Raw genomic sequence first — 143,101 nt, 5'->3', positions numbered from 1 at the left:
AGAGAGATTTCTGTTGTGGTTTGAATTACCTTGATTGGCTTTGAATCGATACAACCTTGGAAACTATGGTGTGTTTTGATCAAAAGACTGTCTCTTAAATCTAATAATAAAATAATAGAATTATTATAATTCTGTGACCTCTACCGTGGGTTGGACAGGAAGAAAGAAGAGTGACCCGCAGAGCCAGCTCATGGATTTGTGCCCCAAAGGGCAGGTGGCAAGAAAAGATATGATGCTGTCCTTCGCATCCCTGTCAACTCTCTCTCCCACTGTGAATTAATGTAACTGGAGCCATCTTCAGACCACCTCTGCTCTCACCTGGTCCTCACCTTGAGACAAGTCTAGATGTCACACACCCCCAAAAAATAAGCCCAACTACAAAAGCATTAAGTAATTATAAATTTACTAGAGGTCCCTGGGGACAGAAAGAAGAAAGTCACATCGTATCATGTCCCACCCAATATAACTTTCTCAAGTCCCTCTTAATCACTTCCATTTTCGGGGCTTCCCTGGTGGTGCAGTGGTTGAGAGTCCGCCTGCCGATTCAGCGGACACGGGTTCATGCCCCGGTCCCGGAAGATCCCACATGCCGTGGAGTGGCTAGGCCCGCGAGCCATGGCCACTGAGCGGAGCAGCTAGGCCCGCGAGCCATGGCCGCTGAGCCTGTGCGTCCGGAGCCTGTGCTCCGCAACGGGAGAGGCAACAACAGTGAGAGGCCCGCGAACGGCAAAAAAAAAAAAAAAAAAAAAAAAAAACCAGAATAATTAATCACTTCCATTTTCTCTTTCTGGCCAGTCCCTTTTTAGGGCTACTTAGTACCTACTCTCACCCTTCCCTCTCACCACCCAGGCTACCTCCCCACTCCTGGACCATTTCTTCTGGATCCTACAACATCAGCTTTTCTCAGCACTGGCTGCACCTCATGATCCCCTGGGGAGCTTATAAAGCAAACCACTGCCAGATTCCCACCCCCAGAGATGCTGATTCAACTTTTCCTGGAGTAGGATCTGGGCCTATTATTGTTTTGAAGATACCAGGTGCCTCTAATATGCTGCCTGCACCTCTGCTCCCCACTTTTCCTGTGTGGGTATCTTAATTTTTCTGATATACATCCTTATCCTTTACCCAACCCTCTGAAGGAGGCCACGGGGATGTTTTCTTCTGTTCACATTAATAACCTGGCATCTAGTTGACAATTCAGTCTCATGTAAGCGTAAGCCATGAGGATTCATCCCAGAGCCCAAAAATTGCTTTAAAATTCTTTACCTTGGACTTCCCTGGTGGCGCAGTGGTTAAGAATCCGCCTACCAATGCAGGGAACATGGGTTCAATCCCTGGTCCGGGAAGATCCCACATGCTGCAGAGCAAAGCCCGTGTGCCACAACTACTGAGTCTGCGCTTTAGAGCCCGTGAGCCACAACTACTGAAGCCCGTGCACCTAGAGGTCCTGCTCTGCAGCAAGAGAAGCCACGGCAATGAGAAGCCCATGCACCACAACAAAGAGTAGCCCCCACTTGCCGCAACTAGAGAAAGCCTGCACACAGCAACAAAGAACAAACGCAGCCAAAAATAACAAAATAAATAAATTTAAAAAAAAATTTTTTTACCTTTGGTAAAGGTAACAAGGAGTCCACCATAAGACACAATCGTAATTGCATGCTAAGCTTTCATTATAAGGACGTTCACAGTTTATAACAGTAAAAATATACTATCTACAGTAGATTGGACTAAATAAATTATAGCATATTTCTATGGTGGAATAGTATGCATTACTAAAATAACAATAATTTGTGAAGGAAACTAGCATAATGTAAAAATTTGGCCTAATTTTTTTATTTTTAAAAAACCTTCAACTGGCAGAGATTTGAATTATACAATGAATATCAATATGTCCTTTACCTAGATTCACCTATTGTTAATATTTGCCACTTTCTCTTTCTCCCCCATTATATTTATATCTGCGTGTGTTGCTGTTTGGGAGTTTTGGTGAGGGGGGACTTTCTTTGTCTTTTTTTTGTTTTGCAGAATCCTTTGAAAGTCAACTGCAGACACTGTCACTCCACTCCTAAGCACTGCAGCACACAATGCCTCTTCTAAGAACTAGCATTCTATCCTACATGAACAATATTACCATTATGTCACCCAAGACATCAAGATTGATATAATAATATGATCTACTTTAGAGCCCATATTCAACTTTTTCCAGTTGCCCCCAAAATGGCCTTTATAGCTGTTTTTCTTAAACCCAGCCTCCAGTCAAGGATCAGGTGTTGCACCTAGCAGTCACATCTCTTTAGTCTCCTTTTAATCTACAGTCCCCAGCCCTTTTTTTTTTTTTCTTTCATGACACTGACTATTTTTTTAAGAGCTCAGGCTTGTTTTGCCAAAAATCCCACAATCTGGATATTCGATGGTCTCTTCGTGATTAGGTTTACGTTAAACCTTTTTGACAAATATACCACCCAGGCAATGTTGTGTTCTTCCCCCTGTATCACATCAAGAAGCCCATCATGTCGAGTTGTTCCATTACTGGGGATGACACATTTGATCCCTTGCCTGAGATGATTGCTGCCAGACGTCTTCAGTGTAAAGGTACTTTTATCCCTTCGCAAGTAATAAGTAAGCTGTGGGGCGAATATCCTTCCCCTAACAACCTTTCTCCCAATGCATCCATTGTGATCTTGCCTGAATCAAGTATTACAAGGATGGTTGCAAAGTGGTTCAGAACATAATATTAAATGAAAAAATTTAGGGCACACATCTCACCCCATACGATCTCAACCAGGGGTATGCTGGAGCTGACTCTTACTGGCCTGCATAGGCCAACTGTTACGTCTTCAAAAATTTTGAAAGTCACTTGTTAAACCATTGGTTGCTTGAAATCAGTCATGGTGGAGTATTTATAAGATAGATATTGGCTAATGCTGTAAACCAGGAATTTTTTTGAGAGCTTTCTTATCAGCACACCCCTGAAATATATGGAATGCATATACATGCTTTAAAAAAAAAACTGAGAAAATATACCAAAGTGAGATTTAAGTGAGATTACAAATGATTTTTACTTTTTGACTTTGTCCTTTTCTATATTTTCCAAGATTTCCATAATAAGCATGTATTATTGCTTTTGTAATCAGGGGGGAAAAAAACCTCTAAAGTTGTTTGTTTGTTTTAAAGTGCACCAGTCCCTATATCTATGATAAGGGTTAGGGTTCATTTCCTCTTTAGTGACTCCTTGGGCACAGAAGTTCAGAGGACCTCAAAGTTACCCAGAAGAAATGCTTGAACCTACTGCCGAGCTCTGATTTCACAGCCCCAAACTCTAAGCAGACAATCAAAATACAATCAGGAAATCAGTCTAATGGAGAGAGAGGTGCAGGTTGCAGCTTGGGGATCCCCCTGGAGTGACACAGCCAGTCCTGTGGGTCTGGGAGTGGGGCGAAGGTGTTCTAAAGCAGCCTGCAGATTTTTAGAAACAAGGAGCCACGGGTCCACTTCGTTAAAGACTAAATCAGGAACTTCTGGCTAAGATCCAGCCTCATCTAGTGGTCTCTAGTTAAGAAACACTGACACCAAAGTGTGCAAATTTGGACAGAAGGGGGGTTTTGGGGTAGAGGCCCCCATGGCTCAGTCTTTGGTTACTGCCATCGATTGCTCTTCCTACAGGGGCAGGAACTGTGGACTTAGTGATTTGGGTGTCCTAGATACATGTTCGCAAGGCTTTTATAACAGGCAGAGCTGTCCTTGTGTATATTGATTGCTAATGTCTCATAGGCATGGTAGAGTCCACACATCCGAGGGAGGGGCCAGCCATGTCTGCTTCTTATTTATGTCCATTTAAACTCTAAGCACTTTGGCCTACATTATCACATCCTGATCCTCACTACACTTCAAAGTCAGTAGGTCACGCTGCATTATGCATTTTCAAAGGAGAAATGATTTAATGCTTAGAGAAAGAAAATTAGTTGTCCCAGGGCCCACAGTCTGAGAGTTATGCTAAGAGTGGCCCTAGGCTCTGAGGCTGGGAGGTAAATGGGCCTCAGAGTTTCTTTACATTCAGTTGGTCAGGGGAGGAAAGTACAAGGGGATATAGAGGAAAAGGCCTGCCCAAGATGCGTGCCTTTGCTGGAGCATCCTGGAGAACTGGGGTGACTGGATAAAGTCAGAGCCATAACTGGAAAGCAGATCACCTACCTGGATCTAGATCCAGCTCTACTACTGGCCAGTGTGATCCTGGGCAAATCCCCTCCCCCTTCTCCCATCCCAGACCTCCTATTCTTTAATACAGGAAGAACTAAGTGGACAACTTCTAAGGTACAGGCTGCCTCTAGGATATAGATTCTTTCTGTTCATCTTCATTGTATTTGGATTCTTATGGCTTATGCTTTTGGAAAGCAAATCAATTTGATTTCTTATTGTAAATACTTCATCTTCCTTCATATAAATACTGGTGAATATGAAGTTATATGTCCCCAGAGGGACTTTATTTTCCATGCCAAACCACAGTGCCTGTTACATGACCCAAAAAAGTGGCAGCTTTAATCTCCTGATGAGAGCTATTAGAGATATATGCAGAGGGCAGAGGAGGCACTAAGCCAGACAATATCAGGATATCATCCCAAACTTCAGGCTTTGAATCATCTTCCGAGTGGGTTTCCAAGGCTATAAGTGAGCCCAAGGACCCAACACCCCATAAGAATAATGTTTATTAAGCATTCATTATGTGCCAGTTTCTATACATTTGCTTATTTAATCCTTGTAACATCTCTATAAAGTTATTGTTGTTCCCATTTCAAATATGAGGGAAATGAGGCACAGATAGGGTAGGTAACTTGTGCCAGGTCACACAGCAAGTAAGTGGCAGAGCTGGGATCCAAACCCAAGCATTCTGCTCCAGGCTGGTTTATCACAACACATGTTGGCACAATTTATAATCAATAAAATCAGGAAATTTCACTATGGGATGAGAATATTGCCACTGTGCTTACATAATATTTTAAAATGTCAACTGTGGTTTTCTTCCTTTGAATCTTGTATTTCTTTGGACCCCATGGCCATTTCCCTATTCCAGCAGACATAGCATGTGGGATCTTTTGCCTCAGAGAAGGGATAATGAAGCAGAATGATAGAGGAAAATAAGAAAATGAGTCTTTTCCTGGCTTCTGAGTTGAGGCCCTAGAGGTAATGGGAAGGATTTTAGCAGAGGCAATCAGTTTGGGAGAATGTTCAATGTCAAAGCAAGGCTTGGAGCCCAGGGCTGGATGAGGCCCATGATTACGGGTAAGAGACTGGATGGGAAGTGAAGAGCATTGAAATGCACGTGTGTCCATGGGCAGTGGGGCCTGTTCTGCCCCACCCCTAGTACAATGGGAGTGACAGAGCCAAGTGGGTTCAGAAAATCTGAGAGCAGTGGAGAGACAGCAACAACTCAAAGTAGAAATGTCTGGGTGGGGTGTGCAGGCAGGCAGGTCTCAGTGAGATCACCAAGTTCCCGTGGCCCAGCAGAGCAGGCAGGCATGCACCTGTGTGTGCCAGGATGGCCCTGAAGGACAAGGAGAGTTATCCAACCTGAAGGGTCTCTCATACGGGGACAAGAATGACATAGGAATGTGTCACTGCCCTAACCCCAGCCCCTTGACACCACAACCCAAGGGGGAAGTGAGAGGAACCACAGGTTGACTGAGAGTGTTTCCCCCATGAAGGGGAATCAGGACTTAGAGCAGAGATTCGTCTCAAAAAGATGAAGTTACTCTTTTTTTTTTGCACATTGGATTTTGTGGATTGAAATTTGCACGTCATTTTATACCACAGGATTTTGAAAGCATGAAATATGGATCCTGTTTCCAAGTTACTATCAGCCCAGGCAGGAGACAACTGTGTCATAACAGCCAGAACCCAGGGTGTGTGAGGTCCTAAGGCCTGATCTCAGGACCAGTTGCTCAACTTTCCAAAACAATCTAAGCTGCAGGGTCCTTCATCTGTAAACTTGGCACATGGCACTAACTCACTAGGTATCAGGTATATTAATAAAAGGCATGTGAAGAAATTTTGATCATTATTATTGTTACCAAGACACATAAAATGATTACAGAACTCAAGACGGGATATCGTTTTGTGGTGCACAGTGAGTGCAAATGAGGTCCAAGAAGGACTGGAATATGTTATCAGGTATGAAGTGGGAATTTAAAATGCCCTCTTCACCCCCTTCCAAATTATTGTGACTGCACAGAGCCTTTCCCTGTGTAGAAAATGTTGCCACACACTGTTTAAGTCACAACCATATATCCTGGTCAGCACTCTTCACAGGCTGGCCCTAGCTTGTTCCTGCTTTTCCTCACAAACCAGCTCCTTACTGCCTGTGGGCCTGAGCTTGGGCTGGGTTCCCTCAGTCAACCACACACTTCCCACATTTACCCGGGTCCAGGGGCCCAAACCCCCAGGCCCAGCCCAGTGCCAGGAACAGAGAGGATATAAACTGAACCTTTATCTTGAGCTAAATGGGGCTCTTGCTTCTAGACCCACTCCCACCTCCATTTCTTCTGTGAGACCCTCCTCACTTCTCTGCTTTGCCTTCCATTGGGAAGATTTGCTGCCTCATTTGTGACCTTACCTGGACTCTTGTCATTGGAGCCTTTGTCACAGCTCTGCCTACCTCCCTGACCAGGCAGCATCCCTGTGTCCTCACACGGCATGGCACAGACCCTCCCATTTAGAAGGTGCTTGAGAAAGAAAACAATGAAGGGCTGAGTGTAAAACACATGTGGGTTTTTAAACCATAATTCAAGGACGTGTTCATGGCAAATATTCCAACAGTGACAAAGGGGATAAATGTAAAAAGCAAAATTCCCCCGACTCTTCTCTCTCAGGCCCAAGAGGTGGTCACTGTTGTCATTTTCTTGTGTATCCTTCTGGAAATGATCTTGTATTTTTGTGTAAGCCCCTTGTACCCAATGAATGGAGACAGATAACGAAGACAAATTAACATGGGGAGAGGGGGAGTGCAGGCCAGGGATCTGAATGGATTCTTTGCCCATTATAGCTGACACTATAAATGCTCTATCTCGGATCCCCTTTATTTGGTCTGTGAGTCCTCTCCAGGTTCTATGTGCTTTGCTTTTAAAGGCTTGCATCTGTGTTCTTCAGAGGGCTGCTCTGGGCTGCTGGAGACATTTCCCCTCCAAACTACTCACTGTTACAAAGCAGGAAGTGCCCAGGAGTTGATATCCACCACTCCCCCCTGTGCCACCCCACACCTCCCCCACTTGTTTCTCCTGGGAAAATTTTCTTAATAAATCACTTGCCCACAAATCCTCACCTCAGGGTCTGCTTCTGGGAAACCAGACTAAAATACTCAACACTATAGACTGAGTGTCTGTGTCCCCCCAAATATAGGATGTATATATTGAAATCATAACCCCTAAGGGGATGGGTATTAGGAGGTGGGACCCTTGGGAGGTGCTTAGGTCATGAGGGTGGAAGCCTCGTGAATGTGATTAGTGCCCTTATAAAAGGAACTCCAGATAACTCCCTTGCCCCTTCTGCCATGTGAGGACACTACAAAAAGATAGCCGTCTATGAACCAGGAAGCAGGTCCTCACCAGACACAGAATCTGCCAATGCCTTGATCTTGGACTTCCCAGCCTCCAGAACTGTGAGAAACAAACGTTTGTTGTTTAAGCCACCCAACCTACGGTAGTTTGTTCTGGCAGCCCAAACAGACTGAGACACTAGAAAGCTTTTATTCTAGTAGTGGAGATAGACAATAAACAAGAGAAAGAATTAAAAAAATATGTAGTATGTTAGTAATAAATGCAAAGTCGAAAATAAAGCAAGGAAAGGGGGAATGTAGTATTTAGAGGAGATTTGGATTTTAGACAGAGTGATCTGAGTAGGTGGTATTTGAATGCAAATCTCAAAAGAGAGAGGGTGAGCAATGGAGACAGAGCTCTGAGCAACAACACATGCAAAGGCCCTGTGGCAGGTGTGTGCCTGGTATATTCCAGGAACATCATGGAGGCCAGAGCAGCTGGAATGGAGTAAGGAAGAGAGTAATGGAGATGAATACAGAGAAGGAAAGTAGAGCCAGTGAAGGGGGGAGATGATAAATGGTTTTGAGTTGAGAAGTGTCATGATCTGACGTGGGTTTTAATACTGGCTTCCATATGAAGACTAAAGGGGGACAAAATAGAAGAGAGACCTGTTAGGATGCTGTTGCAGTAACTCAAAGGGGACATGATAATGGTGGGGACCATGGTGGTAATGATGGAAGTGGTGAGAAGTGGTTGGATTCTGGATACATTTTGAAGACAGAGTCAAAAATATTTCCTGATATATTAAAGATGAGGTGTGGAAGAAAGAGGTGTCAAAGTTGACTCCAAGATTTCATGCCTCAGATACTGGAAGGATGAATTTACCTCTAACGGAGATGGGGAAGATTCTAGAAGATGCAGATTTGTGAGAAAGGATCAGGAGGTCATTTTTGGACACCATATACTGAGATGCCAATTAGATACCCAAGTGGAGATGTCAAGTAGGCAGCGGAATAAATAAGTCTAGAGTTAAGGAAAGGCCCCTGTTCTACCTAAGAGCTGTGGCTTACCTGTAAAATCTATGCCCAAATTTGAGGATGCAAAGCATCCATTCTGCAGGAAAAAGAACCCCCCCTTGAGAGAATGGGCTCTGACAAGAAGCACAAGGCCAGCCAAAGCATCCCACCACCCAGCATCAGCCAGGGAGGATGGGGGATGCCACACAACACAGCTTAATTTGCAAAAACCTCTCACAAGTGGGCAAGATGGAGATTTATTGAGTGTTAAGCATCAACCACCAGGAAAGAGACTTTCTGCTGTGTTTTCTCTTGAGGCCTTTTGGCAAGGTTGCTGAGGCCACCCACACTCCCTAGATCACATTGTCACCCAGATGCTGCTGCTGAATGCAGTTCTCAGACAAGTCAGCCTGGCCTTTTTGCTCAAAGAGATTCTATGTCTATCAACAAATATTTATTGGGGACCTAATACGGGCCAAATACTGATTTAGGCACTAGGCATAAAGCAGTGGACAAAACAGACAAACATTCCTGCCCTCATGGAGCTTACATTCTATTGTGTGCAGCAGGGGAAGAAGAAGAGACAGACAATTAACAAAATAAGTAAATGAAATATGTGGCATGTCAAGTGTCAATAATTGCAATGGAGAAAAATAGAGTTAAGGAAGAGGAAATACCAGTATGGAAATGTGCTGCAGTTTTTTGCACGGAAGTCAGGGAAGCCTGACTGAAAAGGTAACAGATGAGAAAGGTCTTAGAGGGGATGAAGGAGGGAGGGTGTGTGTTCAGTGAAAGGGTAATCCAAGAAGAAGAGCCAGCAAGTGCAAAGGCCCTGAGGTGGAAGCAGGGTTGAAAAGAAACACACTCTTGTTCTCAGAGCCTTGTCCCAGACAGGCCTACTCTTAAACCAGACTGAAGACAAGAAGTCGTTTTCAGCTTCTGAGCAGCTCCCCTCCTCAGACTGATCAATTATTCCTTTTCCTGAATCAGCTGGGTATGTATCCAGGGGAGAAATGTCCTTCCTGGCCTGCTCCCACCTCAATCCCATCCTTGTAGGGACTCCTCTCCTGATGTCTGCTCTACAGAGGTGAGTGGTGGCAAATGCTCTCCTGGGACTCCTGACTTTGAATTCACCCCAAGGTCACTGTGTTGGGCAGTGGATGCTCGCAGAACATAGGCCCTGTTCCAGGTGCCAGCAAGTACCCACAACGGGAGGATTGCAGTTCCCACAGCCATCTGGCTGCTCTGTCCCACGTACTCCCTGTTTAAAACGAGGCCTCGAAGCCTTAGCAGAAGCCAGCAAGGCAGACTCTGGGGAGGAGCCGGGTGTGTGGAGGCGAGGCTTGCCTCCAACCTCCCCTCCCCATTCTCCTTCCCCTCACTTCATCCTCCACCGTCCCACTGGCAGGGCACCCCCTTCAGAAAGCCTCCTCCTAGCTGAAGGAAATTCTCTCTTCTTTGGATTGACACAGCAATTGCTCTCTCTCCAAAGCAGAAGCCACAGCCTACTGTATTCCAGTTGGTTGAGGCAGTTTCCCCACTAAACTGAGGCTCCTTGAGGCAGGAATTGGACTTGAGGCTCCTTGAGGCAGGACAGGCCCTTGCAGGGGCTCTAATTCAATAAAGCCTTCTGGATTGACTTGTGACAGGCTGCTTAAACACCTTCCTCCCAAGCCCCCAGGCTCCATTCCTCAAGACCCAATATCCAACCTCTCCCTGATGTGGTAAGGCCTATAGGGCATCCTGGGGTATAGTGGCCCCAATCTCCTTGGGAAACCTCCAGAAGATCTGCAGCTCAGAGACCCAGGGTACTATAGGTCAGAGGGTGAGGCCACAGCTTTAAACACAGAATAGGCTATAATAGTAAAAAGATTAAGCATGAGTGTTTTTTCTCAAAACACAAGACTATGCCCATCTTTGGCATCAGAGCCGATCTGAGCTTTTCGCTGGTGTTGATTGGGCTCAGCTCAGGAGGCACAGAATGCTTTACAACTGTTTATAGGAAAAAGGGGAAAGCTCAGAGGGGCCAAAGAAAGGCCTACTGTTGGGAGACCAGATGGCCTGAGGTGCCCAACTGGCGGAAGGTCAGCATCTGTGGTCAGCCCTAGGCCAGGGCAATAAGGTCACAGAGAGGAGCTTTTTCCTCAGGTAAACAATACCAGGCTTTTGAAGCTGAAGAGGTACTTTTGTAACTAATACTATTCAAATGTTAACCCTGTAATAAGGAGGTGGATGGAATGGGGTACCCAGGGTGCAGCAGAGAAGGGTCATTTGGCTTGAACTTCAAATTTCACAAAGTGTTTCAAACTCAGACTTTTGAAATTCTCCCCAATAAGGCATTTTGTACAGTCACAGATATCAGCTGCCAGGATGGACAGAAGAGGATGATCATTACTTGGTTTCAATGTCCCAGGACAGAGCCATCAAGCACTGTGAAATAATATGGTTTTATAAATCCCATTATTCACTTGCAAGTAGCTCAATTCTACTATATTGCATTTTTATAAAAACATCAATTTATGTCAATATTTTAAATACACCACAACTTCAAGAAGCAAAGCCACCCTAGTAGCAATGATCATGCCTAATGCTCAGATCTTGGTCTATAATATTCTTCTCCACTAAAAGAATCAAGGTTCCTTAAAGAAAAGTCTCATTCCAGGCCTGGGGAAGGGTTGGTACAAGATGAGCCTGGAACATCTTGTTATGCTGGAAAGTAAGTGCTCAAAAAATGATGGGCACGTGTCAAAAGGATATGGGACCCAGCTTGAAGGACCAGCCACTGACTAAATCTAGAACAATTTGAGCATCAAAGTAATTAAGTACAGTGTGTTACAATTAAGTACAGTCATGAATTATAAACCATTGGGAAAAAATGGGAATTCATGTCCATGCTGATAATAAATAGGTACATAAATAAGTAGGGGACAGGAAGGACTCTTGGTTAAAATACAATATGAGAGTCAACTATTAAATGTGGTGGGAGTACAGGAACTGGAAAATCATCATTTTGCTGCCATGATGGTAAAGACAGGCAAGAAGCATTAGTGGATGCTAAATCCAGGGGGAGATTTTGATGAGGAACAGGATATTTACATGGTCTTAAAGTGTTCCCCATAGTTGCAAGGGAGAAAATAATTATACTGCAATGAAAAAGTTAGAGAACACCTAGACTGAGGGATCAAAATTAGCATCATCAATGAGAGACAGAGGGGTATCATGTACCTCCAGATGTGATACGCTGAGGAAGGACGTATTATCACCCATGCAGTATTCCAGCCAAGAATACAAATACCAATTTAATCATCAAGAAACATTAGGCAAACACAAAGTGAGGCACATTCAATTAAAAGAAGGGGAGGGCAAGCTGTATTCCTTCAAAAATGCCAATGTCGCGCACGACAAAGGAAGCTGTGGAACGTTCCAGATTAAAGAAAGCTAAAGAGACATGACATTTAAGCCTTGACCCTAGGCAGGATCCTATATGGGAGGGGGGAAAATGTTATTAAGAACATTATTGGGTTAACTGAAAAAACTGGAATACAAATACTAGATTTTATAAAAGTATTGTATCAATGTTAAATTAATGAAGTTTATAACTGTACTATGGTTATGTACAAGAATATCCCTATTCTCAGGAAATACACACTGAACTATGTAGGGGTAAAGAGCCAAAAGGTAGTGGGTTGGCCAAAAAGTTCGAGTTTTCCCATATGATGGAATGGAAAGCCCGAACGAATTTTTTGGCCAACCCAATATATAACTTACCCTTGAATGGCTCAGAAAAGAAAATAGATAGATAGATAGATAGATAGATAGATGATAAAGGAGAGAAAAGGGGAGAAGCAAATGGGTAAGATGGTAACAGGAGGTGAATCTGGGTAAAGGGTTATAGGTATGTTTGTACCAGTTTTATTTTTGTATGCTGTCTGTAAGTTTGGAATTATTTCCAAATAAAAAGTTTTTAAAATTTGCCACAGTTTCTATAACTATGTTCTGGAATTTGTTTATTTTTAATATAGCAGAAGTCTCCAAAAACACAGAAGAGGCCCAGATCTCTCTCGATCTTTCAATCCCAAGAAGCTCTCACCTTACACCTTGTCCTCTCTCTCCATAGAAGGGGAGGGGCAGAGACTCCTTGGGGAGACTGGGCCATCTCAAGCACCAGCAGAAAGACAGAGGCTCAGTTGGCCCCATCCGGATTTTGATAAATTGGAGACACCCAGGATTTTGCTAAAGTTCTTAACCTAGAATTCTTACGTATCACTAGGCACCTCTGCATCGCCGGGTCCCTGCCGCCTCCCTCTGTACATTTTCCCAGGCAAGATCGTCCTCTCCACAGCTCCGTTTACAGGGAGGTGACTCTCAGGTTTGTGTATCTAGCCCCAGCCTCTTCCCTGAACTACAGACTCTCATATCCAACTACCTCCTTGAAAACTACATCTCAGAGGTAGCCCAAAGTCACTGTTCCCAGATGCAAACTCTCATCTTCTCAGCTGAAGCTCGTCCTTCTCCAGGGCTCCCTCTCATAGATAAAGCACCACACAGGTGCCGAAGCCAGGCCCTGCCTCCTAAACATCTGCCCAAGCCATCCACTTCTCTCCATCTCCACGTCAACACTGCAACAACCTCCCAGCTGTCCACATTCACCTTCACGTCCATCCTCCAGCAACAGCCAGAGGGCTCTTTCCAAAATGAAAATCATCAAGTCCCCTCCCTCTCTAAAAGCTTCCCTCTGATTATTCTTGGGATAAAATCCAAAGACTTGAATAAGATCTACAAAATCTCACTCGAATGGTTGATTCCAAGAGCTTCATCTCACATTCCCTCCACGGCAGTTCTGTACACCCACTGACAGACCATGTCCAAGTGCCTGGCATGCTCCTTGTTCCCCAGCATCTTTCCAGGGGCTATTCTCTACATCTGGAAGATTCTCCTCCTCCCCCTGCCTCCCCCGTGACCCAGCTAACCTCCATTCATCCTTCGACTCCAAGCTGCCTTCTCCTCTTGTGTGCTCAGTGTTCTCTGCACTAATTAACTGACATAGAGTACGCTGGTCACTATAGCTGTATCTGGGTTGACTGGTTTGGAAAAAGAGAATTTTGTGGGAAAGGATGTGGATTTAGAAGTGGGGAAAACTGGACAAAAAATATGGGGTGGTCAGGGAGAAATAGTCTCCCAGAAGCAGATACAAGACAGGCCTTCCAGAAGGGCTTGGTCAATCCTGTCCTCCCCAAAGCTTCCCAACAAAACTGTCAACGGCAAAGTCCATTAACAATTCTCAGTGAATAAACAAAGAATCTGTATAATAAAATAAAGTCTAACCTTTTTGTGTGTGTGTGTGCTTAGTCTCGTCACAGGGTACAGCGTGCAGAGGCCTGGGCCCTGGCACTTCAGACCAGAGTTCCTAGTGTGAAATGGCCGCACCCAACACTTCAGCTCCATGGGCGGTGTGCAGAAACTCTGTGCACAACACCTCAATTCAAGATGGCAGCATTTGGCCATGTGCTGGAACTCCAACCTCCTTCCCGCCGACAAAAGTCCTATAAAGCAGCCCTGCCAAAAGCTTTTCAGGGATAGCATGAACTCTAGAGTGTGACCGCGCACCTCTCTATTCTTTGATCAAAGAATAAAGCTTTCCTTTACTTCTGAACCTAACTCAGTCTCATTCTATTGCCCCGAGCGACACCAGAAGAAGGACCCTGTTGGAAACCGACCCAGGAGAGATGGTAACAAAACTTGTCTTAAAAGGAAGAAATGAGCAGTCAACCCAAAGGGACTTCAGAATCAGAACAACAAGGAAACTGTGGGTCCTACTGACCTGAGTGAAACCGCACCCCTTGTGGGCTTTCTCTAGCCTGTGATGCTCTCTGGGGCCATGTGTGGCTGCAGGGCAGGGAGGAGCCAGGCCAGGGGCAGCATGGAGAGCAGGACCTGGAAGTTTGACACTGAGTGTGAGAGCGAGTAGGGGTGCAGGACCCAGAGGACAGAGCCCTGGTGGAATTTCAAAAGGTCCTTCAAAGTTCTCAGAGCTTTAACCCACCATTTCTCAGAGTGCGACAAGTGTAATTTCCCACTGTAGCCACAGCAGTCTCTCCCATCCCACTTGCTCTTCTTAATGTGACCTTGACACCCAAGCCTGTCATAAAAGACATGTAGCTGCTGCATGGGTTTCTTGGAACACTCGCCTGGGAGCCCTAAGCCACCAGGTAAGAAGTCCGACTACCGAGAGGCCGCTAAGCCCAAGGCACGTGGATGAGACACGCAGAGGTGTTCCAGCTCCCAGCCCTGGCTGAGGTCCCAACCACAGCCAGCATCAACTGCCTGGCACATGAGTGAAGACAGCCTCCAGCCAGAGTTACCCCCAGCCTTCAAGGCCTTTCAGACAAGGTCCCAAACAGCATGGAGAAGAGACAAGCCATCCCCCCTGTGTTCTATTCGAGTTTCTGACCCACAGAATCTGGGAGCATAATAAAATGGTTGTTTTATGCCACTAAGTTTTGACATGGTTTATTACTCATCAATAGTAACTGAATACACACGATGTTAATAGACATTATGCAAAATAGAGTGGGGGGGTCCCTATAATTAAATGTTTTGGAAAGTGCTCTGTTACACAAATTCCAAGTGAAACAGGGTTTTATTTTTCTCCAGGACTCCTCCCTCACAGCCTTTAATACACAATGTGCACTGTGAATCTCCGAGAGGGAGATATGGTATTTGGTGTTCCCAAAACATACTTTTTTAAATGAGCTGTCATCCTGCAAAAGGCTGAGGGTCCAGCCCTAATGGGATGGAGAATCCATGTGAGGCCCAGAAAGGTCCAGAGACCTGTCCAGTCATAGGCAGAGTCAGAACTGGGAAGCCAGGTCACCCGGCACCTGGCTTGGGGCTGGTTCCACGGTGCCAGACTGCTCCCACGGGGCCAGCTCGGTGTCGGGCACGTGGGCTGTGCAGACTCAAGTGGAAGTGTGCGGTCCATCTGTTTCCCCATCCCTTCAGCCTCTCCTGTGGGCTGCACCTCTCGCCCCTGCCTCCTTCTCACCCCTTGCCTGCTCCCCCCACCTCTTCCTCCTGTGAGGACGCCTGTCTTCCTTCACAGGCAGCTGGGAGATGGGAAAGGAGAGGCAGGGGTGGGGAGCAGCACAGTCCTCACCCCACCACACCCGAGGCACGCACCACACAGCCCACACACTGCCACCTCCACAGCCAACCTCAGCCCCTCACAGCTGGGCCTGCCTCCGTGAAAGCTTCTTCTCTGCCCTGAACACTGCCTGTTGTCCCATCCATGCAGCCTGGGGCTTCTCCTCCTGCTTCCAGCCCCTGCTGGAAGAGGAACACAGCCCTGCCTTGTCCCTCCTCTTGATATTTCCAGTAAAAGCACCTCGAGCACAATCTCGCTGCCACAGCCCTAATTATGTGTGAAATAATTTTTTTTTTTTAGCTCGAAACCAAAGCAAACAAGCGCACACAGAGAAGCCCATTCTCTGCGGCCCAGGAGGAGCAGCCTCGCTCCTGTTGGGTTACCTCAGGCCTGCACAGAGACCCCGCTGTGTTTCGCAATCTGCCCGCCTGGCCAAGGTGCCTCCCAGGCCTGACCAGGGAGGCAGTCCACCCGCTCAGGGGAAAGAGTTTGTTTCACACTGAAACTGGGTTTCAGTTTGTTCTGCACTCTCCACGCAGGCTTCCAGGAGCCTCACACAGGCCTGGTATACTGTGAGGCCACAGGAAAGGCCTCTTTAAAAAAAAGTGGGTTCTCGGGAGCAACATGGGGCAGAGCGCTTTCCCCAGAAGACAAGTAACTGTTTTCCTGATCCTGTCAAATAATTATGCACCTTGGTGAAATTTTTATCATTTTATTTTATTTTACTATTTTGTTTTATTTTAGGGTTTCAGGTAGCCACAAGAAGATCATACGCATCCTTGTCCCCACATGGCCACTTTCTCTTGCTTCCATTTCTTCCTCTTCTCCCCAGATCCTCACTCCCAACCTTCTCCATTGACAACTGCATTCAAATTTGTTTAATATGCATTTTTTATATGTATGTGCCTTTGAAAGGATAATACTATGGTTAAGTGTTTGTGATTTTAATTTATGTAAGCGGTACTGTTAGAGATTCACTCTATTTCTAACTTTTACATCATGGTCCTATATTTGGAAAGTGTATAGTGTTGCTGTTTAGCCCTTCTACATATGACCACTACTGCATAACAGCCCACCACACGCCCCCACCACCTAGGTCCATTTGCCTGTTGATGGATACCTGGGCTGTCTCCAACTCCTAGCTACCACAAATAATGTAATGATGAACAGCCATGAACATGTCCCTTTATGGATCTTTGCAAGAAATTCTGGGACTTACATGTCCAGGATTTGGATTGCTGACTTGCAAGATACACACTCACTTGGTTTCACTAAGTATTGCTGGATTGGTTTCCTGAATGCCTGTAACCAGTTTACACTTTCACCAATAAGGTATCAGGGTTCCTGTTTCCTCACCATCTGACCAGCACTTGATATTATTCAGCTTTCTAATGATTGCCAATATTTGCATTTAAAATGCTATTGCTTTTTAAAATTATTTTTCTTATGGCTACTGAGGTAAAGTATCTCTTCAAAAAGTTCAGGTTTCACTTTCTGTAAATTGCCCCTTAATATCTTTTCTTAACCATTTTTCTAAGTTACACACACACACACACACACACACACACACATCTCTGCTGGAATTGTGATTGGAATTGCACTGGATATAGATTGATTAAAGGACAACTTACATCATTACTGTGTTAAGTTATACCATCTATAATCATGATCTACCACTGTGAAACAGAAATATAATGTGAGCCACATACGTAATTTTAACAATTTAGTAGCAATATTTTTTAAGAAGTAAAAAGAAATAGGTGAAATTAATTTAACCCAATATGTCCAAAATATGATCATTTCAACATGTGATCAATATAAAGAAACTAATGAAATCCTTTACATTCTTTTGTTATACTAAGTCTTTGAAATAAGTCTTTGAAATTCAGCGTTTACACTTATGCCACATTTCAATTGGAACTAGCCACATTTTAAGTGCTCACATGTAGCTAGTGGCTATGGATTGGATAGCATAAGTCTATCTCTTCATTTATTCATGTATTCATTTAAGACCTTAATTTTAAAATTGTATTTATAAATATCTCAAGCATTTTTTTTGTCATTAAAATTTTTCTTACTATTGCAAATGTTATCCCATTTTCTGGTTGGTTTTTCCTGGAGTACAGAAATGTTGCTGATTTTTTTCAAGTTGATCTTGAATCTGGTAGATCTGTTCAACTGTCTTAGTAGTGCCAGAGGTTTGTTGATTCTGCTGGGTTTTTATGTAATTGATCATCTTATTTATAAATGATGACTGTTTTAATTCTTCCCTCCTAATTGTTCTCCCTATTATTTTCTTTTCTTGTCTTACTGCACTCACAGCACCCCAATTGCTATGTCAAATAGCAAGCATCCTTGTCTACTTCCTATTATAAAAAGGAATGTCTCTAAAATTTCTCTTTAAGTATGATGTTTTTGGTAGATATCATTTATGAAGGGAGCTTCTGTCCATTCTTAATTTTCTAAGAATTTTAAAAGTCATAATTAGGTGTGCACTTTATCAAAAACCATGTATATATCTATTGCACAAAACAGATAAGATTGTCTCTTTGTCTTTGGTGTGTTTTTTCTCCTCTACTCATTAACATGGTGAATTGCATTGACTTTTTTCCCTGATGCTGAGCCATTCTTGCTTTCCTGGGATAAACTCTACTTCATTGTGATTTTTAAAAAATACATATTTAGATTAGTTCAATTAATGTCTCACTTAGGATTTTCACAGTTATGTTTATAAATTAAACAGGCTTATAATTTTCTTTTCTTGTGATGTCTTTTATCAGTTTTGAAATCAAGATTATACTAACCTCATGAAATCATTTTATTCATTTCATTCCTATTTTCTGGAAAACTTGTATAAGATAGGGATTATTTGTCCCTTACATGGCTCATATAATTAACTGATCTTAGGGCTTTTTGATGTAGGGAAGTGTTTGGTTACTATTCTAATTTTTTTTTATTGGTTTATGCGGGTTTTCTGTTGCTTTTTGTGAAATTTCGGTCGAGCTGACTTCCACTTATGTCTCATGGCATAGAACTGGGCCCCAAGGCCACTTCACTTGGAATGGAAATTATGAGAGTAACAATTTAATGTTTCAACCTCTATAAAGAAAAGCAACAAGGAAGAGGGAGTTAGGAATAACACTTTATCTGTCACAGTCTCTGGAAGACAACATATTGCTTAATCTTGTTTTGTTTTCATTTTGTCATCCAATCTGATCAGTGAGTTTAACTCACATTTATTTTTTTTTTTTTTTTTTTTTTTTTTTTTTTTTTTTTTTTTTTTGTGGTACGCGGGCCTCTCACCGCTGTGGCCTCTCCCGTTGCGGAGCACAGGCTCCGGACGCGCAGGCCCAGCAGCCATGGCTCACGGGCCCAGCCGCTCCGCGGCACACGGGATCCTCCCAGACCGGGGCACGAACCCGCATCCCCTGCATCGGCAGGCGGACTCTCAACCACTGCGCCACCAGGGAGGCCCACTCACATTTATTTTAATTGCTGGTATATTGGGACTTATTTCAGCCATCTCACTTTGTGTTTTACTGTATTTACCATCTTATTTTGTATTTATTCTATGTGTTTTCTCTCTTTGTCTTACTTTCCATTGCATGAATCAGATTTTCTTATGCTAGATTGAAAGTTGTATATTCTATTTTTATTCTTCTAGTTATTTCCCCTAACTTTTTAAGTATGATACTTATGTTTACTTTTCATTGTCAATTTCTTTTCCCTTGGCACTCACTCACCTCTTTCCAGTCTCTACATCTCCTCAACATCATCCCCACCCTGCCACACTGGTATCACCCAGAATTGGTTCTTAATTGTCACAAACAATTTTTATCCCTTTATTTAAAATTTTATTTTTAGAGAATGACAAATCTTAGTAAGTTATTTACAAGTCCTTCTTTCCCATGCCTCATTGCTTCCTGATGAGAAATCTGACGTCAGTATAATTCTTATATTTGTACATGATCTGCTTTTTCTTCTGCTTTTTCTGAAAGTAAACTTTCAGAATTTTCTCCTGTATTTGGTGTTCTGAGACTTCTCTGTAATGCCTCTAACTTGAGTATTTGTTTGTCTTGAGGCAATGTGCCCCATTTAATACTCTATGAACTTTTAAAATTCGATTTATTTCTTTCAATTCTATGAAATTCTTAGTCACTATTTCCTCTTTTCCATACACTTTTTTCTATCTTTCTGGAAATCTTATTTAACGATCACTACTAAGTACCAAGTACTTTTCTAGGTGATGAGGTTACAGTGCTGAACAAAGCAAAGCCCTCATGGAACTTGCATTATGGTGGGGGGAAATAGGCAACAAACAAATTCCTATGTAATATGTCAAAGATGAAAATGCCATGGAAAAAACTTAAGCAAGATAAAAGGGGTAGGAGGTCCCAGGTGGGGCTGGGGGTAATGGGAAGGTGTCTCTGTGCAAATGCCTAAAAGAACTAAGGGAGCATTAGTTAGAACTAAGCCATGCAGACATCTAGAAGAGCACTAGGCAAAGGCCTTGGGACAAGAGCATGCTTGGCTTGTTTGAGGAGCAGAAGGCAACCAGGGAAGATGGAATGAGTAAGGAAGGGACAGGGCAGCAGGGAGAGGTATCTGGGAGCCAGATCAGGTACATCCTTGTGGTCATAGTAAGGACTTGGGCCTTTATACTGAGAGAAGGATAGCCATCAGAAGGTTTTGACCAGGGCTTCCCTGGTGGCGCAGTGGTTGAGAGTCCACCTGCCAATGCAGGAGACGCGGGCTCATGCCCTGGTCCGGGAGGATCCCACATGCCGCGGAGCGGCTGGGCCCATGAGCCATGGCCACTGAGCCTGCGTGTCCGGAACCTGTGCTCCGCAGCGGGAGAGGCCAAAACAGTGAGAGGCCCGCGTACCGCAAAAAAAAAAAAAAAAAAAAAAAAAAAGGTTTTGACCAGAAGAATGACATGACCTGGATTTCTTTTTAAAAGACTTATCCTGAAGGGGAAAAAAAAAAAAAAAAAAGACTTACCCTGGCTGCCTGTGAATAACATGGGGAGCAAGGGGGACAGAAAAATTAAGAAACTATTACAATAATCCAAGTGAGAAATGATGGTGTCTTGGACTGGAGTGGGGAGTGTGGAGGTGGTAGAAGAAGGTCAGATGCTGGATATATTTTAACAGTAGAGCTAATGGAATTTTCTGACATATTCTATATGAAGTGTGAAAGGAAGACATGAATCAGCAAAATTCAAAGGCGTGAAATGTCTGCAACAGTTCCAGGCATTACATCCAATCCAACAATGTCCAGTAGAGGAAGAGATTATCTCTTGCATTTCTCTCTTAAGGACTAGGAAATCTTCCCAGAAACCACCCAGCAGAATTCTCTTCATGTTTCACTGGCCAGAATTATGTCACATAACTATGCTTAAACCAATCACTGGCAAGGGGACTAACATTATCTTAGACCAGTGGTTCTTCAAATGTGATCCTTTTCTAAAAATTGTTTTATTTTATTTTTATTCTTATTTTTGGCTGCATTGGGTCTTCATTGCGGTACGCGGGCCTCTCATTGCAGTGTCTTCTCTTGTTGCAGAGCACGTGGTCTAGGTGTGCGGGCTTCAGTAGCTGTGGCATGTGGGTTCAGTAGTTGTGGCATGCAGGCTTCAGTAGTTGTGGCACGCGGGCTCAGTAGTTGTGGCTCAAGGGCTCTAGAGCACAGGCTCAGTAGTGTGGCACACGGGCTTAGTTGCTCTGTGGCACGTGGGACCCCTTTAAATGGGTCTGTAAGATTAAAACAATTTTCATAATAATAATAATTAAAATTATTAAAACAAAATAACTAAAACAATTTTCAGAATAATATAAGACTTCATGCATCTTGTTCATGTTCATTCTTTCCTGAGTATATAGTAGATTTTCCCAGAGGCTACATGATATATAACAATATATAATGTCAGACAGTTCATGAAATGTATACTTGTGTATTGCTCTGTTTTCTAGAATTTTCTAAGAAAAGTAAGCTTAGGGCATAAATATCAATACAGGCATTTTCAGAGATTAACTCAGTTTGTTCTCAGTACTTCTACTGTACTTTTATTGGCTATTTTTAGTTATACCTGCTGTATTCTGTGACCTCATTATCATCCAACAAACCATTATTTTGAAATCCCAAAGTTTCTTCTGCACCTACACAGAAATATCAGAAGTACAACTTGTTGCTCGTTTTGAAATACTATTTGCTAAATGTTCAAAAACTTTTCTTAATTTTTAAATTGGATCTCAAACTCTTACTTTAGAATTTAATAATATTTTATTCTGAAATTTATAAATTTATTTATAATATATATTTTCTTACATTTAAGAGTCAATCATTAGCTTTAAAAGGGGTGCTTAGAAGACTCACTTTCTCAACCCATCACTAAATCTAAAGATCCTGAAGAAGATGAAAGTGATATGTCAGAGAGTTGGCTGACTACTGATAGGAGGAATCTACTCCAAAGAAATTGGGAGGAACCGTGAACAAGAAGCGAAAATAGGATGAAAGCAATCTCTCCCTCAGCTTTATAGAAATTAATTATTTACCTCACTGTGCCTTATGCAACAGAACATTTCTGAATGGCATTATGGTGCCCAGAGCTAGTTCTAGCGGGAGGCTAGTGAGGTTCCCAGGGTGCAGGATGTCAGGAGGCACTCGCTCTCAGGCTCCTGCAAGTGCAGGGAGGCAGCGTGGGCACCTCCTTATACCCTGTGCCCTCGGCTCTCGCTTGTCTCACCCCTGTTCCAGTCCTGATGGGGCCATTTGAGTTGTGGCATCATTTTAAAACCAGAGTTTAAAGAAAAAGGAATTAAATATTTTAAACATAGACGTTATGAGCTCTTAAAATGCCAGAAATGGTTTGTTATAGCTCTTGCAACTAGAAGTGAAAAAGCCACAGAAGCATCTGACAGAATAAGTCATCAAACTGCATTAATCGAAAGACTACGAAAAGTCTTGTCCAGTGGACACTGCTGAATGCCTACTGAATGAAAACTCAGTAAAAAAAAAAAAAAAAAAATCACAGCACTGCCATTTCCCAGTGATACGACAACTTGTTGAATTAACAATTTACTTGTCAACATGAAGACTGAATTGATCTCTCGTTGGCAGAGTTGTACATTTGTCTTATAAATGGACAAATGCACAGGGGTGGCTGTGTCAGCTGCTTTGTTTGTATTTGTTCAAGATCAGCACTAGCTAATCATCAAAGATCTTTTATGTGAATGCTCGGCAACAGACGAGTGGTGCTGAAATATTCATTGTTGAAGAACTTTTTTTGAATCTTATGGTTTATCTTAAGGGTTATCAACCATGTTGACATTTGCACTGCTGAAGCAAAAGCAGTGGTGGGTTAAACTGCTGAGGTCTTAGCACCCAAGCAGTGGCAAACAGTAGTATCACTGTATACTTTGGTATCATGCTCTCCCAGTTAAAAAAAAAAGCCAGTTTCATTTTAGGATGTCCTTGATGAAGCAGTAAGAATTATTAATTTTATTAAATCTCAACACCTAAACACGTCTTTTTTAACATGATATTTTAATATCCTGTGATGAAATGAAAATTATGCATAAAGCATAAAAGCAAACAGCATGTCTGATGTATGAAAATGGTTGTCTAGAGAAAAAGCATTTGTACAATTGAGTTGTAAACTAAACTAGCCACTTTTTTCAGAAAACATTATTTTTACGTGGAACAACAATTGCCAAACTATAGTTATTCAAACTTGTGTATTTGGCAGACATTTTCTCAAAAATTAACAAAGTGAGCCTGTCATTTCAAGGAAAACAACTGACAGTGTTCGTGGCCAATGACGAAATTCAAGCTTTCAAGCGAAAATTCAAATTTTGGAAAACTTGTGTCTGACATCATGACATTGGCAGCTTCCCAATAAAAGCCTTTTGGTGGTGATGTTAACAAATATGATTTTATTTTTTACGCTGTATAACAAAATGTGTCAACATTTGGAGTATGTGCATACTCAGTAAGCCAGTATTTTCCAAATATCACAGATGGGTAGACGATCCACCCAAAGCACAAGGTACACCAATAGATTTTCCTGCGACAGGGTATGAAAAGTTCTTTGACCTCCTTTCAGATAGCAAATTACAACTAACTTTTTCAAAACTACCTCTCGTTGAGTTTTGGTGTAGTATCAAAGAAAAATATCCAATTATATGAAAGAGTTATTCAAATATTCCTTTTTTCTTTCTTTCCTTTCTCCTGCAGCCTTATTGAGGTATGATTGACAAATAAAATTGTATACATTTAGGTTGTACAACATGATATTTTGATACTGGTGTTACATGGTGAAATGATTATCTCAACCAAGCTAATTAGCACATCCATTAACTCACACAGCTATCTTTTGTGTGTGTGGTGAGATTTACTCTCTTAGCAAGTTTCAACTATACAATACATGAATACTCCTCTCTTTTACAACTAGATAGTCCCATGAAATATTTTTGTGTTAGAAAATATACTAATTTGTCATAAAAAATATGTTAACATGTAATGGGTCTACTGTTGTTGTTTTTTTTTAATAACAGAGTGGAGATTTCTTTGATGTTTGTTTTTATAAATTTATTTATTTATTTTTGGCTCAATTGGGTCTTCGTTGCTGCGTGCAGGCTTTCTCCAGTTGCGGCAAGCAGGGGCTACTCTTCGTTGCGGTGTGCAGGCTTCTCATTGCGGTGGCTTCTCTTGTTGCGGAGCACGGCCTCTAGGCACGTGGGCTTCAGTAGTTGTGGCACGTGGGCTCAGTAGTTGTGGTTCACCGGCTCTAGAGCACAGGCTTAATAGTTGTGGCACACAGGCTTAGTTGCTCCGCAGCATGTGGGATCTTCCCAGACCAGGGCTCGAACCCATGTCCCCTGCATTGGCAGGCAGATTCTTAACCACTGCACCACCAGGGAAGTCATCTACTGTTATTTTTTAAATGAATTAATAAATAATTTTTAAATTCTCAGCTATAATTTCTAATCTGGTAAAATCAATTGATATATCACATAAACAAAAGCTTGTTAGGGGTCCTCAATTTTTAACAGTCCTGAGAACTACTGGTTTAAACCCAATCAGGATTCACCCTCTGGGATCCAAGGGTTGTCCACCCTTCCCAGAGGCACATGGCTGCCTTGATGTGAAAGGGGCCTGAAAACCCTTGAGGTTCCCTGAGGAAGGAGGAGTGAATGTGGGTAAGTGACCACTTGGTCTGCTACAGTGGCTGCAGAGTGAATGATGACCTGGATCAGGGACTCCTGAGACACCTCTGGCCAGCAGGGCTGCGTTAAGGCCAGTACACACTGTGGCAGACGGTTGGAGTGAGAGACAGGGGACCTTTCTCCTGTAGAACAAGAAGGCTTTGTGAGGCACGAGGCATCTGCTCTGCAGTGCTGCATGACCTCTTCTGTGAATGGGCAACCCCCTGGCTGTGGAGGCCCTTCTCTATGGAGTGCAACTATGTATTTTGACTTTCCATACAACACCCCCTCATCCCATCTTTTCACTATATTTGCAAAGTGAAAAGCCAGAGCCAACAATTTAGTTCTCCTGCCTAAACATACAATCCTATCACTTACCCATTCAAAATTCTGAAAAATCCAGTGTGTACAGAATAAAGCCCAAATTTTTACCATGCACTTAAAAGATTTCCACATTGTGGCCCCAGACCATCTTTCCAGACTTTCAGAATAAGTTTAACCTAGTGGTTAAGAGCATGCACTTAGGAGCCAGGCTGTCAGGGTTCAAGACCCAGGCCTACCAACCACTTACCAACTGAGTGCCCTGAGAATGCTATGCCGGTGAATGTTTAACAACTGGCTCTCGGGGTGGGCTTGACACCCTGATTTGTGGCATTTGCCAGTTTCCATTAATACTTCCACTATGGCCAGTTTCAAACTACCAATATGACATCACTAAATTTAGAGTTGGGAAGAGATGCTTATAATCTGCTCTCAAGAGCCAGTGCAAGCCAGCTCCAGCACCCCTCCGGACCTTGGGTAAGTTACCTTCTCACTCTGAGACAGCCTCCCCATCTGTACAATGGAGATAATGAGTGCCCGGCTATGGCATTGTTGTAAGCATCAGATTGGATGGGGTAATGGTTCTCAGTCATTAGCATGCATCAGAACCATCTAGAGGGCTTGTTAAAACACAGATTGCTGGGCCCCGCTCCCAGAGTTTTTGATTCCACGAGTCTGAGTGGGGCTCAAGAATTTTCATTTCTAACAAATTCCCAGGTGATAACATTTTGAGAACTACTAGTTTGGTGCCTATAAAAGACTGAACCCAGTCCTAGCACAGAGATGCCCAAGCACAGAATTAGCTCTCCTTTGCCTGATGCATCCCCACGCATCCCCCATCATAGCCACACCAGGCCTCCCATCTTTCCCTGAACCCACAGTACACTTTCCAATCTCTGTACGTTTGCTTCCTCCTTTTCCCTGCACCTAAATGCCATTCTCTCTGCACCACTAACCTTTCCCATTGAAATCTTAATTCAGCTTAAATACCACCTCCCTGCTAAAGCCTTCCCTGAATCTTCTACTTAGAAATAATTGTTCCTAACCTGTCCTCTCTCAAATTTGCAGTTGCTCTTATTCTTCTCATCAAAGTTTGCCTCAAACTGGAATGACTGCCTCAATACCATCTCTCTTACTCAAGTGTAAGTACCTGGTGTGCAAAATACTGTCACATCCATCCCTGTCACCCTAGCCCAGCACCTTATATATAGAAGGAAACTCCAATCGCCTCTCAGTGGACAAGCCTCTTGCTAGCAAAGGAAGGTGTCCTGTTCAGGGATATATGACCCATCCCCAAATTACAAGCTTCCTCATGTTCAGCAGAGTTGTGCTAAGGGAGCTCCCAGGCACCCTCTGGGGTTAAATGAATGATACATACATAGAAAATGTAGCAAACAAATAAAAATATTCTTAAGTAGAGGGAAAACAAGAAGTTCTGTAAGAAAAGAAAATATATGACAGTATTCTACATGGCTGAGCTGTGAAGCACATTTCCACTCTCATAGTAATGCTCTTACTGACTTGTCCAAAATTATGATTTAACTCTACCAGGAGGATGACGGGGACAGAAAGTGTGCACATTTTGGGAGATGGTGGTGAAAGAGAGCTAAATCTTCATTTCCAACACAATGAGAAGTCAATAGATAATGCCTAGAACCTAAAAACCAAGAAGTATTACTATGTTCATACTACTTAAGGATATAGATATGAATTCCAAATGAAAAAGATAAAAGAATTGAAGTGGTTGCCTCCAGGGAGCAAAAAACAAAGAGAGGCGGGGTCTGATTTGAGAGGTAGAGTAATAAGCCTTAAAGTCTAATTGACTCTTTAAGCTGTATTCACACACAGACACACACATACATCTGTGAAAAAACAAAAACTAAATGTTTTTTAAAGTGACAAAGAGGAACCTATGACACAGCTATAATAAGCAAAATGGTGTGGCACTGTCATAAAGATAGATATATAGACTAATGGAATAGAATAGAGACCCCAGAAATAAGCCCTTGAATATATGGTCAAATGATTTTCAACAAGGGTGCCATGCAGTGGAGGCCATTCAATGAAAACAGGACAGTCGCTTCAACAAATGGTACTAGGAAAGCTGGACATCCACAAGCAAAAGAATGAATTTTGGACAGTTTGTAACTGGCTTTGAACAGAAGGATAACGGCACCTAGGACCCAGCTTGGGGAATGTCTACATTTAATGGCTTGTGAGAAAAGAATGAGTCTACAAAGAAGACTGAGGAGGAGTGAGCAGAGAGGTAGAAGGAAGTCAGGAGAGAGCAGGGAGGGGGGACCTGAAGAAGGGAGTGGTCAGCTGTGCCTCCTGCTGTTGACAGGTCAGGAGGTCAGTCAAACAGAGAGTAAAAAATCCAACAGATTTGGTTACATGGGAGTTAAAAGGTAACATCAGCCAAAGCTGTTTCAGTAGACTGATGGAGGTGAAAGCCAGTGGTTGAAAATACAAAAGAGAGAAGGGATCACCAATGGGAGGTCCTGAGAAGATAGTGGGGTTGGGGGATGCATGGGTTCTCCGAGGTGAGCTGGAGCACTGGCCTCAGAGAGGGGGAAGGAGGTTCCACTATGGCAACAGGAAGGTTGGGGGAAGGATGAGTGAGGACACTGCTGGGTTTGGAAGTTGCAGAATCTTAATCTACAGCTTCAATTTTCTCTATAAAATACAGGATGGGTGCAGGAGTGTAGGGGGCTGGCAAAAGAGTTACTGAAATGATAGGTTGAGTAAGAGAGAAGGAGAGGGTGAAGACTAGAAGAAAGGCGAGATCCCACTGAGGATGTAGCAGGATGGGGGCCAAAGGTGGCCGGAAGGAGAAGCCATCATGGTAGGAAAGCAGGATGCTTGGATTGGGGGTTTGTGGGGATGACAAGCCCAAGATGAGAATCAGGGCTGAGTCGTGAGGTGGGACAGGAGAAGCCTAAAGAATGAGCCTAAAGCCCCTAGACCAACCAGCTCTCCTGAGTCACTGCCCTGCTCTGCCACTAATCACCAATCTGCGGTATCATGGCAGCATGCAAAGGACGGAAAACACAGAGCCAAACAAAGCCTGTGCCCTTTGCAGCCTGTTCCCCAGCCTGAGGTACTATGTTTTGCACCCAAAAGGTGATCTTAGGGTGGACACTGGAAGAGCAACAGTTACAGCTGAAATAGGAATTTAAAGGAAGTGGGGTGAGAGACTTCCCTGGTGGTCCAGTGGTAAAGAATCTGCCTTCCAATGCAGGGGACGCGGGTTCGATCCCTGGTCAGGGAACTAAGATCCCACATGCCGTGGGGCAACTAGGCCAGCGCGCCACAACTACAGAGCCCACATGCCCTGGAGCCCGCGCACCACAACTAGAGAGAAGCCCTCGAGTCACAATGAAAGATAGTGCATGCCGCAACGAAGATCCCACATGTCGCAACTAAGACCCAGTACAGCCAAAAATTAATTAATTAATTAATTAATTACTTTTTAAAAAAAGAAAGTGGGGTGATACCCCTATAATTTTAATCAAAAACAAAATAGACGGTGCCATGTTTCATCCAAGGAGGCATGTCGACTAAGGTTGGCTCCAGACCCCCCACCTCTGCCTCACCTCGTCTCAGTGTTGTCCTTTTAGATAGAGCAGCTGCTCTCACGCTTAGCAGTGTGTTGGAATCACCTGGGGAACTTTACAGATACTGTAACCCCCAATCCCACCTCCAGAGATCCTGGCTGAATTGCTCTGGGATACAGCCCGGGCTCCAGGAGCTTTCAAAGTTCTCCAGGTGAGGGGCTTCCCTGGTGGCGCAGTGGTTGAGAGTCCGCCTGCCGATGCAGGGGACACGGGCTCGTGCCCCAGTCCGGGAAGATCCCACATGCCGCGGAGCGGCTGGGCCCATGAGCCATGGCCGCAGAGCCTGCGCGTCCGGAGCCTGTGCTCCTCAACGGGAGAGGCCACAACAGTGAGAGGCCCGCGTACCGCAAAAAAAAAAAAAAAAAAGTTCTTCAGGTGATACTCGTGTGCAGCCAGGGCTGAGAACCACTGCTTCTGACCAATTTCAGAGCTAAAGCAGCTGTGCCCCAGTGCCCAGGCTACCTCCACTTCCAGGACAACAGCCAGTTGCTGGAGTTTCTGGACCATTCTATGGAACAGCAAACAGGCTCCCCTCTCCTTACAGAACTGCAGGGCTCTAACCCAGACCGGAAAGAAAACCATGTAAAGCTGAGCTTGGTTAATGCCTCCAGGGCCTGGATGCCCTGTCTATTGAGCTGGGTTTGCACATTTTGAGCAATCAGGCTGGACAACGTGCCCAGAAGCACTGATCAGGTGGAGGAGGGGTGGGGGGAGAAAGGCCAAATGGCTTCAGGTCTGGTGTGAAATTGGGCAAGAGGGACGGTCAACCCTACTAGGAGAAGCGACCCAGACGGCAAACAAACAGGGCAGGGTGGACCAAGACCAATTTACGCGGACAGCTCAGCAGTCACAAATCCACCAGACCCAACAGAGCTGCCTTCTCTCAGCACCTCCAGAGACCAAAACTTTCCACTAGGGACCGAGCACTTGGAGACAGCCTGACGTAGCTGTCCCAAGACAAAGCCAGCAAGTTCACAAGTGTAGGGAACGTGACATGCAGTCTTAACCTCAAGAAGGAATTCACACTCAGACTCTAACCAGCACGGGGGTACAGCTAGGTCTCATGGGGGTCTTTGCAGGACAAAGAGAGGCTCCCTGTATCCCCAAACTGCAGCATCCACAGTGGCACCCAGGACCACCAGATTCACCCACTCTTCCCACAAGGCTCTGTCGGACCCATCTGCACACACGGGGCTGCACTGGCCTGTTTGCTTGTTCAAACAAACCTTGTTCACTGAGGCACCTCAGAGCCCAGCAGAAGAGCCAGTCATTATGTGTCTAAGGAACACACGAATGAAAAGGAGATGATGTATCCATTGTTCTTAAGCAAAGAATCAATAGCTCTTAGTCGGGGAAGTTTTCTTCTGGGGGCTTACTCTAGACCTGCTAAATCAGGCCCTGTGAAGGTGGAGCCCTGGCATTGGGTGATTATCATTTCTATTCCTGATTAGGAACCAATGCCCTATGACCCAAGGGTCTCACACTTTAGCCAGTACACGAATCACCAAAGGTGCTCCGTAAAAATGCAGATTTGAACCACAAACCATTTGGGAAAAGAAATCTAAAAAGTAATATCATCAAGTAGCTTCAAAAACACATGATCCGTCCATGGATGAATGGGTAAACAACCTACAAGCTGATTTTCAACAAAAGGGCCAAAGTAATTCAACGGGGATAAACTAGTCTTTTCAACAAATGGTGCTGAAAAATCTGAATATCTGTAAGAAAAACAGTTAATCTTAGCTCTTACCTCACATCACACAAAAAATAACTCAAGATGTATCACAGACCTAAACATAAAAGTTAAAACTATAAAACTTCTGGAAGAAAACAGGAGAATATCTTTCTGACCTTGGTAGGCAAAGATTTCTTAGGTGGGACACAAAAAACACTAACTATACAGGGAAAAAACTGGAAATCTGAACTTTATCAAAATTAAAGACTTCTACTCTTTGAAATTCACTGTCAAGGAAATGAAAAGGAAAGCCATAGACTGGGAGAAAATATTTGCAATATTTGCAATATTTATATTCAACAAAGGACTTGTAAAGTTCAGTAAGAACTCTTAAAGTTCACTAAGAAATTAAACAACACCTCCTACACACACAATGGGCAAAAGATTTGCACACGCATTTCAGAAAGATATATAAATGACCAATAAGCACACCAAAAAATGCTTACTTAGGGAGATGCAAATTGAAACCACAGTGAAGTACCTCTATACATGGTACATATCATGGAGGAATATTAAAATCAAGCTGAGCAAAAGAAATCAGACACAAAAAATTGCATGCTACATGCATTAATTTCCTAGAGCTGCTGTGAAAAATTACCACAACCTTGGTAGCTTAAAACAAAAGAAATTTATTCTCTCAGAGTTCTGGATGCCAGAAGACTGAAATCGAGATGTCGGTATGCCTGCACTCCCTTTGGAGGCTCTGGGAGAGATTCCATTCCTTGTCTCTTCCAGCTTCTGGTGGCTGCCAGTGTTCCTTGGCTTATGGCCACATCACTCTAATCTTTGCCTCTGTCTTCACACTGATTTCCCCCTGTGTGTGTGTGTGGTATTCAATCTCCCTCTACTTCTCTCTTATAAAAACATTTGTGATGGCACTTAGGACCCACCCAGATAATCCAGAAGTATTTCCTCATCTCAAAATCATTAACTTAATCCCATCTGCAGAGACACTTTTTCCAAATAAGGTAACATTTACAGGTTCCAAGGATTAGGACACATCTTTGGGACTACCATTCAACCTACCACATCACATGTTTCCATTTATATGAAATTCTGGAACGAATCTCTAGAAACAAATAGAAGTGGTCATCTGGAGCCAAGTGGGGTAGTTGATTGACTGCAAAGGGGCAAAAGAGAACTTTCTGGTGTGAAATAAATGCTCTATATCATGATGGAAATGATGGTTACATGACTGTGTAAATTTACCAAAACTCATCAAACTTTATTACAATGGGTACATTTTGTTATACATAAATTATGCTTCATTAGCATTAATTTTTTTTGATGTGGACCATTTTTAAAGTCTTCATTGAATTTGTTACAATACTGCTTCTCTTTTGTGTTTTGGTTTTTTGGCCACGAGGCATGTGGGATCTTAGCTCCCTGACCAGGGATCGAACCTGCACTCCCTGCACTGGAAGGCAAAGTCTTAACCACTAGACAGCCAGGAAAGTCCCAACAGTAATTTTAAAAGAAATTTAAAAAGTGAAGATTTGGGGGGCCAACCTTGGAAAGTCAGATTTGGCAAGTCTGGGGTGAATTCTAAACAAACAGCCCAAGTACCTGGAAGGCAGGTGGCCCTGGAACGTCCCTGGAGAAGCAGCACTCTGGAAGATGGCGAAAGGACCCACCATGTCCTGCAGCCTTCCCCTTGGCTTCTCAGATACCTGAGAGCCAGGTGCTAGGCTGGGAGTCCCCTGCGGTGGGGTCCTGTCCACAGAGAGATCAGGCTGTTGGGAGAGACAGCCGTAACTAACTCGAGCACAAGGCACCTATGACAAGAACTGACAGATATAGAATCATAGAAGAAAGTATATTTTGATCCTAGATTATGGTAGAACTCTCTAGATGGGGTAGCATTTGAGCTGGGCCCTGACAATGGGGCAGGGTTTTCACATGCAGAAATATCAATGCCAGTTTCCTCTTGCTCAGAACCCTTTAGTGTGTCCTGGGTCCTCTTGGTCCCTTCCCCATTCGAGTCAAGCTTACTCAGGGTGGCCTCTCCAGGCATTCTATTCTGCCTCCTGTCTTTTGCCCATGCTATGCCATGTGCCAGTCATGCCAATGCCTTCTCTAGATTCGTCACCAACAAAGCCCCAACAACAAGACATGACCTTCAATAAGGCCCCTGTTGTAGACAAGCTGCCTGGTTGTCCCTTCTCTTGACTCCTCCACCCCAGGTTCCAATCCACAGCTCCAGCCAGGCGTTCATGTTCCCAGGGTTCTACTTCTTTGACTTGAATCCTTGGTCCCTTCCTGCATCTGCTATAGCTCTGGTTCCTCATGAAGCCCTTACCTGCCTCCGGGTGAGCCCTATCTTACATAGTGCAGGGGGGGCTATGGATGGTTAGGCCTTCTCCTATGACCTGGCTCCTGATCCCCACCTCCACTCCCCATTCCTGGCTCTTCCTAGGCCACAGTATTTCAACTCCTAGATTCTCACGGATGGACCCAGGCCAAGGCCCCATGGCTTCCCTGGACCAAAAATGAAGCAATTTGAGGCTTCTCAGGCCTTAGTGCCAGCACAAACCCTTGGATTTTGTTCTGTGTGCCTTGCCTAAGGAGACAGCTTGGAATCCCTTAGCCTATATCCTCCCCTTGTCCCAATAAGCCAGGAAGCTTCTCCCTCCTTTGCTGAGTGAGGAAGGGCAGGCTTCCTGGAGCCAGGGCCAAGCCGCGACTAGGAAAGCGGAGCCCTGTGGCTCCAGGTATGCCTCCCTGCATCCTTGCTGTCACCGCACAAGATGCTCCATTCCTTTCTTACAATCGTTCCTTGTTTGTATCATTTTTAGGTGTCATCAGAGCTCCTCACTGACCAGCTGAGCAGGTAAGCCTGCAAGAGGTCCCCAAATGGGAATAACCGGCAAGACCACAACCAACTCCAGTGATGACTCCACCTTTTGGAGAGCCCAGTGGCCTCCAAGATCTGGTCCCAGAAGACAAGGAAGAAAGCCATGGGGAAGAAAAGGGGCCTTCTGCAGAGCTAACAATCCTAGAGTGAAGAGGAGCCCTCACCCTGGCAAGCACACTGAACCCACCACCTTGTGTCAAAGACTTGAACACATCTTAAGTGGGGCCTCCAGGTCCCAAATGCCCAGGTAAGGAACACAAGGAGGAGGCTGCCCTCCTTTCTTTCCAGAAGAGTGGGTCTAGACCACAGGCAAATGGGCACTAAATGGGGTTCCACCAAATGTCCAAGACCCTTGTCAGAGTATGAAGGCTGTTCTGGCAACAAGGATCCAATAATGGGGTCATCCAGGCTGCACCCCCAGCCCCCCATGCATCATATCACCCTTACCTACTCTGGGAGATATTCTGACCTCTAAAGAAGGGATCCCAGGGACCGAAATAGCCAGGTAGAACCCAAACCTTATTCGACCACTGAGATACTGACTAGAGACAGTAATCATGCCCTTCACAATATTCCAGCTTTTCATCTACCTGGCACATAGAATTACACTTCCTCTCCCACAGTAGCTGGATAGGGTCACCTGACTAGTTCTAGCCAGTAAGTTGTAACCAGAAGTGACGTGTGCCAGGTCTGGGCTGGAGCATTTAACTACTGATACACAACATTCCAGGGCTCTCTTCCCCCTTCTACCATGGAAACCTGCAATGTTCAGATGGTGGCTGCTCCATCAGGCTGACCTGGAGGATAATGACCTGGTGCAAAGCTCCCAACTATCCACAGTGGACGTGGGCAAGAACTAAATCTTTGTTATTTCAACTCACTGAGATTTGGGGACTGTTGTTACTGAAGCATAACCCAGCCTATCCTGACTGAAACATGGGCCAAACGCCAACCAGCACAGCACAAGGTCAATATCACTATTCCCAGTGACCCATGCTGCTTTGCTTCCCCATCATCCACTTTTAATTTGGGGTCCAAGTCAACGCCTCAGTCCTAACACAATGAAAGAGTAAGGATGCCACAGAATCCTGCCCAGCTTGAAGACTCCAAATCTATAACCTTCTCTGAGTCAAAGATGCCAACTCTTCCGGATTTGGTAGATTCTGGTTCAGTGTTAGAGTCAGGGTTAGGCAGCTACAGGTGGCAAACTTTAGGCTGCAAGCAAATGCCAGAAATTGAACCATGACATATGAACTGACGTCTGACGTCAGACTCCGGAGCTCGAACACTTCTTGCCAGGTTTGACTAAAGAAAAACTAACTTTACATCTTCTGTGGTTTCATCTTGGAAAAGGAGAACTCCCATCTGTGGGTCCTGACTTGACGGCTCTGCTGGGTCATCATCTTCAGCTTCACGTCCTAATGCATCCTAGCAGTACTCCTCTTCTCCCATCAATTGTCTAACTTGCTATCTCATGCGATTTGTAGCTTCTAGTCATTTTTTGCTCCCCACCCTTGCCAGCTCAAGCCTCAGCCCATGGCCTTGGCCTGTCATCACCCTTCTCTCCTGTCATTTAGACTTCTCCTAACCCCACCATGCCCAGGAAATTCTCCTGGCTGATAGAGGCTGGCTGATCAGTACAGAGGCCTCACCCTACACACCCTTAGAGATTTTATACCTTACACATCTTTACTGTCTTATATAGCTCTAATTTGACCCTTTCAACCAAGTGGGCAGGGAGGGGGAAAGGATAAATGAATGTTTATGAGCCTCTGCAATGAGCTAGTTGCTCTCCTTCACTCACTTCTCATTCAAGCAGGATGGTGAGAGGTTAAAGGCACAATCTCTGGGACCTAATTGTCTGGCATTGAATCTCTGCTCTGCCTTTCACTAGCTATGATTTACAGCAAGGGGCTTGACCTCTCCGGGCCTCAGTTTCTTTTTTGTAAAACAGGAATAAGTTGTGAGGGCCATTAAGAAACAGTAAGATTACTATGGTTACTAAATGAGTTACTAGACATAAAATGTTTAGAACAGTGCCTAACACAGAGTGCTCAATGCATGTGAGTTATTATGATTCACTTCTAGATTCTCTAAATGTGCCAGACACAGCAGATACAAAGGAGAGCAAACTAGACCTACTCATTCATTCAACAAATATCGATTGGGAGGCTGCAATGCCCCACACTGAGATGGGAGCTGACGATATGTGTCCCTACGCTCCTGAAGCTCAGAGTCTGGTGAGAGAGGGCGGTGGACACTACACAAGTAAACAGCTCAAAATACACACCAGCAAGGCGTGGTCTAGCCCGGGAAGGGAAGGAATGAGATGCCGTAATAGAAACTGGGGGAGGCAGAGAAGTTAGGTGGTCAGGCAAGGCCTCTCTGATATTTAAAGTACAATCTGAGGGACTTCCCTGGTGGCGCAGTGGTTAAGAACCCGCTTACCAATGCAGGGGACATGGGTTTGAGCCCTGGTCTGGGAAGATTCCACATGCCGCAGAGCAACTAAGCCCGTGTGCCACAACTACTGAGCCCACGCGCCACAACTACTGAAGCCCGCGTGCCTAGAGCCTGTGCTTGGCAACAAGAGAAGCCACCGCAATGAGAAGCCCGCACACGGCAACGACGGGGAGCCCCTGCTCACCGCAACTAGAGAAAGCTCGTGTGCAGCAACGAAGACCCAACGCAGCCAAAAATAAATCAATCTATAAAAAAAATAATAAAGTACAATCTGAAGATGAAATGGAGCCAAAACACAGAGGGGAAGAGTAAGGTGGCTCGTGGGGAGATGAGGTGAGAGAGGCAGGGCCAGGTTGCTCAAGCTCTGTTGGCCGTGGTGTCTTGAATGCAACTAGAAGCCACTGGATGGTTGTAAGCAGAGAAGCAGCAGGATCCCATCTGCATCTTTCTATGGGAATATTGAAATTCCTCTTTTACTGAGGTCCAAGGTCACATCGTTGGTAAACGGTACAGCTGGACCTAGAACAGTTCTCATAAGGCCAAGCTCAGGGAACTTGCCAGTTCGCCCTGCACTGCTCATTCATCCCTGTCCCATACAACGGAACCAAGTGTACAAGGTAAGAGCTTATTACCTCTAAAAGCCCTTCACCTGCTCGTGGGGTCATGGTGCCTGCCTTGGGGGCCTGATGACAGTTTTCACACCAGTGGCTTCTGCAAACGAGCTGCTTCCCTGCACTTCTTGCCACCACTTTTTCCGTCCCCCACAGTCACCAGAGTTGACACCCAAGCCAACAACCACAGGTAAAGGTGTTTCTCCCTGGGACACAGAGTTAAACACACAACCACAGAGATGCGCCTTGGGCCCAGAATGGAAGGGGCCAAGGTGCCAGGGATGACAAATCCCCCAAGAATCCAGCTCCAAGCTCCCCCAAGAGAAACCCCTTCCCAAAATAGGCAGAGGGGTCAGGAACACTCGTGCAAACAGCTGATCCACAAAATCCCACTGTGCCCACGGCTTTCCCCACCTCAGCCCCTTCTATTTTTATCAGGAGGGTGAGAGGGGGTTGCCAGGTGGGGCTACACAGCTGTTTATGTCTGAAATTTGAAAAGATGCACAGTGTACTTGGGAGAAGGCGTTTGCAGTTAAAGGAATTTCGGAGGAGAATTTCAAACCCAGCAGCGTGAATAGGGGCCTTGTGCTCTGGCTTTTGACTCTGGAAAAGCCACGTTTCCAACTAAGGCATGCAGAGGGGCCCGCGATGGGGAGAACATTTACGGGTGTGAGATTTGGACAGGCAGTGGGACCCAGCTCACCTGGGCACAGGCAACAACTGATTTGCAGACTGAGGGTACTTGGGGAGGAAGCTCTCTGCCCCTCCAGTGTAATTTCTATTATTTATCCCCCAGATATTCATAGACTTTCCTTGCCCTCTTAGTCTTCCCTGATTCACCCCACTCAATGCTAACCATTCTCTCCTCTGCATTTGTCATTTATCACCTCTCAATCAGGGAGTTTTATTGAGTATTAATTTCCTTATATATACATATTTGCTTGTTATGGCTTTAAGTCACTCTCATTTGTCAATTTTCTGTTTTTGAATTCAATTGTAAGTGTCCCTTTGGTAGCTGTATGGCTACTATTCTTTTGACACACACACACATACACACACACACACACACAACTTAGGACCTGGTCGACGATTTTACTCTGTAGGCACAATAGTGGGGCTCAATGGTCCTATTCCTTCAACTGTGGAAGATGGGAGGCAAGAAAGAACAACAATTAAACGACACCACCCCCTAAGCTGAATGAATTTTACCATCTTTCTTTTCTTCATTTCTCAAAGGTTAAACTGGCTCTGACACAACTCTGTGGAGAACTTCTAGTCTGAACTATACATGCCCTTATTAAGCCAGGTATCCTCAGGAAGGCTGGGGTGACTTTTGCAGGGCTGGACTTCTGAGTTGATCTGGGACCTAAGGTGGACTTGATGCCATGGTTCCATGGTGAGATCTGGCCAGTGTATATAAGAAGGTCATAGCTGTTGATCTCATTTATTTGGGCCTAGGAGTAAGTGCCACGAAGCATCAGATTCATATTGTATTTGTGCTTATAGCTGCAAAAATGCAATAGTCATTCAAAAAATGAATTTAAAAATTCATTAGCTACACGGTCCTAATAGCCACAAGATGCAGCTGTCATGCAGTCAAACCCTAGTTTTGTCTACGGCCGATGGAAGCTCACCTCTTGATACTTGTCCACATTTCTTTTTCTCTAGAACCCCCTTACATGCATCGCTTTTCCTTGGTGTGTCAGGGTCTCTGGCATTCCTTTCCTGTTTCTGCGCATCCTTGCATTTCTCTCCAACAGCCTCTCTTCCTCCCCCTTTTCTGCCCTTCTACTCTCTCCCTTAATTAGTTACAGTATGAAATTAAAGTATATTTTAGCATTTGTTGATTGGAATTTAATGTTCCCTGATCTTATACTAAAAGCAGACGTGTGGAATCTCAGGCCCAGCATTTCCCCAAGCCCCAGCCCCACATTCCTCTCCGCCTGCTGGCCACCTCCTTCTGGATGTCCCTCCACCTCGGAAAACCTAACTTGGCTACAAAGGGGACTCCCTGTCTTTTCTCCCCAAGACAGCTGCCCTTCCGGACTGCCCAGCTCTTGACAGGGACTCCCCATTCCCAGTCATTCAGCTTCAGAAGGTTGAGGCCATTCCTTTTTTTCTTTCTTTTTTTTTTTTTTTAAGTTCCCCGTGGAGTCTTAACCACTGGACCACCAGGGAAGTCCCGAGGCCATTCTTCATTCTCACTTCTCTCTCTCTCTCTCAAGATCCAGTGTCTCTGATTCTTCCTTTCAGATGTCCTTTCCTGTCCATTCTCACTGCCATCACCATAGTATTTATCCAACCACCCATAGATGAATTTTGCTTATCCATCAGTGTTTTGACATGTACTATAACTTTTCAAATTAACCATAATTTGATATTCCATAAAAATCTAGATATTTGGCTTCTCAAGGAAAACAACAATAACTACTACTACTACTACTACTACTACTACTACTACTACATGACCCAGCAACATTGAGCCTGAACTCCTGAATGGCGACATTTAGTTGGAGCTGGCTAGTGGCTGTCCCTTTGGGTGGGCCACACCCTCTCCAGTTTGCCTCTGGTTTGAGTGAAAGAAGCCAGACAAAAAAAGAGTACTCATGTGAAGATCACATTTCTATCAAGTAAAAAATAGACAAAACTGGTCTGTCAGTGAGGTTAGAACAGTGATCTTCCTGGGGCGGGGGCTGAGGGGGGAAGGGGGCAGGAGATGGTATACTCACTAGAACACGCACAAGGGAACCTTCTAAAGAGCTGAAAATTGTTCTACACCCTGATTTGGTTGTGATTACAATGGTGTTTGTCGATGTAAAAAAATTACATAGAATAAAGTGCATACTTAAGATGCACTTTATTCTACGTAAATTATATATCAAAAGAAAGAAAGGGAGGGGGGAAAATGGTACAATGCCTAGCCTAGTACCAAGCACATAAGTGCTCAATAAATGACTGATATTGACATTTTCTTTAAGTATGAGAGCTCTGAAGACAGGTGGCCTCGATTAGATTCCTGGTTCTACCATTTAGCAACTACATGAACTTGAGCAGCTTACTAAACTTCCTTGTCCTCAGTTTCTTCATCAGTGAAATGGAGGCAACAAGACCTCACAGGATCATTGTGAGGTTTAACAAAGCACTTAGCACAGGGCCTAGCACATGGTAAGTACCCAGTAAATACTACTGTGAAATAAAGAAAATTCTGACGCCTGCTACAACATGGATGAACCTTAAAGACATTAGGCTAAATGAACAAGCTGTCAATAGAGGACTAATGCTGTGTGATTACAGTTATACGAGGTACCTAGAGTAGTTAAACTCAGAGACAGAAAGTAGAGTGGTGGTTGCCAGGCGCTGGAGGGAGAGAGGGCATGGGGAGTTTACTATTTAATGGGTACAGAGTTTCAGTTTGTGAAGATGAAAGAGTTCTGGAGATGGATGGTGGATGGTGGGGGTGGATGCACAACAATGTGCATGTACTTAATACCACTGAACTAAACACTTAAAACGGTTAAAATGATGAATTTTATGTTACTTATATTTTACCACAATAATAAACATTAAATATTATAAATAACAAATCAACAAACCAATAAATATTACCACGATGATGAGGCTGTGCTAGCCCATGAAGAAGCTGAAATCCCAATTTTAAACTTGGGATTTTTGAGACCAGTCAGAGAACCCTCCAGCATTTTTAATGCCTATTTTTATGGCTCTTTCAAGATTAAAATGCTAACAAGTAAATGTCCTAAGAATAAAAGATAATCTACTTAATTAAGACTTTTTCTCATATTCTGAGTTTTCTTATATATTCTGGGTTTTCTCCTCTTGAAGGACTACACATTAAAAAACCAGATAGATCAGGAGAAACAACCAAAATGTCAAGATGACTATTCTCCAGCACCGTATATCAAATGAGTACCAAGTTTTGTGGGGAAAAGTCATGCCTGTGTCTTAGCAGATCATTTTCAAACTATGGAGTTGCTGTCTGTCCCTCTTATATTTCATTTCTAGCAAGCATTTGTTTGTAGGGTACCATATTTGTTCATTTTATACATATTTTGTATCTGTACTATAATGTGTAAAAATCCAGGAAAAATTTTCCAGAATAACACAATGTTTACCAGTGAAAGAAAATGAAAACCTCAAGCCCAGTGTGACAAGGGCTGGGCGGTCAGTCCCCAAAGACTCTGATGGCTGGAATAAAGGGAAGAGCAAAGAAGAGCCAGCTCAGCTCAGGCCCGGGTGTGGGAGGTGCCCCATAGGATGCAGGGTGGGAAAAGGAAAGATGGGGAGGCTTTCAGGAGCTTTGGGACCTGGAGTTACCTAGGGAAGCATCCTTCTACACCTCTTCTTACCCCAGACCTGCTTGAAAAGTGTTTTTGTAATTGGTGACAATGATGATGAAGATGATGATGACGACTATGATGGTAGAAACCAACACGGTAACACCCCACTTGGCATCACTCCCTGCATATTCTCGGTGATAAAACACAACTGAGGGACTTTCCTGGCAGTCCAGTGGTTAAGACTCCGCGCTTCCACTGCAGGGGGCACGGGTTCGATCCCTGATCAGGAAACTTAAGATCCCGCATGCCGCGCAGCACGGCCAAAAAATTAAAACAAAACAAAACTAACAAACAAAAAACACAAGTGAGTCAGGAGTAAAATGCTTGCCCTGATTTTCTCTTTTATAAATGGGGTTTCTTGAAAATAGAATCTGCGATGAATTCGGGAGAGAAAAATCAAACTGAATCTTCAAGAAATGAAAGTTTCCTTAAACGTGCCCTTCAACTTCTATGTCTTAAATGACACAGTACTTTCCTGTTACTGTACATCGTTATTCCACACAGTCCAGTGTGGAATTGTAAGTGTTTCATTAACGTACCCCATGCTCTTTATTATTAGAACATTTCCCTCTGAGTTTGTCATTCGCACGGTGTTAGAGAAATAAAACGGCACTTTTCAAATGTTCCACTAGTTCTCAGAAGACTGCACTCCCCGGCCCAGTTCTGCAATAAGAAGGCTTTTCTCTATCATGTTTCTATGGCCCTTTGCTTCCAGAAAGGATCACAGTGTTTTCTACACACATTACATATAGTATTAATCATTGACACACTCCTATGAGGTGAGTATTTTTAGCTTCTTTTACAAACCCAGAAACCAGCATACAGAAGAGAATGCACTTATTCAGGGACATCAAACCACAAAGAAGCACAGCAGGGAAGAAAACTAACCACCTTGCACCTTGAGCCAGATCATTTGCTAGGTGCTAACATCCTAGCTCATCCTAATTCTCACAACAATTCCATAAGGTAGCTCCATTTTTCAGATGAGAACACCAAGACCCAGAGAGGTTACAAAACTTGCCCAAGATCTCTGTGCCAGACATGGGATTCACATCCAATGCTCTTGAACATACAAGGAACCTTCCCCTCCTCAACCCTGTTTTGTTGCTTGAGATACACAGGAAGCCCTTTCGTGGTGGCCAGCATGAAAACAGTTTGATGGTTTCAACTGTCCACAAGTTTCAATATCAACCAAAAGCATAAGCTCAAAGACTCACCAATCTTTGGTGGCACCAATAGGAGCAGAATGACCAAACGGTGAGAGGGAAATGCTGTCTTGGCTCTGCCCTGGTCAGTCCACAGCTGAGCTTGGGCATCCAATGCTGGGAATTACACATTTGAGGGGCATCCACAAACAGGAGTTTCCAGAGAGTGAGGAAATCAGAAGGAAACTCCTTTGGGAAATAGTTGAAGGACCTGAGGGCATTCTGCTGTGAGGAGAGACATAGAGGGATGATATGAAAACCCCCTTGGGCTAAATGAAGCCTGTCCTGCAGAAATTGAGACAGATGTGTTGTCCCAGAGAGCAGGTTAGACCCCTTACTCATACAGGGGTACTGGAAAGATGCTTCAGAGGAATTCTGAAAACACCTTCAACTTGGACTTAGTGAGGCATTTACATGGTATCACCATGTAAGGAACAATAACATGATGATACAGTTAGATGGACTGGGAGACTGGCCATCCTCTAACAGTCAGTTTAATGGAGGGTAGAAGCCAGATGCCTCCAAGATGCCTCTCGGCAATCGCCATGCCCTGGTATTCACACCCTTGTATGTCCCTTCCCACACTAATACAGGGCTGGCCCTATGTGACCAATAGACTACAGTGGACATGACCATGTGTGACTTCCAAAGCTAGGACATAAAAGCATTGTGGCTTCCCCTTCGGCTCTTGTATCACTCACTGTGGTGGAAGCCAGGTGCCATGCCATGAGGCAGCTCCACCAGCAGGCCCTGTATGGAGAAGATCTGAAGCCACCAGCCAATAGCAAACACCGACTTGCCAGCCATGTGAGTAAGCCACCTTTGACCTGGATCCTCAAGCCTCGGTCTAGGCTTCAGATGATGGGCCTGCAGCTGACATCTGACTGCAACCCCATGAGACAGCCCAAGCCGGAACTGCCTGGGCGAGCTTCTCCCAAATTCCTGACCCACAAAAACCATGAGAGATAGTAAATGAGTCTTAAGCCAGTAAGTTTTGGGGTGATGTGACACACAGCCATAATTACTGGGATATGGAGCCATGGCGTCCTAGGAGGGCTGTCTCCAGTGCTCTGCCCTAGAACTCAGTCCCAGGCTGAGTGAAGACCCAGAAAAAGTTGTCCTCAACATTCTCTAAGAGCCCTTCCTAGCTCGGAGATTCTCTTGTTCTGTAATGAGTAAACCTGCTGAACAATGCCAGCACAGTGCTTCTCAAACATCAGCAGGTATAGAAAATACCTGGGGGGTCTTATTAAAATGCAGATTCTGAGTCTGGGGTGGGCATGAGAGTCTGCATTTCCAACAAGCCCCCAGCTGACTGTGCTAGTCTATAGACTACTCTGAGCAGTGAGAGGTTAGAGCTTGCCCATGACAGCAGACCAGGTCAGGCAGCCTGGAAAAGGCAGTGGGCAGCTACAAAGTATTTGAGCAGAGGAGAGATGACCAGGATCAGAAATACTACACAAGGAGTTCCCTTGTGTAGACTCCTGCATTGAATAGGGGAACGTCCATATGCCACCAAGGGCTTTCAGACACTCATGTCCTTTGATTCTCTCAACACAGTCTTTAAAGTATCCAAATGCTTTCCCATCATGCAGCCTGTAAAGGTAGGCAGTGTGGAGTCATGCCAACCTGCACTCATTCACTACCTGGGTGGCCTCTTAATCTCAGCTTCTTAGTGTTTAAAATGGTAATAAGAGCCACCTGCCAGGCCGTGGTATCAAGCAGTGTCTGGCACACAATAGGTGCCTATTATATGCTTCTTAGTTTCGTTACAAACTAGATGATCAATAAACATTCATTCCCTTCATTACAAAGATTAATTAGCTAATTAATATTTGTCCTTGAATTGAATTGTCCTTCACTAAACCCACGTGTCCTGGGATATATGTCAGATATGGCCCCATTTCACAATGAGGGTGCGGTTTGTTCTCACCAAGAGCATCTGTTGAATGAATACTGACATGAGAATTCATGACCCTCCTGTTGGAATTTTAAAGATTGTTTTTTTCTAGAAGGGTCATGTCCCCTGGTCCCGACATTAGGGCCAGTAACTAATAAGATTTCATCCCATTTCTTTGAAAGTTGCTGTTTCCGCCTAAGGGGCTCTGGTCACTGTCCTGTCAGCCGTGCCCAAAGTGCTCTGCAACTTAGAGACCTGACTCGGAGAAGCTGACAGACTCAGGTAGAACACTGGTGAAGCCAGAATCGCCAACCAGTGGAACACCTTAACCCCGGCTCCCCGGACCAGCGGGTGGAGTGGGCACCACGCCCTCCCTAGGCTTCACTGTCCTGTGCAGGGAAGGGGTGGTGGGCCGCTCCAGAGAATGTGCTGGGCCAGGGCCAGTCCTGCTCCGCAGAAGAGACGGCCAGTAAAATACCCACACAATTCCAGAGGACTCACGCTGGGGAAAGTGAGGCACTCCGACTCCTTTTAACCAAGGAAAAGCTGGGTCTGTTATCTCTGTAATGGGCAGCCTGCAAAGATCCCACTTCTTGTCCTTCTCCATTCAGTCCCTGCCCAATGAGGGGTCTAGCGGCTTCTACCACACTGACCAAGGCCACTAAATCTTAGTGTCAATCACCAGCAGCTTCCTCCATAAGGACCTTGAAGGCCACCAGCCAGCCTGGGTCCCCCAAAGTGCTAAGGTTGAATCAGCAGCTTGTGTAGCAGCAAAGAGTATGACCTTGGGTTTGAATTCAAACCCCACCTTGACTGGTAACTCCATTGCCCTCTGAGCCTCAGTTTTCACATCTTTTTTTTTTTTTTCTTTGCAAGGGGAGATTAGTTGTAATATTTACGTGTATTTACCTCATTGGGCTCTTTGAGAAAATTAAATGAGACATTAATGTGTATTAAACAACCAGCTCAGAAGGTCTTCAAAACCTGTTAGTTCTTTTATTCTTTTGCGTGGAAACAAAATTAAGGAGGGTGGTCTCTGCAGCTACTGGAGAATTCCTGCTTCATTTGGGTTGTCCTTGGTCTCCCCTAGATTTTGAAAACCCTCAGCCTTTGGTCTTGAGGCTCCCAGCCCCAGCACGCCTCCCCGCTGTCCCCTAACTTCCTCCCCACCACCACCCCCAGCCCCGCTCCGCACTCCCCTGCCATCTCGCCGCACCCCATCCCCAAAAACTTTCAGCCAGCTCTTCAGGAGGGTCCTTCCGAATTGTGGCCTGGGAGCAGGGGGCCACGCCCCTCCCGATCTCATCTTGAGGGGCGTCAGCTGCAGACCCCCGCGCGGGCGCCGGGGAGCCCTGTCCGGTCGCGGCGGCTGCGGAGCCGGGCCCGCAGGGGCTGCCAGTGCGGGTACAGCCCTCCCGGGCCCCTCCGACTGAGGAGCGGCCGACCGCATTGCAGACGCGGGCGCTCCAGCCCTTCCCGCGCCGCCGTCCTCCGGCGGGCGCCGGGGCTGCCGGGGCCGCGCCGCGGCGGGGAGCGCTCCTCTCACGCCCTGCGCGCCCGGCGGCTTCCCTAGCCGCGCGCCGGTCCGGAGCTGGGGACCAGCGCGCTCCAGACGCCTCTGCCTTCCCCTCCCCTTGTCGGCCGCCCCTCGGGTCCCCCGGGGGTGGGGTTTCCCTTCGCGCTCACCCCCTCCCGCCCCCCTCCTGGGCCTTCCCCTCCCCCGCCCGCCCCTATGTATGTGTCACCGCGCGCCGTGCCCGCCCGCCCACCTACCTTCCCGCTGTTCCAGAGGGGGCTCTCAGAGCTGAGGACGCGCGCGGCGCTGCTCAAGTCTCTCTCTCAGCACCCTCGCCGGCAGGCATCTGACACGGGTGCCAGGGGGCTACGGGCGCCTTTCAGTGTCCCTTCCCTAGGCCGGGACTCCGCAACCCAGACGCTGCCGCTGCGGCCACGGCCCGAGGGGACCTGCGGACAGGACGCCGGCAGGAGGAGGGGTGCGCAGCGCCCTCCCAGACCGTCTCCCTCTCTGCGCGGCGAGACCCGGGCCTCCTGGCCCCAGGAGACCCCGCTGCCTCGCCAAGTGTATGGGACTGAAGTTCTTGGAGAAGGGACCCAACTCTTCAAGGTAACCGTCTCCTGCCCTCCAAAGAGAGGCTCTCCCAGGGCGCCTGGCGAGCCGGGAGCGGTGCTGTGGCTGCCCCCTCTGTGCTGGAGGCTGTGCTGCTTCCGTCTCCCCCCACCCGCCGGGGAGGTGTGTGCTGGGGGCCCAGACATCCAGCGGCTGCGTCCGCAGTGGACTTGAGCAAACTTTCTGGCTGTTGCAGACTCAGAGTGAATGGGGCGAAGGGACACGTGAGGAGGGGCTCTTGTCTCCTGGTCCCCAGAATTAAGGAACCCACTTTTCAAGCCCCAGTGTCTGGGAGGAGCCATAGTGGACAGAGTAGCAGCTCCAGAGTCAGGAAACTGTGGGTCCAAATCCCGCTGTGCTATTTTTGAGCTGGGGGAGTTGATTCATCTTCCTGAGCCTTGGCCTGCCCTCTGTCAGGGGCGAAGGAGGAGGCCTCTTCAGCAGCAGAGTGGCTGAGGAATAAACGAAATGACACGGCAGTGTGTCAGATACCCAGCAGGTGCCTAAGTAGAGGCTGAGAGAACCCTTTGGTTCCACTCTCTTGGCCACTGGGCACCCGGAGGGGTGGGGGAAAGCCAGGAGGAATTGGCAGAGCCTGGGACAGGGCTCCTGAGCTGCCAGCGAGGGAGACAAGAGCAGCGCTCTGAACATGCCACCAAGAAGGGGCATTTCTCAAGGAAGAGGAGGGGAGGGGAGGACACATGGCCATGGGTTGCCTTTCCATCTCTGGATCCCTCTGCAGAAGCCAGTGATGGTGGAGCAGGAACCCTTTCTACCCCTGGGGTTGGGTAGGCAGTTGTCAATGCCAATGGAACCCACATTCTACGCTACAGCAAACTGTAGGGCTGGGAGTCATCTCCTATTGGGGGACAGGATCCAACCCAAACTTCTTCATCATTCTCCTCCTTGCAGTCATAGCGGGGTTCTGATGGGGTTTTTCTAGGGTTTCACCACTAAGGAGCCCAGGTCTCTGCATTTTGATTGATGCGTAAATCCCAGTTCTGCGGGGGTGGCTGGCTACCAGGAGGGAAGGGAGGAAGATGCAAAGCTGAATTGGGTTAGTGTGGCATTTTGGTTCCTGGATGCTGTGGTGGGCGGGTAGCTGACAGTCTGAAACACACTCATCTCATCTCATGATAAGTGAAAGTGAACCTAGAAAGGTGTGATCATTCACTAAAGGTTGCACTGTGACTTAGGGGTAGGGGTAGGACTAGAATCTAGGTTTTCTGAGGCCATAGTTGATCACTAGTACTGATTGAAGGGTCCGAAGGTCTGGAATCAAATCCTCCTCTCTCTTCCTTGTCTTCTGGGCTGCCAAGGAGAAGGGGCAAAGGGGCTTAGGAGGCTCTGTGAAGATCCATGCTGGTGTGTTGGCCTGTCAGCCACTGAGCCAGGAAGAGACTACTCAGGAATGGAAAAGCAATGGGGGAGAAAACCCAAAAGCTTGTTAGGGGTGGGAGTGTGGGGTTGGGGAGTTGGGGAGATGCTTCTAACCTGAAAGAAAAAATTACAGAACCAAAGATCTCTCCCGTTTAAGAAGTTTTGGATGGAGGAATTATCAAAAGGAAGAAAATCTCTCTCAGAGAAATGCTGGAATTCCTCAGGTTACATCAAGTTGTGTTTAAATTAGATGTATTTCTGTACAGTTTCTAGCTAAACGCATGGTATATTCATTCATTCATTCTGACATCTACTAAGCACCACCTAGGTGCCAGGCTCTGTGCTCAGTGCTGGCCCATAGCGGGTCCTCAATAAACAGAAGCTGTGATGTGACCCAAGCAAAGCTCTTAGCACAGTGCCTGCCACTGGACAAGTACTCAAAGCTGTTCGATATTATTATTATTACTGATTTTAATCTTAAGTAGAAGTTTTTCCTTCCTAGAATTTTCAGTGAAAATCATACTTAAATTGGCATTCTTCCTTTATTATTTGAAAGCCCTCTGATCAATACAAGAGCAAAGAATCCAGAGGGGAAAACAACATATATTATTACTTCTTTGGAGGAAGTCTGTGCGCTTGAGGGGTGAGCTCCTGCGCTGTCTGGTGTGAGCCACACCTGTCCCCACGCCCTTCCTCACACCCAGGTACACATTTTGCCCCTGTCACCCTCTCTCACACACACACTCCTATCCCAGGCAGCCTGTACCCCCGCCTGCCAAGATGGGGCACTCTCCATCCTCACAGACCCAGAATGGCCTGTCAGACTCCCCAGCCTGAGAGGGAGTCCAAGAGAGAGCTCACCTGCTGAGCTGGTGGGATAGAGCCATGTGGGTGGGCAGGCAGCCTGCCGGCCAAGGCAGACCCGGGTTCAATAGCTACATGACTTTGTCAAGGTTTCCTTGACAAAGGAAACTCAGTTTCCTCTTCTCTAAAAAAGGAAAACCTCCATTGGGGATTTTCGTGGGGATTAAAAGACCCAATGTGGGTGCCTTGTTCGGCTCTCAGCAGGTACCACAAACCTGAATTCCTCTCCTCTAGTGGATTCTAGGCCCCTTTGGGGTCCCAGTTCTGTCTTAGTAAAAGACTGTGGGTCCAACTTTTGGTGTGGATTTTTTTTAATGATCCCTGCTAGAACCTGGTCCCCCCAAGGCCCTTCTTGTTGGATACTAGGAAGACCTCAGCTGAGCCAGGGGAAGCCCGCAGGACCCTGTTCGGAGTGTCATTTTTAGTCGGCTCCCACATGAACATCTAGAACAGGAGTGGTCCAACTGCTGGTTTTGAAACCAATTTCGTGGAGGTTTAATGAAATAGGAAAGAATAATCTCATAGTGCCTCCCATGTCCTAAAGGTAAGTATTGCTTCTGGAAACTTTTCTTTCTGATATATACTTATGCAGGTCTACATAAGTATATATATGTTGATAATATATATGTATACACACAAATAGACACAAATTTGATATTTGTATAATGTATTTCTTACTGCGGGTTGTGATCAAAAGAATTTGAAAGACTCTGATCCTGATGATATTTCTGTCTCTGAGAAATTCCTGCCTCATGGCTCCAGCTGGTGGACACTGGGGCATATCCTTGCTGGCCCTATAGGAACAAAACCCTTAAGTATCGTGGGAGTAGAGGAAGCGAGGGATGGAAGCTGGAGGTGGGAGTGAAGGGCAAGTTCAAGGAAGAGGACAAGCCTGCTTACAAGTGGAGCAGAAGAAGCGACAGGGCTAATGGACTGCCCTGGTAAAGGGGGTCTGTGGATGGGAACACATCTTGAAATGGGAGCCGGGAGCCGTCCTCTCCTGCTGTCACCAGGCTGCCTCTGGGCCATGCTTTGGGTCCTGACGGGAGCTTTACTACCACCCTCCTTCCTTAAGAAAGCCCTGTTCCAGGGGCCAAAGGTTGGGCTGTCCGTGTGGCATCTCCCCTGGGGAGGCTGCTCTCCTTCCCCTGACCTAACAGAACAGCCCCATCCCTGTCAGGGGCTCTGGGCCCCTGGGCACGGTGCGAGCTGGAGTGGAGACTGCAGAGGATGGGCTGCTGGGGGTGGGCAAGGGTAGGGGTAGAGGGAGGGAGCGGGATTGAGGCAAAGGGAAGACCAGAGAGATGGGAATTTGTAGGGAAAACGGTAAAACGGTTCCTTTTTTCAAAAGTTGAATCCAGGGCAAGAACGGAAACGGTAGAGTTTACTTTTAAAAACTCAGAGCCTTCTTGTAAGCGGCCGAGTATGTGTGTGTGTGTGTGAGTGTGTGTATGTGTGTGCTGGGAGGGAGGCCCTGTGGGCTGGCCTGGGCGTGTAAGAGGCGACTTTTCTCCCTCTCAATGGCCTTACAGTGTATCCTAAAGAAGCTTTTTGTTAAACTCATGAATAGGTGGATTTGGGGTGTGTGATGCTGGGCACCGTGATTTGGATATTTGGTTACCTTTGAGGTTACATGTTTTTCCTTTTAAGACACACACCCAAAAAAGGAGCCACCTCTGCTGCATATGGTCTTGGGGCAGGAGCGGGCTGGGGGCGGGGGGTACTTCGCGTCTCTCTGTAATTGATTTGACTTGGGGAGCAAGAGTAGGAAGGAGAAACTCAAGACTGAGCAGATCTCAGTGTCCAGCCTGGGAGAGAGCCCGTCTCCTCAACCCCTGGACTCCGGGCCTCTGAGGTGGAACATGGCAGTTCCCAGGCCACAGACGTCCAGGACTTCAGGGCCAGTGAGGACCATTATTTAAGAGATGGCAAAGGGGACCAAGGCCTAGAGAGGAAAAGGTATTGTGCTCCAGGCCAGCCCAATGCAGGTCAGTGAGGATCTGGAAGGGAACCTAGGCCTTCAGGCCCTCATCCTGAAACATACCGTGTCCGTGGAAACTACTCGTTCATTCATTCATTCATTCATTCATTCTTCTTTCAGCAACACTTGTCACATGCCAGGCACTGCACTAGGTGTGGGTAACACAGCAGTGAATAAAACAATTCACTCTTCCTGCCCTCCAGCCACTCATGGTCTAATGGGGAAGACAGGTTATAATCAACTTGACCCTGACCCCTCATTTCTATAAAGCAGTGGTTCTCAACTGGGGAGCTATTTTGTCCCCCAGGGAACATTTGGTCGTGTCTGTAGACAATTTTTGTTGTCACCGTGGGAGAGGAGCGATACTACTGGCATCTAGTGGGTAGAGACCAGGGATGCTGCTAAACATTTACAATGCACAGGACAGTGCCTTCTCCTCAACAAGAGAGAATTATACAGCCCAAAATGTCCCTAGTGCCAAGATTAAGAAACTCTGCTCCAGGTCTTCATTTAGTCATTGGGTCAGGCCATGCCCCCCCAGCTGTGTGTAACAGCAGGAAGGTAAGCTGGGGGTAGGAGGGCAAGAAGGGAGAGTTTGGCAGGCAATGAAGAGGAGACAACAAATGAAAAAAGAGCCAGGGGCACAGAGGTAAAGTAGAGAGAACTTGGACTCTGGTGGCCCAGAAGCAGGTTGAAATCCGAACTATGAGCACTTAGACAAGTCATCTTCTCTGAGCCTCAGTTTCTGCACCTGTGAAATTGGGCTTGTGAGACAGCTGAGAGAATTCAAGATAAAGCAAATAAAGGACTTGACACAAAGTAGACCTACAATAAAATAGCAGCTGTTATGATTATCTGAGGTTTTTAAAGGTCCCACTATGGAAAGTTACAGTATCAGCAGGTACGGACATGTGAACATGAGGTCAAAGAAGGTTGTTGTTTGGGACACGGTTGCCACAATAACGCCTTCTGCTTCTGGGGGTGCAGGGTCAGCACCCCCTCACACACACAGCTCCCAGCAAGGGGTGAGAAGATGGGAGAACGGTTAGCTGCAGCAAGAAGCCCAATGTGTGCATCCTCCAGTGTGTGCAGGGGGAAGAGCACTGACTTGGAGTCACATGAACTGGGCACTGACTGGCTGTGTGATGTGGGGAAGTTGTTTCACCTCTCTGAGCCTCAGGTTCCTTATCTGTAAAATGGACATACTAAGCCCTGCCCTCACAGGTAGAGATCCAGTGAGAAATTACTGTCCAGGAAGCTGCCTTCTGGGGGTGCCTGTGAAGCCCAAGCAGGACTCTTTTGCAGCTGGTGAGCACTGTGCTCAAACCAGTGCTAGGCACAGACAGTCTGAATGAATGAATGAACAAACCAGTGGACCACTGCACTATAAATTCCTCTCAATTCTTGGCAAGGAAAGTGCCAGCAACACCCAAACAGGCATCCTCCACTTTGCCACTCCATCCCAAGAAAGCCAGAAGCCAGGACCTCTGGTTCCCAGTGCCTGCTAGGGTCAGGTTACCGCACCAGGCAGCAGCGCCCTCTAGAGGGAACTTCAGATACAGCCATTGAGCTGTGACAGTCCCAAGAGCAGGATCCCCATGGGGGGAGGGAGGGAGGAATGGGACATCAGAACTGAGGAAGCTGCTGAATAGAGGACCAAATCAGGATCAGGAACCTGGAGACTTATCTCAGTGCAGGCATGTCATTGAATACCTCCATTTTCCTTTCTTTAAAATGGAACCATTGCTCAACCACATGGAGTTGAAATCACAACAAATCAAGGCCTAACTGAAAGCCACTAGCCAAATGGGTGGATTTGGGAAATCAGCAAACTTCCCTGAGCCTTCTCAGAATCATGAAGCATTAGAGCACAGGGGGACTAAGGAGACATTTAAATCACCTGGCTCCTTCATCATGCAGGTGAAGAGACTGAGTCCCAGAGAGGGGAGGGCCTTGGACTGGGAGGGCACAGGCTGCTCTTGGCAGAGCCACGGCTTTAACCAGGCTTCTGAGGCTCCTCCCTCCACATCATATGTCACATCCAAACCAGTAATAGGAGGTGCTAGGTCACATAAACACTGTGCCATCCCATCCAACCGTGGATACATTTTGTCCTGGGACCACCCATTGCCCACCCTTGGGCCACCTTCTGACTCTGTCCTTCCAGGGTCCTTCCTGGCCCCAGGGTTGCTTTTGGGAAGAAAACCCTTTAGAAGAGAAATGTCCAAGGCAAGGGGGGAGCCCAGACTCCCATCTCTCTCAAGAAACCTGGGCTTCCTTGTCCTGGCCACCACCCTGGATCATACTTAGGGGAATTTTCCCCAACAAACCCTGGATCTTCCCTGACCTTCCCCCCGCTACTCCCCTTCCCCATCAAGGGTGCTCCTTCCTCCTCCCAACCAAACCCCCTCACTTTGACCTGCTTATTCAGATGGTTCAGGGGAACACCTGGATTTTAGGATGACTCAGGGATGTAGCAGGTGTTTGCCAGTTTTACGAGGCACTGAAAAAGGGGCCTGGAAGGCTGTCACCAGAGGTAACCTCTGTCCCTAGAATCAGAAACATTTAAGGAGCTTTTGAGAAACAAGGGTTCCCAGGCCTCATGTGCCCCCAGAGGTTTTTGGTAGTGGGGGGCAGGTTAGTAATCTGCATTTTTCAAAATCTCCCCAGGTGATGCTAATGCAGTGCTGATTCTGAACCCCTAGTTTAAAGCCCAAAACAGTTCCTCTTGTTGCATTTGGTTCTAAGCCCCTCCCTCTAGCCCTGCCTCTCAAGGTGTCTTGTCCTCCCTTCCCTGCAGACAGAACTACAGCCTCTGGCCTCACCTTTGTCCTTTAGGGGAGTGAGAAAGTGGAAGCCTGCCTCCCCTCTCCTGCCCGAGACAGGGGCCCTTCTTCCGTAACACAATTGTCCTTGACCCTGGATTAAAGTACATTTGTCCCAAGGGGCAGAAAAAGCTAGGCCAGGGTTCCCCAAAGTAGAACATTCCTTCCAGGGATGTCAATAGCATTGCATGTAAAAAGGATCTCATCCCTTAGGGTTAAACAGAATAAAAAGTGCCCCTTTCTTGCAGGACTTCTCAATATGCTAAGGGGCATTGGAAATCTCCATCAAGTTCCTCACGTTGAATGTGACCAGAGAACTCTTTTTCCCTAGAGCAGAGTGAGGGACTCAGTCTAGAGATGCTGATCTAGGCAGTCAGCCAGGTCTGATGCTGCAGCAGGAATGAGGCTGCTGCACCAGGGCCCCAGGGCCAACCCAGGACAAGGGAGACCCCACCAAGTAGAGCTTAAAACCCTAAACTTCAAACGTATTCACTGACGCAACAAGCCCTCTCCACCACCAGGGCGAGGCTGGACTCAACGTCTCCTTTTCCACCTCCTACCTGCTACCTTCCGTTTAAAGGTTGGTCATGTTGGAAGTTCATTTTAGTTCCTTCTTTTTTCCTGGATTTAAAAGAAAAATGGGGAGAGGGGTAGAACATTCAGTGTGGTTTTCCAGAGGGTGGGGCCTTGGCTCCTTGGCTGAGTCCTGCCTCTGAACACTTTCTCTCTCCAGACCTGACTGCCCTGCCGGCTCCACACACACCCCTCCTACCCCATTGGCTGCAGGTCTAACTCTGTGTGCTCTACTGGCTGTCTGACTCCAGGGGGCACCAGTCTCCCAGAAGTCTCAGTGAGTAGCATCCCCGGGGGTGGGGGTGGGGGGTGGGGGTGGCAGCCCCAGAGCTGAGCAAAGAGGTGCCCTGTCTACCTACCTGTCTCTGTCCCCTGTCCTCACCACTCCGTCGGTGGGCTTCACCCCCCACCCAGGCCCACACAGCCCAGTCAGGGGACTTCTTCAGCCCTTTCCTCAGCCCTTAATTCCCCTTAGGGCAGCCTCATTCTGGGATTCCTACTTGCTTCCTAAGCCCAGCCTGCAGTGGCTTCTGCTGTAACTCGCTTTGGTGATGTTTTAAGAGACAGAGTCCCCCTGGTGTGAGGGAAACTGTTTTCTTAGATTGTCTTCAAACCCATCCCTGAGGGAGAGGACTGCTATGTAGACGGTTTGGGGATTGGAGTGGCTTTGTTAGTCAAGGAAGCTCCTAGCACTGACTCAGAGCCTTGGCCTCCTACTGCCCCCTCGACCCACCTCGGCCTCCATCGCTCGTCTCTCAGGAGCTCCCTCTGCCCTCTCAGTGCCTGGGGGCACCCGGGCTTTACCCACGGGGGTCAGCAAGACTCTTATATACACCAGATAAGGCTCAGGCAACTTCGATGGCTGGAAACTGGCAACTAGTCTGGACTACTCCTCAGTCACTGCAAGTACCCTGTGGGATGACCTACCCTTAGATGCAGGCAGCAATCACGCCTGCCTCAGCCCTCTGGGGATTGCAGAGGCTCTTAACAGGCCGTAGAGATGTGGTCCTCTCACACTAAGAATAAAGCCCAATGCCCTTCTTTGGCCCAAGGCCCTCAGGAGCTATCTCCCTGCCGCCTCAGCATCCACGATTCACTCTCCCCTCACCTACCACCATCCAGCCACTGGCCTCCCACTTCGTTCCCACCTCAGGGCCTTTGCCCATATGGTCTCCCCTGCCAGGATGCCCTTCCCACATCACTTTGCGTAGCTGGTTCATTCTGGTCATTCAGGTCCAAATGTGACCTCCTCGGTGAAGCCTTTAAGTTGGCCACCCAATTTCAAGAAGATGAACACCTCCACCCCAACGCCCCAGCAATCCTTTGTTGCATTTTCTCTGTAGCTTATCACTATCTAAAAGTTGCTGCTTGGTTGTTTTCCTTGGTGGTTGTCTGCCCCCTTCCCAGCCCCTCCAAGAACAAAAGCTGCATGGGACAGGAGCCCTGTCTGTCTTGATCGTCTTCTATCTCCAACACCTAGAAAATGCTTAGCATGCAGTAGGTGCTCAGTCAAAGTCTGCTGAGTGACTTCAACCCAGTGCTTTTCAAACCATGCTCCACAGGGAGTCGGCATGGGGGGCGGGTGTCTCTGACACCCCTCAGGGGCCACAGAAGTGAGTTGAGAGGGGCAGTGATTGTGAGGGTCTGTGTCAGGTTCTATGAGAACAACTCTGATTTTATGTCTTTTGAAAGCCATCCTGAGGTGCATCTTTCTCTTGTCATAGATATGAAAGCTGGGACCTAGAAAAGAGTATGTCCTGGCTAGAGGTGTGGCTGTCAGAGCTGGAACTAGGGCCCAGTCTCCCAGCTCCCAGTGCTCTATCTCTGGAACATGGCGGCTGTCTAAGAACAGTCCCCACTGGCCCAGCCACCTTAGTAGCCCCATCCCAACCTCGCCAGGGCCCAGGGACTCTGCATAGTCACCTTAGCCAGCTGATGTTCTGCCATCAGCGCGACCCAGCTGAGGAGAGGAGTGGCCACTCCCCTTCCAAGCTTTCCTTAGCAGTTCATGATGACTCGAATGTCTTGGGGAGCAGCTGCTTCTAGAAATAAATTTACATTTTTAGGTTCTACCACCTTTGGAGCTTCAAATTCTATCATTGGGCCACCCAACATGGACCATGGGCTATCTTTCATCTCATTTCCTGTACATCTTTCAAGCTGCAGGGTCCCAGCACTACCCATGACATGGTAGGAGGTAGGCCAGGCACCAGGGAGAGGATAGAGAAGAAGACGAGGTTTCCTTGGCTTCAGAGCTCAGCGTCTTCATGATTCTGAAGACCTCAGTGGGCAGCACTTCTGCGCCTTCACTGTCCACACTGAGCAACATTACTCCCGCCCAGCTCTGCACCTGTCCTCTCAGGCCCCGCCCACTCTGGGCTTTCCTTGAACTCCAGCTCCACCTTGTCTTTCTTTTGTGGTGGAGAGTCCAGCGTATTGTCACCTACATTTTATTCCCAGTTCCCTTCCTGATGACGTCTAGCCCTTGGACTCACCAAGAAATCCATCAGGCCACTGTCTTCCAGGGGTGGAGTCAGGTCAAAGGGCTCCAGGCCCAGTTTGGCCAATTCACCAGCGGTGTGACCTTGCCAGAGTTGATTAGTCTTGTATGCCTCAGTTTCCTTATCTGCAAATTGGGTATAATGACTCTCCCCTCATAAGTTTATTGGGAGGATAAAGCAAGATAACATAGCTAAACCAAGGTACGTAGCACAGAGCAAGTGCTCTCAAAGCACTCTCGAAGCTGTTCATCATGAATATCCCCGGGCCCATTCCTGGTGTCTCAGAACCTGACGTTTTGTAGCAGTGGGTTGGATGATCATGTGACTGCCTCCTCTTGCCCAAACTGAAGTTCCTCAGCTGCTTTCCTGCCCACTTATGCTCTTAAGGTAGTCATAAAAGCTTGGAGCAGGAAGGGACCTGAGGGATGCAACAAGAGCCTTATGTTCCCTGCCACCTTGAAGCTAGCACAAGTCTCCCCACACACCTGGAAACTGCAGCAAGCCTACTGTACCGTTGTAATAACCTCATCTTAACTTGATTATATCTGCAAAGATTCTATTTCCAGATAAGGTCACATTCACAGGTACTGGGGGTTAGAGCTTCAACATATCTTTTGGGGTGGGGGAGAGACAAAATTCAGCTTATGGCATCCTTTATTGACTTGCTGTTATATTTTAGATCTATGCTCCATTTGTAAGGTATAAAGGAAGTTCTATCAGTGAAGGCAGATTAAATAAATGATACATCTTCCAATAGGTCAGTGTGTGTAAGCTAACCAGAGACTGGACAAGTTGAGTACAAAGGATATAAATGCCCTCCCATGACCTGAACCAAACTCCCCATGTACACACACTTCATGCTGAGTCAGCAGGAAGCTCTATGAAGTAGGTCTAATTATCCCTATTTTATAGAGAGTGAAACTGAGGCAAAGTTGGTAAGTGGTAGGGCCAGGACTTGCACTCATGACTATCTGATTATAAAGTTTATGGTTTCCTGGCTATTCCATGCACTGTGCCCCGAGAGAAGATGAGTTTCCCAGATCAGACCCTGACATCTAGCATAAGAAAGAGAAGCACCAGGGCTTGTTACCCAGTCTGGGGCCTGTCCTTCAGGGGGTGTGTGTAAAGCCCTGTTTATTCCTGCGCACCATGCCCTTGAACTTCATGGGGATTCCTTGGCTCAGAGTCAGGGCCACCTTCAGGAGAGGGAGCCATGAGCTGGAAAGACCTTGGGCCTAGAGTCTGTTGAACACTCACTGTGACAGAAGAAAATTCTGTTTCCCAGCAGGTTTCCAAGACTTCTAACACATAGGGAACTGTCTCCCTCCTCCCTTCCTCCCTGAGACACTCCTCCCCACCTCCCCACACCAACCCTAATTGGCTGTCACCTTGGTCACTGGGGAGTCCGTTGGCTTTGACCCACAAACTCCAGTTCTCCTAACGGCCTGGCAGGACTGGAGCTTATTTTCTAGTGCGATTGTCCTGAATGTAGATTCTTTAGAAGGACATCAGCTCAGCTTTTTATTTATTTATTTATTTATTTATTTATTTATTTTTTGGCTGTGTTGGCTCTTCGTTTCTGTGCGAGGGCTTTCTCTAGTTGCCACAACTGGGGGCCACTCTTCATCGCGGTGCGTGGGCCTCTCACTATCAGGGCCTCTCTTGTTGTGGAGCACAGGCTCCGGACGCGCAGGCTCAATAGTTGTGGCTCACGGGCCTAGTTGCTCTGCGGCATGTGAGATCTTCCCAGACCAGGGCTCGAACCCGTGTCCCCTGCATTGGCAGGCAGATTCTCAACCACTGCGCCACCAGGGAAGCCCCTAGATTTCTTTAAAGGATATAAAATTTCATTTTATTTTTAGAAACATTTTTCCTTTAAAAAATAATAAAGAACAACATAGAAAGTTTAGGAAATAAAAGTGCTCAAAATGGAAAAAATTAAAATCTACTATAAACTCTCCTCCCAACAATGACCAGAGTTAAATTTCTGTATATTTTTCTGGTCTTTTTTCTGTGAATAGGTATACATAAGAACAGAATGGAATTGCATTCTACATATTATTTTGCAACTTGCTTTTTGAGCTTTATGATATAGGGTGAACATGTTTCCAAGTCAGTAAACAGTTTTCCATAATTGGACTATTCTACATGCCAGGCTCTCTATTGGACACAGTAGGGAATACAAAAGGAGAAATTAAAGGTTTTCCCTGACTTTCCAGAAAGCCCACAAGCTAAGTCGGAGAAAGTGATGTGTGCCCATCATGTGATGCAGAGAGCCCTACTTTCTTGCCCTTGTACAGCTGATTGTGCAGCTGTGAGTGAATTTTTCCATCAAGGGAAATTGGCATCAGGCTCTCCTGGGTTGGAGGCTCAGCTACAGTGCAGTGGCGGTCACTGGGAGAGAGCATGCTTTAGTAAGAAACTCTGCAGGCATTCCGCTGATGGGTCTGTGTTCCCAGTGAGCCAGAGACAAGGGGCTCAAATTTGCTGCTCCCAGAGTTGGCCTCTGTTCCCTCATTTCTCTGAGTGAGAGCATTTTGAGGCACCACACGTGTATCTAGTGTTTCATGACATGTATTTCTCATACAACATGGCCCTCCTAACAAGCAATTCATCTGCTGCTCAGATAAACAAACAACAGTCTCACCCAGTAATGGAAGAAAGATGATGTGTTCAACTCTTTAGGAGAGAATGGGGGGGGCGCTCCGCCATGACACCTTCCTAAGAGATTTTCAAGGTGAGTTTTGATCGTACCTGGTTTCCATCTTGTGTGCGGCTTTAGAGCCCAACCCCATGAAGATGCAACTCCTCTCTGGGGTATGTGAAGGCGTCCCAGGATGCTGGAGGCCAGGTGGTACCCGGGAGAGCCCTGAGTATGTGAAGGCCTCCTTGGATATAAAAAAAACAGTCCAGAAAAACATGGAAACTGTCCAATAGAAATAGCATGCAAAGATCTCTAGATGTTTCCAGTTACGGATATATATTTGCCTCCTCAAAAGGAAAGACAGTAGTCCAGTTCATAGAGACAGAAAGTAGAATGGTGGTTGCCAGGGGCTGGGCGAGAGGGGAGGAGGGGAAATGGGAGTTATTGTTTAATGGGTACAGAATTTCAGTTTTGCAAGATGAAAAGTGTTCTAAAGATGGATAGTGGTGACGGTTAAGAAACAGGGCTTCCCTGGTGGCACAGTGGTTGAGAGTCCACCTGCCGATGCAGGGGACACGGGTTCATGCCCCGTTCCGGGAAGATCCCACATGCCGCGGAGCGGCTGGGCCCGTGAGCCATGGCCCCTGAGCCTGCACGTCTGGAGCCTGTGCTCCGCAACGGGAGAGGCCACAACAGTGAGAGGCCTGCGTACCGCAAAAAAAAAAAAAGAAAAAGAAACAATGTGAAAGCACTTAATGCAACTGAACTATAAAATATATGAACTTGAAAATAGTTAAGATGGTAAATGTTATGTTATGTGTATTTTATCACAGCTTTTTTAAAAAGGAGGTCAATTTGTTAAAAAGGGAAAGGTAACTTTCTTGTGAGGACAATGTTGTTGAAGAAACCCTGACTGGGAGGCAGCAGATGGCATGAATCCCTCGAAGGCGCTTTCATGAAGCTCGCTGCTCTGGCATCCTGTCGGGAGGCTGTTGGGCACCATAATCCTGACAGCCTTGCAGGGCACAGTTACACAGCCAGGAACAGCTGGCAGAGAACTGGGGACATGCCGGGGACATGCCAGGGGCAGCTGGAAAGGGAGGAAACAGGAACGGGGTGGGGGTAACATCATTTCATGTCGATGTTTGCGCCTCTTCGCCGACTATTCTCGAACAAGTCAAGAGTCAGAGAGGTCTGTGAGGGGCTCAGAGAGCAAGCTCTCTGCCTCTTGTGGGCTCTTATTCTATAGCACCGAGGTGCCTTGGTGCTTCGAGTCAAAATGTGAAGCCTCCCCGTGTAGGAGGCACACAACCAATGTCCGTTCTTTGAATCGTGCTTTTAGGCTGAGGCCACAGATTGTCAGAGGTCTTTGGGTGACAAGAACAAACCCATGATAGGCTGCATCCTCAGCACCTGCCCCCCTCCCTGGCACGGGCATGGGAAGCAGAGAATTGGTTAGGAGCACTGGTTTTGGAGTCAGACTAATCTGGGTTTGAATTCTGGCTTGGCCACTCCTTGGCTGTGGGATTTACGGTAAGTCATTTACCCACGCTGAGCCTCGGTATCCTCCTTTCTAAAAATGGGACTAGTAATGGTGTCCCTCCCAGGACGATTGTGAGCCTTGAATGACATGATTTGTTTGTTCACACTGCTGCTGCGCACCATGCCCAGCCTGGGCTCAACCTTCAACAGACAGCCATTTTTAGAGGAAGTAGTTATGGTAGGTGCTCGTGGGTGAGGGAGACCCAAGGATGGGCAAGTCCAGTGTACACCCCAGTGGGTGAAATCTCCCTGCAGAGGCAGACAAATGCTCTAGGAGCATGTGCTCCTGCTGTAATGGAGGAGGTGAACCTGAGCACCATGGGAACTTCACAGAGCAAGGATCAGCCAGCAGAGATAGTGGGGGCTGTGATTTCCTCCTGACACACACCTTAGATCGGGTCATCCCCCAAACCCCTGAGAGCCCCCCATCACCTACAGAATAAAGCCAAACTCATTAGCCCAATCATGGAGGTTCCTCAGAATCTGGCCCAGCTTTGTTTCTAACTTTATTTGATCCTTCACCAGTTGGATCCACTCCTTTTGCCATGCCTTTGTTCATGTGGTCCCTTCCTCCTAGAATGCCCTCTCCCTACCTCCCTATGCCCAGGGTGTCCTCATCTTTCAAGGCTCAGCTCAAAAGCCACCTCTTCTTCAAAGCTCTCTCAGGTCCTCCCAACAGGAGTGATTTCTGTATCGTAGCTTCTGGAGACCTCTCATTGAGAGAGGCTCCCCTCTTGTACTGTAGAATTTATTCCCACATCTTATCTCCCATCTCCCACAGTGAGCCTCAGGGGTGGATTCACACTGGTCCTTCCTTAAATCCCCCTCATCACCTGCTGCGGAGTTTTCCACATGGTGGGTGTTTGACAGAGGAAACGAGAGAGGGAGGAGGGCCAAGAAGTCCTTGGAACTTTTCCAGATGAAAGGCAATTATTCCTTCCACATGAGGGCCAAAAAAAGAATGCTCAGCTCTTCAGAGCACATGCTGCAAGAAGGGAAAGCAGTGTCACTGACGGACGGCTGTGGGAAGAAGAGGGCTCGTCCACTGTCTTGTCCACTCAACCCACACTGAACCACCCTGGGCAGGACAAACTAACCCGAGGGAGCAGAAAGGTGCAGTTTCAGGAGGTCTCCAAGACCTCCTCCTGGCCCAGTAATTCACCAGAAGGACTCAAAGAACTCAGCAAAGCTGCTTTGCTCACGACTTATGGTTTATTACAGCAGACGAATACAGATCAAAATCAGCAAAGGGAAGAGGCATGCAGCACAGGGTCCCAGAGAGACTGGGCATGAGCATCCAGATGTGCTCGCCCAGGGCATTATGTGGACAATGCTTACTTCTCCCAGCAACAATGGGTTACAGCATGCACAGAGTGTTGCCAGCCAGGAAAGATCACTTGAGCCTGGCTGTCCAGGGTTTTCACTGGAGGTTGGTCATATAGACATGGCTGACCACCCACATGGCTGACCTTAGTCTCCAGCCCCTCCAGAGGTCAAGTTGATATCACATGACCCAAGACCCCCACCGTAAATCACACTGTTAGCATAGACTATCCAGCATGGCCCAAGGCCCCCAGCTAAATAAGGGCTTAGAGATTACCTCCTGGGAGCCAGGTCCACAGCTCCCACTGGCTCTTAAAGAGAAGCATGACCCAAAAGGAGCTAAGTGGATGTTCTCTATGAAGTCTTCCCAGTCCTGGAATCAGGGCATGCAAACTAGAGTCAAAAGAATGAGGTTTGATTCCAAATGACTAGATCCCAGGACTAAACTCCAAGAACGTGCATCTGCCCCTAGAGTTTAAGGGGTTGGGCTAGTTCCCTCTTGTTTCCTTTCAGCTGCATCTCAGGCACCTGGCCCTCTGCTTTGTTCAGGAATTTGGCTGTAACCCCAAATGCCTGGTGGCCCTTTCTGGCAAGGATCCTTGGCTTCTAGAAACCTTTACTGAAGATAATTTTTGAAACCTGGGCTCAGTTTCCACCCAGAGAGGCCACCAAGGAGTCATGCTGGGTCCCCTAGCCCCTTCTCAAACTCCTGCAGGAAGGAGCACTCTGTCCTGCCAGGTTGGTGGTCAGCGCCAAGTTGAGGGAACTCAGTTCTTGGCCCAAGATTCCTGCCCCAAGAAAGGTGCTTGTGCCTGATGGAAAGTTTGGGCTGAAGGATACTCTTCCAAACTCCCAAGTCTGATATTTACACAACGTCTGAAATTAATGCAGAGAAAACCTCCAAAGTGCCCGGGCTGGAACGGAAGCCTGAGAACAGGAAGGGGCATGTCCCAAGTACCAGGTTTTTTTCCACAAAGAGAGCAGGGCAAAGCTCAGTGTCCCTGGGTGAGTGAATGAGGAGCCATTAACCTTGCCATGTACCACTCTCCACTTTAAACTGGTTTTACAAGGAAATTGCAATTGGGAGTGGGGAGAGGTGGGAATAATGGGGAGAGGTTGGTGGTGTTGAACTGAATTCTTCCCTCTGGTGCCCACCCTGGTCCAGTCATAGCCTTCAGGGCCAGGTTTGGCTGCTTCCTTCCCACCCTAGGAAGTTCCGTCATGGCTGGCCTTCCTTCCCAGCTCTGGACTTGGCTCACTTCCAGCACCTTAGAAAAGCAGCCTTCATCAGGCTGCCAGCATGACTCTGAGCTCTGTTTTGTCCCTGGATGCTATCTCCTGGGTCACCCACCACTCCCTGCTTGGTGGCCCCTGGGCCCATCCTGACCACTCCTGGTCCTCTCTTTACAGGAGAGGAGGGTGGATGAATCTTTCCAGGGGCCATGGCATGCTCTAGGCTACCCCTGTTAGCCGCATTTGGAGTTACCCTTCCTCCTAGAGCTTCTAACATATTCCAGGACTGCGGAGGCAAGAATGCTTTGAAATCACTTGCAACAGTTATGATCAGTCTTAAGCTTAATACTCCTTCCATTCCAGAACTTAATCCAGAAAGAACATTGCCCATTCATGAAGCACCATTCATTCATTTATTCAGCAAATATTTGTTGAACACCTGCTATGTGACAGGCACTGTTCCAGGCACCTGAAGTGTGTAGAGTAGTAAGCAAAGCAGACAAAAATCCCTGCCCTCGTGGAGTGTATATTCTAGGAGGGGAAACAGACAATAAACAAACAAACAGAAAATGGCAATAATTTCTAATAATGATAAATGATATAAATAAACAATAATAGGGTGACATGATAGGGAGGCACTGGGTAGGGGTGAGGGAACAGGGTGGTCAGGGAAGGGACCTTTGAACTGAGGCTGAAATGATGAAAAGTGGCCAACTAGGGAAAGATCCAGAAAAGTGTACCAGGAAGAAGGAAGAGCAGGTACAAAAGCCCTTAGAGGGAAACAAGTTTTTATGTTCAAGAAACAGCTAGGGGCTTCCCTGGTGGCACAGTGGTTGAGAGTCCGCCTGCCGATGCAGGGGACACGGGTTCGTGCCCCGGTCCGGGAAGATCCCACATGCCGCGGAGCGGCTGGGCCCGTGAGCCATGGCCGCTGAGCCTGCGCATCCGGAGCCTGTGCTCCGCAATGGGAGAGGACACAACGGTGAGAGGCCCGCGTACCGCAAAAAAAAAAAAAAAAAAAAAGAAAGAAACAGCTAGAATGTGGCTGGGAATAGAGGTAGGATGAGGTGTGTGTAGGAGCGAGGGCATACCATGTAGGAACTTACAGGCCATAGGCACGGGCTGGACTTCATTCCAGCGACATTCGTCCTGTTCTGCCATGAAATATAGACCAAGATCCCTTTTTTTTCCCCCAGATTTCTGGATCTGAAATTCAATGAGAACATCCCCTATCTTCCCTTTAATTTAAATATGTTTGTTGACTGAAGAGTGGAATGAATAAGTAAAACTAATGAATGTAGAGGGGCTGGGAATGTTGAGAAGAAACATGGAATTGATAGCCATAAGACCTGGGTTCCAAGCCAAGTCCAGCCACTTACTATCTGTGTGACTTTTGGCAAGTTGCTTAACCTCTCTGAGCAGTCATCTCACAATCTGTAAAGTGAGGATAACAAAACCAATCTTTGAAAGGTTTTTTTAAGCATGGCGTTATGTACCATTATGATCAGAGTATAGTTCCTGACACATAGTAAGCCCTTCATAAAGGTAGTCTTCAGATGGTCCCTGAAACCACTGTATAAGCTGATTCTGACTGTAAGATACTCACTGTTGCCGGAGGGTGGAACGGGGAGGGCTGCCCTCAGTCGGTGAACATGCAGAAGCTCTGAGAGTGACAGGTCTTGTGTCACTGGATACAACACCAGCAGCATTAGGACCTTACATACAGTCCAGAATTTTACTTGAACCCACATCCTGTGCCCAGGCTTGGTGCGAATGCAGGAATGAGCCTAGGTTAACCAAGCTGGTGGAGGAGGGGGTCCCATGGTTTGTTATCATTGCAGATCAGAAGTCCATCCTCGTGGGGCATCATTTAAGTTAGATCGAGGCATAAACTGTATTTGGGTGTCACTTCTTATCAAGTCAGCACGTGTTGGTTGTGGGGCTACTATGTGCAGAGCCCTGTCCTTGGCGACCACGGCAGGTGCTCAGTGCGTCTATGCTAGACTGAATGCCGTGATGGGTGTACATGATGCAGCTATTCTCTTCTCCCTCCTCAATGAGGGAGGATTCAAGTTGGACAAGACTTAGGAAAGGAGACAAAATTTACTGAGAGCCACACAGTGTCTCTCATTTAATCCCCACAAAAGCCCTATGCGATAGATCCTATTTGATCATCACTTTAGAAGTAAGGAAATAGATCCTTCAAGAGGTTAAATAATTGAGCCAAGGTTTTATGTTCCTATATAAATATCAGGACTGCGATTTAACAGCATCTATGTGACTCCACAGCCATCTTCTCACTACACAGCCCTGCCCTCCACCCAAGCCATTCCACCCAGCCACCCAGCCTCCCAGCCACCCACACACCCCCATAAGTGCTTGGCCTGGTAGTTTAAACCAGCAGTGGGAAAGAAGCCACAAGCTGGGTTGTATTTGTTAATTAATTGGCGGTAACAACAAGGAATGACAAGAACATGGGCAGAAAGGAGATGGTTTCAGGCCAGGGTACCTGGAATTTCCCAGGAGGTAGTATTTGCACTGCATTCAGAGAAGGCTATGATTAGGTCAGATATAGAGCTGTTCTACAGATGTAGAGTCTTCTGGAAAGAACAAACTGTGTGAGCAAAAGGAAGGATGGGAAAGTGCAGGGCCAGACCCAAGCCAAGGGCACTGTTGGGAGATAAGCCCATGGCCACATTAGCAGAGATACCAGGTATGACAACATCTGGACCTGTGTCATTTCTTGATTTCTTTATTTTTTCTCCCAATTCCACCACTTGAGCCTTGCTCCTCCCCTTAGAGCCTCCTCTAATTCCTCTGAGACTTAGGCAGGACCTCCACAACCTCACAGCTCCCCTCTTTGCATCCTGCTGCCCCTCACTTCTTCCCCAGCACATTGAGGGCACAAGGGACATCTTTCCAAGTGGGCTTGAACTTTCCCAGATAATGCTGATCTTAGTGCAGGGGCAAGTAACAGATGAGCTGGTTCTTAACCATGGGGGAGGCTGTGATGTGACTGTGAGATGTGACTCACTCTGACCCCATATCAAATGAGTCTCTCTTCTGAACTGTGTGGCGCTGGCATTTAGAATCTCAGAGAACTCCAGGGCCAATTTTCCCACTCTGCCCCATGTCAAAGATGGAAAAACTGATGCTCGGGGTCATACAGTCATTCTAGGCAGGGTCAAGGTTAGGATCCAGCTCCCACTCACTGATGTCTGCTACCTCTGGGTATAGGTTTGTCTCCATCCGCGAGGCTATAAGCAACTCAGAGGACAACCCTTCCTCCCCACCTCATTGTGCCCTTCTGTCTAAGCACAGTGCTGCTTGAGGCCAATCCTATACAAAACTATGGGCTTGAAAGGTCGATCTACAGCCCCACACCCACTGCCAGCAGCCTTTTTCAGAGGACCCACTTAATTGCCCAGAAAGCAGGAAAACATTTGCAGAATTTACTATGCTTTGGTGATGACCAAGCAAGTAACACAATAGGAATAAGGAAATCAACTATATGGAAAAAGATATAGATGGAGAGAGAATACAGAAAAGGAAGAGAAGAGAAAGAGGAGGAAATACAAAAACAGTATTAGCAATCCATGAAAATTACCTTCACAGCGTTCCTGGGGTGAAGCTTGCATTCTGATTCCAGTTTGCAGTTAGGAAAACTGAGGGCTTGCATATGTTCTCCTGCAATCAGTTTCCTGGCTCCCCTTTTGCACACCGCCCCCGACCATGTCTATTTAGAATATGTGGAAAATTAGCAGCTGCAGTTGGGGTCACTCTGGCCAGATGTGTCCTTGGTGTGGGAGCCCTACCACTTCCCCTATGCTGGGTTTAAAACTCCAATCCCAAGTGCATATGCCACCACTTGTATGCATGGATCCATGAGTGGTAAGAGAAGAGGCACCACTGGGAAGTTAGCCTGCAAATAAATGATGTGCTGGAGGCTGGTGGCTAGGGGAATGGCTGACCTTGGTCTTCTTGAATTCCTCCTCAGGACTTAAGTCACAGACACAGAGCTCCTTGGGTACTGGCAAATCTTACTGGTCAACCATTCTACTAAATTCCAGCGTCCACCCATTCGTTTAATAAGTAGGTGTCAAATACCGTTTTTCGTCATTCCTGACCCCCAACCCACTCCCCACCGGACCCGCACTGTGTGAATTAACACAGGAGGACTTTTTTTTTTCACTTAAGACTTGATTTTAACTTTAAGGAGGTCACAGTCTGCATGATGAGGCCAAGCTAATGTATGTAAAACAATAGAGAAAAATAAGTGCCAAAGTGGCTGTACAAGCAGTCACAGTTGGGAGAGCAGAACTGAGGGGCAGGGCCTGATGAGGCTTCATGGAGGACACAGGGGCCCTGCAGGGTCAGGGAAGGGGGAGTGAATACATTCACTTAACCAGCAAACATTTGCTGAGTCCACACTAATGTGGCTGTCAGGCTGGGCCTGGGAATATGACATGGAGATGACTGTGACTCCACCCTGCCCTCAGGCTGGCAAACTGGCCTTGGTTTCAGGGTCAGCTTCAGAACTCATGCAGGACAGCAAAACGAAGGAAGAATAAGGCTTCATTAGAAAAGGAGAAGTGCTCATTACCCTTCCGCCGTCCGCCTTCTTTATTTAATGTTAGTAACTTCCAGGAGTGTGCTGGTAAGCCCACTCTCAAAAAAGGAAAGAAAAAAAAAGAAAAGCCCTTGTCTGTAGTGTTTCCTGATTTCCATGGTGTAAATACTCCCATCGGGACCAATTTCAAGCACTGGCTCTCCCTGGAGCCCTGGGAAGGGAAGACCCTGGGGGGTCACACTCCTGGGCTGCACCTGGACTATGACCTTCCCAAAGTCACACACTGTACTGATGCACTAGCATTAATCATTACTGCTGTGTGCATCACAAGCAAGCAATATATGTCTCTAGCTGAGATTTATTGACTGCAAAATGGTCTACCTCAAAGGGCTGTGTCCCTCATGGGTGCTCAACAAGTGTGCTCAACAACCCTCCTCCCTCAGAGGCCTGGGGTTGAAGGAGGTGACTTCTAAGGTTCTTGGGCCTCCATTTGTTCATTCATACATTAATTCATTTGGTAGATAATTCCTAATTGCCCTCTCTCTCTGCTGGGGGCCAGCGAGACAGTGAGGAACAAGCAGACACGGTCGCCGCCTTGTGGAGCTCACAAACCTGACATTAAGACAGCCAGTCCTGAGAACTCGGGACCAGAACGCTGGTCCTGGCTCCATCTCCAACTTATTGTGTGGCCTTGAGCAAATCACTTACCTCCTTGGGCCTCAGTTTCTTCACCTGTGAAATGGAAGAGTTGGACTTGATGTTCACTAAAGTCTATCCCAGCTTTGACCTTCTGTGGCTCCAGGGAGGGAGGAGAAGCCACATGAGGAACATTTGAAGGAACTAGGAATGTCTCCATAGGAGAACAGCAGATGGGAGAGCAGATTAGACCCCTGAAGATCTGGTATGAGTCCCATAAAAGAGGAGTGGGCTTGTTTAGTGTGGTCCCTGAGGGTAGAACTCATGGGTGGAAATTGTAATAGGGGTGGGTCACCTTGACTCCGTCTTGAAATATATTGAGCACAATTGGAGCTGTCCAGCCATGGGTGGGTCACCCCGTGAAGGAATGAGCACTTCCTCTTCGATTAGAGGCTGAAGACCACCTGTCCCAGCCACATAGAAAGGATTTCTGGCAGTGAGGTCATGATTGTAAAACCCCAAAGCCATCAGTTCTGAAGGAACCAAAAGCAGCCATTTGGTCCACCGTGCTATGTGGAAGAAGCAAATAGGATGCAAAAAGATTACAACTCCGTGAAACGCAAGTAGATGCCTAAGGAAAAAGACCAGAAGGAAAACTATCAAAACACGAATAATGGTTGGATTAGGACTGAGGATTATGGTGATTTATTTTCTCTAGTTTCTTATTTTCCAAATGTTTGCTAGGGTGGTGATGTTGTTTTTGAAGCAAACGCAGTTTTATTCTTTATGGAAAGTCATCTAGTCCAACCCTCATCCCAGGGCAAGAAGCCTCCCTGTAACCGCTGAACTCTCTCCAGTCCCCACATTCTGAGGGACTCACCCAGGCCTGACACCAGGGAGGTGGGAGGAGAGTGGCGCTGGTGGATGCCTGATGAGTGCCAGACCCTGGGCTGGGTACCAAGCCAGAGACACAGCTCCCGCCCTCCAGAAGCAGGGCCTGCCTGGCACATTATCCTGCTCGGTCTCTGAAACAGCGGTGAAGGTGGGTCCTGTGTTATTAGAGCAGGAGGTGGCCGAGCCAGGACTGGGATCCAGGTCTGGGGGTCTCCACTGCACGTTGCTGGAATAGGAATTCAGGGCAAGCAGGCAAGTTGCCCATTCAGTCCCATAATCTGATGGAATAAAGGTCAAAGGCCCAGCAGGGTTGGCAACCATGGGACAGAGTCTAGCTGATGAGGAGGTGGAGGGTTTTCCTGTGTTCAGCTATGGGTCTCTCTCTCTCTCTCTCTCTCTCTCTCTCTCATACACACACACACACACACACACACAGCCTCAGCTCAGGTTCAAAGCACTAGCAAGCTTACTTTTCCCATCAAGCCTCCTAATAATTCTCTCCTAAAAAAGCCGATTCCTTGATGATGAACCCAACCTCACACACATGGCTCCCACAGAAGCTCCACTCACACACCCCGGCCTTCACCCAGCATCCACTTCCCACTCTCCAGGCTCCTCTTTCCCTCCATTTCAGATGCCCCCTTCCTCTTTCCTCAGTCCCAGCTACCCAATCCCCTCGCCACACCTAACTCTGCCTCCCATGGAGAAAGGCCTCCCTGTTGATGGGACTGGCAAAGTCCATCTCCTCACATAAAGGCTCAGTGAGTCCTGGAGACACTTGGAACCCAGACAGAATGGAATTTCTCCCTATTTTCTTTACAGCTGAGAAAACACACGCAAACACAAGAGCATATTTATTGCGATATTTCTACCCCAAAGTTTGTCTTAAAAAATAGAAGAAGAAATAAAATTAGTTTCTCTGCCCACACCCCACCCCCCCATGCCCACTCCCTGCCCTTTTCATTCCTGGCCGAGGCCAGGGAGAAAAACAGAGCGGGCCCAAGCCCCACAGAGAACCATTGCCTCCCGGACAAAGTCAGGCTTGTTCAGAGAGTGAGGAAAGAAGCACAACTCCGAAAACATATACAGAACTTCCCCGTGAAGGGTGTTCCTGAGGGAAGAAGAACAGGCGGGCTTGTGTCTGGACACGGTTTCCCTGAGGCTCTGGGAAGAGGGGTGCCCGCAAGTCTAGCCCCCTCCTCACAGTGGAGGAGACACCTGACCGTTTTAGCCTCCGGGGGAGTATTTCTTGGCCATGACGGATCACACTGGACCTGAGAGAGCCAGAACCTGGAGCCCCAGAGATTTTTCTTTTTGAAGACAGCTTCTAAGGAGAAAAATCCCTGAGGAGAGGCAAGGGGCTGCTTCTTAAGCCTTTGGGATTTCCCAGACTTCCCACTCATTTTGTGCCTCATGGCTCCATCTCTGGGGCCCCAGCAGCACCCATACAGACGGCCCTTCACCCCTCAGGTGCCCAATGTATGTGGAATGAATGAAGGATAGCAGTGGAAAGATCACTCAGACGACAGACTGGGATCACCCAAGAGGCTCCCCAGAGTCCTGGGCCCTGCCCGCCCCTCCCGCACAGATTCCAGAGATGGGGACCATGGGAGGCCCTCATCCTCACATCCATCCGGCCCCAGCTGACGGTGACTGAGCCAATAGCGACGCCTGCTGGGCCATCAGATGCTGACAGAGTCAAGGTCAGGGACACTGGCCGCAGCCTCAGTTGGGCAGTACTCTCAGCCTCTGAAAGTTCCCCTCTTGTCTTTAGTTCCAGGCTTCCTCCTTCCTTCTGGCGGAGCATGCAAACACTCATTAAACCAAGACTAAATGCTCACAGACTGAGAGGAGGGCAGGGAAGGCGCCAATGCAGGTCCATCCAACAGAACAGCTCAGTAACCATCCTCGGGCACGTGTCATGGGGTGCAAGTCACAGGTGTCGGCAGTGTGACTGCCCACATCCTGGCTGCACGTTAGAACCTTCTGGGGAACTTTTAAAACGTCTGAGGACCAGGCTGAAGCCCAGGTGATCTCAACGTGCAGCCAAAGTCGAGAACCACCGCTCTGGTTGATCTCTCGCAAATTCAGATGGGTTTTCTTGGGGTCTACCTTGCACTTGCCCACTTGGAGTCAGGATCCCAGTAATGCAGGGGATGCCCTTCAAAGATTAGTATACTTAGTGTGACAGTTTTCCAGCAGATGGCAGTAAGGAAAGTTTGTTTCTCTAATTCACATGAAGTCATTGTTTGAGCCAGCAAGAGGGCTCCAGGGATCCTGGGCTCTCATTTCTCTCCTAAATGATTAATCTGTGCATCCCACAGAGCTCTCTGGGTGAGCATCCTTCCCCTGACTTGAACCAGGCCCCTGAATTGTGCCCCAAATCTTGGAGCATCCTCCATCCTAAAACACACAAGATTCCTGAATTTGAAGTTGGTGGCAGGTCCAGATTTCATCAGGGAGGTTGGGTAACTCATGTCACTTTTCTGGGCCTGGGGAATTGTGTTAGTCAGGGTTCTCCAGAGATATAGAACCATTTGGATGTGTGTATACATATAGAAAGAGATTTATTCTAAGGAATTGGCTCACATGATTACTGAGGTTTTTGGCAAGCTAGAGACCCAGGAGAGCCAGGGTGTTGTTCCAGCCTGAGTCTGAAGCCTTGAGACCCAGGAAGAACCAATGTTTCAGTTCGAGTCTGAAGGCAGTTTGAAGGTCATCAGGCAGGAGAAATTATCTCTTATTCAGGGGAGGTTCAGCCGTTTTGTTTGACTCAGGCCTTCAACTGATTGGACGAGGCTCACCCCCATTAGCCGGGCAATCTGCTCTACACAGTCTGCAAATTTAAAAGTTAATCTCATCCTTGGGACTTCCCTCGCAGTCCAGTGGTTAAGACTTCACCTTCCAATGCAGAGGGTGTGGATTCGATCCCCAGTCAGGGAGCTAAGATCCCACATGCCTCACAGCCAAAAAACCAAAACATAAAAAGCAGAAGCAATATTGTAACAAATTCAGTAAAGACTAAACAATGGTCCACATCAAAAAACAAGAAAAATCTTTCAAAAAAATGTTAATCTCATCCCAAAACACCCTCATAGACCCACCCAGAATAACGTTTGACCAAATATTGGAGCCCAGTCAAGTTGACATAAAATCAACCATTGCAGGGATCCTTTAGGATGAGGCTTTGCTGGTCAGAAGATGAGAGGTTCCCTAGAAAAGGTAGGAGGAGGTTTCCAGCCTCACACTGGTAATTAAACTGAGAAATCCGTGAAGGTTTTGTGAGGAGGGGATTCTTGGAGAAGATATCTCTCGAGTCACATGCAGCTTCCTTACCTTTTTTTTTGTCATTTTTATTGGAGTATAGTTGATTTACAATGCTGCATTAGTTTCTGCTGTACAGCAAAGTGAATCAGTTATATGTATACATATATCCACTCTTTTTTTAGATTCTTTTCCCATATAGGTCATTACAGAGTACTGAGCAGAGTTCCCTGTGCTTATACAGTACAGCCTCCTTATCCCGATGCAAGTTCAGAACCACAGGCCAGGAGTTTATCACACTTGTCATGTGACACATGACCCTCATCCTCACTGTATCTGAACCTCTGAATAACTCCTCTCTTCCAGGTGAACTATGACCACTTTACTCTTCGTGTTTGTGACTCTGAGAGTCATCGCAGCAGCCATCTCAGTAGAAGTTTCAGGTGAGGACATTCCCACTCATGTCTCATCTACCCAGCAGGCACTGAGGACTGGACTCTGGGGATGGGGGAACCGAAGCTAGTCCTGCCAGAGTCCTGGTGCTTACTCTGGGCCATCACCCTAGAGGCCCCTCTTACCCTCCTCCAGCCCCAAAGCTCTCTAAAGAATGAGGAATCTGTAGGGCCAGTGAGATGTGTCCGCTCAGGTCTATGCTCCCTCTGGGTACCCAGAACGCCCAGAATTCCCTGTCCACCTGGACCCAAGTCACATCCAGGGCTGCATGGTTCATTCCTCTGGGTCCATCCTCCCATGGAGGAACCACGCCTCCAGTCTGAGAGGTGAAGGGGTGGCTGTTTGAGTGTAGACAGAGCTGGGATGTGAGGACTGGGGTACACACAGACCCCTCAAAGTGCAGAGCTGTGGTGGGAAGAGAAGGGGCCCTGATTTCCCCTCCTCCAGCTTGGCCAACACATCTCAATGCAAAACTCTAAGGAATCCAAGAATTCTAAATTTGAATCCGGCTTTTCATTTTGAAAAGTATCCCTGTCAAATAAGAAGATAGAACATGTTTTACTTAACAATCTGTTGGCTTGATTTATAGCTTTTAAATATTTAGACATATGGTCCATGGGTCTCCATCTGTACTCTTGCTCTGGGACCCACAAATATCCACCCCTGGCTATAACCTGGGGTGGTTTGCCCACACAGGCCACCCAGTTCACGAGGGTTGGTTGAGAGCTTTAGAAACTTTAGAGCCAGGCGCTGCTGTCACTTCCAGCTGTCCCCAGAGAACCACCACCACTGAAACCACACTGTGTCATGTGCTAGGACTGAGTATCAGAGGGAGGTTTCTGTGAAGGGCCTGGTGGTGACCGGCCAGGACATCAAAAGGTTAGAGTTCACCCCAAACATTCCTGGCTCCCCTTTCGCTGCCTTGTTACGTGTCTGCCACCCACAAATACCTGAAACATTTTTATTTTCGACCTCTAGGTTCTCCTGGGAAAAAAGATTCAATAAGTGTATGAATCTCCATGAAAGGTGCTATTTTTTCAAAGGCTCTTTCTTTCCAATTCCAGGAAGATCTTTGACTTCTAACAGGATTTGGCAGACATGCTGCATCTTCCCTATCAATGCTCTCCATGTGTTTTTGTGGAGTCTACTCATATCCCACCCCACCCCAGTCTAACCCTTTGCAGACTTAAATGTCTGATCCTCTCATGCTTCTCCAGCTAGGCTCCCGATCCCCCAACAGCAAAAGAGAATGATTCATCCTTCTGCAAGGTCAGGATGGAGCCTGAAGCAGACCTCCTTAAGTATTTGATATTTTTATATCTTAGCTTTAAAAGTTGTGTGGATTTTTTTCCTCCCTATAATAATTTTTTCTATCCCCAGATAATTTTATGCCAATTCTTGAGTCAAGCTATCACTCCAGGAAGATGGGGTCTGTTTATCCTATGGCTTGGCATCGCTTTGGGTACCCCAGTTTGAGAAACAGAGAGGTGGTCTCCCCTCTGAAGCTTCCCCTGCCCTCCTCTGCAGCCCTTTCTGGCTCCATAGTTCCTGTCTTGAGGCACAGAGACCAGAGGTCTTGAGAAAGCTGCTCTGGAAAGAGAATTCCATATGGCACAGGATAGACACCAGCACACTCGTGGGATTTTGTCATTTCCAGAAGCACTGACAGGGAGGCTGGGTGGTCCTCTCTGGGCACTAACAGGTCTGTCTCCCACCCCCGTGTCTCCCGCACAGAACCTGACAGCTCGCTGAGTGTCAGCATCCCTGAACCGTCCCCGCTGCGGGTCCCCCTGGGGAGCTCCCTCACCATCCCCTGCTACTTCATCGACCCCATGCACCCCGTGACCACCGCCCCCTCCACCGCCCCCCTCGCTCCAAGAATCAAGTGGAGCTGCATTTCCAAGGAGAAGGAGCTGGTGCTGCTGGTGGCGACTGAAGGGCAGGTGCGGGTTAACAGTGCCTACCGAGACAGGGTCACGCTGCCCAACTACCCGGCCATCCCCAGCGACGCCACCCTGGAAATCCAGAACCTGAGCTCCAATGACTCTGGGATCTATCGCTGCGAGGTGATGCACGGCATCGAGGACAGCAAGGCCACCCTGGAGGTCGTGGTGAAAGGTGAGAGCCTCCTCCCACAGGGGCCCTGCTTCACCTGCAGGAAGAACCAGAATGGTATCCTCTCTCGGGCCAGGCTGTCTGGCTTTCAAATCCTGGGTCCTCCCCGTGATGGTTTGCACCTCAGTCAAGTTACTTAACTTCAGTTGCTTCCCCTGTAACACAGAGCTGGTAACATCACTCTCTCTGGCATTTAAATGAATTAAATTCTTCAGGGCCACGGTCACATGAAAATTACAGTCTATTCTTCCCATCAGTCCTGTGATTCGGTTGCCTTGTGATCATCCCCATTTTATAGACAAGCAAACTGAGGTTAAGTGACTTGCCTGAATGAAGTTTCCCTGGAAGTGAGCCAGAGCAGTCTCCTGACTCTCTACCCAGGTGTCTTTTCCCTCCCCCGCCTCCAGTTCCAGAAGCCAAAGAAAGGGATGAGGACTCCCTGGTTCCCTTGCTCTCGATGGACCAAGGAATATGGTTGTCCTTGATTGGCTCTAGGACTTCAGTCAGCACCAGATTTTTTCTGCTGGGTGACTCTGCCAAAGACAGCCCACTCCTGCCTGTGCCTTAAACAGGATTCCCACTAGGATGCCCCTGGGCTGAGGGTGCATGGAGCTCTAAGTGTCTCTTTCTGCAAAGCAAATATAGGGTCCTGGAATGACAAGAAAAATTATAAGGAGGCAGATTTTAGTTCAAGTCAAAGAACTTTCTGATTATCAGAATTATCACAGGTTTCCAAAAAGATGCCTTGTGAGGTAGTGAGCTCCCCGTTACTGGAGGTGTTCCAGGAAAGGACCACATGCAAATGTGGAGACAGGAGCCACCCATCACCTAGGGGCCCGACCAGATGTCTCTACATCCCCTTGACTCCTGCCCTAATTCTGCAAGGGCCTGGGTGACGGGAGGCTGTGCCTGACCTGCTCTCTTGCCGTCGCGTGTCTTGCAGGCATCGTGTTCCATTACAGAGCCATCTCCACACGCTACACCCTGGACTTCGACAGGGCGCAGCGGGCCTGCCTGCAGAACAGCGCCATCATCGCCACGCCCGAGCAGCTGCAGGCCGCCTATGAGGACGGCTTCCACCAGTGCGACGCCGGCTGGCTGGCAGACCAGACTGTCAGGTGAGCCCCAGGCTACCATAGGAGTAGGGTGGATGATGGGCTGGAGTTGAACAGCACTGAGCTCGTGCCAGCCAGACACAGAGCCCAACCTCAGCTGGGGCTGAAGGGATGCCTTGACCAGTTCTAGGTCAGGCCCCGATGACCTGTCCCAAATCCTTGGTCTTCTGTCCTGCGGTGGAGTGAGTGACCACTAGCAACTTTGTGCTACACGAGCATTTTCTCCATGCAAATTACACATGATTATTCTTCCTACTCATTTTTCCCTTTGCCGTGATTTCTTCACTTACATCTTTTTAAAACTTTGTTGTTTATACATTTTTGTAAACCACTTTACATTCAGTTTGTCTTTAATAAGGCAAGACATACGTAAATTAAGCTTCTCGGTGCATTTTTCCCTGAGCACAGCTGCTGAGGAATAGGTTGCGCAGAAGGACAGTCAGAGCCCTGCCTTCAAGGGGCTGCAATTGTGTGAGCAAGCCGGTAAAAGCAAGATGAGACAATTCATTGGGGATGGATCAGAGCTCTAAATGCAAAAGCCAGAACCACAAAGCCACAAGAAGAAAACAAAGGGAAATACCTTTGTAAATCTTGGGGTAGGCAAAAGATCTTAGGACACAAAACCCATTAGCCATTTTTTTTAAAGCAAGATAAGACAACAGCCTAGCATAGTGCAAGAGCCCACACCTCAACCTCAGAAAGAGCTGGGCTCAAATCCCAACTCTGACACTTGGAAGCTGTGTGACCTGGAACAAATTGCTTAACATCTCTGGGCCCCAGTTTCTTCCAGCTTAAAATAGAGTTGTTATAGCACTTCATTTGGTTGATGTGAGACTCAAATGGTATAGAGCAAGGGTCAGCAAACTATGGCTCATGGGTCAAATCCAACCCACCCCTTGTTTCTGTAAACAAAGTTTTATGGGAACACAGCCACTCCTGTTATTTTGTCTGTGGTTGCTTCATTCACACTACAATGGCAAGGTCACAATGAAGACCCTACGGACTGTAAGACCTAAAATATTTACTATGTGCCCTTTTACAGAAAAGATTTGCAAGCTCCTGATAGAACATGTTTGGTACCAATAAATATTCAGTAAAGGGGTCCACCTTTAATCACCAGTAACGGTGAAAACATATATCTTAATAAAATTGGGGAAAAAGCTGTAGAAACAAGTAGCCCACAGATCTAGGCAGATCTCAGCAAACACATCAGTAAGTCACCGTTTCCTCCCACAAGGGAGGAGGATACAAGGGCACGGGCCACTGGCCCCCTCCATCCCCTGACTGTCACATCCCTACTTTGGGTTCCTGGCAGGTACCCCATCCACACTCCAAGGGAAGCCTGCTATGGGGACAAGGATGAGTTTCCCGGTGTAAGAACCTACGGCATCCGTGACACCAATGAAACCTATGACGTGTACTGCTTCGCAGAGGAGATGGAGGGTGAGGCAACTCCCCCTCCCAAGAGCCGGCTCCCCAATCCCTTCATCCTGCTGACCCTCAGGATCACAGGGGCCTCCTCCTGGGCAGGACGTTAACCCAGGACATCACACCCTCAACACCCCCTTCCTCCCCGCCCCTGCCCCTCCCCCCTCCCTGGCCCCCAGCCTCATCATGCCCAGCGTGGCTGGGGGAGGGAAGAGTTCAGGAAGGAAGGGTCTGGCCCCCTCACTCTCCACTTTGGGGAGGGCCTCAGTGGCCCCAGGCACCTGCAAACTGAGCCATCACTGGGCCCAAGAATATTTATAGCTGGTCTCTCACCTGCGACTGTTCCTCCCAGCCAGGACCCCCACTGCTTGACCAGCCCATCGCTGTCCCAAGCTCCACTGCACCATTAAAGCCCAGCTCAGCCTTGTCACCCTCACAAAGGACCCCCTCCCACCCAGGCCACTCCAGGGGGAGCCTATCAGAATTGTCATTCCCAGGAGAGCTGGCCTCCCAGCCACCCTCTCTCAGCTTTTGTGCTGCCAGCCCCCAGCCCTATCCAGGCCGCCCCAATGGGCTAGTTCTGGAGAGCACCAGGGGCAGCGAGAAGGAATCTATAGTCTTTCTCTGGTTTGTAAAGGGAGTTAAGTTTGGTCGCAGTCAGAGCTGAGCAAGTTACCCAGGCAAGTGGATGACACCCCTTCCCCCATCAGCACTCATTCACCCATTTTGACATTGCAAACTCTGCACCTCCACCCCTACCCCGAGATCACAGCTGCGCCCAGGCAGGAGAAGGGCTGACAACCTGGCCCACTGTGAGGCAGGGAACGTCCCCAGCTTCCTCACCACCGTGACCCCTTTCCTCATTCTCACCCCAGGGCCCAAGCCGGTAGATTAAGTAACGAATATTTGTGTTCCCACTTTGGGCTAATTAAAGACACTGATTAGGGCCAACCAGAGCTGCCACTGAGCAGGGACAGCCAGAACAACCCCCGGGAGCGACGCCCACCACCCTATCCCTCCCTGCAGCACAACCTTGTTAGGTTTTCAGAAACAGTGAAAAGAGCCTACAGGCCCCCACCATTGCCCTTATGGACACTTCGGGGCCTAGAGACCCCAATTTGGGAAACACTGCTATTAGGGTCAAAGTCTGATGCCTGCTTTTCCCATCAGAATGTGGAATTGTAAAAAGAAGTGCTCCAGCGACTTCCCTGGTGGCCCAGTGGTTAAGACTCTGCACTCCAATGCAGGAGCTGTGGGTTCAATCCCCGGTCAGGGAACTAGATCCCACATGCCTCAACAAAGATCCCATGTGCTGCAACTAAGACCTGGCGCAGCAAAATAAATAATTTTTTTTAAAAAATCAGTTTAAAAAAAAAAAAAAAGGATTGTTCCAGTGGGCAGTGCTTGACTCATAGGAGAGATGCCCCAGTGGTAGGAAGTTCCATAGCGAAGTGTGGGCGAAGATGCTTTCCGGCAGGAGTTTCCTCCCGGGCCTCACATTTGCTCTGCACTTTCCTCACTTCTTTGTCTTTTTGGCAGCTTCTTTATTGGTCCCTGTTTTAGGAAACTGACATCACCCCACCCAAAAGCCCATAGGAAGTGGAGGGCAGGATCTGAAATAGACATGTGGGACCAGGGCTTTGAGAAGTTAGAAGCCAAACCCCGAGGAACCACATGGATCTCCCTGGGGACACGGGGCAGGCGTGGGAGGGAGCTCCTCACCCTGCCGGCTGTGTCTTTCGCAGGCGAGGTCTTTTATGCAACATCCCCGGAGAAGTTCACCTTCCAGGAGGCAGCCAACGAGTGCCGGCGGCTGGGCGCCCGGCTGGCCACCACGGGCCAGCTCTACCTGGCCTGGCAGAGTGGCATGGACATGTGCAGCGCCGGTTGGCTGGCTGACCGCAGCGTGCGCTACCCCATCTCCAAGGCTCGGCCCAACTGCGGGGGCAACCTCTTGGGCGTGAGGACCGTCTACCTGCACGCCAACCAGACGGGATACCCCGACCCCTCATCCCGCTACGACGCCATCTGCTACACAGGTGGGCTTGGGCTGGAGGCCGGAAGGGGGATCGTGCCACCAAAATTCAGGCCCAGAGGATGAGATCTTAGAGTGGGGGGCTGGTTTCTACTCCCTCCAAAGGGCCACTGGGTACCTGAACCCCTTGTCCTAGCACCCCCTATTTTCACGGGTTCCTAGGGGAGCTAAGGTAGAAGCACTGGAGGCTGCAGCGTACCCAGCCCTAAAACTAAAACTTTAAAAAATGTTTTTATCTTATATTTTACACAGTCTTGGTTATACTTACAATTAAGTGCTAATTATTGGAGGGGAATAAAAACAATGAATAATTTGGAGTTGAGTAAATTTTATCACAAAACTGGTGCTAGCACAACAACATAGCTCATTTCATGTTTAACTTCCACAGCCTGATCTTACATGAAGAGGGTTACTTGTGCAAAAATAATTAGGATTTCCCCCAAAACTTCTCTTAACCTTTCAATATTCCTACCACCCTGTTTGAAGTTCTAGCATCCTCATGGTTTCTCTCTTTGTTAATTACTAAATGGCTTGTTTCTGCAAGACCCCCGTTTGTTCATGACTGAGGCAGGCAGTTCTCTCAAGGCACCTTCATCAACTTCTTGAGCCCCTGCATCCTTGGGAAGATTTTTCCATTTCTCTTTGTAGCTGATTTACATTGTCCGGTTGGCTAGTTATAACATCAAATGGTCAACAGATACTCACAAGATAGGTAAGCAGACAACTGGCTGGCATTAATCAGGAAGGGATGTTGGAACAAGATGGCTTTACAAGCAGTGAGCTGATTGGTCAGTCTTGTGCTCTGGTGACTGCATTCTCTTGCAGTCTGGAAACCGTGGGCACCCCTATAATAAATACTCAAATCATTGAGGACACCTGCAATGGGCCTGGTCAGGTACCAGGCACACAGTAGGTGCTTTCCTCCCTTAGCAGAGGAGGAGGCGATCCATTGCTCACCTCCCCCAAGCCAGCCCCAGGCTGAGCACTAATGCCTGTCTTTAACACCCGGCCCCAGGTGAAGACTTTGTGGACATCCCAGAAAATTTCTTCGGGATGGGGGGTGAGGAGGACATCACCATCCAGACGGTGACCTGGCCTGATTTGGAGCTGCCTTTGCCCCGAAACATCACCGAGGGTGAAGCCCGAGGCAACGTGATCCTCACGGTGAGACCCGTCTTTGAGGTCACCCCTACCGCCCTGGAGCCCGAGGAGCCCTTCACTTTTGCCCCCGAAGTAGGGGCCACCGCCTTCTCTGAGGCCGAGAACAGGACTGGAGAGGCTACCCAGCCCTGGTCCTTTCCTGAGGAGTCCACACCTGGCCTGGGCGCTCCGACGGCCTTCACCAGCGAGGACCTCGTCGTGCAGGTGACCGCAGCCCCAGGTGCAACTGAGGTCCCTGGGCAGCCACGACTGCCAGGGGGTAAGTGCCCGCCCCTCAGGGGGCTGCATTGGGGGTAGGTGGAAAGAGCTTGGCCTGGGGGTCTTCTATACCTTTAGCTTAACCTGGGACCTGGGACAAGCCTCCCTCCTCTCAGACTTGACTCTCCTCATTTGTGAAACAAGGGGGATGGGCCAGACCAGTGATACACACGCTCTTTTGTGTGTCTATGGCTCTTTTGCCACAAAGCATTTCCTTCCAATGAAGTCATAGGTGGTATATATCAACAGGTAGAGGTGAAGTGTGGTGGAGAATGGGGGCTCTTTTTCCCAGGGGCCCTCCTAGCCCCATCAGGCGCTTCCACAGAATAAAACCACTTGAGATCGGCTGCACTGGGTGACCCCTGGGCCTCACACAGCACTGACCCTCCAGGACAGGGGTCAGCAAACTGGCCCGTGGACCAAATCCAGCCCATCCTCTGTTTTTATATGGCCCATGAACTAAGAGTTAAGAACCTTTTTAAATACTTGAGGGGAAAAGTCAAAAGAAGAAGAATATTTTGTGACATATAATGAAAATTATATAAAATTCAAACTTTAATGTCCACAAATAAAGTTTGATTGGAAAAAAACCACACCCATTTGGTAAAATGTTGTCTGTGGCCATTTAGGGCTGTCATGGTAGGATTAAATAATTGTGCAGAAACCATTAAGCCCACGAAGCCTAAAATGTGTTCTGTCTGGCCCTTTCCAGAAAACGTTTGCCACCCCAGTTCTGGGATGATGGTGTTTCAGGTGCTTAATAAGTGTCTGGATGATTGGGATGTCACATCACATAAAGCCCAACTTGTCCCCAGACTCAAGTCTGTGATCAGGAAGGATGTACTGGGGTGGCCTCCTTAAGGACCTTGGTGGTGTCCCCTCCTGGAGTATGGGCAAATGGACACTGCCATCCACCATCACACCCACGATGCCACCAAGTGAGATTTCAACCTGAATTGCCCAGATTAATACAGTAGGTTGAGAAGGAAGAGTTGTTTAGAAGTTTTGGAGTAACACCAACAATAGCTGAGTCCCAGGGTTGGCCCAGGGCTGGAGAGACCCTCACTCTCTCCACGTGGCCACCACATGGGAAGGTGCCAATGGACACATGAACATCTAACCCAGAACAGGACAAGAACAGGGGCAGACTCAGATTGGGGATCCACAGCTGTGACATAAACTGGCCAGTCACCCAGGGGAGTGTCAAAAGCAAATGTGTGTCCAGCTGAATGCAATGGGGGAGGCAGAGTAAGTAGGGGCTCCAGGATAAGCTGTGTGGACCCCAGACCCTTTGGGAATCTGGCAAAAGCTATGAGCTCACTCCCCAGAAATACACCCGGTGCAACCACACAAACTCTTGCAGCCACTTTCAGGAGGACCACCCATCCCCTGAACCCTGGACCCTGGGCCAAGTGGAAGAAATGCAGTGGTTGTTTGATTTCTTCCTTATCCTTCTCTATATTTTCCAAATGCTCTGTAATGATTGTTTATTCTTTCCATAATAAGAGAAAATGCATTTGTTTTAAAGAGTAACAGGAACAATGAGCAGCCTAGGAGTGGGGAGCCCAGAAAGGAAGGTTGGGAAGACTTACGGCAGAAGAGTCCTAGAAGGCTCTCTCAAGGAGGTGGCTTTCAGGAGTGGTTTGAACAAGCAGAGAGGACTAGCTTGACTAGGAATCAGATCGGGATTAGGAAAGGAAGGAGGGGATGAAGGGAGGTCATTCCTCAAGAAGCCAGGGCTCCCTCCACACCTGCAGAGCCTTGAGAACCAGGCACCATGGTCACTGGCATTGTGGCACCTGGTCCATGCCTTGAGCCTGACCTGTCTCTCCTTCTCTCCCTCTCCTCCCCACCCAGGAGTTGTGTTCCACTACCGCCCGGGCTCCTCCCGCTACTCACTGACTTTTGAGGAGGCTCAGCAGGCCTGCCTGCGCACCGGGGCCGTCATCGCCTCACCCCAACAGCTCCAGGCCGCCTATGAAGCAGGCTACGAGCAGTGTGACGCCGGCTGGCTGCAGGACCAGACCGTCAGGTGACAGACTAGCTGGGCTCCCCTCTTAACCCAAACCCAACCATGAGAGGTCAGGCTTGGGGAGCCAGAGCGGGCACTCACCACATTGCATGCCCATTAATTAGTGGTTTCTGGCTAATCCCTTAATTTCTCCCTCAGAATCAAGGCATATTCTGAGACAGTGGGAATGGGCCTCAGGTGACATTAACTCCTTGGCCATTTCACCACAAGAGACATAGAGAGAGCTCCTTGTCAAGCCCCGCAGTCCTCCCCAGCTTGGCCCTTCCATGCCGTGGGTTTTCTTCTGAAGCCAGGAATCCCCCAGGGGCCCCCAGACCCTTCCCCCAGCCACACAGGGAATGTGCTGCATGAGAGGTTCCTTCCTGGTTTGAATCCCACTGGACAGCAGAAGACACACCCTGCCCAAGTCCCCAAGTGACCTGCTGGCCACACTCTGAGGCTCTGCATCCACAGCCCCCTCAACAGGCCTTCATCAGCCCCTCCCATCCTCCTCTGCAGATACCCCATTGTAAGCCCACGGACCCCGTGTGTGGGTGACAAGGACAGCAGCCCAGGGGTCCGGACCTATGGCGTGCGACCACCATCAGAAACCTACGATGTCTACTGCTACGTGGACAGACTCGATGGTACAGACCACGTTCTCACATTTCGGTCTCTAGACAAGCAGGGGGCTGATGGGGTGACACAGAGAAGAGGGAATTACCATCCACCTAATCCCGTTCCCACCTGGGCGGGGAGCAGGGGAAGGATCCTGTTTAAGAAAGAAGGGCTTCCCAGCCGGTCTCTCAGGTCAGGCCCCTCCTCTCCCTCCCAGATGGTTCATGTGGATTCCCCAGCATTGCAGGGGAGCATAGGTTTCTTGAAAAAGCAATAAGTTCTATGGATAAATGGATTAATTTACTTATACCAAAAAGTATTATATACACCTTCTGCCTCATGGAGAATCCCAATGCCCATGAACAAATCAAAGGCTCTGACAAGTCCTGCAGTAAAAAAAAATCTCTTTAACTCTGCTTAACAAGCATCGCCCAAGCTTAGTTAAACACAGACCCTTGGGACTTCCCTGGTGGTGCAGTGGTTGAGAGTCCGCTTGCCGATGCAGGGGACACAGGTTCGTGCCCAGGTCCAGGAGGATCCCACATGCCACGGAGCAGCTGGGCCCGTGAGCCATGGCCACTGAGCCTGCACGTCCGGAGCCTGTGCTCCTCAACGGGAGAGGCCACAACAGTGAGAGGCCTGCGTACTGCAAAAAAAAAAACAAACAAACACAGACCCTTTGTTTGGTCTTATTTCATTTCTTTTCATTTCAATTAAAATCACCAAATTACCATTCCAGTGAACCCAATTTTGGAAATGCTCATATTCAGGAAAGAGCTCAACATTGCCACTCACTTGTTTTGGGAACTGGACAAGTTACTTAACCTCTCTAGGCCTCAGTTTCCTCATCTATAAAATGTGGCTGATTTATGCTTATGTCAGAGACTTTTTTGAGTATTAAATAAGACGTGCATGAAAAGTGCCTGGTATAAGCAGGTTTTCAGTAAATGTGAACTTCCTTCCCCAAAATCAGACAGAGACCCGGGTATTGTTCTGGGTATTGGGACCCCAACCCCCAACAGCGGCTACAGGCCCCGCCTCCTGCCCTCGATGAGCTCACAGGGTGGGGATGACAGTGGGGCGAGTGGGTTGGCAGGTCCACAGCATTCAGTGCTCAGTGATTAAATGCTGTGGTTTGGGGGAGCACAGGGTGCCCAAGGGAGTTCTTCTGTTAGCCAGAGGAGGGGGTGTCTAAGTGTGACTGGAGAATCCAGAAAGGAGGGAAGGAGGGGAGGTTCTTCCCATGGTGAGAAACCAACTCGTCTTACTTCAGTTCCCCTGCCCCTGGGTGAGCAGAGGCTGCTCTGGCCGTGAGGGCGGAGGGTCACACCTGCCATCTGCCTCTGCCCCCAGGGGAGGTGTTCTTCGCCACACGCCTGGAGCAGTTCACCTTCCAGGAAGCACAGGAGTTCTGTGAAACCCAAAACGCCACACTGGCCACCACGGGCCAGCTCTATGCTGCCTGGAGCCGCGGCCTGGACAAATGCTACGCTGGCTGGCTCTCTGACGGCAGCCTCCGCTACCCCATCGTCACCCCAAGGCCTGCCTGCGGCGGGGACAAGCCAGGTGTGAGAACCGTCTATCTCTACCCCAACCAGACAGGCCTCCTGGACCCGCTGTCCCGGCACCACGCCTTCTGCTTCCGAGGTATGTGCCTTCACCTCTCCTTCGGCACCCCTTCTGTCTGGGGTGGTGACTCCCCTGGCTCATCCCTCCTGATCTCCGTCCATCCATCACAGCAAAGAGGAAAAAGTCAGTTTTTCTGGGCAGGGGCAGCTCTGGAGCTAGCATGACCTTAGGCTTTGACCCCAAGGCAAGCACATCCTTCTAAAATGCTCCCAGAGACACAGAGAGAGACATGAGTAAGAACTTGGGCTCTAGGATCAGGCAGACCTGAATTTTAATCATGGCTCTGCTGCTTGGTAGCTATGTGACCTTGTGCAAGTCACTTAACCTCTCTGTTCCTCTGCTTCATCTATAAAATAGTGATACAATAGTTCCTACCTCAAAGAGTTGCTGGAAGGATTAACAGGGTAGTGCACACAGAATGCTTGGCATGGTGCCTAGGACATAGTAAATGCTCAATAAATGTTACCTTTATTATTATAACTAAATAACACACACACATATATATACATAGACTGTTTTAATTTGTACACCTTTGTCAAATTTTCACCTTCTAAGTATTTCTGTGATGAGTTTAGTCAAATTATTATTCTTCACCAAGCACCAAAAATTCACATTTTAAATTGACCCATGCTGGGTACTCGATGCCATGTTACCAGAGTTCTGAGAGTGACAGCATCAAACAACTCAGTGGGCATGGCCAGGTCATGGCCAAGGCCTTGCTGGGTTCTGATTGGATGAGTTCTCACAGGGTCCATGGGTCTAGATGCACTGCCTAGTGTGTAGATTGTAGTAATGGCTTGTACCATATTTTACATATTATACATCAAAACTCAGTGTATTTGTAACTGCCCATGAATCTGTAATTATTTCAAAATAAAGTTAATTTTTAAAAAACCCTGAGTGCCCCAAAGTTTCCCAGACTTTCAGGTCCCCTTTTAAAACCTAATTCAAAGAAAGTTCAGTCCCACTCTGCCAGCCTAAGAAAGCCAATCCCCTCCCAGAGGATTTGATGAGGCTCTTGCCCCAGTACCCTTCTCCCTGCTCTGGGAATTAGAAGCCAAGCCAGTTAGCCTCCCAGTAAATTCCTCCCATGCATCTCCACCATCAATGCCCAACCCTCCGTAAACTCAGCCTCTTATATAACTGCCAAGAAGTTTGGCTTCCTTCCCAATCAAGCCCACTAAACCAGAACAATTACCCCCAGTCAATGAATCCTGCCTTCAGCCATCAGTGCCAGGATGGCTTCATGCATTTTAAATAGAACTCTCCTGATTTTGATCCAGACACACTTGGAATATAATTTCTGATCCCAAGAAAAGCAGCATCATTGCAGTACTTGAGAGCAGAGAGTCTGGCACCAGATACTTGGATCCAAAGACTAGATCTATCACTTAGAAGCCACTGATACTGGACAAGTCACTTAACTCCGTGACTTAGTTTCCCTATCTGTAAATGAGATAATAGTATCTGTTTCACATGGCCATTGTGGGATAAAATGATTTTATATACATAACACCTTTAAACAATGCCTGGCAGGTATAATAGATTCTGCAGAAGAGGTGCCCCAGACCACCCTGAAATAAAGTGCCGATGGTGTGTGCATATTGATATAGCTGATGCAAACGGCTCTTATTAATTGAGGACAAGAGCCATCTTACTGGACTGGGTGGGGTGGTGGGAGGCCGAGGACCAGTAAGGTTTGTGCACAGGCCTGGCCCACCTCAGGATCCCCTAGCTCCCCTCAGGAAGGGCCAGCCTGGATTGGGTCACTGGTAAGAAGGAACCCTCACCACCCGCATGCCCTTTAGGCATCTCGGCGGCGCCCTCTCCAGGAGAAGAGGAGGCTAGCGCACCCACAGAGCGCCCTGAGGTGGAACACTGGATCACTACTGAAGTGGGGCCCAGTGTGGCTGCTGTCCCTGTTGGGGAGGAGACGACTGCAATCCCAGACTTCATCACTGAGCCAGAAAACCAGACGGAATGGGAGCCCGCCTACACGCCAGCGGGCACTTCCCCACTGCCAGGTCTGTGTGGCTCAGGCTCCGAGCCACGTCCCGATGCGTCACACGCCTGGCAGCCTAGGGTGTGCCCCGGTGGGGGGAGGGCAGGGTGGTCCCCCCCGGGACTTGTGCTCTGTTTCCCCAGCCCTTACACTAGCTAAGTGTGCCACTGTGGGCAACTTCAGCCACCTCAGCGAGCCTCTAGGACCAACCCCCAAGGGAGAGAAAGGGCAGCTTTGTTCATAAAACACACCTCTTTCCCTCTCTCTCTGTCTCTCTGTCTCTCTCTCTCTCTCTCTCTCTCTCTCTGTCTCTGTCTCTCTCTCTGCACTGTCTTCCAGCTACACACCCCAAATGCCCAGCACTGTGTCAGTCAGAGGGCTCCCATTCTGTGCTCCTGCAGTTACACCCCTACTCTCTAACCTCTTAAAAACTCTCTTGCAGGAGGAGCTCCAGTAGAGGGGAAAGGGCCTGGGAGGGGGTGGCTGTGGGCAGTCTGGCTGTGACCTGTCTCCTTGCCCTGCTTCTCCTTCCGTGTCCCTCTTCTGGGCCAGGCGTCCCCAGTCAGAACTTGCTGAGCAACATCTGTTATGCTTAAATCAGATGGGACTTGATGGGATGAAATCGGAAGACCCCAAACCCTATTGGAAAAAGCGTTTTCTAGCCATAAGGTTTGGGAAGTCCTGGCTTACAGGAAGATACAGATTTCCCCCACTGCAGACCTTCTCAGAGACTTGGATATGCTAATATGCACTGTAAGGCAGAGGGGGGCAATGTATTCAGTGTGTGCCAAATGAATCTGATCACGGTGTCTTTTTCTTTTCACGGAGCATTTTCATTTTTTTTTAATTAATTAACTAATTTATTTATTTATTTATTTAGGCTGCGTTGGGTCTTCGTTGCTGCACGTGGCCTTTCTCTAGTTGTGGCGAATGGGGGCTGCTCTTTGTTGCAGTGTGTGGTCTTCTCAGGGCTTCTCATTGTGGTGGCTTCTCTTGTTGCGGAGCATGGGCTCTAGGTGCACGGGCTTCAGTAGTTGTGGCTCGTGGGCTCTAGAGCGCAGGCTCAGTAGCTGTGGTGCACGGGCTTAGTTGCTATGCAGCATGTGGGATCTGCCCGGACCAGGGCTCGAACCCGTGTCTCCTACATTGGCAGGTAGATTCTTAACCACTTAACTCCCTTTAACGGAGCATTTTTAACATGGCCCACTTTGGGTAAGGCTGAATTAGAGCAATGCACAGTAACCTGTGTGCACCTTTTAGAGTCAGCTCTCCCAGGGGTACATGCATTTGAAGAAAGGAATATATCAAAGCTTCCCACTAATTTATCCAGTCATTCAGTGCACAGTTCCCAAGCAATTTGGCCACACCAAGTGCTCCTCTGGGTGCTGGAAATGCAAAACCAGAAGGTAAAGGTGCATCAGTGGAGCAGGTGGGATTCTAAACCTGAGACCTCACCCAGCAGCCATACCTGCTTGAGGCCCTTTCCTTGACCTTCACAAGAATAAGAATGACCAAGTCCTCTTTGGCATGAGTGTGTGGCTTGGCACAGGACTCGGGCAGCCACTAACAGGAGTTATCCATGGGAGGGGACTCCATTGGCCCCATAGAAATGTTTTCCAATATTTCTTCAGTTCCCCACCACCTCGCTGATTTGAGCCTTACCGGGGAACCATCTCTACTGCTATTAACTCTGTATCTTTTTCTTTAAATTGACCTCCTTTTGAAAAGAAATGTAGATGTATTTCAAAGAGAAACGTTATATCATATCTGTAAGTGGCTATTTTCTGATATGTGCGCTATATATATATATTGGGTTGGCCAAAAAGTTCGTTCGGGTTTTTCCATAGCCTCTTACAGAAAAACCCAAACGAACTTTTGGCCAACCCAATACATGTATGTGTGTGTGTGTATATATCCATTTAAAACCATCTTACATGTCACCACTGCTATATCGAACTCCCCACCCCCCTCCAGGATTCTCCTTTAAGTGAGAGTAGGCTGTAAACCTGCCCACTGGGACCAAGTACCCTCTCTGCTCATGTTCTCTGCCTGGGAAATTAGCCCAAAAACACATGCAGGTTATTGTTAAATGCCAAAGGAAGCAAGACAGAAAGAAAATAATGTAACCATGATTATTTAGGATGGTGGGGTTTTCTTTTCTGTTCTTTTTTTTTTTCTATATTTTCCAAGTCCTCTGTAATAGGGCTCTCAGAATTGAAAAAGTTGACGTATTTTTGCAAACATCACCTGGCCCTCTCAGCCTCAGAGGGATTGGCCCTGATGAACAATTCCCACTTTCAAAGAGTATCAGCATGGTAGGGAGAGCTTATTGAAACACATACTGCGGGCTTCCCTGGTGGCGCAGTGGTTGAGAATCTGCCTGCCAATGCAGGGGACACAGGTTCGAGCCCTGGTCTGGGAAGATCCCACATGCCGCGGAGCAAGTAGGCCCGTGAGCCACAACTACTGAGCCTGCGCGTCTGGAGCCTGTGCTCCACAACAAGAGAGGCCGCGATGGTGAGAGGCCCGCGCACCGCGATGAAGAGTGGCCCCCGCTTGCCACAACTAGAGAAAGCCCTCACACAGAAACGAAGACCCAACACAGCCCTAAATAAATAAATAAATAAATAAATTTAAAACACATAGTGCCATGTCCCGCCCCAGAATTCCTAAGTCAGTGGAGCTGGGGTAGGATCTGAGAATTCGCTTTTCTGTCAAGTTCCCAGGTGATGCTTGTGCTGATAGTCTGGAGACCACACTTTAAAAATCATGGTTTTAGATAAATGAGGTAATAATGTGGAAGTACTTGAAAGGTGACCTTGACTGTCTTCAGTGGCAGCCAGTCCCCCACATTCTGTAACTAGTGTGAATGGCACCCCCTAGGGTCTCAAAAAGTATAGCCTGAGGGTGGCGGGGAGTTTCCTGGTCCCCATCCTTCCCAAGAGGCTGTGTGAGGTTCCATTAGCAAATGTCTGGACACATCTCTGAGCTCTTGAGAGAAAAGTTTTACTGTGGAAGGAATGGAGTTCAGCTTCTCTGCGTGAGCTTAAAATGGGGCAGAGTTACTAAATCCACACCTCATCTTTCTTCTTCCTTTCCTCCAGGGGTCCCTCCTACATGGCTTCCCACTAGCACAGCAACAGAGGAGAGCACAGAAGGCCCTTCTGCAACGGAAGTGCCCTCAGCCTCGGTGGAACCATTGCCCTCAGAAAAGCCGTCGCCCTCAGAAGAACCATTCCCCTCAGAGAGACCATTCCCCTCAGAGGAGCTGTTCCCCTCAGAGGAACCATCCACACTTTCAGCCCCAGTGCCCAGCAGGACTGAGCTGCCAGGCTCTGGGGAGGTATCTGGGGTGCCTGAAGTCAGTGGTGACTTCACAGGCAGTGGAGAAATTTCAGGACACCTAGACTCCAGTGGGCAGCCCTCAGGGGAAATTGCAAGTGGACTGCCCTCTGAAGACCTTGACTTCAGTGGGCTCACCTCTACAGTGGGCTCAGGCCTGCCTGTGGAAAGCGGACTGGCTTCAGGAGATGAAGATAGAATTACGTGGACCAGCACTCCTGAAGTTGACAGGTTGCCCTCTGGAGGTGAGGTCCCAGAGGGCTCTGTCTCTGGAGTAGGGGACCTCAGTGGACTGCCTTCTGGAGAAGGTCCAGAAGTCTCTGCCTCTGGAGTAGGAGACCTCAGTGGACTTCCTTCTGGAAGAGAGGATCTAGAGACCTCTGTCTCTGGAGTAGAGGATCTCAGTGGACTGCCTTCTGGAGAAGGTCCAGAAGCCTCTGCCTCTGGAATAGAGGATCTCAGCAGACTTCCTTCTGGAGAAGGTCCAGAAGCCTCTGCCTCTGGAGTAGGGGACATCAGTGGACTTCCTTCTGGAGGAGAGGGTCTAGAGACCTCTGTCTCTGGGGTAGAGGACCTCAGTGGACTTCCTTCTGTAGGTGAGGATCATCTAGAGACCTCTGCTTCTGGAGTAGGGGACCTTAGTGGACTTCCTTCTGGAAGGGAAAGTCTGGAGATCTCTGCTTCTGGAGCTGAGGATCTTAGTGGGTTGACTTCTGGAAAAGAAGACTTGACTGGGTCAGCTTCTGGAGTCTTGGACCTTGGCAGAATACCTTCTGGAACTCTAGGAAGTGGGCAAGCTCCAGAAGCAAGTGGCCTTCCCTCTGGAGTTAGTGGTGAGTATTCTGGGGTGGACCTTGGAAGTGGCCCATCTTCTGGCCTTCCTGACTTCAGTGGACTTCCATCTGGGTTCCCAACTGTCTCCCTAGTGGATACTACATTGGTGGAAGTGGTCACAGCCACCACTGCAGGTGAACTAGAAGGAAGGGGAACCATTGGCATCAGTGGTGCTGGAGAAACATCTGGGCTGCCCTTCAGTGAGCTGGACATTAGTGGAGGAGCAAGCGGGCTCTCTTCAGGAGCTGAACTCAGTGGCCAGGCATCTGGGACTCCTGACATCAGTGGGGAAACATCTGGACTCTTTGGTGTCAGTGGACAGCCATCAGGGTTTCCTGACATTAGTGGGGGAACATCTGGACTTTCTGAGGTCAGTGGGCAGCCATCAGGGTTTTCTGGGGAAACATCTGGTGTGACTGAGCTTAGTGGACTGTCCTCCGGACAACCAGAAATCAGTGGAGAAGCTTCTGGAGTTCTTTCTGGCATTGGTCCACCATTTGGCATAACCGACCTGAGTGGAGAAACGTCTGGGATCCCTGATCTCAGTGGGCAGCCATCGGGGTTACCAGGGTTCAGTGGGACAACATCCGGAATCCCTGACCTGGTTTCCAGTGCTGTGAGTGGCAGTGGTGAATCTTCTGGCATTACATTCGTGGACACCAGTTTGGTTGAAGTGACCCCAACTACATTTAAAGAAGTAGAAGGTTTAGGGTCCGTGGAACTCAGTGGCCTCCCTTCAGGAGAGGCAGATCTCTCAGGCACATCTGGGATAGTGGATGTCAGTGGACTATCTTCTGGAGTAATTGACTCCAGTAGGTTTACACCACAGCCTCCAGAATTCAGTGGCCTGCCAAGCAGAGTAGCTGAGGTCAGTGGAGAGTCCTCTGGAGCTGAGAGTGGGAGCAGCCTGCCCTCCGGAGCATATGACGGCCATGGACTTCCATCTGGTTTCTCCACTGTCTCTCTTGTAGACAGAACTTTGGTGGAATCTGTAACCCAGGCTCCAACAGCCCAAGAAGCAGGAGAAGGGCCTTCGGGCATTTTGGAACTTAGTGGTGCCCCTTCTGGAGCACCAGACATGTCTGGAGACCATTCAGGACTTTTGGACCTAAGTCAGTCTGGACTGGTAGAGCCCAGTGGAGAGCCATCAAGTACTCCATATTTTAGTGGGGACTTTTCTGGCACCACTGATGTAAGCGGAGAATCCTCTGCACCCACGAGCACCAGTGGGGAGGCCTCAGGACTTCCAGAAGTTACTTTAATCATTTCTGAGTTCGTGGAGGGTGTTACTGAACCAACTGTTTCCCAGGAACTGGGCCAAAGACCCCCTGTAACATACACCCCCCAGCTTTTTGAGTCCAGTGGAGAAGCCTCTGCATCTGGGGATGCACCAAGGTTCCCTGGGTCTGGAGTAGAAGCATCATCAGTCCCAGAATCTAGCAGCGAGACGTCTGCCTATCCTGAGGCTGAGGTGGGAGCTGCCCCCGAGGCCAGCGGAGGCACTTCCAGGTCCCCTGATCTGAGTGGAACCACCTCCGCCTTCCATGAAGCTGATCTGGAGGAAGCCTCAGGCCTGGGAGTGACAGGTAGCACCTCAGCCTTTCAGGAAGGCCCCAGGGAGGGCTCGGCTGCCCCGGAAGTGAGTGGAGAGTCAACCACCACCTATGATGTGGGCACAGAGGCATCAGGCTCACCTTTGGCCACTCCCGTGGCTTCTGGAGACAGGACTGAAATCAGCGGAGACCTGTCTGGTCACATCTCGGGATTGGATGTTGTCATCAGCCCCACCATCCTGGAATCCAAGTGGATTCAGCAGACCCAGAGCCCTGCAGAGGCGCATCTAGAAATCGAGTCCTCAAGCCCCGTGCACTCAGGAGAAGAGACCCAAACAGCCAAAACACCCACCTCCCCAGCTGATGCTTCCATCCCAACCTCTCCAGGAGGGACAGATGAATCAGAGGCAACCACGGCAGGTATTGTTGGGATTATTTTCCTTTAAATGGTTTGGGTAGTTCAGACTGTAGCCATGTAGATTCAAGTTCTGAGCACAGATGAGCTGTGCAGCCTCAAGCAAGTTTCTTAACCTCTCTGAGAACTATAGAACAGGAATAGTACCAAGGAAGATTAAGCAAGATATAAATATGTAGAGAACAAGTGTCATACTTTGCACACAGTGCACACTTGTAGATTCGTGATTATTATTGTTACAGTGGAGTTACATGACACAAACATTTAGATGTGAATTCAACTGTCTGTACTTGGCACGGGAAACACTATTTAGATAGTGCTGGAAATTCTGCTCATGCCCCTTTCCCATGGAGTGAGTGTGAGTTGAGAGAACGAATCTGCTGATGACATTTATGCCCCAGTATTTGCTTTGTGCAGGGTGAAAACCTGCACAGTTCAAGGAACTATGTAGTGTCATTTTGGCCGTGTCCTGCCTTTAGACCCTGCCTCCCCACCCTCACCCTGCACAGGTGAATCCTCTGTACTATAGTGATGGCCTCACCTTGACACAAACCTGGCACTGAGCACCAGAGGCTGATGATTTTCCTTTGCTTTTTGCGTTGGGATCCCTTGCCTCCCCCTGTGTACTGAGAGACCTTCCCCAGTCAGAGAGCCCCCAACTGCTCCCAGATGCTGGGACTCAGGAGGGACAGAGTCCTCAGAAGCGTGTTGACCCAGAACCAGCCTTGTGGGCTTCTGGGGCCTCAGGCCCCACCCTCGAGGTCGTAGAGGCTGCGCTGTACCCCAGGCAGCTACATTCTTGATGCTCAGCCTCTCCCCGGGGGTTGCAGACCCCACCACCTGTGCCAAGGAGCCCTGCAGTGCTGGGACCTGCCAGGAGACAGAGGGACACGTCATATGCCTATGCCCCACTGGCCACACTGGCAAGCACTGCGACATAGGTAAGAGCCTCATCGGCCATGGGGGGTGCAGGCAGAGGGGTTGGGAGGAGGCAACCAAGGTCAGTTGGGGCTCAGGCTTCTCACACTGGGAAGGAGAGTACACAGTGATGTGCTGAGTAGCAGGCACAGGGTAAACACGGCACGTCTTTCTAGAGCGTCCGGTCTACATGGCAGTTTAGGAGAAAAAAGTCAAGTAATTAAACTGAGAAGTAGTTCATTTTTTTTGTCAAGCCAATGATTGTTTTATGAGTAGAATGCAAAACGTGCTGGAATTTTGAAGATAAAACTTGAGACTGCAAAGAAATGTTGAGCTAGGGTGTGTGTTGAGGAGACCCCATCGTGCCCCACAGCTCCCGGGAGGGAATCTCCATGGAGGCTGTCTTGCATCATGCAGAGTGGAGCCCTCCAGGAAAGCCCCTATGGTCCCCTCCATGCTTGCCTCTGGGTGGGGTTTGGGTCCCCTTCTGGCCCTGAAGGAGATGACACAGTCAGAGCTTGTCACTCCCAGCTCCAGGATTCATGGCTGCAGGTCAGCTGTGACCCAGCAGTGCCCCACCCCTGGGCACCCACCACGCTGGGGCCCTTGTTTGCCCAAGCAGCTTGTGGGATGAGTGAGGAGCCTGGGGGATCCTCTGATTGGAGGTGGCCCTGAAAACAAGATTAGAATCTACCTGTCGCTCCCTGAACACCTTGAGGACTGTGGCCATGAGGACATCTCAGCTCATGAACACCACCACCCCTGAGAAAAGAAACGCCCCGTCCCCTCCAAGCTCAGATTCTTGGGTTAGCTCTCTGCACTGCTCCCAGGCCCTCAGCCCCGCCCTGTCTGAAGTCAGGCATCAGAGACCCAAGGCCTTCCCTAAAAGGGCGTCATACCTAGGACACATGCAAAATACCTTTACATCATACACAAAGAAGCCTTCTGTGTTTATAGACATTAATATATATATGCAAAATAACACCTCATAATACATTAGATACTCATAATATAAAGATGCTGTATCCTTGGCACTTAGACAGGAAATATATATGTTTATATATAAACAGGCACTAAGATGAATATCTATTCACTCTCTCCCGATTTGGGGTCAGCCTCTGCCCACGTGTGGGGGGCCGTGACTGAGAACACTATGGGCCTCCGTGGCCAGAGAAGGTAGGCTCTCCTAGGAAGGTCCTGGCCTTTCTACCGAGGGGACAGTGTTTCCACTGAGCCATAGTGACCCCAGGGGCTATAGACATCCCCCTGTGTCATCCACCCCCAAGGGGAAGGCAGAGCACTGCCTTTGTCCTGGGAGAGCGCGTCCCTGAGGAAAACTTAGGGAGACCTTGTGCGCTTTCCAGCACACAAAGTCTTCAGTCAGCGGTGGGAGTGGCTCTGTCTGTCCCGTGAGCAGTGCCCCTGGGGGGCATCGTGCCAGGTGTGCAGACACATCCCCCCCTGGGTCTGGGTGTGCAGGTGGAGAGCAGCAGGGGGCCCATCTTGGGTGAAGTGTTGTGGAGCTCAGCTCTGTCGGCCAGCTCATCCTGGGTCAGCGAGGAACAGACTCAGAGCCCGACAGGACTTCCGGGGTGGGGACAGCCGCCAGGACCAGAACTCCCTTGCCCGCTTTTGGTATCTTCTGTCACCTCTCTCCGTTCTTAGCAACTGCTTCCCCAACCTGATGCTTGAAACAAAAATGTGACACTGGTATCAGAAGTCACACAGCAAGGCTCATGTCCTGGCCCCTCTGAAATTAGAAGTAGGTGACAATGGCCCTCATCTGCTATAAGGACAACTTTTCTCTAATGGTGTATATTTCCAAAGGGCTTTCTCTCCCACAATTTCTTCCTAGGCAGCTCTGAGAGCTTGGTAATCATCCCCATTTGAAACTGCAGCACAGAGAGGTTAAGTGATTTGCCTAACTTTACTGAGCAAGTCCAATCAAGAATTGAGGTGTTCGCTGTTTAACACACTCGGTTAAATAAGAAGCCTTCTCTTGAACATAACAACCGGTTGTCGGTCTTAAAGAGCTAGAAGCCAGACTTCAGGGGAACCAGAATGAAGAACAGCTGTAGAATTGGAGTTGGTCCAACTAGACACACAGACAAGCCCTCACTACCTCATTTGTAAATAGGGTCAAAGGTAGTGGTTCTCAGCTTTAAAAAAATTCTGATGCCTGGGTCCCACCCCTGCAGATTCTGATTGGAGTGGTTCTGTGGCCTTGGCACTGGGTCCCATCCCCACAGATCCTGATTGGAATGGTCCTGTGGCCTTAGCACTGGGGTTTTTTAAACTCCCAAGTGACTCCAGTGTGCAGGCAGAGCTGAGAAACACTGCTATGAGAATTAAGATCATCTGACCAGTTCCCCTTCCCCATCTCTCAAGCCACTGATTACAAAAAGCTTTGTCATCTCTAAAGGGCAAGTGGTAAGAGTCATCCACATGCAAAATCTGGGGTCTCATTGTCCATGACTCTACCCCTGGGGTCCCAGGTCGCTCCTGTTCAATTCAAGCTCAAGATCTGGTGCTTCCAAAAGGACTGCAGAAGGTGTCCAGTATCCACAGATCACCCACCTGTCATTTGGCTCTAGAACTGGGAACCACAGGTTGTTAAAAGACCGTATAGATCAGCGTCATCTTGTTTAGTCAGCATTCCACAAACAAGTTCTTGATAAATAATTAATCTCTACTCTTTACATCAAAATAAATATGTTTAATGAATACTTAGATTCTTTAGCAATTAAAAGCACGACTGGGGACTTCCCTGGTGGTCCAGTGGTTAAGACTCTGCGCTTCCCACTGCAGGGCGTGCGGGTTTGGTCCCTGGTCAGGGAACTAAGATTCTGCATGCCTAGCAACGTGGCCAAAAAAAAAAAGCAGGACTATCCTATTCGGATCCACTTAAAAAGCAGAAGCATCCTCCCCACCTCCATTGCTAATACAGTATTTCCTGTGGGGATTAGATTTCTGATTCTGAGGCTTCAATCCTGGCTACTCCTTAGAATCACCTGGGCCCCGCCCTGAGCTATTCTGATTCACTTGGTCTGGGGTGGGGGGGACTCTGGTGCTGGTGATAATTCTTTTTAATCTAAAGATTAACTACCACCGTGATTCTAATGGGCAGCTAAATTTGAGAAATCAGGTCTCACGTCCAATTTCCCAGGAATCACTGGCATTGCCTGGATTTCTCTAAACTCCTTGGTTAGAAGGGCATGAACTTAAAATTTAATCAGCCTCTTTTCTGTTTAACTGACATCTTTTACTTTGTGGACTTGGGGTTCTGATCTATGACCTGACCCTGTCTCTCCCCCTAGTGGGGTGATGTTTGAATTCTAGTGACACCTTATCCCTGGGAGGTGGGGGGAAGTGCTTTCCAAGCAAGTGAAAATACAGGGTTACGAGTGAAAATACAAATTACACCTTCTTTTTTTTTTTTTTTGCGGTATGTGGGCCTCTCACTGTTGTGGCCTCTCCCGTTGCGGAGCACAGGCTCCGGACACGCAGGCTCAATGGCCATGGCTCATGGGCCAAGCCGCTCCGCGGCATGTGGGATCCTCCCAGACCGGGGCACGAACCCGTGTCCCCTGCATCGGCAGGCGGACTCTCAACCACTGTGCCACCAGGGAAGCCCCCAAATTACACCTTCTTGACTTGACTTAACCAAGAAGTCCATGGACAGATTTTAGCAGGCAACTAATTGAATTTAGCAGGATATTAAAGTTACATTCAAGATCAAACTTTAAAAATATGAACAACTTGATAGTATAAATAACCATAACATACTTTTAATCTAATCATGTTTGTTTTTAAAGCAAATTGGAACTGATAAATATGCTCTTGTAATCCTTCTGTTGATTGTGATATACCAGAAAGTGGCTGTACGTATTCAATTCTGTTCATCCTGATTGATCCTAGGTCTTTGCAGGGTGCAGAGCATCTGTTGAGCTAAGAAATTGTCTCTGTGCTTCTTGAGGAGATTTTCCGCCTATCCTTGTCCAGGAAAGTCATGTCCAGGGTCACTACATACAGCTGCACAGGTTGTACACTGAACAACTTGAGGGGTACCATTCATACCATGCTATTTACGAGTGGCAACCCTTTTGGTTGGGTATCACTTAAGTAAAAGTGCCTGCTGTCACTTCATTTAACCTTTTCTATGAACAAAATAAGCTCTAACTTGGAAATCCTGGGCTCTGACCGAGGCAACAGCTGGACAAGACCCCTTCAGGGTGGAGACCTGTGGTCTCCAACTCAGAACCCTCACCTTTACCAGGGTTCTCAGTTATTTTCTCCCTTAAGTTAGAGATATCACTAGAGGGCCTTGTTCAGGAACAAACCATCCCTTTTGGTTGGACTAGAGAGAAGAGGACGCAAAGTCCCTGCTTAGTGATGACCGGTGAGCCCTTGGCTGGGGCAGCAGAAATGGTAATGAGATGCTGAGATCCAGGACTCCAGTGTCTTTCTCTGTCTCCATGTGGAACAGAGGCCCAGCTTTCATCCTCATGGTCTAATTCTCTCCTCCATCTTCTCCAATCTGTCTCCCCCACTTACCAGCATGGGCAGGTCACTTCATTTGTTTTCTTATCTGTGAAATGGCCCAGCGACGTGCATGCCATAGGGCCGCTGGGAGGATAAGTGTGTGTGAGACATAGCGTCTGGCTCAGAGAAGATTTTTGGGAGATATTGGCTCCCTCTCTTTCCTCTCTTCTTTCATACAGTCTGCCCATTGCCCAAAGCCCTTCCCATCCTCCATCTGCTGTCACCTTGTCTGGGGTACCCAAAGTACAGCAGGGCCCAGCCCAACTCTTCTCATGGTTCCAGAAGGCAAGCAATGTTCCAATTGCCTTCACAGTAAGAGGTGGGCAAATCAGGGCCAGAGTGGCTCTTCCAGCCAGTGGAAGGGGAGAGGACACACCACAAGCCTGACAAGGCCCCACACAGGATGCTCAGCCCTCTCCCTACTGCTGAAGGCCTCTCTAAGCTGCCCCAGTGCCACTCACAGGCTCTCTGGTCTTCAGGATTATGGCCCTTCCTTTCCTCCTCATCTGTGAATTCAGGGCCCTGCATAAAACAGCTTCTGAGCCCGGGAACCTGGTTCCTTGAGTTTCAGTCCCTGCAGCCTTCTCAGATCCTGTGCCCTGGCCAAACACCAAAGGAAAACAGTCCTAGACCTCAGGCTGCCTTGCAGGGGCCAGTGATGTGAAATAAGCTTCTGGGACCACTGGAAGCTACCTGGCCTGACCTCCCTCGGGGCCTCCGCCCTCCCACCCTCTCCCGCATGGGTTGGCCAGAGGCCCCAGGGTTGATGTCTGGCTCTTCTCCCCACGGGCCACTCCTGTCCCCTGCTCTGTACAACTGCTTTAGCGCCTCCATTTGCTTAATACCCCCTTGGCCAGTGCTTCCCATCTTCCATAATGACGCTAATGGACGAAAGACAACAGTAGCTTTTCTGAAGCAGGAGAACCTCCCCCAGCTTCCGCCCACCGGCCTGACCTATTGCTGCTACTGCTGCTGCTGGGAATCCTGGTGCATGCTGGGAATCCAAGTGCATGCTGGGATTTCAGTCTGTTCCTCCATGCATTTTGGTTTTGCTTGGAACAGTTTCAAACTTGGAACTGTTGGTTTCTAGCCCATGGTGTACACTCCTTGACTAAAGTCAAGAACTTCGTGGGAAGAGAGACATACCTGAGGACTTGAGATTTTCAGGCCTTCCATTGCACAAACCCAGCTCTGGTCTAGATAACATCAGCTATGCACTAGTGAGAAGGATCCAGAAGAAGGTGCTTTTATCTTCTTATCAGAGGATTGACTTTAAGATCTAGTCTGTTCTTAGGAGAGGTAAGAACTAAGTCCTGGAACATATTTAGGGAGCTGCTTACGTGGAAACCACCCACAGACACGCCAGGTCCTGAAGGTTGTATGAACATAGCTGTACATATCATGCTGCTCCCATAAGCCAGTGGAACCCTTTCATTCCAGAATTTTATTAATCCCCTGGGAAGAGGAGCTTCACAATACCTTTTATCATGTTCCCAGAGGAAGTATCCCAGCTGGTGTTTTTGGAGAATGAATACAAAGAGAGTTGAAGGATCCTCTAGGTCTCTGGCTTCTCTGAAAGTGCAGAAGGACCAGATTAGGAGTTTCAGTTCTCACCTTGGCTAATGGATGAAAATTTGAGGCAAAGGCCAATGACTTACCAATGTAAGTCCCACAAAGAAGTTGGATCACAAAGAACATCCTGGACCAGAAGAACAGAAGGAAAGAAGAGTCTTCTGGGGAACAGAGGCTGATAGGGACCTGCCAGTATCCCAGGCTGGTGCTGGTGGGTGGCCACTTACTAAGTGCCTTGCTGGCTTCAAACCCTGGTCTCCCACTGGCCAGGATGCAGCCCTTCGAGAAATCATGACTCATTGGAGATGTCCATGTTCTGAGGCCTTAAACTGGAAGGAGATTACATGGGGAAATATTAGGCTGGGTCTCTGTCCCTCCCCCCAAGATAACAATGTTGGCTTATCTTTATAAGATACTCTAGAATCTTATTTACTGAAGACAAAGAAGGTGTCTGCAACCAAAAAAAAAAAAAAAATCTACCAAGTCTCATGTGGATATCCCACACTGCCATTTTCTCATGATCCTATACTCTGTGAACCACTTCTAGCTTGTTTGTTCTAGTACTGCACGGCCTTGTCCTCTTTCCTTGGTTATAAATACAAAAGAAGCTAGGAAGAGAAAGAGCTCTAACCAACCTTCAAGAACTGGAATTCCAGTGTCCTTGCTCACCGCCATGTTTGAGAGCCAATTCAGACCTCAAGGCTTCTTGAAATATTCACAAGAGAAGACGTCCTGGAGGAACTCCAAGCTCACTCTCACAGTATGCATTTGCCCTCAGAAGCAGCAGATCCCTTCACCCACTGGGAAACCTGGCTCCAATGCTCCAAGCTTGCCCATCCAGAACCACACACATCCAAGAAAACCCTTGTTGGATCTTTGGCTCAGCACTCCAAGATGGCGGCAGCAGCAGCAGCAGCAACAGTTCTTAGGAAATCCAGGGCTCTGGAGAGCAGCAGGGCTGGCCACCCATAAAGAAGCTGCAATGCAATTGTGAAGCTGGAGTTGCCGGCAGGAGTCCTAATGGTGGCCCTTGGTTTCTTGCAGACATTGACGAGTGCCTCTCAAGCCCTTGTCTGAATGGAGCCACCTGCGTGGACGCCATCGACTCTTTCACATGCTTATGCCTTCCCAGCTACCAAGGGGACCTGTGTGAGATCGGTACGACCGTCTCGGCTTCAGCTAATGTTACTAACTGCTGCACCCCCTCTTCCTCCCTCATCCTTCCCTGCTAACCACAGGTTCTAGGCCCTGTGGGGCCCCCAAGATCCATCCAGACAACCACTTCAGGGGCCACAAGTGAGAAGTCGGCCCCACTCATTCTCACTCCTTCTCTTGCTGTTCCCTGCGGAAACCCTCCTCTGGGGCACTGGCTGATCTGACTGCAGAAGAGACACGCAGGCCGGGCCAGCCTGCACTTTGGAAGGTGGGGCTCTGGGGGACCTTTCAAACACTAACCTGCTCCAGGGCTTCCAGATGCCACCAGCAAAGTTGGTGCATGCATCAGACTAAGAAGACAGAGCCAATTCCATGCATTTGTCTTGAAGGACACTATGGGTGGGAGTCATTGGTTCTTGCTCCGGATGAGAGCCCCGGATCTTCCCAGCATGGCCATGGGCATGTGTCTGCCAGCCGTATTGCCCACGGGACCTCTGTGGCCCCTCCATGGCCTTGGGAGCCACCGTGCCACACTGGTCAAGCTGCCTTCCTCTTCTTCTCTGGCAAGAGCTATGGTCTGTCTGTCTGAGAGCTCCCGTGTCACCAGCATGCTCAAGTCATGCATGCACAAGGACAGCTGCATGTCACCTTGTCCTCATTGCCACTGTGACAGCTGCCACGTCAGTGCCACTCTGGTCCACGCTTCCTTGCTCCCTCCCTTGTGCAAGGCAAAAGGCTGGCCAGAGAGAACAGAGCCTCGCTGCAAGGGCTCTGAGCTTCCTCTCTTGGGCCTTGCCAACCCCTCAGTTTCTGCACCTGGGCCAGGCCCTGCCAAGGGGAGCTGTGGGCCAGGAACTTCCTGAGGCCAGACTGAGCCCACAGCCCTCTCACCTTCAGTGTTTCCTAGTCTCCCCATCTCAGGGCCACCCCAACTCAGAAAGGGGGAGATGGAGCTTACAGTTGCGAGTAGCAATGGTCCGTGCAGAACTGGAAGTGTTTAGGGGCTCAAAACCATTTTCAATGAACTCTCAATTTAGACATCCCAGAAACTTCCAGACAGCAACTGAAACTCCTAATCAGAGTGGGAAGGTAGTTTTGGATTGCATGTTCCTTGGAGGCACTGCCAAGGTTACAGACTGATGGAGGAACTTCTGGAAGAAAAGACTTGGCCTGGACCCTCCTTCCCTGCAGCCTCCCATTCTCCACCTTCACCCCAAGACTCCAAGAAATTGGTGCATGGGGTGTTGTCTGGGGTGGGGGTGGAGAGTTACAAGGATTTCCTCCCCAGGGTGCCAGAATATTTGCCACAGGGAGAAGGGCATGGAACGTCCACGCAGACAACAGCTCTTGGGTGTCAGACTGGGAGAGGAAGTGCCCTGCTGGAGTGGAGGCCAGGCCCGCAGAGGGCTCTGCACTCTGATGGAGCAGAGCGAGGGTGCCAGAGCTCCCGAACCAGGCCCTGGGCCTGGGCCTGGGCGCCCAACTGAGCAGGGCTGCATCTCTTCTCCTGCTCCAATCCTGAGTGCTCACCACCCCAAGGGTGCTTCAAGCCTTGGCTCTGGTCCTGCTCCTCTTGCAGCCTTCCTGGAATTGTGTTGCTGTTTCCCCAGAGCCTCCATCCTGCATGGCCCTGGCCCCTCCCAGCACAGCTGCTGCCTCCAGCTTTGCCCACCCAACTCAGTCCTTAGGCACTCAGGTGGCCCAAAAATGGACCCCACAATCAGCCCTGGGATGATATGTCTCTGGCCTCCTCAGGTGCTCAGCTACCTCTGAAGTCTCTCTGCCTTTCTTTCCAAACCCTTGGGGAAGGCATTGGCAGCAGGGAACTGGCAGCATCCTCCTCAGCCTTCCTGCTGCTCTGCCTCTTTCTTCAAAGGCTGCTGGCCTCAAACTCTTCTCTCTCTCTGCTCTTCCCAAGCGTCTGTCTTCCAACCCTGCCAAGCATCCACCCCTTCAGCTTAAGCATCCTTCCCTTCAGGTACTGGTCCTTTCTTCCTGGAACAGCCAGACCAGGGAGGCTGCCATACAGCCTGAGGGGTTCATGGCCCTACACTCAGCCCCAGGGCCCTAGGGACAGCCCTTCACCTGTGAGGCACCAGGGAAAGAAAGAAAAGAGGGTCTTGGAATTCCCTCTGTCCCGTACTGTGCTGGCAGATGTTTAACAACTGACTCTCAGAGAGGAATGAGGATCCCTGATTTGTAGCATCTGCCAATTTCTGGGGTATAACACTCTCACGAGGGCCAGTTAAAGCTACCAATGTAATGTCACTAGAAGCCGAGTTGGGGGACTTCCCTGGCGGTCCAGTGGTTAAGACTCCATGCTTCCACTGCAGGGAGTGCGGGTTCAATCCCTGGTCAGGGAACTAAGATCCCACATGCCGCACGGAGCGGCCAAAAATAGTTAAATAAATTAATTAATAAAATAAAATAAAAAAATAAAGACCGAGTTGGGAAGACACACTCCTAATGGCTTTCCCAAGCCTGAAGGAGCCAGTTCCAGCACCACCTGCCTCTGTCTGTCCCTCCAGGCTCTGCTCCAAGAGCTCCACATCAGTGCCTTCTGCTGGACTCAGAATCCATTACCAATGTAGGCTTGGGAGGAGAGAAGCCCTTCCCCTCTTCCCATCTGCCACCAAGAAATAGAATGAAAAGCCAGGGTCCCTGGGTCGTGGACCCTGAGACAGTATCATGTGCTCGGCTAGAGCCAGCTCTGATAGGATAGACTTAGAGCTCTGTGTCTTCATTGGACCCAAAGCAGACATTTCTGCTCCTCTGTCCCCACCCAAGTTTCCATTTCGTGACCCCAGCACTGCCTGCTGCTGCCCCCTTCACACACTTCCCTGCAGCTCCCTCTCGCCCTGGAGCCCCTCAGAGCCTCTGAGACATGTTTTTCCTTAAGCCTCAACACCTCCTACCTTCCCACCTCTTTTTACCTGGCTGCTGAGCTCTGCCAGCCCTGCAGAGCAGACTTCAACAGGAGAAAAGCTTTGGGGGTGGGAGGCAATATCAGGAAAAGAAAGGGTCCCTGGCATTTCCCAGAGGCTCCTGGGGGAGGAGGGGGCAGGGCCAGGCCTCTTGGCTTCCAACTGGAGCCCCGATCCAGTCGGGCCTCTCCCTTCCTTTGGGGAGTGACCCGGAAGGCAGGGTGAACGCAGGAATCCCTGCCCTGAGACTGGCAGCAGACGCCATCTCCAGTCGGCCTCCAGGCCCTCTCCTCAAGCCCCTGACCTGTGTTGCAGACCAGAAGCTGTGTGAGAAGGGCTGGACCAAGTTCCAGGGCCACTGTTACCGCCACTTCCCCGACCGGGCGACCTGGGTGGACGCCGAGGGCCAGTGCCGGAAGCAGCAGTCACACCTGAGCAGCATCGTCACCCCTGAGGAGCAGGAGTTTGTCAACAGTGAGTGCGGCCGGGCCTCAGGGGCCCAAGCGGAGAATGGTCACGTGGGTGAAGGATCTCCCTTGACAGCGGTCAGCGGACTTGGGCCCAGTGAGGCGGCAGGGGTCGGGGGCAGGGAGGGAGGGAAGGGCATTTCCGCCGCCTGAGGGGCCATGGCTCTGGCTGCACCCAGGACAGCCCACTGTCTGTCAGTCAGCCCTGGATTAACCCCGAGTCTGTCACCAGTCCATGTCAGCTCAGGGAGATGGTCCAAATGCACTCCAAACATGCAGGTGCTAAGACCCTTTTCAGGACCCTGGAGGCAGGTGTCACGCTCCTAGGAGCCCACCCAGCTCCTGCCACCCCTCCATCCCCTCTGTCTCTACGAGCTCAAGTTTCTCAGACACCTTCAGGGCACCCCATACCCATGTCCTCTCTCCAGACAATGCTCAGGACTATCAGTGGATCGGCCTGAATGACAAGACCATCGAAGGAGACTTCCGCTGGTCAGATGGACACTCCTTGGTGAGTTCTGCTGGGGGCACCCGGGATAGTTGGCGGCCCAGAGGAGATGAATAAAGACCCCCAGAGAGAGACACATTCAAATCACATGCAAACATTCGCTGAGCAGCTGCTGGACTGGGAGCCCTGAGATCAGAGATTGTGTCTCGTTCTTGTTCCTTTAGAGACCAGCCCAGGGCTGGACAACTGAATAATGACATGAAAGGAAGGGTGAGGGATGAGGAAGGCAATGAATGAATGAAGGCAGACCACCGAGAGGGAACATGGAAGCTTTAGAGTGGTTCCTTGCCCACAGAGGACTCGAGTCCACTCAAGGAGACAGACAGACAGATAGAAAGCAACATAGATGCCAGCTGAACAGTACACATAGTAAATGATGGAGGTCAGCAAAGGACCTCAGGGAAGGCTCCCTGGAAGAGGCGAATATGAACAGGGTCATGGGGGAGGGGCGCAGTTACATTAGAGGAAAGGGGACTTGTTTGTCCCTGAGCCAGGCTAGAGCAAGAAGACTGGGAAGGAAGGGTCTGGACTTGGGAGCCATATCTCTACCTCCCAGTCCTGCCCAAGCAGGCAGCCTGGGTGACCAGCCCCGTTGGCCCATATGGAAGAGGAGAGTGTCGTCAGCTCATTAACAGGGACTGTGAGTCCTGGGGGCTCTGAGTTCCTGACAAGGACCACAGCCAGGCGGTGTGAGCAGTTCTTTGGAGGGCCCGTGGGTTCCATGGCACCTGGGACAACCCTGACCAGACTCCCAGCAGTCTTTGCGCCACCGCCAGGAAGGGGCTTGATGGGGAGGGAGAGCAGGGGTCCGGCCAAGCTGTACTGCTGCTGCCCCCTCCTCACCCCTTCCCCACTCCCACCCACAGCAATTTGAGAACTGGCGCCCCAACCAGCCTGACAACTTCTTTGCCACTGGGGAGGACTGCGTGGTGATGATCTGGCATGAGAAGGGCGAGTGGAATGACGTTCCCTGCAATTACCAGCTGCCCTTCACGTGTAAAAAGGGCACAGGTAAGCAGCAGCCTGGGAGGGATAAGCAGCGTGGAGAGAATCAAGACTCCAGGCTCCTGCTGTGTGACCCGGGGCAAGTCACCCGGACTCCTGGCTGTTGAGGTCACCTCACCTGCCCAACTAGCAGATTGGAGCTGACCTGGGGGGCCACTCCCAATGCCAGCATCCCAGAGCTGATGGCAAGGGCCAGCCCACTAGGGACAGGGAGAGGGTGAAGGTCACAGGAGGACAGACCCCCTCCACACATACGGTGCCTTGGATATTAGCACAGACAGTCACCCACAATCACACATAGGTTGGGAGCCTCCCTCTCTGGGGTTCCCAAGCCCGTCCGTCGCAGAGTCGGAGTTGTCAGCCTTGATCATCAGCTTTAAGTCTGTGGACACCTAGGTGCGGGTAGGAAACTCCCCACCTGTTCCCGCTCCTGGCCTCGTTCCCCTCCCTTGCTCCCTAGGCCTCCTTTAGTTCCCACTTTCCCCTGCATCACTGTTTTCATAGAGAAGTCACAGACAGTCTGCCCGGCTCTCGCCCTCTTTCCCCGCCTTTCTCCCTTTTATTCCCTTACTGCTGCTCTAAATCATCCAGGAACCCAAATGTTAGAACCACTGTTTTCCAGATTCTTAGTGCGGCATGAAAGCACCCCTTCCCCAGCAGTCAGGGCGCACTGCTGGGTGTTCAGGCTCCGTGCCCCTTCCTTGGGCTCTGAGCCCATCTCCTCACGGCCAGAGGGGGCCATACTGGCTCATGACCAGCATGGGGCATCACGGGATACCCTCTGAGAGCCCTTTCTGAAGGGTGTTTGCCCCTCAGTGGCCTGCGGAGAGCCCCCCATGGTGGAGCACGCCAGGATCTTCGGACAGAAGAAGGACCGGTACGAGATCAATTCCCTGGTGCGGTACCAGTGCACCGAGGGCTTTGTCCAGCGCCATGTGCCCACCATCCGGTGCCAGCCCAGCGGGCACTGGGAGGACCCTCGGATCACCTGCACAGACCGTGAGCATCGCCCCACACGGCGTTAGATACCGCCAACACGTCCTCCTCCCCACCCCCCGCTGTCTGCACCATCCGTGGGCTCAATCACAGATGTCCGCTGCCCCCAGGGAGGGCTCACTTGCACTGAGAAGGTGAAGACGAAAGCGGGTGGCCCACTTTCCTTTTCAACACCAGCCCCGAAGCCCCTTAGCCCAAGGTGGTTCCAAGAAAAATCAAAACCAAGGAGTGGGTAAAGCCTCAGGCTGCCTTCGTGAGCCCATGGTTTCTGCAGGGAGGGGAGCCAGCGGAGAAGGGGCAGGACGGGGAGAGGCTGGGCTGGCCCACTTTCTTCCCAGGGTTCACCCAGATGTTTCCATCTCCCTTTCACCCCAGCCTCCACCTACAAGCGCAGACTACAGAAGCGGAGCTCACGGCCCCTGCGGAGGAGCCGCCCCAGCACGGCCCACTGAGAGGAGCTTCCAGGACGTGCCCAGGATGCTGAGCCCAGGAGCCTTGCCAGGCTGACATCCCACAGGGATGGTGTCCTCTCCTTGTCGCTTTCTGTCATATAAGGAATTCCATTAAAGAAGGAAAAAAAATAAATCCCACATTGTGTATGCACCCACCCACCCTCCCAAATCGCCAAAACTGCATCTAATTTTCCTCCCAAATGCCAAAGCAAAGCAAACGTATTGTAACCCGTGGACTGAGTTTAGAGACGTTTCTTCAATCTCCCGTTGTGCCTTTCCAGGGACCAGCGCAGGGACAGGGGAGAAGGGGAGGGGTTAAGTTAAATAAAGAAGGTAATTTTTTGTTTCCTGACTTTATCCAAGAGCAGTGCAATCGTTGGTTCTTTCACCTCCAGGGAGAGCTAGGGAGGAGGGAGGAAAGGGCAGAGGCCTGAGGGCATGAAGAGTTCGGAACCGCAGCTGAATGTATGGATGAGACGGAGTCGGAGGGCTGCGCCATCTGTGCGGGGGAGAAGCCTGGGGGGGTGGCTTCCGGCCGCAGGTGAGCGTGCAGGAGAGAGCCATCGAGGGACCTTCTGAAGCGTGGGGGTCGGGTTCCCTCCGAGGGTCCCTTCTCCAGAGTCCTCTCACCCGGGTCTGCCACCCTAGCTGGTGTCGATCTCGATCTCGGCAGGGCTGGGCGGGGGGCATTTCCTTCCCGGTGGGAGTGCCGCCCAACCCTCCCCCCTCCCTCCCCCACCCCCGGGACCGTGCAGGCACCAGGGTTCCGTGCACCTATTTATATTTTTGAAAACTAAAGATTATGATAATTATAATGATAATAAAGACATTGGAAGAGATCTATTTCTTTTCCCTTCTTTTCTTAATTTAAAGAGAAGGCGACCATGGTCCAGGGTCAACTGAAGGGGCTCTTAGGTATGGGGGCAGTGGGGACACCTTTGGATCAAATGACCCCGAATTCTTGCAAATCCTGTCTGATCAGAAAGCCTGGGACAGTCACACTTGTGGTGCTTTATTTTCACAAGTGTACCTGTGCATATGATGGAGTGTGTGTGTGTGTGTGTGTGTGTGTGTGTGTGTGACAGCCAATGGGTGCTGTGTATGGATTTGCCAGTTGGCATGCTGTCAAAGAACAACTCAAGTGAGACATCTGGCCACTATCCAGAGTTTGGTCCTTTGATTTACACTGTTTGCTCACATAGGAAGAGTCGATGGATAGAGAGAGTCCCAGAACAGAAGCAAAATCAGGACTTGTAAGAGGGAAGAAAAAAATTGCAGACAGCCTAGGAACAGTGAATCTTGCTTATACATTTTTGAGGTCAAATGGTTAGCTAGCAGCTAGCACAAAGGTCTGGGCATCCTGCCCTTAAGTAGGCTGTAGGATATCAACGAAAACGATTTCGACTCTTTATGGATTTCCCTCAACAGACCTTGAGTCGAGTTGGAGTGTGCACGCCAGGCAGTGACCCTCCGCCAGCCTCCTCCTTAGAAGGCCAGGTCGGCGCCACCCTCTCATCATACTTGCTCAGTGGGCATTGATTCTGTGTTTATGAAGGTGTCTGGGTGTTGGTTAGTGTGTGCCAGTGTGAGTCTGCTAGTGTCTCTTTGGTGTGTACGTGTGTGGTTGAGTATTTGTTGGTGAATATTTTTGTGTACCCAGGTTACCTACAGATCTGGAAAGGATCAGTGGACAAAAGCAGAGGATGCAGCAATGGTCACATTGTAGGAACACAATAATCATGCAATTTATTGATTAATTAACTGATTCATTGGGAACACGACTGTGTCAGTGGTTTTCAACCTTGAGCCTGCATCAGCATCGAGAGGGCTTGTGCTGGGTCCCACTCCAGAGTTTCTGACTCAGCAGATCAGGGGTGGGGTCCAGAAATTTGCATTTCGAACACGTTCCCAGGTGAAGCTGGTGGTGCTGGCCACACTTTGAGAAGCACTGGGCTACTTGAAGGACAGAGTGAATTACTGATTGTGGGTGACAGAGGTGTGCCTGCGCAGAGGCAAAAGGTCTGGTTTCCTGAGGCTGACATGGGGGGCGGTGGGGACAGAGGGTGAGGCACAGAGAGGGCTGGTCTCCAAGATCCTCTGCAGGGCACAGCTTCCTCTGGTCTCCCGAGAGGTACCTCCCACTCTTGGGCTGTGTCCACGCAGACTCACAGCCGGGAGTGAGATGGTGGGACAGCGAGCCAGCGCCTCCAGCTGCTAGGCCAGCCCCCGAGGCAGGGTGTCCCCAGGGCAGGCAAGGCCAGACCACGGCAGCCCAAAGGTGCAGCCCATGGCGTTTCCCACCCACTCCAGTGGACAGACCCAGTCGACCTTTGAAGTCTGGGACAGAATGGTCCCCCATTCCCACCAGGCAGGGAGCTGGGCCCTAAGACTGAATGAGATAAAGAGTGAGACCCAGAGCACGGACTCGGGGTGGAGGAAGGGGTCACAGCACCATTTGTTGTCCAAAAAAAGTACACACACCTGAGGGCTGCTCCCCAAATAGGGAAAAATGAGAACAAAATATGGACTCTTTGGAACTAAGAAAAGGAAAAAATGGGGAGGAAAGTCTCTCTCTTCCCTGGGATGTCACACAGAAGCCCAGGGGCCTGCTTCCAGCCCTAGCTCCTCCGCCATGCTGATGTGGGCCAGCTGCTTGCCAAAGAAGTACGAGAGGGCAGGAGGCTGCAAGGCCCAAAGCTCAGCTCCAGAGCCGCCCTGGATGCCCTCTCCTCTCCTCAGGCTGAGGCGGAGGGAGGATTGCAGCCACCACGCCCTGGCATCTCGTGCCACTGCCAGCTCTGGGCGCCAGCCTCCCAGGAGCAGGGAAGGGGTCTGGGCTCAGCAATGGCAGAGAGCCCTCGTGAGCCCATGGACCTCAAGTGTCCTGGAGGAGAGGGGCAGGAGGATTCGTGGAGGGGGAGAGCCTTGGAGTGTCTACCTGAGTAAAGGGAAGATCTGGGATCTGTGGGATTTACAAAAAAAAATAGTATTTAAAAAATTTTTAAGTTGAAAAGTATAAAAACAAAATGAAAATTGCCCCAACCTGCAAGGGAGAATGAACTACTCAATAAATACAGCCCGTGAGCGGATGGGGTAGGCGTGAGTACAGAGCTGGAGCCCGGCGCTAGCGCGGCCGGTAGCAATAGACGCCATACTTGCGGCTATGTGGGTCTGGGAAACCGAAGCTTCGGACCCCAGGCTCCAGGGACCCACAGTTGCGACGTGGGTGAGCCACAGGGTAGCGGGCACTGCCATCTGCCAGCCAACCAGCGTCGCAACGGTCCAGGCCGTGGAACTTCCAGGCGGCAAAGAGCTGGCCCACCTTGGCGATCTGGGCACCATCTTCCTGGCAGGCCTCCTTTGCCTCTGCCAGTGTCAGCTTCTCAGGGTGCTCCAGGTAGTACACCTGCCCTGTGGGATGTGGGGCGTGAGAGCTGGGCAGTGGAGTGGGCAGCCAGAGAAGACAACAGGGCCTGGAGCAATGCCAGCCCATCCAGACCCCACCAACCAGCCCCCAAAGACCTGACAGCTCTCTGAGCCTAGGGAGATGCCAGGCTGTGGGCATCTGCAGTGGATACTGTTGGGGGATAACTTCCCAGTCCTCATCCCCTCTCTGAGAGTTCCATCCTACCTGCCATGGGGCTGGGGTTCCTCCAGTCATATCGGTACTCCACCCCAGCCTTCCCTAATTGCACCCTGGGTTGGTGCCCCACCTCTGCTGGACCAATCAGAGTCTCTCATTCACTCAGACATTTACTGAGCACCTACTATGTGCCAGGCACTTTTCTAAGTGCTTGGGATATGGCACGGAACCAATTTGTTTTTATTCATTTATCTTCCCATGAAATGAGCTCCTCTGTGAGGACAGACTGTGTTTTATTTGTCTATGATGACCAGTGCCTAGCCTTGGCCCCAGCACATAGTGGGCACTCGGGAAATGTTTGATGAATGACCAAACCAATGATGGGTGTGAAGCAACAGCAGCAAAGCACTCAAAACTCAGCTGGGGGACTTCCCTGGTGGTCCAGTGGTTAAGACTCCACACTCCCAATGCAGGGGGCATGGGTTCAATCCCTGGTTGGGGAGCTAAGATCCCGCATGCTGCAAGGCGCGGCCAAAATAAATAAATAAAATAAAGAGCATCCCTAATGAACACAGGAAACTTAAAACAAAACAAAACAAAACAAAAACCTCAGCTGGACATGGCTTCAACATGTACAGGTGCTCCAGACCTCCAGGTGAAGGTGCCAGCAGGGTGGGCAGAGAGGTCTGAAAGCTCCCCAAACGCTGCCCTTCCACCCACAGGCCTGTGCTCAGCCATTCCACTCACCCCTGAGGGCAGCAGCAAAGCAGAACACATCATAGCGGTGCAGGCGGCGGTGGCGTGGGCCGTAGCTGCGCACGCCAGGTGCCAGGCCCAGGCCACCGCAGGGGTGTCGGGCCTGCGTGATGGGGTACTGCACAGAGGCGTCCTGCAGCCAGCCTGCGTTGCACCAGTCCAGGCCTTCCTCCCAGGCCCGGAACAGCTGCTCAAAGGAGGCCACCACTGCGTCCTGTTCCTCGCAGGCCCACTGGGCCTCGTGGAAGTTGAACTGGTAGCGCCCTTGGGGGTGCTGGTAAGGGAAGACCACACCTGGGGAGGGAGGAAAAAGCAGCTTGAATGGATGGGCTGGGCCCAGCTGATTGGAGACCCAAATCTACTCAACACACACACACAAACACACACGCGCGCGCACACACAATCCCTCAGAAAAACTCTGTAAACCTGTCATCTCCTGTCCAATATCCAAATCTGAGGCAGAGCCTACATCTGCTTTACATCTCCCTCCCAGAGCTAGACTGGCACACAGCAGTACTCAGAAAACTATTAGCTTGTTAAGGTAATGAATTAATCGGCTAACTAATATCCCCAACTACAGAATGAGACTAAGGCCTAATTCACAGGGCTGTTGCAAGAACCCCAGGGCTATGGTCTCGATGTGTTCCCCCAAATTCAGATGTTTAAATCCTAATGCCCAATGTGATGGTATTAGGGGGTGGGGTCTTTGGGAGGTGATTAGGTCAGGAGGGCGGAGTCCTCATGAATGGGGTTAGTGCCCTTTTAAAAGAGACTCCAGAGACCACCCCCCACCCCCAGCCCCTTCCACCGTGTGAGGACACAGCGAGAAGTCTGCAATCTAGCAGAGGGCCCTCACTTGACCATGCTGGCACTCTGATCTGGGACTTCCAGCCTCCAGAACTGCGAGAAATGAATTGCTGCTGTTGTTTATGTCGCCCACACTGCGGTATTTTATTACAGCAGCCTGAGCCAAGACACCAGTGAGGAGGTACTGCCATCTACAGGAGAGGGTGCACTGTTGGGCTCTGGCTCTCCCTGTCGCTAGCTGAGACCTCATCATCTACATTAACACTAACATTAATGTGGAAGCTTCTTAGGAGAATACAAGTTTCTACGTGGGACAGACGGATTCAGGGGAAGAGGAGGGATGGTAAAAGGTCTTAATAAAGGGGAGGCTCAAGGTCAGGGAGGTCCTGGGCAGGGGGCTTCCCTTTCTGGTGCCAGAGGCTTATAGGTACCATAGGCTCCCTCAAAAGTCACCATTCATGTTTGAAACTTTACTATAATAAAAAAATTTTTAAACACCCTAGATCCAGTCTCTACCAAGTCAGATGAAACCTTAAGGAGAGGCGGTATCCCTAGTGCCTGGGACTGGCATTGTTTAGAAGCAGGGCCTAGAGTCCTTAGAATCTCCTTCCTGTGGCCAAGGGCCTGGGAACATCTGGGCCCCACACCCCCAATATCACCTGGGGCAGGAAGCCAGGCCCCTGGGCAGAGCCAGGTTGAGGGGGCAGAGAGGCCCCTGGGCCTCGACAATCAGCGCACAACCTCCATGTGTGTTTGCAGGGGGCTTATTTCATGGCTGGTTCCGTCCCAAATTCCCAGCCCTTCCAGCCGCAGGAACACGGTGAGAGTTCCCTGTTTCTCTAGGCTGCTTCTGTGGTCCCCAGACAAATGGCTCTCACAGGCTCCCTCCCATCCCCCACCATCCCCAACGTCATAGGCCACCTCTGGGCCACCATCTAAGCCACGTGGACTGGGGATGCAGCTGCTGATGGCAAAGATCTGCACTGACTGATAGGCCCTTGACTCACATTTATCCTCATCTCCTCGAAGGAGGTAAAGGAGGAACTGCCCTTGTTCTTCATTTTACACGTGAGGGGACTGCAGCTCTGGGGGTGAAGCACTGACCCAGGGTACCACAGCTGGGATGGGATGGACATGGAGTCAGGTCACCCTTCTCTACATACCCCCCAGCTGCCTCCCTAACAGGTAGGAGTTATATGAGGACACACAGTCCCATCCGAGAGACAGAGAAGGTAGGAGTCATGTAGAGATCACAACAGGGACCCATACATAAGATCTAGTGTGTAGAGTTTGGCTGGCTTGCACAGCCCTGGTTTGCTTTTTTTTTTAAGTTAGATTTCACATAAAAATATAAGCTTCTCTTTTCAAATCAGAAAACCTGGCTGCACTAGGCCCGCTTCTGATGTGGCATCATCAGCTGGGCCTGAAGAGAGCAGCTCCTTTCGGATGGGATGAGGGCTCAGGAGTGCACCCCAGTCCCCACCACTCCCTATCACTCACCCTGGGCTGCCTCATTTGCTTGTGTTGCCTGCCAACCCTGCTTGAATCTCAGCTCTGTCTCCATCAGCTGTGTGCCCCGCTCTTGTCCCCCTCTCTCTGAACAGGATGTGAGCAAGAGGGAGTAGAGAGTAGTGGATTCTGGAGCCTGACTGCCTGAGGCCAAACCCCTACTCGGCCATTTATGAGCTGTGTGACCTTAGGTAAGTGACTTGACCTCTCTGTGCCTCAATTTTTTCAGCTGTACAATGGGGGTGAGAATAAGAGCAGCTTCCTCCTGAGGTTGTTCTGAGGATTAAATGTTTATCTGCCAAAAGCACAGAGGTTTGGATGCTTTCTCAGAGCCCTCTCCCTGTAGCTCCCAGGACCCAGCCCCCATTGGCGTCTCACCCCGCAGCTCCAGCTCCACCAGGCCACTTTCATCCTCCAGCCCATCAATGACCTCGCAGCGGTAGCGCCCATAGTCCTCCAGCCTCAGGTCCCGGATCTCCAGTGACACTTCACGCTCCCTCTCCTGCCACAGATGCACCCGGCCTCGGTAGTCTCCGAAGGCGCGGTGCCTCAGCCCAATAGCCACCAGCACGTCCTGCTCCAGGGCCCCATTCTCTGACAGTTTCCACCATTTGATGCGTACGGGCCGAGGAGAGACCAGGGCCGGCTCGTAGTGGTAGCGGCAGGGCAGGGTCACGTTGGCCCCACGGTAGGAGAACAGGATCTCCTCAGGCGTCTCTACCACCAGCTTCACTCCATTGAAGATGCCTGGGGGGAGAGGCAGGTGCAGATGGGGGCCTGCTGCAGCACGTCTGTACCCCTGCAAAGGCCAACCCCACCCTCACTCCCAGCTCCCGCCAGGCCCAGGGTTCTAGATTACAAGAATGGCCGCAGTGCTGCACCCCTCCCTGTATCCACACGCTCTGCAACACAACTTTACATCTCCTTCCATCAGGAGGTGACTCTATGCACCGCCCCCTGCCACCTTGAATCCTTGCTGGCCCTGCCACTTGCTTTGACCAAATGAATGTGGTGGAAGTGACTGTTCTGTGGTGCTTGCTCTGAGCCGAGGCTCCAGGAGGCCCTGCTGAGGCTACTCTTTCTCCCGGAACCTTGCCAACCACCATCAGAACAAGACTGTGCTCACCTGCTAGGTGAGAACACGCAGAGAGCAGAGACAAGCCATCCCAGCTGAGGCCATCCTAGACCAACCAGCCCCCAGCTGATCTGCCTGCCAACCGCAGGCACGATCAATTAAGTGAGCACAGCCAAGACTGAAGAGATGGAGCCCAGCCCAAAATGCTGACCAAAATGGAATCATGAGCAAAATACATGGCTGTTGTCTTAAGCCACTAGGTTTGTTAGGTATAAGAAGCAAACTGGGGGACTTCCCTGGTGGTCCAGCGGTAAAGAATCCTCCTTCCAATGCCGGAGACACCGGTTCGATCCCTGGTCGGGGAACTAAGATCCCACATGCCGTGGGGCAACTAAGCCCGCGCACCACAGCTACAGAGCCCACGCGCCACAACTAGAGAGAAAAAACCCGCACACCACAACTAGAGAGAAGCCCGTGCACTGCAAGGAAGATCCCACGTGCCACAACTAAGACCCGACGCAGCCAAAAATAAAAAAAGATAAAATAGAAAATATTTTTTTTAAAAAAAGAAGCAAACTGGTGTAGCAGGCAGCAAGAGCACCCCCAGATGGGTGGGTGGCTGGGACTCTAATCCCCCTGAGTCTCCTTCCCTAACACACTGGCCACAGGAGACCACAGCCTGCCCCTCACTCTCTGTCCACTGTCCACCACGACTCTTCCCAAACACCCGGAAACACAGGTGAGATGAGGCCAGGACTTCTAGAGATTATAGTCAGGGCTCAGGGGGACAAACAAACACAGAGCCTCCCGTGCACCACAAGAACCAGGTTTATGGGCTAAGGCTGGCCCATCTCTAACTTGAGCCCCTCTATAGGGGCCTCATGGTCTTAGGATCTTGGGTCTGGACTTGAGACCTTGGAGGTACACAGGGTGGGGGCAGGGGGTAGCCTCGGGGGTAAGCAGGAGACAGACAGGGAGGCTCCCTGCAGAGGAGCTCATGCTGAAAAACAGCTACACCTAACAAGGCCTCGCCTGTGTCAGGGTTTCTGTGAGGATCATACGAGGTAACATATGTAAGGCACCTAGAAGCATGCCTGACACATAGTAGGTGTGTAAAACCACTGATAAAAAGTCACCTGCCCAAAGCCACGTAGCCAGTAAGTGGCAAAATTGAGATTCAGACTCACATCTCCCTAACCCCAAACCCCCTTTCCACTGGGGAGACCTGGGGAGGTGATGTTTAAGCAGAATCCTGGAAAATTCGGCAGGACTTTGGGGAAAGTCTAAAAAGCAAAAATGACTGTCCTACAGTGCACTTGGCTCCACATCTGAGGGGCCAGCAAACACGGGGTAACAGAACCACACCTCTTCTGCTCCTCTTAGAAACGAGGCTGGACCACTGCACAGCTGGGAGAGGGGCTGCTGGCTTCATACCCTCGCCCCTGTCCCAACCTGGAACCTGCACATCACAGCAGGGGCCAGGACAGGTCTTCGTCACCTGGCCGAGCCAGAAGTCGACCCAGGAGGCCACCCACCTTCGCCGTGGCCCTTGCCCGGGTTCCAGCCGTGGGGACTATTGGAGTAGTAGAAGCCGTTGTAGAAGGGCAGGCCCGAGACACAGCACAGCGGGAGGAGCAGGCCCAGGGCCGGCAGGCCCATGACGTCATGCACGTGGCAGCGCCCAGGCGTCGGGGAAGGCTGGGGGCTGGGGCAAACTGGGAAGAGGAGAAAAACAAGCCAGTGAGAGAAGCCCTGAGGCGGGGGTCCAGGGACCCCTGGGTTCCAGCACCAACTCATTCACTCGATCAACAGGAAATTGTAGAGCATCTTCTGTGTGCCAGGCACCCTTCTCGAGGCCAAGGAGACAGTGGTGATGAGCTAGACAAGGTCCCTGCTCTAAGGGGACTGCACCCTGCAGGCAAGATGGGCAACAAGCAAGCCAACAAGTCCTAAACAGGAGTTAGGAGGCAGCAAAAAGACCATGGAGAAAATTAAGCAGGATGATATGACAGTATCACCATTTTTCAAACAACGGGATTGAATTGGAAAAGTGGTGAGTAGCATTTTTTAATGACATCCAAGAGACTAGACTAGACTAGAAAACATCAGGTGGCATTCATGGTTAGTGAAGATGAGTCCTGCACTGCAGAGCTTTTGTTTCAGTCCAGAAACATCTGTGGGGATGAGGTGGGGGGGTGGGTCACAGTGTGAAATTATTTCTTATCTTGGGTCAAGGTAAAAAAAAAATTTAATACCATGCTAGAGTACTTCTGGGGGGCTATTCCAAGTTCAGTGGACATGCAAATAAAATAGGCAGCTGGCCCATGGGCTGTAGTTTGTTGATTCTACTTTTTTGTATTGCATCAAAATATTATATCTTTTTAAATTTTATTTTATTTTTGGCTGCGTTGGGCCTTTGTTGTTGCGCACAGGCTTTCTCTAGTTGCAGCGAGCGGGGGCTACTCTTGGTTGCGATGTGCAGGCTTCTCATTGCGGTGGCTTCTCTTGTTGCGGAGCACAGGCCCTAGGCGCACGGGCTTCAGTAGTTGTGACTCGTGGGCTCTAGAGCGCAGGCTCAGTAGTTGTGGCGCACGGACTGAGTTGCTCCGCGGCACGTGGGATCTTCCCGGACCAGGGCTCGAACTCGTGTCCCCTGCATTGGCAGGCAGATTCTTAACCACTGCACCACCAGGGAAGTCCCAAAATATTATATCTTGATTATTGAGGGTTTTTTTGCACACACACTCCCCTCCTTTAAATTTGCACGTGAAGCTAGTGCCTCACTCACCTTCCCCCATCCCTGCCCTGCTCATTGCCATTTACTGAGTACTCTCACCAATTAAAAGGCCGGGTGATACCTTGGAGGAGCTCAGTCCAGGAAAGGGGCAGAGTCACAGGCAGGAGATAGCGTGTGGTGAGTACAAAGATAAGGTACAGAAAACTAGACTTGAAGACACAGGAGGTAGCCAGGTGGAAAAGGACAGCAGGGTTTGCCCAGGAGGGGGCGCAGCAAGTGCAAAGGTTCAGAGGCCAGAGAGCACGTGGAGGGCTGGGGTGTGTCGCCAGTTGTCCATTTGTGCGCCCCCCCCCCCGCCACTCCCTGGTCCATCTCTGCTCTTTTCTACCCTGCACTGATCACTCCTCCCAGGCCCCCAGGCCCTCTGGCTTCCAGCTAGATTCAGCCAACAGGAGGCACACACAGGAGATGGGCAGGAGGGGAGAGAGGTAGTGTCTCTGCAATACCCGTGTCCCGTCAGGATCACAACTCCGCTCTCATGGCTCTGTAACACTCTTTCCTCCCCTTTCCCCCCGAGGCCAGGGGGGCACCGACTGCCATTGCTTGTCTCTGCACCCCGACTCCCTAGTTTGTTGCCTTTACTCTCCTCTGTAAATGTCATCGCATCATTAGAATCTCTTTATTGGAAACATCTAGGGTGAATTCTGCTTCCTGCCAAGGCGCTGGCTGATATAGGGGAAAGGAGAGGAGAGGGCACGGCGGGACGGCCTTTGTGTGTCAGACCCAGCAGCCTGTCCTTTGTCCCCAAAGCCCTAGGGTGCCAGTAATGGCTTTAAGCAGGGGAGCCACAGGATCAGACCTACATCTTAGAAATATCCCTCTGGGGGCTGAGTGGAAAGTAGGGCAGCAAGACCTGAGTTGACAGCAGGCATTTGGAAGTATGACTGTGATTATCACGCAGCAACATGGAAAGTGCTTAGGGTATCATTTAGAATAGACAAGGGAGAACATAGACTTGCCACTCTGCTATGATTGTAAGTGTGTGGCCCTAAGAATGGCTGTGAACAGGAACCAGAAGGGGAGGGAGCAGCAAAAGGAGAGAAAGGGAGAGGAAGGGAGGGAGGAAAAAGAAAAGAAATGCATTGGCCTGTAAGGGTGGTGGGATTGTGGGGGAAACATTCTTGTTTCCAGAACAGTTAGGAGCTCTTGCTGGAGAGGAAGGAATGGATGTGAAGGAAGTTGGGGGGTAGAATTCACTGTTCCCTTAGTCCTCTTTGCAGAGAGCCCAAGGCCCAGACTTGCCCTCTGTGCCTTGCACAACAGGAGGACACTGTGAGCCTTGCTTCTTGTCCAAGAGGAATCCCCAGGTGACACCCACAAAGCCTCTTGGTGACTTGGATCTGGGCAGCCTAAGCACAAACAACCTAATAGAGAAGTCTGGACCCCTGGTAATGCACTTTTCTGTTATATGTATGCTGTGCAGTTAATATGCTCCCAGTTAATATGCTTGTGAGCAAAAATAATACATGCCACATGCAGGTCTTACACTGAAAACGATCTGGGATACCTTTCCTTGGTATTCTTTCCCCCAACCTGTTGGCAGCCAGAGTAGCCACCTTAGACTCAGAGATGGAAACCACAGGCTTAATGACAGAGCCACCCCACCAGCCCTGGACCTCCCCCACCTACACTGTGTCATGAGAGAGAAAGAAAGTCCTATTGTATTTAAGCCACCACATTTGAGTCTCTTCATGAACGTAGCTTAGCCACACTTGGCCTAAGAAATAACTCCACAGGGCTGCTATGATCAGCATAAAAATATTAACAGCTGACTTTAATGAGCACTTACTATCTCACTTAATTCTCACCACAACCTCTAGAGGTGGGACCTATTGGTATCCCCATTTTACAGATGGGAAAATCAGGGCACAGAAAGATTAAATAATCTGCCCAAGGTCATCCAGCTAGGAAGCAGCAAAGCCAGGATTTGAACGCACTCCAGCTCCAAAGCCTGGAACCACAATATCAAACTAGGAAAAGTGACATGTATAAAGCACATAGTCCAGTGCCTGGCACAGATCAGGTCCTCGTAGGAGTTAGTTTCCTTTCCCTTCCTTGGGTTTCCATGTTTAGAATACAGAGAAAAGTGGAATGAGGTTGGAGAGGCTGGATGTCCCAGGGTCCACCCTGTCCCTGGGCACCCAGAGCCTCCTGGAGCAGAGAGGCTCCCCAGCCTCCGCCTGCAACGTTTCCAGCCTCCGCCTGCAACGTTGCCAGCCTCTTTCCAGCACCTCATCTAGTACAGATGCTCCCCAGTGAGAAACGGCTTCCCCAGGATGAGCAAATGCAGGCATTTCTGCCACAAAGTGATTTTCGTCTGCCTGGGGGGAAAATGTGTATTTTTGTAAAATCACGCATTAAAAAATAACAAGGTTAGGGGAAAAATAAGTTTGGGGCAAACTACTCAAAACATATGCAACTTTATACCCAGAGCACTAACAAAAACAAGAGCAATCCTAAAAAAACAAAACAAAAACACCAGCATCGTTAACACTCCACTGACACTGGCACCCACGTCCCATCAATCAGTCCTTTGCAAGACTTCACGCACCACTGGGGCAAGTGCTTCTTCCTTCAACATGTAGGTCCTTGGGGGCATTGGATTCCAATTCTGGTAAATTCCAATGGATTTACCAAAATTAAAAATCTGACACAGGGTGAAGTCACCTTCTTCAATGTTCTGTTTTGTTTTGTTTTGTTTTGTTTTAACACAGAGGAAATGTCTTTGCAACTTCTTCAGCTGGTTCCAACTTTTATCAGAAAACTTTATGCTAAGTTCTGTTAAGCAGCTAAACCAGCTGTACAAGCATTCCTCCCTCACCAAATCTATTGCATCCTTGAGGTGGGATGGCAAGAGTTTGGATATTAAGAATTTGGGGGATCCAGATAGGGAGGGATGCTGTGTTATTCAAATCTATTTGGTTTCTGTGTTGGACAGTGAATAGCAAGCATTTGCATAGTGAGGGACATCTGTATTAAAGAAAGGCACTTTCTGCAGGACTGGCAGCATTTATCTTAAGGAATTCATACATTGCTAAGGTTTTCTCTTTAATTGTGAGAACTCTTGTTTCAGTCACTCCAATACATTAGCGAGCTGGAAAAAAATCACCACCAGACCAATGCGATTTCACCGACGTTGTTCCCCCAGGGTTCTTACCACCCATGGATGAGGTAATTCACAGTTCAGAAACATGAGCTGAGGCAGAACAGACCGTTGCACCTTCTGGTGTCTCCAGAACCAGAGTTCTGCCCTCCAGAACCGCAGAGCGTAAGTCTCTGAGGCACCCTTTCCCAGCCTCAGAGACCCCAGCACACACTCACAACCTTGAGCCTGGGCACCACACTTTCTCCCTGGCTTTTAAAGGGCTTCCACATCCAACAGCTCCCTTGATCCTCCCAAGAGCTCCCCAGCCCCACCTGATCAGCAAGGAGAATTTCATTCTCCCCAATTAATCCACAAGTGAATTAAGTGAACAGAGACACCGAGGCATGAAGCAACTGTCTAAAGGTGACACGGCCTGGAGGTGGTAGAGGCAGGACTCTGTTGAACTCTTCTTAGCCAATCTCCATAACAATCTGTCATACTTAAGGGCTGCCTTTTACTTGTCAACACACTTTCATGAACATCATTGCTTATAGGCCTCACAATGTCAGAATTATTACCCCCATTGTACAGACCAGGAAACTGAGGTTCTGAAATGTTAGGCTGCTTGGCTAAGGTTATCCAGGTAATAGATGAAGGAGCTGGGACTTGATCGCATTCACTCAACAGATATTTATCATGCGTTTACCATGTGCCAGGCATGGTTCTAGGCACTGGGGTTACAAACCAGGGGTCCTTGTGGGGTTTACACTCTAGTGAGGGAGACGGACAATAAACACCATGTGGGATAATGTGATGTGAATGAACATGTGGCACGTGATAGAAGAGGATGAAGCAGGGGGGTGGGGGGGTCCTGTCAACAGGATGGGTCAGGAAGGCCTCCCTGAGAAGGGGATGGGCAGTGAAGGCATGAGCTTTGAAAATCCCAGGGAAAAGTTTTGCAGGAAGAGGGAACAGCAAGGGCAAAAGCCTATGGCAGGAGCAGCTTGAAGGCCAGTAAGGTGGGAGCCCAGAGACAGAGAAAGGGAGGGTAGCAGGAAATGAGGTCCAAGTAGCAGTCACAGGCCCCAGGCTGTAGCCCTGAAGGGAAGTTACGGAAGAGTTTTCCACAGAGGAGTGTCATGAATCTGATTTACATTCTAAAAGGGTCATTCTGGCTATCTTCATACCTCAGTCAAGTGCATGTCCTCATCCTGGCTCTTCCTTTCCAGCTACAAACAGCCCTAGTTCTCTCCATTACTTCTCTGGTCTGAGCACCCACCTTGGTTTACTCCCTGGCTTATTAACATAGCTGCAAATGGAGAGGTGTGATCTGGTTAACATCCCTCTGGGATGTCAACCCAGCAGTCAAGCAACCTTAGAATAGGTGGGGGGATGCCAGGAAAAACAAAATGAGTCTGAAGAAAAGATCAGCCTGTGTCCAGGAGCTACAACCCTCCTTAGGAGTAGTGACCCTGGGCAAGTCATTTGACTCATCTGAACAGAAGTCTCCTTGTCTCCAGAGAATACTAACAGAATACTAACAGGCTCAGGGGCTGAGGACAAGGACCACCCTGGATGTCAAGGCTAAAACACAGAACAGAGTCCTGGGTGTGAATCAGGGGTGGCAACTGCTGCCTAGTTGCTGCCCTGCCCCAGGCCAATCCCCAACCACAACCACCAAGGGAAGCGATGGACGGCCTCTGCTCCCTGAGGCTAGCTACCCTGCCATCAGCCCCTCAGGACCACCACAGAGATGTCACCAGCTGGAAGGTCCATGTTCAAGTCCAGCCCTTGGCAGTGAGTGGCTCCAGCTGATTTGGGGCACCCAGACTTGGGCACACAGGTCTGGGCCCAGCATTAGGGCTGGACACACCTGCATCCTTCTGTGTGACCTTGGGCAAGTTACTCAACCTCTCTGGGCCTCCACTTCCTCCCCTGTAAAAAATAATAATAGTAGCACCTCCCTATGGGTCTGTGGTGAGAATTATAAAGATGAATTTTGTTCAGCCCCTGACACACAGCAGGTGCTCAACAAATAGTAGCTAATACATATTGGCGGAAGACACAGTGACAGGCTTCAGGCTCTAGAACAGATTGGCCACCTGGAATCAGTTCTGGCTCCACCCACTTACTAACAGTCTGTCACTGGGCAAGTCACGGAGCCTCAGTTTCCTCATCTGTAAAGTGGTAGTCAACAATAATACCAACCAGAAAAGCTTTTTGTGAAGATTAAGGAAGAGGAGGGCTACTGAGCACTTTGAAAACTGCCTGGAGGGGGCAAGCACTCAAAAAATATTAGCTATGATTACTACTGTTAACAGTTTACAAAGTGAGTCTCACAAGATTTCAGTAGATTGTTCTCTCTCATTGTCTAGAAGAAAAGCAGCCACTGTTGGGGAAACTGAGGCCAAGGGAGGTGAAGACCCAAGGCTTTATCTTTGGAAAACAGGTTAGAGAAAACTCAGGTCTCCTGACGGCCCATCCCCTTGCTTTTCCTAGCACCACTTGCCTTGGGACCCCTCCACACACCCGAATAAGCTGAACCCTGACTTGGAAGGAAAATGGAGCTCCACCGGACCACCCCGACTACACAGCTGGGGAGTACAGGTCTCCCAGACACCAGCAGAGGACAGCATTGCCCTCCAGGTCTCCAGCAGACCCGGCTCCCCGAGAGGAATTTGACTTCGGTGCCCCCTGTTTGGGCAAGGCTTACAAGGGCCTTTGAAACCTGCGGTTCCCGGAAAGTGGAAGCTGGAGGTGTTTCCTACCAGCATTCCCAGCCCATTGGCCCATGCAAGGCCGCGGGAAAGGGGCCAGGGCGCCTCTCAATCACCTCCCCTCGTTGCAGAAGGCAAAGGCACTCCGGAGGTCGGCGCTGGACGCCAAGGTCCAGACCGGGCCACAGGCTGCTGGAGGCCACCCAGCGAGCTGGTGACAGAGCTGAGTCCAAGTGCCCGGAGCTGTTTCCTTTCTGGCTGCTCAAAAGCCCTAAATTCCTCCCTGAGCGATCCCATCTCCCACTCAGGGCTCTACCCTCCGCCCTCCCTGCCCCTCTGCTGTCCCTAAGACAGAAACCCCAGTGAATCCGGGCCTGAAACCGACGGGCATCCATTGAGTTTGCCCTGGGATGGCCAGAGCAGGCCGGCAGAGGCCGAGAGGCGCAGGTCCGCCTGCCCGCTGCCTCACGAGTTGTCCCCAGCCCCTGCCAGGGTTCCCGCGGCCCCCGGAAGCATCGGACAGATGCCCCGGGGCAGAGCCTGGCGGGCGTTGCGCTGTGCTGGAGGCTGCAGGACCGCGGCAGGACGAGACGGGAAGGGACCCGGTGGCTCCCGGTGGGAAAGAGGGGACCCGAGTAGAGGTCTCGGAGGCCACTGGTTTCCCTCGGCATTTGCCTCCTCGCGAACAAGGGTCTATGCACAAGGGTCCCAGGCAAGTCAGCCCGCGCCCCGCGCTGCTCTCAACCCACTGGCGCCGGGGGAGCCCCCCCCCCAAAAGGGGCTGGCGATCACAACCCAGCTCCGCTCTGGCCCCACGGTGCCCAGCTCACTCCTCCGGCCGGTTCCCCAACCCTGCCCCGGGAGGCGTGGGGCCTGCAGGAGACCCAAAGCGAGAAAGGAGGAACCGGCCCACAGGGGGCCCCAGGAGCCCGGCGACCTCTGATCCACGTACCGTCCCCAGGCGGCTCCTCGACGGCTCGAGCGCTCCAGGCTGCGGGCTGACAGGGTCCGAGGAAGCAGGCGGATTTCGGTATCTTGAATGGCCAGAAAGGAAGCGGCAGCAGACAAATCCCCGCGCTCCCGCCGGGCCAGCCCCTTAAAGGAACACACGCCCCTTTCCCTCCCTCGGGCTGGGCCCAAAGGGAGGAGGTGCTACAGACCTGGGCTGTCTCCAGACTCGGCTGGAAACCACCCAACCCGCAGAGCTGCTGGCCGCGCTGTGAAGGGAGTATCCAGGAGTTGAGGCTGTCACATCTGGGGGAAGGAAGTCGGGGAGGATGGAAGCGGAGCGTTTGTAGAGGGAGGGTCTCATTAGAACGCTCCGGTTTACCAAAAGCATTGGGACTAAGCACGTGGAGCCCCTCTCCACACTGCAGGTGGACTATGGCTGCCCCCCACCTTCAGGAGAGGGAGGGGTGAGCGTTCTGTATACCCGCCTTTCCCCCTATAGAAGGCAAGGGGGCGCTGACATCCCTCCTGCCTCTGAGTTTGACCGTCAGGAAATCACGTCAGCCTCTTAACTCAGTGTCAGGCACAGGGATGCTGCCCCTAGTAGGTGGGGCTTGAATGAGCCCTGGGAGGAGGGGGAGCACAGGATGGGGGATGGTGATCCCAGCAGCCCACAGGGGCGGTCAGAAGCCTTTCTGACTGGTCCTCCAACAGCGGTGACCCTACCTTAGAATCCTGACATCTGTCAGCACAGCCATCAAGCAGCCACCTCCCAGGATGCCCCTGTTTGGACAGGGTGTTTTCTTTCCCCTCCAGACAAACAGGAGGCCTGGCCTGGACAGCCCCTTTGTTTCCTCAGCAGCAAAGCCTAAGGAGGTCCTTCAGCCTTGGCCAAGTGGTCACTGAACCCAGAGCCTCTTCCTAAATACACCTTGACAGCGTGTGTGTGTGTGTGCGCACGCGCACGCACGCATTACATACCCACATCCAGGAGCAATTCAGAGCACAAAGAGCTGTGGTGGACAAGGCTAAATTGCACAAAGTGAATGCCAGCTTGATAAGCAAAAGGGAGCCAATGAAAGTTCCTCCATAAGGAAGAGAGACCAGTCTGTGCACTGGATGCAGGACGGAATGGAGGGGGAAATAAATAGGACACGAGTTCCAATTAGGAAAGTTGCAAGCTTTTCTAACAACAATGACCAAAGTTTTTGAGGCCTCTGATGGGCCAGGCTTTACATCAGTGCTTATGTACATTCGCTCCATCAGTCTCAAGGCCATGGAGGTTCTATTATTTCCACCTTACAGATAGGGAACTGAGACCCAGAGAGATTTAAGTAAATTGCCCAAGGTCACTCAGAGCCAAGATTTGAACCCAGGTTCTCCAACTTGAGGCCCTGCACTCCCCATCACTCCACTATATTTAAACCAGGAACGGAAAACAATCTAGACTCCTGGGAGAGGCAGGTCAACAGATGCCAGTGCTGACAGCCACATGTGTAGGGAGAGGGATGGACAGCAGAGAAGTTCAGTTTTGTAACAGCTAAGCAAGTTTAATGTCCCAGCCAGTGGCAGGGCTGGCCAGCAGGTGGAATCTCAGAGCTGGCTCTAGGGACTGCAGTCAGGAATAAAAAAGTTAAATTTGTGGAGGTGATAGTGAACACTGTGGAAGTGGAAGGGGCTGCCCAGAGAGAGAAGCCAAAGACAGAAGGGGTCATGAGGGAGGGGGCCCAGGTCCAGGGTCCCAGGAAGGGGACTTTCAGAAGGCTGTGGCCAACACATCCAAGGCTGCAAAGACGAGCAGGAAGAAGGGACTGAGAGGTGGCTTAGGCAATTCCATAGTCACCTTGGATCTCCTGGTCCAGGTGGGGGGCTTGTGACACCAGCCCACCCAGCCAACCAGCCAGTGAGACTGGCCCACAGAAAACATTCAACGCCACAAAGAAAGACAAATTGACAGATGGGAGTGACACTTGGTTTCCCCTTCTGCAAGTGGGACTCCTGCATTCTAACAAGGCTCGAGCTGCAGTTACTTATTGGGGAGGCATCCAAGAGCAGAGATGCAGGGAAAAAAGCTGTTTCTCCCACTGTCTGCTAAGTCCCCAGGAGAGGCCTGAACAAGTTGGGTGGTAGGAAATGCTCCCAGGAGGGAGACCTAAAGCCAGCAACCACCCAGAAAGACCGACTTCAAACCCAACCCATGCAGCTCCACAGAGGAGAGCTCTGAAACCGGAAGGAGTGAGCCAATAGACCCCCAGGGGTGGGGAGCCCCACAAACCCATTTCATTCAGAGACCACAGCCTGGGCCTTTTATTCCATCCCTGCCCAACCAAGAAGCCCTGGCAACAGGAGCTCTTGGGGGGGAGCCACTTCCAGACTAATTTCTCTGATGAACTTCCAACAAAGCCACACCCTCCCTTTGGCAGCCACATGGCCAGATCTGCTGCCTAGAGGTGCCTATGTGTACAAAGGCATGGCTCCCAAAGTCTGTTCTGGAAAATCCATCTTGTGTCCCAAGGCGTTGAATACTAAGGGTAGTTTCATACGCCCCTTCCCAGCTAGTCAGTCCCTCTTTTTTCTGCAAGCCCCACTTCCAGATCACTGGCCTGCACTGCCTCCCACTGGCCACCTCCTAATGGCCCCCGCATGGTGTGAGGGGGTGGGAGGAGAGGGGTACCCCTGGAGCTCTCCTCCCAGCCCTGGAGTGGAGTTCCCAGTGGCCTCTCAGGAACCAGGGTGCTGGGCCAGGAACGCCCCGCCCACTTGGCAGAGCCCTGGCCCCTCCCATTCCACACTGCACCCCGCCCTGGGGCTCCTACAGCTCTGAAAGCAGCCCAGGTTCACTGAGTTTCTAATAGTTTCTCCAGCCCACCGCTCCAGTTGCAGAGAAAATGGCAATTGCCGCAGGGGAAAACCAGCAGCCTCTGCCTGTCTTCCTGGCGTGGGAAGGGAGCAAAGGCATGTGTGAAGACAGCCTCTGCACAGGCCCCGCCCCGGGCACTCACCTGGCAGCAGCGATGGCCCTGGGGCTGCATGGGTCTGGAGGAGGAGAATTGAGGGGAAGAGTCCTGGCCCCTCCAGTGGGACCCCCCCGAGTAGTCTCCTCCCTCTCTATAGTCGGGCAGGTGACACAAGAATGCTGGGCCTCGGAGAGGACTCAGGGTGGGGACACCAGCCCAAGTCAAAGCCCATTTTGACGGAGCAATGATGAACCACAGCGAGAGTTCAGGGGGTGATATAAATATATTTTGGAAGCTGCCTGTGTACTCAGGGGTGAAGGACCAGCACAGAGGGTCACCCAGGCCCAGCCACCTCCTCCCCCATCTCTCCACAGACCCACCCCACCCGCCTCTGTCTCTCTCTAAGCTTCAGGAGGAGGGTCAAGAGGGGTCTCCAGGGAGATGAGGGGGAAGTGTCGGGGGGCTAGGCGGCAGCTGCAGAGTGGCAGCATCATGCCCCAGGGCTGAGGGGCAGGAGACCAGCACTCTCCAGCTTGGGGCCTCAGGGCCTATTCCTCCAGGGCCTTGGGAATGGGGGGTGTGGGAGAGGCGCTACGGAAGACCCACGCGCCCTACTTCGCCCTTCCCTGTCCATCCCAGACCTACTCAACTCCCACCGTGCCTAAGAAAATGGGATGGCATGAGGGATAGGCACCAGGGGCACGTGGCGGGGGGGGAGGGAGGGAGGGAGGGAGGGAGAGACGACTGAAACCCCCGCCCCCAGGGCAGCTACAATCAGGAGGGCAGGTGGAAAAGGCAGCAGGTCCCCAGAAGGCCAGGAGAACCAGGAAAGGGGCAGGTGCCCCCTCGGCCCTTGCAGTCACTGCAGCCGGGCCTACCACTAACAGCCCAGCAGCTCCACGCGAAGGGTGATGCGGTTGTGCCAGGCCACAGGCAGGATGCGCACAAAACGAGCCAGGAAAGGCGCCTCAAACATGTTCTTCTTGTGGGAATTATTGTCCATGTTGCCAGGGAAGATCTAGAGACAGAGAGGGGGTCAGGAGGGCCCCAGAGCCAGCCTTCCTCCCCTCAGGGCCCCGGATCCCATTCGCAGGGCACCCCTGGAGTGGGGAGGGAAGGACAGCTAGACACACACTCACCTTGCTTTCCACGGCCCCCTGGTCCCTGTACTCAGTCCAGTTCACACCATCGTCACCATAGGCCACCTTGTAGGCTGCCACATATTGGATGTGGCCAAAGTCTCGGGCCCCCTGGGTGATGATGCCAGTCACTCGCTTCTGAGAGCCCAGGTCAATCTACAGGAAAAAAAAATCCACCCCATCTTCTTTGCTTGGACCATCCCTAGTAAGGTGGGAAAAGGCAGACACACTGGGGCATACAACCTAGTTTTGGTAAAACTACTTCACTTGGTAGAGCCTCAGTTTTCCATCTATAAAATGGGCATAAATAATCCCACCTACTTTGTCAGACACTGTTAAGCACTTTGCTGCAATGAAGCTCAGATTTCAGAGCCTGGGCTCCAGCCAACTCACTGCCAACCCCTCACAGGATAGGAACAGGGACAGGGGAGGCCATAGCCTATGGGGACATGAACTCCTCCTGAGGCCCCTGCAGGGCTGTCCACAGCCTGACATTGGTCCTGAGGGACTCCAAAGGCAGGCAGCTCCTCACGGAACCCAGCCCCACAGGCTAATGTGCTTGTTGGGGCCTAGAGATGCCCCTCCTGCCCCCCAGTTCCCTGCCCATCCCAGGGAGCCTGCCAGCTGCCCCTGGGCAGGCAGTGCCAAGACCCAGGCTGCAAACCCAACTCACTGCCAACAAGCGGGTGAGCCCCAGGCAAATCCTCACCCTGCCGGGACCCAGTTTCGTCATCTATAAAATGAGTGGATGCTCTGGTTTTCCATGACTCTCCTGTGCTTCCCAATTTCAATGAAATCCAAGGGCTGTCACATGGTGTGTTCTCAGACAGCAAGTTAGAGAGCATCCTCTGAGTGCAGGCAGAGAAATCCCTCCTCCATCCTGCCCTGCTGTACGTGGGTTCAGCCTTATCACCTTGTGGCAGCCAATAGAGGTGGCCCTACCCCTACACACACACACACACACACACACACACACACTCACACACACACACACACACACTCACCACCTGGGGCTGGTGGCCTTGGTGGAAGCAGCACTGAGCTCCCCCACCATCCCCTCCTCTGGAGTTACAGAATCAGGAGAAAGGTGGGGATATGAGAGGAAGGAGCAAAGCGACCACAAAAAAGGCCGTGCAGAAACTCCCTCTCGGGGAGCAGAAGCCTGGGTTGGGCCAGGGTCATAGATCCAACAGCCCCACCCAAACCCACCCAACGCCAGTCTACTCCAGCCCTGCACCCCAGGGGGAGCCTGACCCACCTGCAGCCACTCAGAGGCACTGTTGGTCCGGGCGGTCCAGGCGTTGAACTTGCCCTGATTATCCAGCCGCGCATAGGAGGGATACCAGCTAAAGGCACTGAGGCCCCAGGTTTTGTAGAAGCTGGAGGCTGTGATCTGCTTGTTGGGGATGGTGTTGTCCTTCAGGCCTAGGGGTTCGGCGCATCCTGCCAACAAGGGGGGTGCTGTCACCGAGATCTGGGGTCCACAGCCTCCCAGGGGTGTGAGCATGAGGTGGTGAAGGGGAAAGAACTCTGTGGCTCCTGACCGACCTCTGGCATCCTCTTGGACAACAGAGGAAGATCCTTCCACCTTTTAGGGCCAACTGTTCTATTTGCTTACTGACAGCCCCACCCACTCCTCAGCTCAGCTCCCACCCCGCGCCCCTCACTTGCTCTGCACAGATCACCCACCGCTCTTCTCCCTCTGCACCACGGAAGGCCCGGATCCACAACCTCCACCCTGTTTCAAGGCCTGACTCATGGGACACCTCCTCCAAGAAGCCTGCCCTGACCACCTCACTTGGGTGGGACTTCTCCCTCCTCTGGACTCACAGCACTTCCTCTGTCACTCCTACAGTACAGCTGCTATTCACACTGCTGAGTCATGGGATAACCGTCAAGAGTGCTAATAACAACCATCTCACTGACTCAGTGCTGACTTAGTCATTTAATCTACCACACAAAAACCGGAACGAAGAGGATATTAGTAACCCCATTCCACAGATGAGAAAACTGAGGCTGAGAGACATTAAGCATCGTGCCCAAGTCTCTCTCTCTCTCTCACACACACACACACACACACTCCTAATCACCATGTCACACTGTGACACTATCTCCACCATTCCTGCACCCACCCAGAGCCGTGAAGGCCTGCCTGGTGGTGACCCAGCGACGAGCAGGACAATATTCCTGCTCTCTAGCAGGTGGAAGCCGAAAAGTCAGAATTCCTGGGGCTCAGGAACAACCCTGTATCCCTGCCCCACAGCCCCTCCCAGAGGGCCTTCACACACTCACTACCCGGCATGCTGTCAGAGAGGCCTGGGAGGGTTACCTGAGAAGCTGGCCTTGGTTTCACTCAGGCCTGCTCCAAACACTCAGGAATGTGCCGGGCTGTTCTGCACCTGCAGGCGGCCAGAACAGTTGGGAACAGGCAGGAGATAAAACTCCCAAAAGAACGATGGGCGTGTCTCACACGTGGCAGAATCACCACTGCACAACTGCCTGTCCCTTTGCAAAATCAGGAGTGGGAGAGTGGGCTTGGAAAGTCATGGCTCCATCTGGGAGCTGACTATGGTACCCAGTGCTTTACCTCACTGTTTCCCCACACGCCCGCTCCCTTGCCACTAAAGACATTTGCCTCCAGAGTGTGCTGGTGCCGACCAATCGTACCGTCTCCTCGTGACGGTGGTGCACCAGGTAACCTCCACCCTGCTCCCACAAAGAGAGGCTGCTGGGCTGGGAGGTGGCTCATCCCACGGCTCCAGACCTGGAGGGCCATGAGACCCGCCCAAGGCTGGAGCACTCTGCAGAGGACGCCAAGGCATCATTTGCCCACGGTGGCCCCTTCTACAGATCATCTGCTTCCAGCAGTTCATGCCCCCATCACTTAAAGCATGTCAGACAGCCTTCCACATAAAATGCACTGGCAGGGCACCAAGCCGAGAGCAGGACTCTCAGCTCCACCACTCGCTACGTGACCCTGGGAAGTCCCTCCCCTCTCTGGTCCTCAGACTCCCCATCTATAAAATGAGGTACCAGAGCAGTGCTTCTCAAAGATCACCTGGGGACCTTGTTAATATGAGGATTCTGTCTCAGAAAGTCAAGGGTGGGGCTGGGAGTTTGCATTTCTACAAGCTCCCAGGTGATGCTCATCCTGCTGGTCCATGGAGCTCACTTTAGTAGAAGGCTCTAATCTCCCCAATCCATTGACTCCACCACCCTGATCCAAGCCACCTTATCTTCCCCCATGTCTCTTCCCTCACTCACAATGGCCCTCTGCCCCCATTCTCCCTATACAGCCTCAGGGATCTCTTCTAGACCCAACTCTAATCGTGTCCTATTAGCACTCCCTCCACAATGGCTGCCCCTTGTTCTCAGGATAAAAACCTGAATCCTTAAAATGGTCTACGTGGCCCCTGCCTGGTCCATCTCTGCCCACCTCTCCAGCCTCATCACCCACCAAGCTACCCCTCATTCTCTAGGCTCCAGCTCCATTGGCCTCCCTTCTATCCAGGGCCTTCGCATGTGTCAATTCGTTGCCTGGGATGCCCTTTCCAAGTTCTTCACACGGCTTGATCTCCATCATTCAAGCCTCTGCTCAAACGCCATCCCAACACAGCAGTCCCCATGCCGCTCCCTCTCTTCACCCCAAGTCACCCTCATCACATCTCCCTCTAATGTTTCCTTCATAGTTCTTGCTGCTATCTGACCTTTCATTTATTTGCTCCTTGTCTCACATCAGCCTCCCTCATTAGAATGCAATTTCCATGAGATCAGGGATCTCACCTATATTGCTCCCTAGAGCCAGGCACTCAGAAGGAGCTTAATAAATATCTTAATAAATGTCTACGGAGTTAAATAACTAATCAATTCACCAAGGACACCTTGCCTGCTGGTGAAGAGGAATCCTGGTGCAGGCCATGCCCAGAAATGCCCAGACCTCAGCCCCACGCATGTGCACACAGGCACACACCAACACTCTCTCCAGGTGACTGGAATGCCTACAAGGGAAAGGAGATGGTCCAGTCCTTGAGGGAAGCAGACAGAAAAACTTCACTTCCTCAGCTCGCCAGACTCACCCTCTCTTGGCCTTGGAGGTAACTGGCTGTGACAGGCCTAGGCCGGCAATTAGCCAAAGGCTTCAGACTATGACAGTGAGTAGTGAGGGACTCCAGGGAGAGGAGCCCGGGGTGGGGGTGGGGCCAGAACTGTCTATGTCCTTTACCAATTGCCTGAATTTCCTTTTAGCAAAAGGCAAAGTCTTTAACTCCCCACTTAAAACAGTTAGGCTTGGGGGACTTCCCTGGTGGTCCAGTGGTTAAGACTCCACGCTCCCCATGCAGGGGGCCTGGATTCGATCCCTGGTCGGGGAACTAGATCCCACATGCATCCTGCAATTAAGGATCCCACATGCCACAACTAAGACCTGGTGCAGCCTAAATAAATAAATATTAAAAAAAAGAACAATTAGGCTCAAAAAGCAGTGACCCTGGGAGCAAGAATATGCTGGCTCAAGTTCATACTTTAAAAAAAGACTAAACCCAGACAGTCACTGAACTGAGCTCTGAGTGGTATTGGGCAGTAACTAAAACGGGATAACAGAAAGAGGTGCCACAGAGGGTGGAAGGGGGAGCAGAGGGTGGGTCTTGGGTTAAGACGAGAAAGACAGACAGCCACCTCTGCTCTGCAGCTCTGCCTAGTGAGCCCTACAGTTCTGCCGGTGGCCAGCAGGTGGCACTGTGGCTGCGAAAAGAGGGAAATATCCAGACCTCAGAGAAGGCAAGGGCTGGGCTGAGCTGGGCAGAGACAAGGCCCTCAGCCCAACCTCTGCACCCTGATCTCTCCAGTGGTGAGATTTTTTATGTCTCGGCAGAAACCTATCCCCTTCTGGTCCCCCATTCCTCCATCTGAGAATCTCTCCAGAAAGAGCAACAAGAATCACCATCCCCAGGGGACTTCCCTGGAGGTCCAGTGGTTAAGACTTCATCTTCCAGTGCAGGGGGTGCAGGTTCAATCCTTGGTCAGGGAGCTAAGATCCCATATGCCTCTCAGCCAAAAAACCAAAACATAAAACAGAAGCAATATTGTAACAAAATCAATAAAAACTTTAAGAATTGTCCTCATCAAAAAAAATCTTTAAAAAAAAGCACCATCTCCAGCCCTATGACCCTAGAAGTCCCCATGTTTCTCTTGAATGCAGGCTACAGGTTTGGGGGAAGAAACAGTGGATGGGTAGGTGTCAGAAGCCCAGGGATTCAGACCAACTTTTAATACCTACCAGCTGTGTGTCCCTAATAAACAATTTATCTGGGCCTCATTTTCCTCATTCATTCATTCACTCACTCATCCATCAATATTTATTGAGTGCCTATGAGCCAAGCTCTGTTCTAGGCATTGGGAACGTAGCAGTGAACAAAACAAACTCCTTGCCCTCGTGGAACTGACATCTGCAAAACAGAACTAACGCTACATGTTCTAGAAGCTCAAGGAACCAATCAGAGTAAGTGAAAATATTTTGAAAATTGAAGTGGTGTCTTTTTTCCTCTACCAACCAGCAAAGAGCAAACACCTGGGCAGGACTGCTGATGGCCAGGTGATCCCTCTTGTGGCCATCTCCTGTGACAGCCCAGGTTCCTGGGCCTTGCTGCCACCCTACTCAGCTCAGCTTGGCTGAGAAAAGAGGGGGCAGGGAAAGCCATCTCCGAGGATTACAGAGCCTCCAGCACTCACCATTCAACTCACAGCCAAGGAGCTCAAAGCGAAGGGTGCAGCCCCGGTGGCAGATCACGGGCACCAGTCTCACATACTGCACCTCCAGAGGGGTTTCAAACAGGTTGACCTTCAGGCCGTTGTTGTCCACATTACCCATAAATATCTAGGAGGGAAGAGGCAGATTGGAGGAGTGGGTCAGTGTGGGCAGTCCCACTTCCTGGGGTGGTCTCCCCTTCCTCTTTGGGCCTGGAGGCACAGGTGGGCTTAGCAGAGCCAGGAGGGGCTCAGCCCTTCCTCTGGCCACCTCACAGCCCTCAACACAGATTCCCCTTTTCAGATCTTCCTTGGTCACCATGGGGCCTGGGCATAAACCCCCGTCTTTCGCACAGGGCCACCTATGATCTATAGGGTGCCTCTGTGCAAATTAGGAAAAGCTACTCCTTTCTCAAAAGACTTTTTTATAACAATTTTCCCACAGATGGAAGTACACAAACATGACGTGAATGGTGCCGACTTAGTAATGACACCCTTGAGCAGTATACAACCTGTATGACTGTACATGGTATCCCTGACGGCTCTGAATGCATCCCATATCCACCACTACCGCCACCCTCAACAAGTCACTGAACCTTTTTGAGTCTCACTATTCTTATCTATAAAGTGGGGCTATTATTTTTAACCACAGAGCATGGGCACAATCTGGGTTTCCCAAATTCTTCAAACCAAGATACACCTGAAAACCCACCTCATGGCCAATCACCCAGGGCACCCTCACCTCATTGGGGGCCCTCAAACAGTGCTGGGGCCCCAGGGGTTGCTGACCACAGCCCTTCCTTAGGGCTCACAACAAACCTCACCTTATCTCCTGACTCCCCTGCACCCTGAATGAACTGGAACTTGCGCCCATTGGTGCTGTAGGCCACCTTGAAAGTCTTCAGGTACTCGGCACTGCCTGCGCGGCTAGCACCCTGCGTCACCACGCCCGTCACCTGCATCTTCCGCATCAGGTTCACCTGGACCAGGACAGGAACGACAGAACCCCTATCTCCCAGGTTCTTTTCACCCCCATCACTCCCCCAGCCCAGAAGGAGAACAACCCAAGCAGGACAAATAAGGGCGGCTTTCTCATCTGGCCCTCTCCAGGCTTTGGGCCCAGTGCTCAGGGAAGCACACAGGGACAAGCTTCCAGAGGCCTCGTACAGTGCAAAGAGCCCCTCTACAGCCTAGTATTCACTCCCTCTCATCCTGCCCACGCACTCCAGGCCCCCCAAAGCTGCCCTCTACTTAAAGATACTTCACCCGTGGGAACCTGCTACCATGCTACCTGGACCCCGGTTATGAACCCTCCCGTGGTGACCCCCAAATGCAAGCGCACTCATCCCGCCTTCTCCATTCCCATCACACTACGCACCCCTGAGCCGTCCCTTCCATACCTGGATCCAGGGGTTTCTGTCGTAGTTGCTGGATGTCCATGCGTTGACAATGCCTGTGAGGTGCAGGCGGGCCAGATACGGGGCCCAGCGCTGCAAACCCATGAAACCCAAGTGCATGGACGAGGCGGAGATCTGGGAGTCGGCAATAGCGCCCGTCTCCATGCCCAGCGGCGAGGTGCAGACTGAGGGGGGAGGGGGCAGTCAGAGGGCCGCCCGAGCAGGCGGGGCCCAGAGGACACAAGAACAAGACAGTGTGGGCTCTGCCAGGGACCCAGAGCAGAGACCATGAAGGGACAATGAGGGCCAAGGAGGAGGTACCAAGACAAGGTGCACAGTGAGGAAGAGAGGGGCCAGGCAGAGTCACTGGGGATTGGGACCCTGGGCTGCCAGAAGGTTCTAGGGCAGGCGGGCACTCATGGTACTGCCATGACTGGCAGCTGGTGTCCCCCACCAGGCTGCAGGAGGTGGTCTCGTTTTTACAGGATATGGAGCAGCAATTATTCGAGGGGGGTGGTGGGCTGCTGAGCGAATAGCAGCGTGGCCTCCTCTTCCTTCATGCCCCCGCCCCATCAGGAGGACCGCCACACCCAGCCCGGTCCCTGGCTCCCCTAGGAGGATGGCTTCGGAAGAAGCGACGCCTCAGACAGCAGTGAACAGTACTCGTACTGCACATAAAGCAAGAAGCACATCTGCCTGGAGTTCTCTAGAATCCCACTGGCAGGAGTTTTCTGGATGGGGTGTGAGTGCCATTCTGTTTGCCCTCATACCCTTTGCCCCTTCTAGCTACTGGTCCTGACCCAGCCATCTAGGAAGCTGCCCCTGGCCAAGCGATGTGGTCCTTGGGGGCCGAGCCTGTGTGCCTGGGGCTCAGCTCCCAAGCAGAGAAGCCGGGACAGATCCACTCTTATTCCAACACCCCAGGCTCACGCCGAGCTCGGTGTCTGACATTCTCGCAGGGAGAGTGAGGCACAAGGGAGGCCACACACCGAGATCAGAGCCGGCCACTGGCTGAGCAGAGACCTGAACCCAGGTCTGCTCTGCTCTGTCCTCACAGCCCCCATGCCCACACCCAGAGGGCCCCAAACGTGCATTCTTTGGGCCTGTGGGGTCCTGGTGGGCTCCAAGGAAACACACCATGTAACAGATAAGGAGGGGCTGCGAAGGTCTCTCTGCGAGTGTTCCTCCAGCTTTGTGGTCGCCACCTGCCTTCTGCCCCAGGTGCTGCCATATCCAGCCTGGGACAGACCCCAGGCCGAGAAGCAGAAGGAGGCTAGATGAGTAATCCCCACTCAGGCACACCCAGGGTTACCTGGGCTCCCAGCACGGTAATTAGTGGGCCCACCTGGCCCCACCCAGGGCTCCATCGGCTTTGGTGACCCCGCCCCCCCGCATTCCTCCACCCAGTATCTCAGACACATTGGCCTCAGCCCAGGGCCCAGGGCCCAGGGCCCAGGGCCTCGGGGCTGTCTCCCCTAAGATGAAGGGCATCACAGGCACTTCATCTGCTCTCCCCCGGGAGCCGGCTCCCACAGGGCTGGCCCTGCCCTCCCTCCTCCTCCTGGAGCCCAGCCCCACATCTGCCTACAGCAGGACCGCCTGCCCCCTGCCCGCAGTGCTCAGTGACAGACCCACCGGACTGCAGATGTCTGGCACCGCCACCCCTACTTCCCCTACCCCTGCGCCTAGACATGGCCTCGTCCACCCCACGGCAGGTGAGGAAGAGTCCTGGTTTTTGGGAGGGACCCCAGCCAGGCCAGGAGGGAGACGGCGTGCACAGACAACGCTGGCCAGGTCTGCCGGGTACCCGCCCAGCGCCGTTCTGTGGCCGCGTGGATGACCAAGCAGGCCAGGCGGGTCAGCCCCTCTGCACACGCAGGGCCTCTGAGCGCCTGACCGTGAGGGGATGACCCAGCCTGCCCAGGCCTCTCCCTCTTCCCAGAGCTCTGTGATGAAGCCAGAGGTCAAACCTGGGCCAGAACTGTCAGATCCTGAGGCTCAAACCTTATTAACTAACCTCCTGGGCCCCAAAAGATTAAGAATCTGTTGGTTTTCCCCTCTTGGTAGAAAAATGCCAAGACTTTACCCTAATGCTGTGTGTCTGGCTCATGGTGACAGAAAATAACACTCCCACGACCTCTGGGGTTACCACCAACCCTCACTTCCCTGCAGGGACATCAGGCCTGGCCTGCAGTCCCAGGAAAGAGGGCCAGGCAGGAAGAAGCCTGGGGAGGGACAACAGGGTCCCCCGTCCCTCCCCCACACACCACCCCAGCCTAACTGAGGCCCTGTCCCCTGCCTCAATGCACCCTGACGCAGGAATAAGGCCAGCACACTGCCTGGGCTGCCAGGACCGTGGCTCAGGGTCTGCCCCCTGGAACAGGCACCCCCAGATACTCACCGATCTCACAGTGGATGCCTGTGTAGCCATGAGGGCACTTGCAGATGTAATGGGTGAAGACATCCCCTCGGTGGAAGTCGTCAATCACCTGGCATTCAGCATCATTGTGGCAGGGATTTGGGAAACAGGGACCTGGGGAGAGGGAGGCAGGTGAGATGGGCAGGTGATCAGGAAGGAGCTGGGGACAGGCAGCAGCAGATGGGCCAAGCCCGAAAGGACCCTCCACCCAAACTCGGCCCACTGCCCACCTCCCCCAACCATCTCGTCCCTCCCCCTTCCCAATCTGCCCGATGGGGCCTGGGCCAGCCTGGAGCCAAGAAGGGTCACAGGTAGGTGAGTCAGCCCAAGTGAAGGAAGCACCCAGCTTTCCAAGTGGCCTGGGAGTTTCCAGGGAAAAGCTGGCGGGCAACAGGAGGGGTGCTGGGGACCAGTGTCCACTTCGGGAGGAGCTCAGCCCAGCAGCCTGGGCTGCAACTGGGAGCCAGTGGGAAGCGGCAGGTATGGCCCAGGGCGGGTACCTCTCTCAGTCTCGTTGCATATGAGGCCCGTGAAGCCTTCAGGGCAGAGGCAGTGGAAGGGGGGTTTTCTGTCCTGGTCCAACAAGCAGGTCCCACCATTCAGGCACTGGCTGGAGTCACAGAAGTCACCTGCAATGACAGTTCTGAGTCAGGAACAAGTCGATCACTGAGTAAATATCTGGGGGCCAACTACCATGTACGTCCTGGGCCCCTGAGACAGAGAAATCAAATGCAGTCTAGGCCTCAAGAAGCCAGAGGAAAGAGGCAGACAAGTCACGACGTAATGAAGAGGGACCATGAGCTCTGACAGAAGCCTGCATGAGGGGCCAGCAGAGGATGGTTTCTGCCAGGGAGCAGGAAGTTTCAGAGGTGAGGACATTTGAGCTAGTTTAAAAGTCAGAGAGGGGCTTCCCTGGTGGCGCAGTGGTTGAGAGTCCGCCTGCCGATGCAGGGGACCCGGGTTCGTGCCCCGGTCTGGGAAGATCCCACATGCCGCGGAGCGGCTGGGCCCGTGAGCCATGGCCGCTGAGCCTGCGCGTCCAGAGCCTGTTCTCCGCAGCGGGAGAGGCCACAACAGTGAGAGGCCCGCGTACCGCAAAAAAAAAAAAAAAAAGTCAGAGAGGGAGGGACTTCCCATCCAGTGGTTAAGACTCTGTGCTTCCAATGCAGGAGGCACAGGTTCGATCTCTGGTCAGGGAACTAAGATCCCACATGCCCTGTGGCATGGCCAAAAAAAAAAAAAAAAAGTCAGACTGGGAGGTTGTCGGGCTGGGGAATGAGGAAAGAACTTTCTTCAGAAAAGCAGAAGCACAGAGGACATGGTATGCTGGAGAACACTAAGACATCGCTGAAAAGGGAGACTGGTAGGAACTCAAGAAGGACAAGTTTAGACTTTTCATCCTGCAGAACAAGGGCTCTTAACCTTCCTTTAGTCTCCCCACCATTGTCCACCAGGAAAAAAAAATCAGAGATTCTCAAGCATGAGGTGGGAGTGGGGAAGCCATTTCTTAGTTGGGGATGGAGAATGTCAAGCAAAGGCCATCTGCAGAGATGTGGACGCGCTGCCCAGGGTGGGGAGGCATCCTGTAGCTACACAAAGATCCCTCTGGCTCTGTGTGGAACTATGCCGGGAGCAGGTGAGGTAGGAAACCAGGAGAGCATCAAGGAGGCTGTCACAGGCCTCCTGGTAAGACAGGAAGTCAGGCGAAGGGGTGAGGAAGAAGGACAGATTTGAGAAAAACTGGACAACGACTAGAGGTGGGAAGAGGGCTAGACAGGACATCACAGCTTCTGGCTGGGGGCCTGGCTGACAGATGTGCACTGTTAGCCTGTACCCAATCCCTTGACTCGAGTGAACTTCAGCCCACTAGGTCAGCCAGGCCTGCGGAGCACCTTCTAGCTGACCTTAGCATCCCAGAAGGGCTGCCTCAGACCCCACACCCAAACCCGTCATTTGAGGTAAAACATGAGACATCTTTTCTCCTCCCTGCAGAGTCAAGTCATCCCAGGCTGGAGGTCCTCCTGAGATCCCAAAGCCCCAGAGACCTGGGCCGGGGCTCCAGAGAAGGGAACACTGTTAATGAGTGAGGGAGGCCTCAGAGTTCCACCTCAGCGTGGGCCTCAGGAGCTTAAGGCGGCTCCCAATGAGCTATTAGTCATTGGCTTTAAATAGCAGGTTAATCCCCTCCCTGACCTGACAGGCGGTGGGCACTGCCACGGCAGAGGCTTGAGAATGGCCAGAGCCCTGGGCTCCCGACCAGGCAAGGTCCAGCTCCCCTCTCTCCCCCTCCAAGTGCCCTCTCCCTGTACTGCTCCAGGGCAAAGCAGGTGAGCGGGAAAACGGGAAAGGGAAAGGTCTCCCCTACCTGGCAGGCCCTTGCCTGACTCACCTGCGCACTGCAGCTGTGGTACTTCCCCCTTCCCACAAAGCCAGGTCACTCTCCGCAAAACCGCCTTTGGGATTTCAGGGTCCTACCCTCTTTGGGAGATTTCCCCAGGGACATTTTGCCAGGGCTCAAGCTCTGGGGCCAGAGAGGAGTGGCAAGGGACTTTTAAGACCCAGCCAGCTCTCCATGTCTCGGGGGAGCTTGGAGTGGCCTTAGGCTTCCACTCCTGGCCTGGGGGTCAGACTGGCACCGGATGGCAGAGCCAGGGTTCATCTGGGACCCACCCCCGCCCAACTTACTTCAGCCAATCCTATTTCTATGAGAAAATGATGGAGGGGGTGCCTGAAGAGTCTTTGTCATCTCCCCCCACCCCCGTGGGCACCCTTTCCTCAGCCCACTGTGAAGCGAATAAGGCATCCCCATGACCACCCTGCTGGAGGCCCAGCTGCCAGCAGGATGCGTCCTAGGCGGGGGGAGGAGGACCAAGGAAGATAAAGCAGCAGCCCGAGGCCGCAGGGGGAGGGGGGTAGTCAGGAGCCGCCACCTCAGGAGGGAGCCCTTTTCCGAGTCCCTCCCCAGGCTCCTTGCCCCCTCTTGGGTCCCAGCTGGAGGCCCTTCCATTCCACCGACTCCCCAGCCCTTCGCTTATCTGACCAGACACCTACTTTTAAACAGAGGATAAAATTCCAGTGAACTGACCAGCCGCCAGGGCTGGGAAGGGAGTTACCAGGGAAAGTTGGCTGGAGAAGACTTATCAATACAAGAGTCCTAGAAACTTCCTGGTGGAAGGAGCGCGCGAGTCATACACAGTTCAATGGCCTCATTTTACAGATGGGAAAAGAGAGGCCCAACACAGCGGATTCCTTTGTTCTGTGTAAGCCATATCCCTGGGGGAGGCTGGGCTGTCACCCAGTGTCCCGAGTCCCCGCCCAGCGCTCAAGCCTCTATCACCGGCCAAAAGCCCTCCGGCGCGGAGACAGCAGGAGAGGCCGAGAGCATCCCCGCCTCCCTCCCGGGCGCAGCCGGAGAGGTCGCCCCTCCGCTAGGCGCCGGCTCTTTGACCGAGTTTGTAAACAGTGGAAGTAGAGGGAGGGCGCGGCGGCGAACTTCCGAGCGGCGCGGAGAGGAGGGGCGAGGGCGAGAGGGCGGCGCGATCGACTCACCGGAGAAGGCGAAGAGTCCCGAGGCGCAGAGGAGCGCGCCGCAGAGCGCGGCCAGCAGACGGGGACACGGCATGGTGTGGAGATGCGGGCCCGACACCCGGCCCTTGGGCTGTTCAGACCCGCCGGTTCTCACTCCTTCTCTTGGACGGGAATAAATCAGGCAGCGCAGCACCTCCCACTGGGCCACGTGCTCCGCCCAGGCCCGCCAGAGGCGGACTCGGGGCGGGGCTCCGCGGCTGGGAGGGGACTCGGGGGAACCGAGGGCTCCGCGGCCACCCACTCCAGCTCCGGCCACGCCCGGCATCCTGCGTGGTGTTGGTGACCAGGCCCTGAGTCCTGAGTCGACTGGGCTAGAAAGGGCTCAGAAGGAGTTGTTTGTTCTTTGCTTTTTGATTTTTTAACTGTTGGCTTCAGAAAATATGCTAAACCTTATTCATAATAAGAAAAACGCAAATTACGAGTACCATGTTTCACTTATCAGATTGGCAAGTATCAGATTATTAGCGCACTGTTAGTGCGAGGCTACGGGAACAGGCTCAAGGGAGAAAATGTAAACTGGTTCAAGTTATCAAGAGAGCTGTGTGGTAGTATCTATGAAAATGACAAATGCTGAGACAGTAAGACCTAGCAATTCCACTTATAGGAATTCACTCTACCAAAACTCACACGTATAAAGTGACATATACACAATGATATCATAGTATATCATAGCAGCATCCTTTGAAATGGTAAGAGACTAAAAAAAAAAAAAAAGGCATCAGCATACTTTTTCTGTAAAGGGCCACATAGAAAATACTTGAGG

At 50.0% G+C, this 143,101-nt stretch overlaps 3 protein-coding genes across 4 annotated transcripts; 1 reads left to right on the top strand and 2 right to left on the bottom strand.

The window, feature by feature from the left end:
* Nucleotides 1-72,684: 72,684 nt before the first annotated feature.
* On the top strand, nt 72,685-107,819 carry ACAN (aggrecan; the record flags this gene model as incomplete). Its single annotated transcript, XM_079701001.1, has 16 exons — nt 72,685-72,754; nt 74,499-74,882; nt 75,823-75,997; nt 77,310-77,437; nt 79,168-79,461; nt 80,473-80,877; nt 82,734-82,908; nt 83,407-83,534; nt 84,859-85,152; nt 86,943-87,158; nt 90,241-93,285; nt 104,707-104,865; nt 105,287-105,369; nt 106,233-106,377; nt 107,188-107,370; nt 107,743-107,819. 16 exons carry the CDS (start codon nt 72,685-72,687, stop codon nt 107,817-107,819), a joined length of 5,961 nt encoding a protein of 1,986 aa, XP_079557127.1.
* Nucleotides 107,820-110,903: 3,084 nt separating this feature from the next.
* Nucleotides 110,904-117,208, bottom strand: HAPLN3 (hyaluronan and proteoglycan link protein 3; the record flags this gene model as incomplete). Its single annotated transcript, XM_079699402.1, has 4 exons — nt 110,904-111,230; nt 112,150-112,452; nt 114,853-115,221; nt 117,085-117,208. 4 exons carry the CDS (start codon nt 117,206-117,208, stop codon nt 110,944-110,946), a joined length of 1,083 nt encoding a protein of 360 aa, XP_079555528.1. The 3' UTR covers nt 110,904-110,943.
* Nucleotides 117,209-128,323: 11,115 nt separating this feature from the next.
* Nucleotides 128,324-142,429, bottom strand: MFGE8 (milk fat globule EGF and factor V/VIII domain containing; the record flags this gene model as incomplete). Of its 2 annotated transcripts, XM_079699351.1 has the most annotated exons (9): nt 128,324-129,071; nt 129,193-129,348; nt 130,451-130,635; nt 134,920-135,064; nt 135,759-135,914; nt 136,335-136,516; nt 138,733-138,864; nt 139,251-139,379; nt 142,300-142,429. In XM_079699351.1, the coding sequence occupies 9 exons, from the start codon at nt 142,370-142,372 to the stop codon at nt 128,934-128,936; spliced, it is 1,296 nt and encodes a 431-aa protein (XP_079555477.1). In that variant the 3' UTR covers nt 128,324-128,933. The 2 variants fall into 2 exon arrangements, with proteins under 2 accessions (XP_079555477.1, XP_079555478.1); XM_079699352.1 differs by lacking the exon at nt 139,251-139,379 and having other exon boundaries at nt 142,300-142,372.
* Nucleotides 142,430-143,101: the final 672 nt, after the last annotated feature.

The sequence above is a fragment of the Hyperoodon ampullatus genome, assembly GCF_949752795.1.
Source record: "Hyperoodon ampullatus genome assembly, chromosome: 3".
NCBI classification, from domain to species: domain Eukaryota; kingdom Metazoa; phylum Chordata; class Mammalia; order Artiodactyla; family Ziphiidae; genus Hyperoodon; species Hyperoodon ampullatus.
Note: the sequence above shows the minus strand (reverse complement) of the source record. Positions and strands in the feature narration are given on the sequence as shown.